Source organism: Ruditapes philippinarum, unplaced genomic scaffold (genome assembly GCF_026571515.1).
Source record: "Ruditapes philippinarum isolate M1 unplaced genomic scaffold, ASM2657151v2 ctg1428_1_1_1_1, whole genome shotgun sequence".
Lineage (NCBI taxonomy): Eukaryota > Metazoa > Mollusca > Bivalvia > Venerida > Veneridae > Ruditapes > Ruditapes philippinarum.
The window spans coordinates 1-127,770 of record NW_026855974.1 but is presented as its reverse complement, the minus strand read 5'-3'; the positions used below and the strand labels follow the sequence as shown (position 1 = coordinate 127,770).

The window sequence follows — 127,770 nt, the reverse complement described above, 5'->3', positions numbered from 1 at the left end:
CCCCAAAAAATTTTTTAAAAGGGAAGTTTGTCGGGGGTCCGCCCCCTTTTTTGGCCCCTCATAAATTTTAAAAAGGATTTTTTAAAACTTGGCTCAAATTTTTCATCAAAAGGGGATGTGCAGAACCCCGGCCCATGGGCTCAAAAGGTCAAAATTGAAGGTAAAATTTAAAACAATAAATTTAGACTAGCGTGTCCGCTCTTTAACCCTTTTCATAATTAAGGTTTTTCAAACTTGGCTAAAATGTTAACTCAACAAGGATGTGCAAAACCCCCATGGTTTGCAGCTAAAGGTAAAGGGTGGAAGGGGTAAAATATCAAAAAATTTAAATATTGACAGTATTGTGCCCGCTCTGTGCCCTAACAAATTAAAGGTTTTTCTTAAAACTTGGCTCAAATTTCACCTCAACAAGGGGATGTGCAAAACCCATGTTTGCCCAGTGTCAGCTCAAGGTCAAGGTCAAAATTGAAGGTCAAATATCAAACAATCAAATATTAGACAGTATTTTTGGCCCGCTCTTATGCCCTAAAAAAATTAAAGATTTTCTTCAAACTTGGCTCAAATGTTCACCTCAAAAAGGAAGTGCAAACCCATGTTCCCCATGTGTCAGTAAAGGTAAAAAGTCAAAATTGGGAATGTAAAATATCAAACAATAAAATATTAGACAGTAGCGGGGTTTCGTATGCCCTACACTAATTAAAAAATTTTTTTAAAACTTGGCTCAAATGTTCACCTCAAAAAGGGGAATGTGCAGAACCCATGTTCCCCATGTGTCAGCTCAAGGTCAAGTTTAAAGTCAAATATCAAAAAATCAAATATTAGACAGTATGTTGTGCCGCCTGTTGTCCTACACAATTAAAGATTTTTTTCAAACTTGGCTCAAATGTTCACCTCAAAAAGGTGATGGCAAAACCCTTTTGTTGCCATGTGTAGCTCAAGGTCAAGGTCACAATTGTGAAAAAACGACAACAACAACAGTGCTGTTTCTATTTAAGAATTGCATTTTATCTAAGAATTCCCATGTTTTTTTTCTATAGAATTTGCGTTTTTCTATCTATAGAATTCGTGTCCTATTTTAAAATTGCGTGTTTCTATTATAAAATTGGTTTTTCTATTTAAATTAGAGAAAAATAATGTGAAAAGACAGACCGTTAATTTTTTATAAAAAGGAAACTTTTTAGATTTTTCAAACAATTTTTTTAGCTTTTTGAGAAAATAAAAATCGAGCGTTGCCCCCCCCCGGGGGTGGCTCTTGTTAACCTAATCGACAAGCATTTAAAACCACAATGTCATTTTTATACAAAACATTTTTTTAAAAGAGCTAAACATAATGGCACAGTTCTAGAAGTCATGCCATCTTTATCATTACAATAGAATGTAGTGAGGTAAGAATATTGCACTTTTACTGTATTGTAATATTCATAATTCAAATAATGTTAATTTAAAATAAAACTACAATAGCAGGGTGGTTTTTTTTGGGGTTTCTCGGGGTTTTAAAAACTTTTTTTATGTCCGTTTTTTTTTGGTTTTTAAAAAAGAGAAAATTCCAAATTTTTATTATCCTATAATACTGAGTTTCCGGATTTGTGAGAATTCTGCTTTTGGTAGAAATCTGGTTTGCGCATTTCTACAGTTTAAACAACTTTGGATTTTTTCTCGCCTTAAACTGGCTTACTTTACCTTGATTTATTTTGGGGAAAACCTCTGAATTAATCTTAAATCATGTCAAATCATGTTAAGTCAGGTCAAGTCAGTTTTTCTGTGCTTAACAGTACTGGTGTAAATTTATCAGTACTGTTGACATATGAGTAAAAACGGTCCTGATCACTAAAGGAATCAAACTCCTTGAAGGCAGATAATTACTGGTACACTATGACTCTATCTTATACGTGTTTGAAATCTTTCATGTAAAGATGGGTGCAGATGAAGAAAACCATATCAGAGTTGGTCGTCTTAATTTAGTAGATTTAGCGGGAAGTGAAAGACAGGAAAAAACAAAATCTGAAGTAAGTATAGAGTCTGTATTTAACATTCATTGTAATTTTTCCTGAGTGAATTGAAATTCTTTTTCTTTAGATTACAGATGTTACTTTATTAGGGGGGAAACAAGGGTTTAAGGGTTATATAACTCAAGAACTAAAATTTTATAAAATCAGGCGTTTTTGGATTAAACCCAAATAAACATTTAAAAGAAATTTTTTTCACTAAAAAGGTTTTTTTTTATAAATATTCATTTATAGAGTGTATACTCTACAATAATCACATTTTACATGTTGCCATGTACATGTTTATTTTTATTAGGGTCAGAGGTTAAAAGAAGCTACAAAAATCAACTTGTCATTGTCAGCCTTGGGTAACGTGATCTCAGCACTTGTTGATGGCAAGAGTACACATATATCTTACAGAGATTCTAAACTCACGAGGTTATTACAAGGTATTGATTGTTTCTATGTTTCCTTCCAATGTTGCTCATTGTCTTTTATGCAAATTGTACACAAAAGATGCTTTGGGTATTTTCTTTCTGCATAGAGAAGTATTTGATTACTGATTAGAATTTGAATTTGAATAAAAGTGTCTTTCTTAATATTCATGCTATCTGTAGCAGAGTGGTTAAGGATTTTGACTTCAAACCACTTGCCCCTCACCAAGGTTTGAATTGAATTCTACCAGGGACTTTGGATTCTTTCATGTGAGAAAGCTATCCAGCTAGCTTACGGAACATTGGTGGTTCTACTCAGGTGCTGGTTCATTCCTGAAATAATGCACGGAAGAGCACTTAAGGTCTTCCTCCACCAGTAAAGCTTGAACATCGCCATATGATGTACAATGTGTTGATGAGATAACCCGTATCATCAACAACCAACATTTCTGAATTTAGTGGTCTCAAGGTTAAATGATAAGAACATCAATAACGACTTCTTTTTTTGAACAGATTCTCTGGGTGGAAATGCCAAGACTGTGATGGTTGCCAATATTGGACCTGCAGATTATAACTTTGATGAAACCATGAGTACCCTCAGGTAATAACTTTTTTTTACAAAAATGTCTTCAGAAATTTATAGTCATTAAATTAGGTCCCCACAAAAAGTAAATCACCTATGAAGTATGTAGCTGATACAGTCAGGTGCAGGCCCATTTATATTGGTCAGTTGGTCAGTACATTCATTGCAATCTTTACTTAGCAATACCCCTTGAGAGACAAACATTTTGGTTGTTATCTAGAGATGTTTCTTTCAGAGAGGTTAATTTTATTGTGAAGTCTCACCTCAGGAAAAATTGATCATTTTGTTGTCAAAAAGGTTATTGTTTTCTACAGTAGGCCTCTCTACAGAGGTTACTCTGTAGTATTCTTTACATCCACATTGCAAATATATTCTCCTTTCGTTGAGTCGTAAGATTTGTGTGTAATTGAGTGAAAAAAGTTCCTTATGCCGAGTAAGATTTGTGTGTCATTGAGTGAAAAAAGTTCCTTATGCCGAATATTCCTTTGTTCTTTTTCCTATCAATATTGAAATGAAATTTTAACAAATGAAGAATGCTATAGCTTTCACTTCTCTCTGAGATCCAGAAACTATTCTTGAACATTTCGAAAATTAAATAACAGGAAAAGTCCATTATGCAGAGTATGGTTATCAGAGGTGGAGGTACTCGGGCACATGATAATTTAATAATGAACTTCTTTGTTATAGATATGCAAATAGAGCCAAGAATATCAAGAATAAACCTAAGATTAATGAAGATCCTAAAGATGCATTATTGAGAGAATTCCAAGAAGAAATAGCCAGGTAAGTATTTCTATAAAATTAAATGGCAGTGGCAGTGTGGCCAAGTGTTTAACGGGTCGGACTAGCAACCTAAGGATTGCTGACTGCTTGGGTTTAAACCCGATCAGGGGCAGGACATTGTTACTTGAGCTAGAAACTTTACATTCATTGCTTAGTACTGGTTGGTGACAAGAATGGAGTTCTTCAATAAGCTTATAGCTTCCAATGAACTAAAATAAATTTGTATAAACTTAACTAAATGCAAACAGTGTCAATAACTTTCATCTAAGTAGAAATTTTAAATTGAGAAAAAAAATATATTTTAGGGATCAGGAATGGCTCTTTTAACGGAAGGTTACTGTATTAAAAAAAAGTAGCTAAAAAGAATATATGAATTTATTACGTATTGATAAGTCGTATGTTTTGAATAGTATTGCTAGTTAAGTAAAATTATTTATTTTTAAGACTGAAAGCAAACCTAGCCGGGAAGGGAGGTCCAAAGAAAAAGAAGAGACGGAAGCATGCTAGAAGGAACGAGAATGGTAAGATATTAATCTCTACCCTCCTTGAGTATTGTTGTGGGTTTGAATCCTGATGGGGACTTTGGATTATCCCTGGGGCTTGAATCCTGACAGGGACTTTGGATAATCTCTGTGGGTTCGAATCCTGACAGGGACTTTGGATTATAGCTGTGGGTTCGAATCCTGACAGGGACTTTGGATTATCTCTGTGGGTTCGAATCCTGACAGGGACTTTGGATTATAGCTGTGGGTTCGAATCCTGACAGGGACTTTGGATAATCTCTGTGGGTTCGAATCCTGACAGGGACTTTGGATTTATAGCTGTGGGTTTGAATCCTGACAGGGACTTTGGATAATCTCTGTGGGTTTGAATCCTGACAGGGACTTTGGATAATCTCTGTGGTTCGAATCCTGACAGGGACTTTGGATTACAGTTGTGGGTTTGAATCCTGACAGGGACTTTGGATTATAGCTGTAGGTTCGAATCCTGACAGGGACTTTGGATTTATAGCTGTGGTGTTACGAGCCAGGCGTAACGAGAAAGAAAAGCCAGCAACAAACTTGTAACAATAACAAATTTATTACAGAAAAATTATTAAAGAAAAATCAAAATAACAAATAATGTGTACAAATACCTGAAGTCCAAATAAAAATGTAAAATTAAAATGTCTTATCTGATCCTGGAATGATCCTTTTTGAATAACACAGTTAAATCCAAGTTAAATCCAAGAACACTTTAGAATAAATTCCCACAATGAAATCCACAAGAATAATTTAATCTATTTTGAAATAATCCAAGCTCCAATAAATCACTTAATATCCAAGTTGAATAATACTCCAAATATATTGATGACTTAAAACGTAACTGAAGACTTAAAAGATCACTGATGACTTAAAAGGTAACTGATGACTTAAAGATAAGATTAATGAAAAATGTCTCCTTATATATTAACTAAGAAGTTTCCAGAAAGGTCTATTATGTTCTCAAGTAATCATAATCTAGCAACTTCAACAATAAAGATCATTCCAGAAGTTTCTATCTAAATATAATGCATGAGTTTTCTACAACAGTTAAGAACCTTCTAGTACATACATGTAGTTTATGTTCTAAAAATAGAACAATGATAATATTGGAAATACCAACTGGTCAGATATAAATTATATACATGTAATATGTTGCATACATAACAGTGGGTTCGAATCCTGACGGGGACTTTGGATTATAGTTGTGGGTTCGAATCCTGACAGGGACTTTGGATTATAGTTGTGGGTTTGAATCCTGACAGGGACTTTGGATTATAGTTGTGGGTTCGAATCCTGACAGGGACTTTGGATTATAGCTGTGGGGTCGAATCCTGATGGGGACTTTGGATTATCCCTGGGGCTTGAATCCTGACAGGGACTTTGGATAATCTCTGTGGTTCGAATCCTGACAGGGACTTTGGATTATAGCTGTGGGTTCGAATTCTGACAGGGACTTTGGATAATCTCTGTGGGTTCGAATCCTGACAGGGACTTTGGATTATAGCTGTGGGTTTGAATCCTGACAGGGACTTTGGATAATCTCTGTGGGTTCGAATCCTGACAGGGACTTTGGATAATCTCTGTGGGTTCGAATCCTGACAGGACTTTGGATTATAGTTGTGGGTTTAATCCTGACAGGGACTTTGGATTATAGCTGTGGGTTCGAATCCTGACAGGGACTTTTGGATTTATAGCTGTGGGTTCGAATCCTGACGGGGACTTTGGATTATAGTTGTGGGTTCGAATCCTGACAGGGACTTTGGATTATAGCTGTGGGTTCGAATCCTGACAGGGACTTTGGATTATCTCTGTGGGTTCGAATCCTGACAGGAACTTTGGATTATCTCTGTGGGTTCGAATCCTGACAGGAACTTTGGAATATCTCTGTGGGTATGAATCCTGACAGGGACTTTGGATTATCTCTGTGGGTTTGAATCCTGACAGGGACTTTGGATTATCTCTGTGGGTTCGAATCCTGACAGGGACTTTGGATAATGTCTGTGGGTTCGAATCCTGACAGGGACTTTGGATTTATAGCTGTGGGTTTGAATCCTGACAGGGACTTTGGATAATCTCTGTGGGTTCAAATCCTGACAGGGACTTTGGATAATCTCTGTGGGTTCAAATCCTGACAGGACTTTGGATTATAGTTGTGGGTTTGAATCCTGACAGGGACTTTGGATTATAGCTGTGGGTTCGAATCCTGACAGGGACTTTGGATTTATAGCTGTGGGTTCGAATCCTGACGGGGACTTTGGATTATAGTTGTGGGTTCGAATCCTGACAGGGACTTTGGATTATAGTTGTGGGTTCGAATCCTGACAGGGACTTTGGATTATAGCTGTGGGGTCGAATCCTGACAGGGACTTTGGATTATAGCTGTGGGTTCGAATCCTGATGGGGACTTTGGATTATAGTTGTGGGTTCGAATCCTGACAGGGACTTTGGATAATCTCTGTGGGTTTTGAATCCTGACAGGGACTTTGGATTATAGCTGTGGGTTCGAAATCCTGACAGGGACTTTGGATTATCTCTGTGGGTTTGAGTCCTGACAGGGACTTTGGATTATAGCTGTGGGATTGAGTCCTGACAGGGACTTTGGATTATAGCTGTGGGTTTGAGTCCTGACAGGGACTTTGGATTATGGCTGTGGGTTCGAATCCTGACAAGAATTTGGATTTTCTCTGTGGGTTTGAGTCCTGACAGGGACTTTGGATATCTCTGTGGGTTTGAGTCCTGACAGGGACTTTGGATTATAGCTGTGGGTTTGAGTCCTGACAGGGACTTTGGATTATCTCTGTTGGTTCGAATCCTGACAGGGACTTTGGATTATCTCTGTTGGTTCGAATCCTGACAGGGACTTTAGATAATCTCTGTGGGTTCGAATCCTGACAGGGACTTTGGATTATAGCTGTGGGTTCAAATCCTGACAGGGACTTTGGATTATCTCTGTGGGTTTGAGTCCTGACAGGGACTTTGGATTATAGCTGTGGGTTCAAATCCTGACAGGGACTTTGGATTATCTCTGTGGGTTTGAGTCCTGACAGGGACTTTGGATTATAGGCTAGCTGTGGGTTTGAGTCCTGACAGGGACTTTGGATTATCTCTGTGGGTTGAATTCTGACAGGGACTTAGGATTCTATCATGTGAGGAAGCTATCCAGGTAGAACATTGGTGGTTCTACTCAGGTCCCTGTTTGTGCCTGAAATAAAGATTTGAAATGCTTTTTACGATTTCCTCTACTAGTAAATACTGGAATGTCGGCATATGACCTATACTGTTGTTAGTGTGACATAAAAACAAATCAAACAAACAAGCAAAACCTCCTGAAGTCAGAAGTGATAAGCCTGCTAAAGGAAATGTACAGCAATTTGCTCTTTCCAGTACCATTGATGAACAGGCTCAATCAAAACGAGCCTGCAATATTTTTCAATTTTGTCATTTTGGGTGTTCTTTAGGGATTCGGTTTTTCTCTGCTTTTTTGGTCACATGTATTAAACCTGTGAATCAATGCAGTCTGATCAGGCTCTATACAGTTGCATAACTATTAAGTTGTATTTTGTCCTAATATCCCTAAAATTGATAATGGAAAGTTCAAAAAATGAAAACTGGACAAGTCCATGTAAGAAATTCAGGTTAAAGAAGATTCCTTCAACTGTTAAAAGAATGATATTTGGAAAACTGTGTCTATTTTAGATAATCACTGATTTGATTAACCAATTTTGTTTTGGTATCAAAAGGGGAGATAATCAATGATTTAATTTATAAATTTTGTTTTGGTTTAAACTGGGGAGATAATCCGTGATTTATAGATTTGTTTTAGTATTAACAGGGTAGATAATCACTGATTTAATTAATCGATTTTTGGGGGTATTAACAGGGGAGATAATCAATGATTAGTAAATTTTGGTTTTGGTTTAAACAGGGGAGATAATAAATGATTTATGAATTTTGTTTTTGGTTTAAACAGGGGAGATAATCAGTGATTCTGAAGGTGATGATGATGAAGATGAAGAAGAGGAAAGTAATGAAGCAGACGCTGAGGCATACATGCAGGAACAACAAGCCAAACTAGAACAAGAGAAAGAGGCTATCTTAAATAACAAAAGCATGATTCAAACAGTAAGTGAATTTATCTACATGTTCTCTAGAATTATTGTGGTTTTCTACATGTCTTGTAGAATGATGGTTGTCTTGCACATGTATCCACTGATGAGCCTGAAAATAATGCATGGTAGGATTCCTCTTACTAGTAAAAGCTGAGAAGTTTATTTATGATCTTAAAGGCCCATAATGCCTCAGAAATGCTTCTAAAAAATCTTTAATTTTTGGTATCTTGTTAATTAAAGACACACAGCTGATAAAGAAGTTTATGTAAAAGTTTTTGTTTTACTGTGTATTTATTAAGGATTTTATTCTGTTCACAGGAAAAAGACAGAATCTTGAATGAGATACAAGAGAAAGAGGGAAGGATGAAGAAAGAGAAAGAGAATAGGGACCAGTTAGAGTCTTAGATTAAGGTGAGTCTATAAATATAAATGATCATATCATGTAGTTTTTGTCAGACATTTTAGCATCTCAAAAAAATAGATTGTAAAGGTTATGCTTAAACCTTGTTAAATTTAATATTTTACTACGAAAAAATATTCAATGATCCGCCTGACCAATGGATATTCCTATAAATATCATTGAGTTTAAACATATTTATTTAAGCTTGATTATGAAAAAAGTTCTTGCAACTTATATTAATCACTTTCAAGTCTGCTTCCTGGAATCAACCAGTACTGGTGTCATATGAAGAAACATGGTCTTGACCCGATTAGGGTTAGAACCCTTGATCCCTGAGTGTTGAGAGGCAGACACCTTAACCACTAGGCCAGCGCTCCCCTTATATCATTCAGAATGTATCATTAATGTTCTGTTCTCAAGAAAAAAGTAGGGCAGTCTTATGATATGTGTTGTTTTATAATGTATCATCAACAGTTTTCAATATCAATTACTGGTCAACCACCATTAAAATAGTCAATCTTATGAAATATATTACTAATTTAGCTCAATTTGAAAACAACATGAGAATACTGCAACTTTAACCAAGATGAGAATACTGCAACTTTAACTAACATTTTATATTGACAGGCTATGGAGAGTAAGTTATTGATGGGTAACATAGTGGATCATACAAACAAACAACAGAAGGCATTAGAACAGAAAAGAAAGGAGATTGCCCAACAAATGGTTCGTATTTTATTATTGAATATGAAATACTCTTTATGATCGATCATTAAATGTATATAAAGCTATTTATCACTTTTTGTTTGAAATTATTTTTTGTCCAATAGAATTGCAGAATTCCAAATGAATTGTAACAAATTTACTTTGGTAAATTGGCAACCCGTCTAGTAAATCAACTGTCACAAAAATAATTTAAAACACTAAGCTGGTTAAAATTTATAAGTACGTATTTACCAAATTGAATTGGTCGCGCGGCTGACCAATTTAATTTTGTAAATGCGTACTTAGAGACTTTAACCTATACATAAGCCGAGTGTAAAAAAAAAAATTGGGAGAAAAAATGTGCTAATGTTAGTGTTACACTATAGACGCATCAATGAAAGTTGACTCTTTTAGCTGAAAACCGTTCTTATTTGAGATATTTGATAAATAGAATATTATATTTGTATAGATTCAATACTAAATTTATTGAACTTGTTGAATAAAACAATAGTCAGAGGCTGGCATAATATGATATTATTCAACTTGTTCAATAAATTTTGTTTAAAGGTCATTCTGGTACAGATTTCAGAGAAACTGTATTGATATGTTCATGATAAGACACAGATGGAATAACTGATTTTGATAAAAGTGGCATCAATTGTAAATTCTAGTTCTTCTTTTATAAAATATTGAAATTTTGCATTGGTTGAAGGTGGGATGAAGGAACGGGGAATAGATTACTGTTTCTATTTCCTTATACAGTAATTGTTGATATTTATTATAGCAAGTAGAGAGGGAAATACAGAGAAAGTTAGAGGGGAAAGAGGAATCTGCTGTAGAATTAGAGGAAACATACGTGTCTCTACAACAAGAAGTGGAGGTGAAAACAAAAAAACTGAAGAAGGTAAGAGAATGCGTAACATGATTGTGTATCTACCTCACTTTCTAGAATGCGTAACACAAGATTGGGCACCTATTCCACTTTATAAATATGTTACACAAGAGTGTTCATCTACTTCACTTTTCTGAATATACCAAACAAGCCTGTACCTCAGTTACTGGAAAGTGTAACGCATAAGTGCTCACCTATCTCACTTACTAGAATGTGTTATACAAGAGTGGGCACCTTCCCCATTTAGTAGAATGTGCTAGTCTAGAGTTGGCACCTACCTCACTAAAATATGTTAAAATAGAGTGCACACCTAACTCACTTAGTAGAATCTGTTACAATTGAGTGGCCACCTACCTCACTTAGTAGAATATGTGAGTCTAGAGTGCACACCTACCTTACTTACTAAAATGTGTTACCATAGAGTGGGCACCTAAATCTACCTGAGCTTTGTGTTGCAAATTTGTAATATATGTAAGAAATGGTTATTTGACGAAAATCTTAAATTTTGCTAAAGCTTACTATAAAACATCTAATTCACTTTAACAAAGTTGTCAAGTAAATAGGTTTAGTGCCGATATTTGGTTACAATAAATGATTTGTTCTAAAGTTATTTTCAATTATGTATATCTTTTACAGCGATTTTTTCCCCTGAATTGTGAATGGGTCCGGTACCATAAAAATTGTGAAAAAAAAAAGTTGTTTCTTAATAATTTGTGAATTTTTTAATTAAGATTGTTAATATCTTATTAAGCCGTAAGAACATATAATTTTTTTAGTGTAATATTTACTGTTATGAGACATTTTGAATGATGTTTACAGAAATTACCAGACGCTTTATTGATTCGTCCCTAGATGTTTCGTATTTAAACAGTACGAAAATTTAAAGGGAGAATGCACCGAAAATCATGGTTGGCTAAACGCATTTTAAGATAAACAAAGCACAACAGGCAAAATTTTAGCATCATTATGAGAAGAGAGGAAATAAGACGTTATTAAAGGCTTAATTTATCAGAATTGTGAAATTTCGTTGGACCCAGTCTGAAAATTGTGAAGGTCTGTTTGTGATTGTGAATGGGTCCGTTATTCGGTACCACTTATATAGGGAAAAAAATCACTGTTTTATAATTTGGGTTGTTTGTATTCATAAGTCATCTGTTGATATAGAATTTTTTTGTACTGGGCTAGAATTTGTCTGTTTTGAAACATAGTGTAATTTTCTATGAATCAATGTTTTCAGTTGTTCCCAAAGTTACAAGCTACGAAGCAAGAAATCCAGGATCTTCAGGAAGAACATGTTAAAGAACGCCAGGAGCTAGAACAGGCCCAGAATGAACTTACACGAGAGTTAAAGCTCAAGTAAGCATAAATACGAGCCTTGGTTACTGAACCGGTCAGGTTGCTGATTTTTTAATAATTTTCAGATTACCTCCCTTGGCTTTGAACTCTGAATGAAATTTTTTTGTTACTTTCATGTGAATGCAAGTGATTCTGCTAAGGAGCCTGCTTATGCATGAAACTAAAGCAGTGAAAGTTTAAGAGTAGCTAATTAATTGACCTTTACAAAGATCTCGACCGGAAAAAGATTAATAAATACGAGGGGAAGTCAGAAAATATCCGGACTTTTCACTCGTTCTCGAAAACCATTCAACATTTTAAAAAAAATGTTTCTACTCTTTTTCAAAATATTCTCCACTTACGTCTACGCACTTTTGCCATCTTCGTGGGAGCTTTTGTATTCCCGCTGTGAACCATGACGTAGACCTATGTTTCAGGTACTGTGTAACAGCAGATAAGCTTTACTGGTGGAGGAAGACCTCAGATGCCCCTCGGTATATTGTTTCAGGCACAAACAGGCACCCAAGCATTTAATCATTCAAACGCCTTGTCCGGTATATTCCGGGATACTGTATTTAATGTGGTGCACCACTCAAAAAAAATTGTACAAAACCTCTTCAGGCGGCTATTGTTGTTCCTCTAGAGACCCTATGTTATCTGCTGCTGCAGGCTGTTCACTTTGAACTGGTTGTGGGTCTTGTGTCCGGGTCTGACCCCAGCCTCTAGCAAATACTGCTGGCTGCTTTGGCTTAATGATCGCCTGAAAAAAGGAAAATGCACTTGTATAATATTTATACGGAAAAGACCAAACACATGTATTGACTGAAATACCTCTACATTCATGCTATTTTTCATAAAAACTTATTATATTTTCCTCAATGTTTAATTTCCTTGACATGCATCTTTAACACATTTAATAAATTAACTATAGTGTCCCATTTATCCCGGGTTAAGAGTCGGTTTTAAGACTTTAAAAAAGTAGAAAATTTAATTACAGGTAGCCGAGCAATAGAATTTTTATGCCACCGCAGCATCTGCGATGCGGTGGCATATAGCGATTCACCTGTGTGTGTGTTTGTTTGTTTGTGTGTTATATAGATTATATAGTGAACTTAAAAATCTTCTTGTGAAAAACCACTTGTCCAATATCAACCAAACTTGGCAGGATTAATCCTTGGGTGAAGGGCTTCCAAAGTTGTTCAAAGAATTTTATTCCATGCAGAAATCTGGTTGCCATGGCAACGAAAAGGAATTATAAGAATAAATTTAAAAAATCTTCTTGTAAAGACCCAAAAGGCCTAGAGCTTAGATATTTTGCATAAGGCATTGTCTGGTAGACCTCTACCAAGATTGTTCAAATTATAGCCCTGGGGTCAAAATAGGCCCCGCCCCGGGGGTCATTGATTTTCACTATATGTACATATAGTAAAAACTTAAAATACTTTCTTGTAAAGACCAAAAAGGCCTAGAGCTTAGATATTTTGCATAATGCATTGTCTGGTAGACCCTTAACAAGATTGTGCAAATTATAGCCCTTGGGTCTAAATTGGCCCCGCCCCGGGGGTCATTGATTTTCACTATATGTACATATAGTAAAAACTTAAAATACCTTCTTGTAAAGACCCAAAAGGCCTTGAGCTTAGATATTTTGCATAAGGCATTGTCTTTTAGACTTCTACCCAGATTGTTCAAATTATAGCCCTGGGGCCAAAATCGGCCCCGCCCCGGGGTCATTGGTTTTCCTTATATGTATATAGTAAAAACTTTCTTCTAGCAATTGACAAATGCTAGAGTTTAGATAATTTGCATGAAACATTGTGTAGTGAACCTCTAGCAAGATTGTTCAAATTGTAGCCCTGGGGTCAAAATTGCCCCCGCCCCAGGGGTCATTGATTTTCAATATATACATATAGTAAAAAATAAAAAATCTTATTGTCTGAAGGTACAAGGCTTAGAGCTTTAATATTTGTTAGATGATATCATATATAGGTACTCTACCAAAGTCGTTCAAATTTTGCCTCTAGTGTCAAAATTAGCCCCGCCCCGGGGGCCATAGGTTTTCCTTATATGTATAAAGAAAAAACTTAAAAAATCATCTTCTCTAAATTTTCAAAGGCTAGAGTTAAGATATTTTGCATGAAACATTGTGTTGTGAACCTCTAGTAAGATTGTACAAATTATAGCCCTGGGGTCAAAATTGGCCCACCCCTAGGGGTCATTGATTTTCACTATGAACATATAGTAAAAAATTAAAAAATGTTCTTGTCTGAAGGTCAAGGCTTAGAGCTTTGATATTTGGTATATAATATCATCTATGATGTCCTCTACTAAAGTTGTCTAGTGTTAAAATTGCCCTGCCCCAGAGGCGATAGTTTTCCTTATATGTATAAAGTAAAAACTTGAAAAATCTTCTTCTTTAAATTGACAAAGGCTACAGGTTAAATATATAGCATGAGACTTTGCGAAGTGAACCTCTACCAAGATTGTTCAAATTATAGTCCTGTGGTCAAAATTGGTTCCGCCCTGGGGGTCATTGATTTTCATTATGTACATATAGTAAAGAAATAAAAATATCTTTGTCTGAAGGTACAAGGCATAGAGCTTTGATGTTTGCTATATAATATCATCTATAGGTCCTCTACCAAAGTTGTTCAAATTTTTCCCCTGGTGTCAAAATTGGCCCTGCCCGGGGGCAGTGATTCTCATTATGTACACATAGTAAAAACAGAAAATAAAACAAATGTTTTCTGAATGGGAGAAAGCTACAGCTTAGATATTTGACTTGAAATGTTTTTTGGTGGACCTGTATCAAGATTGTTTTGAATTAAACCCTTTGGTTAAAAGTTTGCCTTGCCCAAGGGGACAGTGACCTACTTTCTTGTCCAATGAAATTTTGACCATGTGCACAGTTTTAGTTGGAAAATTGAACTTTGATATCAGCTGACCTAGATTTTGATGATGTGACCTACTTTCTTGTGCTTTGATCTACAGCTATGAAATTTGAACCATGTGCACAGATTAAGATGTAAAGTGAACTTTGATATCAGCTGACCTGGATTTTGACAAAGTGTCTTACTGTGTTATCCTTTGATGTAGTCATGAAATTTAGGCTGTGTGAAATATGACCTTCACCACCAAATTCACTAGACTCAAGTGCATTGATATATTCCTACTCTGATCTTTTATTGGATTAACAATAGATTTAACCACTAATCTGATAATAAGAATTAGATAGGTCAGGGATCTATGCATTATGACAATCTTCAATTGTATAAAAACAAAAAAAATCTGTTCCTACACTACTATTTAGTGTTGTGTTAATGCGGTGGCATAGCATTTTCTCAAATGCAATCTTGTTTTAAATAACATCTCTGCTTAACTGTGCCAAGATATGACATTTTGTTTTTATTATTGTTGTAGTCGACGATGATCACTACCGTAGTAACCGTCAGTGCCGTACCGTACTGTGCGACACGTTGTTCACGATAATATAGAAAACGTGTACCAAAGAGTTTCACTATACTTATAGCGTAAAATCAATTCAAAATATTTTACCGTAATAATCACTGATCTCAAGATGTAACAAATGTAACAGCTTTTAAACTTCAGCTTTTTATCATTGCAGAGTCCCCGGACTTAAACCCTATTGAGATGGTTTGGGCCAAAATGAAACAATATGTCTATAAACAGAACTGTACAACATTGAACCAACTTCAAGAGGTTTTATTGCAGTATTGGGGAACTCATCTTACAGTTGAACTTTGCAATAGATACATAGATCATGTATTCAAGGTAGCTCCCGTTTGTGTGTTAATGAAAGGTGCGGCAACTGAGGATGTGCCAAAGAAGATTTTTCCTGAACCTTCCACGAACAAGTCGTTAGCCTATTTCAATGACAAGCTTAAATTGCCGGAAATGCAGGAAAAGTGCAAAAGACATGGGTTTTGAAACCAAATTACCTTATTCTGATTTGAAATTGGCATGATTTGCTTCTGTCTATGAGAGACTTTCATGTCTTTCTCGGAACCACTCTCAGTTACAACCGCCTCGTCCACCGGACGCTGACTCCCCCACTGCACATTGTATGTGGCACCAACAGTTATCTAGAACATGTAAAAAGATTTGTTTAATGTTATATCTTAGTTATAAAGACATTGTAGTTTCATATATATATATTTATAGATATACATATTGTCAATCTTAGAATCACCTGTTTAATGTTAGACAATAACTGGTAGATTTTTGGTTGCGTAAACATGCAGTCTCAGTCAAGTACTTCACTTAATAAACATTTTAGGTATGCATGTATAATTGGCCTTATATACAGTCAATTTTGGTACGATCATTGTAAAATTTCATGCACAGATGAAATGATCTTGCGACATTAACGCACTTTCACATTTATTGTACATTATTACATTTATTAACACGACCCGCAATTTTCCCTGTTGGGATTCTATATATTTACCGGACAATCAGTTTATCGAACAGAAGCTATTCCTGTCAAAAGTTGTAGTTTCCTTGCTGATTATTTAAAGATAAATTTCAATTCACGACTTAAAAAATTTTGGAACACAATGTCTGGTAAATTAAGTTGTCTACATGTTTTTTTTCTCTTCTAATTCCCTACTTTAAAGACACATTTCTACGGTCAAAGGTTTGATAAAGTAATGGTTACGTGTATTAAGAACCCAAAAATTATTTTAAATAAAAGTTACAGATAAAAACATCGTATTTTGTCCGGTTATATGTAGGACCCCACAGTATTGAACACAGAAGAACTGAAAGAGCGTATTATTATGCATTGAAACTAAGTACGGAAACATTTAGCTTAATTGTCAGAAACAGCAGCATTTATGTGTTGATGTTGTGTTAAAATCCAAATCTGTTTGTCATTCGGATGCGCAATATTATATCACTCGGGGGCTACGCCCTCGTGATATAATTCCTCGCATCCGAACTCCAAACAGTGATTTTGTTGAGCAATAAAATCAGTTGGGGATGTAGTAAATGAGGCAATATTTTTTTTAGAAACGGAACTTGTCCTGTCCCTATTTTTTAAATTCTAAAAGGGGTTTCACGAACCCAAATGCCGTGAGTCATTTATCACATCTAATAGAAAAAAACAAACAATTTTTGATTTCACGACTTTGCTGAAATATTAAGTTAGAAGCAAAGATATCACTTGCATTGACAAATAGTTCACGTAATTCAAGAAAAGTTTTTCTTTAGAAAAAAAAAAGATTAAAAACTTTTTCTATTAATCATTACGTCTTCATGGTCAAGATGAGAACAGGTTGACATAAAGTTAAACTTTCAGATAAGTGGAGGCTCTGATAAGCTTCGTATTTATAGGATAAAATAAATAAAAGAATCTAAAACAAAATCATCGAATATATAAGAATCTAAAACAAAATCATCGAATATATAAGAATCTAAAACAAAAACATCGAATAAACAATTCCGAGCAAAGATATATATGTTAAAACAGAAGTCACCTGTACACTGAATAAGGTGCTATTTCGGGAGTACCGGAGAACAGGTTTAATTTCATCTAATGATTTTGAAAAAAGTTGTTCTAAAGTTTTATATTTGTATCATTTTGGACAATTACTTTATAAAGCTTATAATGAGTATGTGTAACAACAACAACAACAACAACACATACTTTAATTTTTGAATCATGTTACATAATGTAGAACAGTATGACTAAATACAATAGTATACAAATGTGGGTTCTTATTTTTTTTGGTTAAATTGTTTAACAACATGGGGACAGCTATTCTCTCACCACTAGAATACATAACTTATTGTTGCATATATCAACACTTACACTTCCTATCTTCATAAGGGAGAAATGAATTACGCCACCTTCCCGTTTCAACGGGAAGCCCAGAATTAAATATTTTATTAAAATAATCGCAATATATAGGAATCATAAGGTCTGTTGTACTTTTAATATATTCATTATATATATAATCTTGCGGCGAGACAGCTTTAGAAGTGTTACTTTTATCAATCATTTTCTTAATTTCAAATGAAGAAATTCTGCGATTTAATATCTCATTATTTTGCAAATTAATATTTGACATGTCAAAAAAGTCCTGTTCAAAATTACTCTCTGAATTTACCGTTTTAAAATGATCATCGTAACACTTCTATCGTATAATACCATTCACATTTTGTACCATTATATTCATATTGTATCGTATAATACCATACACATTTTGTACCATTATATTCATATTGTATCGTATAATCACATACACATTTTGTACCATTATATTCATATTGTATCGCATAATACCATACACATTTTGTACCATTATATTCATATTGTATCGCATAAACCATACACATTTTGTTACCATTATATTCATATTGTATCGTATAATACCATACACATTTTTGTACCATTATATTCATATTGTATCGTATAATACCATACACATTTTGTACCATTATATTCATATTGTATCGTATAATACCATACACATTTTGTACCATTATATTCATATTGTATCGTATAATACCATACACATTTTGTACCATTATATTCATATTGTATCGCATAATACCATACACATTTTGTACCATTATATTCATATTGTATCTCAAATACCATACACATTTTGTGCCATTATATTCATATTGTATCGTATAATACCATACACATTTTGTACCATTATATTCATATTGTATCGTATAATACCATACACATTTTGTACCATTATATTCATATTGTATCGCATAATACCATACACATTTTGTACCATTATATTCATATTGTATCGTATAATACCATACACATTTGTACCATTATATTCATATTGTATCCCATAATACCATACACATTTTGTACCATTATATTCATATTGTATCCCATAATACCACACACATTTGTACCATTATATTCATATTGTATCGCATAATACCATACACATTTTGTACCATTATATTCATATTGTATCGCATAATACCATACACATTTTTTACCATTATATTCATATTGTATCGTATAATACCTTACACATTTTGTACCATTATATTCATATTGTATCGCATAATACCATACACATTTTGTACCATTATATTCATATTGTATCGCATAATACCATACACATTTTGTACCATTATATTCATATTGTATTGCATAATACCATACACATTTTGTACCATTATATTCATATTGTATAAAAAGATCTTGTTTTTTACACAGCCATACAGAACATGTTTTAGATCATTAAAGAATAATTATAAATTATGTTGGTGTTGTTGTTTGAATATGACAGACTGTATATTTTTATAGTTTACGGACATTAATCTCACTGTACAAAATATATATATTACGAGAAAATCTCGTATAATTTTACGAAAATCAACAAAATCAACATAACCATTGACAATTAATGTTGTTTTCACATGCTTTTAAAAGTCCAATGAAATCGCTTACCTGCTTAGCATTCAATTTCCATAGAACCTTCTTTTATTTTAAAATAAGTACAAAGAAGTAAAATACATATTCAACTTACCCGATCATCATCACTTCGAATAAATCCTCACTTGAAAGTTCTCACTTGAAATTTTCTATCACATATTGTACCAGAAAATGCAACTCTTGTCGCGTTGACTGTCTTAATGAAGACATTTTACAGTGAAGAAAGTAATAATTAAGACAATTTATGACTACAGCTATTGCTAGATTTTTTTCTGAGAATGAGATGTGTGTGTTTGGTTTGTTTACCCTCGCCACCGGAATGAACCATATGGGCGAGCATATACTTCATTTAAAATATACTGTATTTATATGGGAACTAATGTTAATCTATAGTTTTATCGGTACATATGGAACATCTTAGCTCTAGCTCATTGGGCTTTTTAAAAGAAGATTTTTTTAAGTTTTTACTATACACATATAGTTAAAAACAATGACACCCCTGGGGCGGGGCCAGTTTTGACCACAGGGCTTTTATTTGAACAAACTTTGTAGACACTTACTAGAAGATGTTTCATGCTTAATATCTAAACTCTAGCTATTTGGGTTTTTTCAAAGAAGATTTTAAGTTTTTGCTATACACATATAAGGAAAATCAATGACCCCCGGGGCGGGGCCAATTTTGACCCCAGGCTTTTATTTGAACAAACTTTGTAGACACTCACTAGAAGATGTTTCATGCTTAATATCTAAACTCTAGCTATTTGGGTTTTTTCAAAGAAGATTTTTTAAGTTTTTGCTATACACATATAAGGAAAATCTGAATGACCCCCGGGGCAGGGCCAATTTAGACCCCAGGGCTTTTATTTGAACAAACTTGGTAGACACTCATTAGAACATGTTTGATGCTAAATATCTTAGCTCTAGCTCTATGAGTTCTTGAAAAGAAGATTTTTTAAGTTTTTACTATATGCATATAGGGAAAATCAATGACCCCCTGGGGGCGGGGCCAATTTTGACCCCAGGGCTTTTATTTGAACAAACTTGGTAGACACTCACTAGAAGATGTTTCATGCCAAATATCTAAGCTCTAGCTCTTAGGGTTTTTTAAAAGAAAATATTTAAAGTTTTTTCTTTCAGTTGCCATGGCAACCAAAGTTCTGCATGGAATTAAATTCTTTGAACAATTTTTAAAGGTGACCACCAAAGGAACATTCCTGTGAAGTTTGGATGAAATTGGCTCAGTGGTTTATGAGGAGAAGTAAAAGTAAAAGTCTACGGATGGCGGCCGGACGCCGAACGAAAAGCGATCACAAAAGCTCACCCTGTCACTTTGTGACAGGTGAGCGAAAAAACGAAAGAAAGTCTTTTTAAAGCAGTGTCAGGAACGTAATTCCCCAATTCAATGTGTTCGATTCTTATAGGTACTAATTTAATCAGATACATGCACAATGGAGTGCCAAATTTATTAAAACAAGTTTGTTTTAGCATGGAATGATAGAATTTGTCTGTTTATTGGTATATTTCACCCGAACACCTGCTTAGTTAATTGTGTGTGTTTGGGTTTGTTTACCCTCGCCACCGGAAAGAGACCATATGGGCGAGCATATACTTCAATTATAACGTTTTAAAAAGGGGGATCTGATGTTTATTTACTTGTTGTTATATCCGTACATGTGTTTATGTGCATACCATATCCCCCATGACAGGGTAGTCTCTACGTACAACCTCTGCCATGGGAGGAAGATGGGGCAATCCCATACTAAGTTTAAGAAATCTAAAATTTAATTAATAAAAAGCACTTATTTTAAAATTGGCCAAGACGTTTATAGTAGTTACCGTCTTTTATAACAGGTCTATTTAATATTTAATATAACTAAAAAATTTTAAAATATTACCTATAATGCGAAGAAGGCATGTCAGGAACATTTTCTGACCAATTCATTGTGGGCTGACTGTTATTTATGTTGGTTTCTATTTAAATGCTATAAACCGTATACATTGGGATGCATATGATTAATTACATGTTTGTAATTAGCAAAGTTTATTTTAAATTTTGTAAGTTCTACCGAACACCCGCTTTATAAAGTTAATTTTGATTGGTTTAGAGAAGATTGCCTCCTTTGTCCTCATTGGTCTAAAATTTCTTCTTTCTAAATTATGAAGGAGGTCAATCCGATTTGCTTGAAATTTCTGCAAGTTTTTCTGTTGACCATTATCGACAAGTTTTGTCAGCGCGGACTGGATAGAAATTTGAGGGTGCCCGTTGCATTCCAATGTATACGAGTTTTTACCAACTTTATTTCTAAATTAAAACAAATATAATAATTAAAATGTGGTGGAAACGGCCTTATCAATTTTATCACTGTCTCATGGTCTTTAAATATTATGCATCTAGATATCACACATAATAATAATCTTCTATTACTTAAACAATTCGTAGAAGAATAAGAAAAAATCTGAGCCCGAATATGGCTAATAATAATAACTTGGTTACCCATAATGTGATGAGATAGTCTTTTTGTAACATATTTAAGAAAATCTCATGCTTGAGTGAACCCGTGATAAACGTATTGCCCTCATATGGGGGCACGGATTCACGTTTTACTAGTATTAAGGGGGATACTAGTTTATATATACAGGAATAAAAAAGATAGATAATAAATAAACAGGCGGGGGGGCAAAGGGATAATACAATATGGAGTCTTTTTTGACAATTATGGGTAATCTGTAGCAGCACCTTTTCCCAATTTTATGCAAAATAACCATGAGACTGTATGGTAAAATAGTCTAGTGCACAGCCTATTTTAAGAAATTTTCAATTAAAATAACTATGGCAATTAAAATTACAAAATAAATAAAATAAATAAAATAAACTTCTCAATTAGCCCGTTTCACGGCCACTTATTAGGGCCACTTTTAAAATAAACATTTAAAAATTAAGGTTTTACACTTTATACATTGGTGGGGATGCCCAAAAAAATTTAAAAAATAAAAAATATTGTCAAACCCTTTACGTACAGTTTTCTATACTGTAGTATATAGTTTGGAAACCCCCCTCGCGTAAGGTTAAATAGTTAGGGTTTAAACCAAATTTATAAAAAGGGGGCCAGGGAGGGCCCCTAGATGCTGCCCCTGTTAATAAACTACCCAAAAAATTCCTAGAAAAGGCATTCTGAAATTTCTAATGACAGGTGATTTCAAAACTGGGGACCATTAAGTATTAAAAAAAGGATTACCCATTTTTGACATGCATTTAGTTTTTCCCCAGGTGCACATATTCAAACTTGACCTAGAATCATCAAAACAAACTTTCGCCCCAATTTCCGGGATACTTGGATCAAACAGTGGGCAACTTAGATTGTCTCCCTTCCCCCTTTCCGGGGAGGCCATTTTTGTAAACAAAGTCAAAATTTTTAAAAAAAATAAAATTTTTATGAAAAAAAAGACTTATATATACAAGACACGCCCAATTTTATTTTGGGACACTTCATTTTTTATTGATCCCCCACCATCTACGGTTCCCAAAAACACTTTTTTTAAAATTTAAATCGACTTTGATCGTACCCAACCCAGCCCCCTCCCCCTAGGGCCACTTTCCATAGGGTTCCACACCAGCCCATCGTTTTCTAGCTATTTTTTTCACGTCTATAAATTATTTATTAGAAACATTCCTACTGTTTGTAACATATATATTTTAAATTCCGTTTTTAAAACTTTTTTATTTTTTGATCATTGTTTAAATGGGTAAACCTTTTTATTATTCTAGAAATTTTGATATTTGGTTTTTTTGGGTTTAAACATCAAATTATAAAAAGGTCATTTTGACTTTTGGGTGTGTTTTTTAAAAATTTTACCGGGACTAGGGGAGAAATTTTTTTTTTTTTTTTGTGTTGTTATATGTAATAATACTGTAATCATAAAAAGGGAAAGTAAAATCTATACATATAATGTTTTAAAAATTATAGTTTTTTTTTAAAAATTTAGTTTTTTTAAATCAGAAAATATAAATTTTGGGATTTTTGGGGGTTTAAAACCCGAGAAATTGGAAAAAATGCCAGTAAGGGGGCCCGCAGGGGCCATCGAGACATCAACTTGGCCCTTTTTCGGGGTCTTTGGGGTTGTGTTTTTGGACCCGCAAAAACCCATGAGAAAAATCTTCCCAACAGGGCAGAGAACAAGGGGTCTAAAAGGGGTTAAGTAAGAAAATAAAACGTTACAATTAGGCCCCTGGGGGGGGGGCCCCAAAACAGCAAATTTCAAAAATATTAAGAAGGCAAACCTTGGCATAAAGTAATCTTTTTGCTAGAGTTTGGCCTTTTTTCGGGAAGCCTTGTTTTAGAAAAAAACGGGGAAATTTAACTGAAAAATATATTTTTGTGTAGTCACAAATTCCCGGGGGGAGACAACTATGATTTGTCATCCAGGGCATTCCATGGAGGGGGAAACCGGGTTCCAAGGGAAAAACCCCCACATAGGTGGATTTGACAGGTAAAGGGGAAACCCCTTTTTCCCCGTAGATACCCTTTCCCAAAAGAGGGGGGGACCCTTACGGAAATTTCCAAATTTACAATTCGCGGGTGCTTCCCCCTTGTTTGTTACCTGAGGGGGGATGACCCTAAATGAAAATAAAAAAAACAGAAACATATGTTGGGCCCCCCAAACAGGTGCTATTTCAGGGTTTTTGGGCCCCATAGGGCCCCAAGGGCCCTGCAGGGGTAAGACTGTGCGGTAGGTTTTCCCGGGGGCCCCATAATACAAAAATGTGGGTCTAAGAATTTTAAAGTAAAAAAACGGGGCAAAGGGGACATACGCGGCAACAGGGGGCTTGTCGCCTTTTTCCCCGGCCCAAAACAATTAAAACTATTCCCCGGGCCCCAAAAAAGGGGGGCTGGGACAAAGGCCATTATACGAAGGGGGAGGGGGGCCATGATAAAGGAGGGAAAAATGATCGGGGGCCCCCCCCCCGGGGCCCTCCCCCCTGCCAAAAAACCCCCCCAATTGCTCGCCTATTAATTGGGGGAGAGGGGAATTTTATGCTAAATTTAAAGGTGGCAGGGGTGGGGATTTGGATGGGGGATTCAAACCTTAAACCCCCGAATTTGGAAAAATTGGCAAATTGAAAGAGGGGGAAAGGGGGGTACTAAGGGAAGAACCCCCCCCCTCACCACTCCCAACAAACAGGGAGACCAGGGGGTCACCGCCGGGGGCAGAGGGGTCACCTCATCACCAGGGACGGTTTCTAAGGATCGGGCGTGAGTGACTGCGGGAGGTCACCGGTCGAGGACCCCATGGTTCTACAAGCATACCTCGTATTTAAAAATAGATCCCTCGAGGGACCCGCACCCCGAGGATACCAAAAAATTTGTTCTTTCCGGGAATGTCTATCCCTGCACACCGGTTAAGAGAAACTATCGGTTCCGTCAATTGGGCAATAAGTCAGCCCCAAACGTCAACCCGGCCAATCAAAAACATGTACATGTTCAGATCTATAGATATGTTAAAAAAAGACAATAATTAGATCTGCAGAAAAAAATCGGTCTGCTTAGAAATCTTGTATTTTAGATTATCAGCATAATCAAAAATAAAAAGCAGACCAAGCCCATAAACCCGAGCAAGGACATTTTTATAAAAATGTCCCTGTAAACAAATTTGGGGGTTTTTCAAGCCCGACCCAAAAAAATACCCCAAAGACGGGACGGGGGGTTTAAAAAAAAAACCCACGGGGCCTTTTGACTCCCGGGGGCTAAATTTAGGGGGGGGGGGTAAAAGGCCCCTTGGGCCCCCGGGGTTTAAACTAAAAAGGGGGAGACTTCTATAAGAATTTTTAAAAAAATTTCCCCCACAACAAGAATTTTTTCTCAACCGGCCCCAGTCAGGGCAAAAGATTTTTTAAATATTTTTTCAATAATTTCAGGGGGTTTAAAAAGTAAAACACATACAGAAATAAAAAAATTTTCATTGAAATCCCTCAAAAATTGATTTTTTAAATGTTTCCCGGGAAACCCAAAAAAATTGAACTAAATAAAGAAAAAATAACTTCCCTGGAAAACCCCCCGGGAATAGAAACCCATTTAATGAAGATCCCGGGGTTTAGTAAAAATGGGCAGGAGGGTTACCCCTTTTTTTAAAAAAAAATTCAATTAATTTATGGGGTCATTGCTGGGGGAAAACCCCCATTAATTAAGGGGGGGAAGGGGGTTTTAAAATTTACGGCAATCAAAATAATTTAAAGGCCCCTTTTTTCCCGGGTTTAAATTTAATAAAATTGGGGGGGGGTTGGCAGCCCATTTAAATCACTGAGAAAAATAAATGTTTATCTTTAAATAAAGAAAAAAATCTATTTAAATTGTGGGATAACTGGAGATTTTTAAATGTCTCACCAATTTTGGGGGTCATCAAGGAAAAAAATTATGGGGAAAGGAAATTTGGTCAGGGTCGAAAAAAGGTTTAGTGCTCTTAAATGATGGTCACCAACTGGGTTAAATAAGGTCTTTGGCCCCATTGTATGTATAGTTTCCTTAGCCCCCAAAAAATTTGGGTTTTTGGTTTGGGGGTTTAAAAAATGATACAAGGGGATCTGACCATTTTCCCAATTAAAATCACTAAAGGGGCAAAAATAAATGGAAACCAAATTTACCCAAAAAAAAAAATTTAAATTAGGGAAAAGGGCAGATTGGTCAAAATTTTTTCAAAATTTAATGTCAGGACCTTCCCATATGAAAAAGTTTTACAGTAATGAAATCAATATTTTTTTAAAAAAATTTAACAAGGTAAAATAAAAAGGGGGAAGGGGGGGTGGCTTTAAGGGGGGGGACCTTTTGGGGGGCCCCAGGAAAGGGGGGCCAAATCTGTTCCCGTGGGGGAATAAAAAATTTTTAAAAAGGTTTTACGGGAAAAAAAAAAACCCAATAAAAAAAATTAAAAAAAACCCAAAGCCCGGGAAATTTAACAACTTATAAAAGGGTAGCAGAACCCAAACTGTAAACATACTAAAATACGGGCTAAAAAAAAAAAAGGGTCAGAGTTTTGTGAGCCCAGGGGGCCCCTCAGAAAGGGTATTTGCAAAAATTTTTTTGGCAAAAAAATTAAAAGAATTAAAGGTCGGGCTAAAAACCCTGTACATTAAAAAAATTTAAATCAAAATTATGCAAAAACCCCCCTTTTAAAAAAGGCTAAATTTCTAAAAGGGGAAATAAAAACGGGTTTCCCCAGTGACCAAAAATTTCCCCAAAAACCCCTTAAATACCAGGGGATTTTGGGAGCCCAAAAAACCAAAATATATAGGGACCGGGGGGAAAATAAACACGCCTTTTTAAAAATCTCCCTCTTACTTCAGGGAATTTTGGTTTCATTTTTAAATAAAAGGCGGGGTTTTTGCCGGGGGAAAGGAGGGAATTTAAACCTCCCAGAGGGTTCAAGAAAACCGGGCCAAGGGGGGTGCTGGACATCGGGCTCAGGTTGTACAATGGGGGTGGGGGTTTTGGGGGGAAATTCCCCCAATTGTTTGGGGAAGGAGGCATGTTTTCCATACCTATAAAAAAAAAAGGGCAAGAAAAAACCCAAAACCCCAAAATTTTTATGGGCCTTTACCCTTTAAATTAGGGGGAAAAATTGGGTTTGGGAAAAAATTTTTTTAAGGGCCCCTTTTTAAAAATTTTGGGCGGGAAAATAAAAAAACCATTTTTAAACCCCCTTTATTTGGATTCGGGAAAGGGAAAAGGGGGCACTTTGGGCCCACCCTTGCTCAACTGCAACACGCCCGTGTTTCCTACCCAAAAAACAGTTTCACGATCAGGGGTACCCTATTTTTTTTAGCCCTTGACAGCAGCTTTTGATTTTTACCCCCCTTTTCCGGTTTTTTATCAAGTTAAAAAGAACAGGTGTGACGGTGCCCCTTTTCCCAGTTTTTTAAGGTTTTTTTTAGAGGGCGGGAAAAAATATCGGTTCGATTAAAGGTTTAAAGTCTGATAAAAGGCCCCATGGACGTGGTACCCCCCGGGGCTCGTCCTCCCCCGTTATTTTTTCTCTATTATTTTTTTAAGGGCTTCCCAAAAAATTTTTTTAAAGGATCTGGTATGGTCATTACCCAGTTTGTTTGGTTTAAATTCCAAAGCCCGGGAAAATCGGGGAAAAATTTTTGGTTAAGCTACCCCAAGGTCCCAACAAGTTGGCATGGCCCCTTCCCTTAGGGGGGATGGGGCCCAAAAAAAGGGGGCTTTAAAATTTTAAACAACAAACTGTGGGTATTGTTTTTGGTAAAAAAAAACCAAAAATTAAAAAAGGGTTACCCTTTAGGTTTTCCCCATTAAATTTTTTAAAAGGGGCCGATTTTAGTTTTACTTTTAGATGACAAAAAACCAGGGGGCCCGGGCATTTTCAATGATTTGGGTCAACAAAATGTAAAAAGGGTTTTAAAGGGTTCATGGGGAGGGTTAAAGGCATGTTTTTTGGGACTGAAAGAATAGCCTATTACTCCTATAAAATCCTTAATAGTTCAAAAAATAAGATTATGGTGCTCAGTTTCTATTTTGTGCTAAGAAAAACATTTAAAAAAACTGTTTCCCGTACAAAACACTCCCCAAAGGATTGGCCCGGGGGGCCTTTACCCACCCCAGGGCAGGGACCTGGGGTGGAGGCCGGTATGGGTTCCCCCTAAAATTTAAGGGAAAAAGGAAAATAAAAAACTTTAAAAAATTTTTTTATCCCCCGGGGTTCAAAGGCCCCCGGGCAGACAACCCGGTCCGTGATTTGTGGGAAAAGAATTTATACACTAAATTAGGTTTAAAAGCCCCGTCCTCCCCTTTTGGTCTGCAAGCCGGGGCCAGCGGGGACTGGGGTTTTAAAAAGGTTTAAACTTTTGTTAGGGGAAAAGCGGCCCATGGGGGTTCCCCCGGGGGCCCCCAAACCCTTTGGGCCTGGGGGTCGACATTAAAATTCCAAAAAAAAGTGAAAAAAATTTAAAATTTTGCCCGCTTTCCCGCAAATCAAAAACAAAATTTTAAATTTAAACAAATATAAGGTAAAACACATATTTTACAGATGGATCAAAACCCCCGGGAAACTTGGAAAGGTTTTGCCTGGCGGGTTAAAATTTCCCTTCCATAAAATATAAAAAAAGATGGGTTTAACTAATAAAAACCCCCTCTATACCCCCGAGCTTTTTGCTTATTAAAAATTGTTTATGTGCTGGATTCAGGCCCAGTAGAAAATAAAAAAGCTTATTTTTCGGATTCATTTTCCCACTGATTTCCTGAAAACCCAACAACATTTCAGTCAAAAACCGGGTTTTTTAAAATAAAATAATTCTATTAAAATAAAAAAAAGCCAAAATGTGGAAAAACGGGTTCCCTTTATTTTTTGGTGTCCAGACATATGGGGAATCTCAGGCAATGAAAGGCAGACAGGGGGGGGCCCAAAAATGGGTTTAAAACCTCAAAAATTCATGAATAAAAATTCACCCCCCCCACGGGAAAATATATTCCAAAAAAAAAAAATATATAGTTCATTTTGGAAAACTGATTTCCAAAATTTCCCTTTTCCCAGGTAAAGGGGAAAATAAAATGGGCCTCAGGGGGCTCGGGTCCCCCAGTTCAATATAAAAAATTTTAAAAAAAAGATAGGGCCATAACAAACTGAGGTTGGGGCCCAAACCCTATTCCCAGGGATTTTTGGCCAATATATCAAGAAAAGCCCCCCAAATTGTCCCCCCTTTTTGGGGAGTGAGATATAAATTATCCCCCCCTATTGCATGAGTGCACCATTTTTGGGGGAAATAGATATGAACTGGGGTGGGCCTTGGTGCTGTGGGGTTTGGGGTTATAGCACAAAAATTTTCAAAACCCCCAAAGAAATATTCAGTACATTTTTTTTAAAAGTTTAGTTATTCTTTTAAATGTTTTTAAACAGAAAAAATTTAAAAAAAAATAATAACCCATTACAAAATTTATGAGTGAGGGCCCTTTTAAATTTTAAATTTTTTTTTCAAATCAACTTGATTTTTGACCCCACCGATATTAAACATAGAAGTCATGATTCCCTTTTAATGAAAAATCCCCCTTCCCCTCCCTGACAAAAATTTAAAAAGATGAAATTTTTTTATAAATAATTTAATTTATTATTAGGTTTAATGGGCCCCCTTTTGCATACTAAGTCCCCGGGGCGGTCTTTTTTTATAAAATTTATAGTTTTGTTTAACAATCAAATTATTAAAATAAGATCCAATTTCTACAAAATGGGCAAAATTGGGTAACCCCCAAACCATTAAAGGTTTTTAAATTTGTTTTAATAAGCAGTTTTGGGAAAAAAAAAAAATTTGTTTAATTAGCATCTTGACTTTAAAAATTTTACGCTTTAATAGAGATTTTTAGGAAAAATCGGGTAAAATTTCTCTATTATTTGACATAATATGACCCGGGTAAAAAAAAAAATTAAAACCCAAAATAAAATTAAAAATATTCAAACTTTTAAATTTAATTAAAATTTAACTAAACCCCATTAAGGGTGTCAAATTTAAAAAAGAATTTTCATTTTTTATTTGGTTTTTAAAAAAGTTGGGTTGTTTCCCTATCCCAGCATTTTTAATATTTTGGTAAATAGTCAATTTAAAAAATTTAAAAATAAAATTTCAAAAATTTAAAAACCCCCCCCAAAAAGAAAATTTTTTCTTTTTTCAAATGCCACATAATTTTAAAAATTAAGAGCAATCTTTTAATAGATAAAAAAAATTTCCCTTTCAAAATCCTTAAAATTTTAAAGAAATAGGGAAATTTACCTATGAACATAAACTTAATACTTAAATCACAAAATTTTTAGATAATAGTAAAAGGGAAGAAACTAAAAACTTGGATTAAATAAGGGTATATTTTCTAAAATTTGCTGCTTGATAAAATTAATTTTGGGCCAAAATAAGTCAAAGGGTTTAAAATAGGGACTTTTAGGATTTTAAATATGAAATTTTTAAACCCAAATCTTAGAAAATATTTGAAATAGGATAGGGGGAAAAATTAAAAATTATACTAGAAAAAGGAAATTTTTGGGTTAAAAGAGGGTTTCCCCCCCAATACTTTAATTTTGGTTTTTTGGTTTTACTCTTTTAAATCAACTTTTTTTCAACTTTTAAAGGGAAAAGAAATGAAATACAAATAAATTTAAAAAAATAAATGGAAAATTTCCCCAATTACTTTTAAAAATAAAAATTATATACATAGAAAAAAAAAAAAATTAAACCTGTAGAGGGAAAACCAACAATGTTACATAAAAACTAAAATTGTTTAAATTTTTTCCCAAAACCTGGGTGCCAGAGTAAAATTTTTAATGAAAAAATTAAAAATTTAAATTTTAGTTTTTTGATGGGGGACAGATATGGGGCGGGCTAACTGAGCGGGGTGGACGGCCGTACCCAGGGGAAATTTGCCCCAAATTTTGCTGCCCTTAAATAAAATATTAAAATTTTTCCCCATATAGTTTTTAAAATACACAAAAGTTTTTGGGGTAATTTGGGGTATTATTTAATCCCTTTTTTAAAATGTACAAAATTTTAAAGGGAAATTTGTGGGTTGCCCTTTCCCTTTTGGGTAATATTTCCTCCAGGAATAGTTTTTAATTGGTATTGTTTCTTTTTCAAAAAATTTTAAATCATTTGGCCCCAAAGAACCCGTTTTTTTAAATTTTAAATATGGTATATCCATATGGTGTTTTAAATTTTTCCTTTAAACTCCCAAAAGGGTTTGTTCCCATCTTTTACTTTTTTGTTTTATTTTGTTCTATTTTGTGAAAATTTACCTTGACCCCATTAAAAAATTAAATTTTTTAAAAGTTGTAATTGTCCCGGGTTTAGACCCTTTTTTGCAAATAATCTTTTGTTTTTTTATTACATGTAATTAAATTTTAAAAGTTTTTAAAAAAGGGGCCTTTAAAACGGTGAACAACTTTTAATTGTTTTTTAAAATTTTTTTAATAAAATTTTAAAACTTTTTCTTAAAACCCGACTGTACACTATAAACCATTTTTTGTCCCGGACATAAATAAATAAAAAATTGGGGTTGGGGGCTACATGATACCTAAATTTACATAAAGCCCCATTTTTTTACCTTTTTATATTTTTACCCTTTGGAATAAAAAAACAGCTGGCCCTGTTTGTAATAAAATTAATATATCAATTTTTTTAAATTTTTTATTCTTCTTTTTATGGGTTTCCCAATCTTTTTAACATACTATTTTTTAAAAAATTGGGACCCCTTTTAAAATAATATGGACCCAAAGGCTATATGGGGCTAAACAAGTATGAAGTTCTTTTTATTAAATTTTAAATTAAGAGGATTTCATAAATTTAAGGATGCCCTATTTATTTAAAACTAGCATAACAAGTCCTAGGATTTACAAGGGCTGTTTTTTTTTAAAAGACCCTTAATTTTGCAAAAAACTCCTTATCAGATTTTCCCATTTTAAACAAATATTTTTTTAAAACGTTTATACTTGTTTCCCCAATGACAAAAATGGAGAAATACGTTAATTCATTGGGGTAGAAAAAAAGTATGGGGGCAGCTTTTTTTTTTACTATCCATTTTTGGGGGTAACCAAGATTTTATTAATACCCAAAATTTGGGGTTTTAAAATTTTTTCTATCTTCTATATTTTTTTTGTTGGGGTTCCTAAAAATTTCTAGAATAAAAATAAAATTACTGAATTTTCATTGTTTTTTTTTTATAAGATCATGTCCCAAATTGAAATTAGAAATTTTCCCCTCCTTGTTTTTAAAATTTATTTAAAAAAGGGGTGTCGTGGTTGTTCAACAGACACCTTTGTTATATTTTTAGCATATAGGGGAAAACTTTGCAGAAATGTCAAAAAGAGACCCGGGGGTCTAGCCCCAAAAAATTCTTCGAGTTTAAGCCCCAAAATTGGATAAAAAGATGCCCCAATAAAAAATTGGTTTACTATAAACCCAAATCTTTTCCCTTAAATCCCTAATTCCCATAAAATAAACCCCCTTTTTTGGGAAAATCAAAATTTCCCCTACTAAACGTGGTTCGGCGCTATTTGTAAAAATGTTTTGCACTTTTTCTCCCCTAGAAAGAAAATTTTTAAAATGTTTGGCCATTTGAAAAAAAACTAATTCCGGGGGTGTTTGCAAAGGGTTTATACTTTTAAAACCTTTTTCATTTGAAAAAATAAAGTTTATAAAAAACAAAATAAAAAAATTTAAACTGTTTTTGGGTCGTTATGGGAAGGGTACGGTAAAAGGGTTTTCCCCCCTTTTAAAAATTTTTTTTAACATTATAAATTGTTTTTGAAAATAAAGGGAAGTTTCACCCTTAAAACATAATTTTAAAGGGTTTTTTTTTTTCCCCAAATTATAAAAAACGCCCCCGGTAAAAGCGTTTTCCCCCCTTTTTTAAATTTTAAAATTTAAATTTTAAATAACCCTTTTTAATCTTATTGTGGGATGTAATCCCAGTTTTCCCCCCCCATTCAGTGCAATTTTTTTTTTATTTTTGGGGCGGGAAAATTGAAATCACTATCACATATGCAGATATTAACAAAAAAAGTGTTTTCCCTTTAAAAAAATAAAGGCATAGGGCTCCCCCATAAGGGGTTTTTTAACCGGGGGGAGGGTAAAAAACTCAACCAAAAAACCACAGGTTTTCTGCCCAAATCTCATAAAAAGGTGAGTAAAAACTGTGACCATTACAGTTTTAAAAAAGGATTATCCATTTTTTTGGACAGTTGGGGCCCAGTTTTTTACCCGGGTTTGCCCACTTTATTAAAAATTGACCTAAAAATAAATAAAAACAAATTTTTCAGCCCAATTTCCAGGATATTTGGGTAAAACATTTAGCAACTGGGATTTTTAAAAAGTTTTTTCTTTTTTTACCCCGGTGATTCAAAATCGTTTTGAACTCACCCCAAGCAATTCCCTAGACAAGCATCCTGCCCAAGTTTGTTTATAATTGAGTAAAAAGTCCCAAATAAAAGTTAAAAAGGGTTTTTTCCTTTTTTTGGGGCGGGTCCCTAGTTTTTCTTTCCAAGTTTGACCCTTTTCGATCTTGACTTAAAAATCATAAAAAAAAACTTTCGGGAAAATTTTAACGAATATTTGGTTTCAAACCCAGTACCCCATTTTTTTTAAGAGTTTTAAAACAAATTTTTCATTTTGCCCCTGTGCCCTATTTTTTTAAATTCCGAGATGCCCCCTTTGTTCGATTTATTCCCGGGAATAAATTAAGAAAAATTTTCCTAAACCAATTTTAAATGAAAATTTGAGTAAAATTTGTCCACGGGAAGTTTTAAAAAAGGGTTTTTTAATATTTTTAGTTGGGTGCCCTTATTTTTTTCATCCGAGATGCCCCAATTCGAACTCATCCAGCAAAAAAACCTAGAAAAGCATCTTGATAAAAGTTTGTGAATTGATGAAAAAATGTAACCGTAAGTTTTTAAAAAGGTTTTTTTTTTTTTAAAAGCCCCGGGACCTATCTTTATCCGAGATGCCTTTTTCAATTCACCCGAGTTCATAAAAAAAACATTTTTGAAAAAAGTTTGATGATGATGATAAAAAATTGCCCACTAGAGTGTTAAAAGGGTTTTTCAAATTTTCTACCCCCCGGGTGACCTATTTTTCCACCCAATATAAACCATGTTCAAACTTTCCGGCAAATACCTGGGAAAAGCATCGGGCCCCAAGTTTGATGATGTTGATGAAAAAATTTTGCCCGCTAAGTTTTTTTAAAAGGGTTTTTTTAATTTTTTACTCGGGGGGAACCTATTTTTTTAAACCCGAGATAAACCCATTTTTTCGAATCATCCAAGCTATAAATAGATAAGATCCTGCCCAAGTTTATGATGATTGTTTGAAAAAAATGTGACGCTAGAGGGGGTTAAAAAGGGTTTTTTATTTATAGCCTTGGGCCCTAGTTTTTATCAAATGAAAAAATTTTTAAAATTATAAAGCTTTTATCTAAACCAAGCACCCCTGAAAAATTTTTGGATAAAGATTGGGTCTAAAATGTACCATAGTGTTACAATTTTTTTTCTATTTTTTAGCCCCTGTGCCCTGATTTTTCATAAAGAGATGCCCCAGGGTTGAAACAATCCAACCCAAATTGATAGACAAGCAATCTAAAAAAAATTTTTGATGAAAAATTGTTTCAAAAATGGCCACAAAGAGTGTTCCCCAAGGGTTTTTTTTTTTTTTTTTGCCCCGGTGCCCTATTTTTTCATCCAAAGAGGGCCCCAGGGTTTTTAAAATCACCCAAGGGTTCATAACAAAACCCTGCCCAAAGTTTTATGATGTTTGGGTAAAAAATGTGACCTTTTAGAGTTTTAAAAAGGGTTTTTTTCTATTTTTGTTTCTTGTGACCTATTTTTTTTCATCCAAAGGGGCCTGTTCAAACTAAACCCTACCCTTTTCCCAATTTAAAAAAGCACCCTGCCCTTTTTTTGGGATGATGATTAAAGGAAAATTTCCCGCCCGTTAGATTTGTTACAAGCAATTGTGGACTACGACGGACTGAGGACGACGGACATTCCCATCTAAAAAGCTCCCCCGGGAGAAAAGCTCAGGTGACAAAAAAGATTTTTTCTAGTTAAAAAAACTGGTATTTATTTTAAAATTTTTCCATTTTATGCATTGATTATTTTAAACATTCGCCTTTCGCTGGAAAAATGTGAGCCCCGCGGCACCCCTAAAAAATATTAAAACCTTTATCAAAATTTGGATAAAAGGGAACCCCCAACCCCCAAATAATGATTTTAAAACAAGACAAAAAGATTTTCCCTTTTAGAAAAAAAAGAAAAAAAAACCTTTTCCCTGAACAAGATAATTGGCCCAATCATTTTTGTTTATTTCTTTTATTTAGAGAATTTTTCTTTTTCTTTTGGGTTGTTAGAAAATAGGTCCCCCACGGCCATAGAAGAAAATAAAAAAAATTTCCTTCGCGAACACCTTTATTTTAAATGAGCCAACAATTTTTAAATGGGGAAAAGTCATTTTTTCCCAAAAAAGACATTTGGTTCTCCCAATTTTAGTTTTAAATTATTTAACGAAAAAGTATTTTATTTTTGTCAATTTTATTCAATTATAAAAATCTGATACCCCATTCTTTTTCTTTTCGTGTTGGATAAAAAATGGGGCCCCAAATTTTTACCTTTTTGGGAAACTTCAATTTAAAATTTCCCGATAATTTTTATTCTGATTTTAAAATTTTTGAAAAAAATTTTTTTCTACAATGTACGTATATATTTTAAAACGTTTAAAATATTCCAAGGCATTATCCCTTATCATATAATCAGATCTGATATCCCATTTTCTTCTTTCGGGTATCAAAAAGTTTAAAAAAATTCTAAATTTAAAAATGTAATAAAAAAATTGCTTTTATATGTTATAAAAATATCCCTTTTAAAGGGCCCAAATTTTGGTCTTATAGTTATAGACCTTGTTTCACTTTTTAAACTAAAAAACAACGTCTTTTTTTAAAATTTAAATATTAAAAATTTAAAGTAAAAAAAATCATTTTTATCGTTATTTCATGCCGAACATGGGGTTTAATACGTGCTCTTTCATTTTTCAGAAGCATTGTCTCCTTGTTTCCATTGGTCCATTTACTATCCCATTTTTTACTTCAAGGTCAAAAATTTGACCTATGACCCCCTCAGGGAAAGGTGGGCATAAACCAAAAAACTTGTTTTTTCTTTTTTGCTGTACTCTATGTAGAGCATTTAGGACCCTGTTTTTTATTTAAAATTTGAAATTTTTTAAGATATAAAAAATAAAAAACATTTAAAAATGATTGCCACTAAACCTTATAGATAAAATTGAACCAAAAATTTTTAAATTTTATTTTGGCTTTTAATTTTTTTCGAAATTTTATTCGGTTTTAAAGGGAATTTTTTAAGGGGATACTTTTGATTTGAATCAAATGATTAAAATTGCTTTGGAATTTGCCCTTTAAAACAGCTTTAAAGGGGGTAAATTTTTCCCCATGTAAGGGCCAAAACCACAAAGCTAAGGGCAACCCGTACCAAAAAGTTATTTATAAAAAATTTTTTTTAAAAAGATTGAACTTTTGTTTATGTAGATAATTTAAAAATTGGTTGACAAGGGGAACCCCGGAGTCAACCAGAGCTCCTCCCCGGCAACTACGCTACTAGTATCCCCCCTTTCCCCCATGAAACGGGGCCGCCGGGGTGCCCCAAAACAGGGCTTTTTCCGTCCTCCCCCTGATGGGAAAGAGCCTGAAGGACTGCATAGGCTGTCTCTGAAACCCCTGTCTCACCATAAAACCCGTCATTTTTATTTTTAAATTTAGGACAAGTAAAAGTTAAGTTTTTTTTTTTTTTAATTTTCCAAAGGGAGAGATAGATATCCCCCTGTTAAATTTTGTTAATTTTTATATTTAATTGCTGAAAATCTTTTTTTTTGGGTAGCGTATATTAAATAATTGTTTTTATTGGTTTTTTTAACCGAAAAATCAAATTTAAAAATAATATATTATTCTAATTTGGAACATTTTTTTAATTTGTGTTTAAGGGGTTTAATTGTTGTCTTATTTGAAGTATTCAATAAAGCTAAAAATATAGTATCAGATAATTAATTAAAGTTTCTCCCCTTGGACGTTATTAGCCAATATATAGGAATTATTCTAAATCATTGAGAAATTATACATCATAGGAAAATGGCTATAAATTTTAATTTTTCAATGGATTTTATTGGGGTTTTCTTCTTTTAGTCCATTATATGTATCTGTTATTTAAAAAATAGAATTTATGCTATTTATCTTCATCTGTTTTAATTCGTGGGGAGTTATATTTGTGTAAAATTATCACATTTTGGGATTTTTTGGTGTGATTTTGGAAAAGTTACCCATCATAGGAAAATTACTATATCTTTTTTAGTTTTTAATAAATTCTTTTGGGGTTTTCTTATTTTATTCAATCAGATATGTCTCTTAATTAATATTGTGGTTTAATATTGATTAGTAAATTAGATTTCAGATCATAGAAGGTTAAGATTCATGTAAAATTTTCTTTATTTTAGTACTTTGGTGTTAATATTGTACTAATAACCTACTATAGATAGATTGCTGTTATATTATCATTTACTATACAATTTATTTAGAGATTTTTTCTGTAAGTTATGTGGATGTATCTATTACTTATTAAGAATGATTTGGGATGAGTTATCTACTCTATTACATTTAATGTTGGGTATATTTAAATATGTTGTTAAATAGGTGTCAAGGGACTAGAGTATGCAAACTGGGTCCCTATTAACCTGTTATTGTAAATTTATATTACTATAAAATTATGGTTATATATAATTTGGTAATATATCTATATTATTTGATTATGGTTATATATATTTTGGTTATATAATTGTGTTACCTGAGGGGGACACGGGCACAATTCAAGTTGTTTTCTCAAATTTTATCGGTTAATTTACACTCTAGGATAAATATCTCTAGAGCTCCATATACATGATTATGATGTTGTTTTGGGGGATTTAAAATGTTTTTTATAGTAAATCCAAGCCCCACTGATCCAATGCGACCCACCAATTCTTAAGTTTTCTCAAAAGTTTGAGCCCATGCAGTCTTAGTCAGCTAATGATTTTATCAATTTTGGAATTGTTTGAATATTTTGTTGGTCGTTTAAGGCTGACTGTAGTATTTACATGTTTGATTTTGGGAAGATTATCATTTATTTCTTTTTGCCACTTAGATAAAATATGTTGGCGTATTATGGAATATACTTCAGTGGGGGAGAGTGGTATAGGTTCTGTTACACCGCTGAATTTTAGGCCTGCCTTGGCCGCCATGTCCGCCTGTTCGTTACAATAGATACATATATGTGCTGGACACCAAACAATGGTTACCAATTTGCCTATATTTAGGCATTTATTGTATATTATTGACTATTATTTGATTTCAGTGAGACCAGTGAAGATAGAGAATCAGAGAAAATGACAACTTTATTGTGATTGTGATTGTTGTCATTTATCCAGCACAAAGCATTCCTAATTGCAAGTAGCTCAGCCGTATAGATGGATGTTTTATTTGTTAACCTGTCAATTTTTTCATATTGCTGGAAAGGGATTACTACGGCTGAAGCTACTTTGCCAGAGTCCATGTCTTTAGATCCATCTGTGTATATATGTGTTTGACCTGAGTATTTTTCATAGTATATCTGTACTTCTGATCTTGCGAGGTGTGGAAGATCAGTTTTGTTCACTACTGGTTTGGGAGATAAACTCGGCCGAAAATCAGTGTTTTGGGGGCATATTTCATTTATTTGTTTACGTATTCTGATGAATCTTGCACCATAATAAACTTCAGCTCTTCGATTTTCCGGTATCACCGTAAAAGTTATATTTAGAAACATAACGGGTATTTTGAGAGGCCCTGGAAGAGGTACGTAAAAAGGATATTTAAATGGCGTGCGAGTAGATAAAATTCCGGCTCTTTTGTTTTTTCTTCTTAAATAGTAAGTTAAACGTAAAAAATAACATGTTTAGACATTTTATTATTTCTTTGCGTTCATTTATGTCCAAATAAAAAAATATTTGTTACCCAAAATTGTTGGCATTACGTTAGTATAATGAATATCTATGATAACACGGATATTTATATGGCAACGTGCTATGTAAACATATAATCATTTTTACGTAAAACAAGGCATTAACATTTATTAACGAAAATTATGTAGTTAGTTGATCTTGTTTTAATCATATTTTATAAGAATTTAGTGATTCTAAATTTATTTTTGCTTAGCTTCAGAAGTGAAGAAGAAATTATTTAGTGGTATTCAGCCTACACATTAACATATAAAAAGGAGCATTTTAACATCAGTCTTTCAATCCATTCACTTAAAAAGATTAACAATTGTGTAATCAGGCCTTTTTTCTGAGTTTAGCAAGACAAGCGAGTTCTGAAATTTCATTCTACAAAATGGTATACGTAAACGTCGTCTGCTTTACCGGTAGTCGGTCAATATATTAAAGTACCCCTGTGCGGGCCTCAAGATGAGCATCTGCTGCACATACGCACAACAATGGAATTCCCGTACTTTTTATAGGCAAGTTTTGTAAACAAACAGGCAATAAACAACAAACATACTTTTAATCTTTACCTCATATCTTAACTAATAATAGAACTGATTGTTTATGGTAAGGCAGGGGTTCAGAGACAGCCTATGCTGTCCTTCAGCCCATTCCATCAGGGGAAGGACGGCAGAAGACTGTCTCGGGCACCCCGGCGGCGCCCTGTCACATCAGGGAGGGGGGATACTAGTGTCCTACGTTGCCGGGGAGGAGCTCTGGTTGACTCCAGGTTCCCCTGTCAACCAAATTTTAAATATACCTATTCTTTGAACAATAAGTCCCAACTCGTTATAACAGTTTTGGATAAATAACAGTTTTGTTGCGGGTTGACCTGAAGCGTGTGGACTGCCGTACCTCGGGAAATATACCCAATTACAAGCGTTTTCATACAAAATTCTAACAGCATTTTAAGAATTTTTTTTATTTAAATCTAAATTATACACCTAAAATTCCCAACCCAAACCAAATCAAACAATATTATACTCAAAATGACTTTAATTGTGTTACCAACATATCTATAAGGATTAGTGGCAATCATTTTTAATGTATTTTACTATTTATATCTTAAACAAGATATGTTTGTAAAACATGTATGCCCCCTATCAGCAGCCAATTAGTCATGTGATAAGGTTATTAAATTGCATGATTCTGACCCAGTGGATCAAAACAATTAATACGGGTTGTCAAGTACTTACTGGTCATGACCTTAACTTTGACCCTTGACACCAAAACTCATAGGGGTCATCTGCCTGGTCCACGACCAATCATCATACAAGTTTGAAGTTCCTTGGCCTAAGCGTTTTTAGTTAATTGATCGGAAACCCATTTTTTACCTACAAGGTCAAATGTGACCTTGAACCTTTGACCGCCTTGACCCCAAAATCAATAGGTCATCGCTGCTGGTCATGACCAATCACCATACCAAGTTTGAAGTTCCTAGGCCTAGGGTTCTTAGTTATTGATTGGAAAGCATTTTTTTACACTACAAGGTCAAATGTGACCTTGCCCTTTGACCCCTTAACCCCAATATCATATCTATAGGGGTCAATCTGCTGGTCATGACCAATCACCATTCCAAGTTTGAAGTTCCTAGGCCTAAGGGTTCTTTAGTTATTGATCGAAAACGTTTTTACCTAAGGAAGTCAATGTGGACCGCCTTGACCTTTGACCCCTTGACTCCAAAATCAATAGGGGTCATCTACTGATCATGAAAATCACCATATCAAGTTTTGAAAGTCCCTAGGCATAAGGATTCTTTCGTTATTAATCGAAACCGTTTTTTACCTACAAGGTCAATGTGACCTTGACCTTTGACCCCTTAACCCCAAAATCAATAGGGTCATCTGCTGGATATAACCAATCACCATACCAAGTTTGAAGTTCCTAAGCCTAAGGGTTCTTTTGTTATTGTTGGAAACCGTTTTTTATCTACAAGGTCAATGTGACCTTGACCTTTGACCCCTTGACCCCAAAATCAATAGGTCATCTGCTGGTCATGACCAATCACCATACCAAGTTTGAAGTTCCTAGGCCCTAAAGGGTTCTTTAGTTATTGATGGAAACCGTTTTTTAACCTACAAGGTCAATGTGATCTTGACCTTTGACCCCTTAACCCCAAAATCAATAGGGGTCATCTGCTGGTCATAACCCAATCACCATACCAAGTTTGAAGTTCCTAGGCCTAAGGGTTCTTTTTGTTATTGATCCGAAACAGTTTTTACCCAAGAGGTCAATGTGACTTGACTTTGACCCCTTGAACCACCAAAATCAATAGGGGTCATCTACTGATCATGACCAAAATCACAATACCAAGTTTGAAGTTCTAGGCCTTAAGGTTCTTTAGTTTATTGATCAGAAAACCATTTTGCTTACAAGGTAATGTGACTTGAAAACCTTTGGACCCCCTTGACCCCAAAATCAATAAGGGTCATCTACTGACTCATGACCAATCACCATACCAAAGTTGAAGTTCCTAGGCCTTAAGGTTCTTATAGTTTATTGATCGGAAACCGATTTGCTTACAGGTCAATGTGACCTTGACCTTTTTGACCCTTTACCCCAAAATCAATAGGGGTCATCCTACTGATCATGACCAATCACCATACCAAAGTTTGAAGTTCCTAGGCCTTAAAAGGTTCTTTTAGTTATTGATACGAAACCGTTTTTGCTTGCAAGGTCAATGTGACCTTGACCTTTGACCCCTTGACCCCAAAATCAATAGGTCATCTACTGATCCATGACCAATCACCATACCAAGTTTGAAGTTCTAGGCCTTAACAGGTTCTTTAGTTTTGTTTGAAACCGTTTTTGCTTACAAAAGTCAATGTGACCTTGACCTTGGCCCCTTGACCCCAAAATCAAATAGGGGTCAATCTACTGGTCATGATCAATCACCATACCAGTTTGAAGTTCCTAGGCCTTAAGGTTCTTTTAGTTTATTGATCGGAAACCGTTTTTGCTTACAAGGTCAATGTGACTTGACCTTTGACCCCTTGACCCAAAAATCAATAGGGGTCAATCTACTGGTCATGACCAAAATCACCATACCAAGTTTGAAGTTCCTAGGCCCCTTAAGGTTCTTTAGTTATTGATCGGAAACGCGTTTTTGCTTACAAGGTCAATGTGACCTTGACCTTTTGACCCTTGACCCCAAAATCAATAGGGGTCATCTCCTGGTCATGACCAATCACCATACCAAGTTTGAAGTTCCTAGGCCTAAGGGTTCTTTAGTTATCACTTGGAAACCATTTGGTCTACGGACCGATGGACCGACGGACCGACAAGTGCAAAGCAATATACCCCCTTTTCTTCGAAATGGGGGCATAAAAATCAAATTTTAAATGTTAACAAAGTCAAAATGCTCTACTCAGAGTACAGCACAAATTGTAAACAATACTTTGTTTATGCCACATTCCTGAGGGGGTCATAGGTCAAAGTCTTGAGCTTGAAGTCAGAATCGGATAGTAAATGGACCAATGGCCGCATAGGAGACAAGTGCTCTCAACCAATGAGAGAGCATGTATCAAATCCCATGTTCGGCATGAAATAAACGATAAAATAGATTTTTGACTAAATGGTTAATATTTAATTTAAAAACTGACGTTATTTCAGTTTTATAGTGATACAAGATCTATAACTATAGACTATTTTGCCTTTAAAATGTAATAATTTTACTACATATACAGCATTTTGTATCACTTTTCAAATTTAGATTTTCTATCTTTCCGACACCGAAAGAAGAAAATGACATATCAGATCTGATTGTATAGATCAGATATAATGTTTTGGAATATTTTATCATTTAATACATATAACGTACATTGTAGAAAACAATTTTCAAAGCTATTTCAAATATCAGAATAAAAAATTTATCGAATGTACAAATTGACGTATCCAATAGGTTAATTCACCTCATTTTCTATCCAACACGAAAAGAAGAAAATGGGGTATCAGATCTTATAAATGAATAAGATCTGACAAAACCAAACACTTTTTCGTTAAATAATAAGCTGGACATTGTAGAAAAATGGTCTCTTTTGTAAATATGTCCCCATCAATAAAATTATGGGCTCATAAAAATAAGGTATTCGCGAAGAATTTATCATTTTTTCTTCTATGGTATTTTCCAACAACCAATGAAATTGAAGTATTCTCAAATTAACAGAAATTAACAGAAATACAACAATATGATTGGTCACAATTATCGTGTATAGTAAAAGGTTTATTCTCTTCTATTTTCGTAAATTTAAAATACTTTTCGTCTCGTTTAACATCATTATATGTGGTGGTTGGTCCATCTATCCGATTCTGAAGAAGGTTTGAGTGATCTATCAGTGCGCGGTCCGCGAGCTCACATTTTCTCCAGCAAAAAGGCGAATGTATTAAAATATAATCAATGCCGTAAAATGAAACTTATAAGATAAATATTAGGTAGTCTAACTAGACAAAACTTTTTTGATATATTAGGTTAAAACGCGAACATATAAACAATACGCGAGGGGTAGTTGCCTAAGCTATATACTACAGTATAGTATACTGTATGTTAGTTTGGACAAATATTTTATATTTTAAATTTTTGAGTCAGTGCACAGCCATTGTATAAAGTGTACATAACCTATTTTTAAGTGTATATTTTTAAAAGTGGCCCTAATAAGTGGCCGTGAAACGGTGCTATTACGAAGTTTATTTATTTATTTATTTTGTAATTTTATTGCTATGTAATTTTAATTGAATAATTTCTTAAATAGGCTGTGCACTAGACTATTTTTACCATACAGTCTCATGGTTATTATCAAAATTGGGAGGTGCTGGCTACAGATTACCCATAATGTCAAACAAGAGGGCCATGATGGCCCAAAGTCGCTCACCTGTATATAGGCCCTGGAGCGGGGCCAGTTTAAACCCCAGGGCTTTATTTGAACAAACTTGGTTGTATATGTATGCATGTATATATATATATATATACATATATATATATATATATATATATATAATATATATGATATATATGTATGTATATATATATATGTAATATATATATATATATTATATATATATATATATATATATGTATGTATGTATGTATGTATGTATATATATATATATATATATATATATATCTATATATCTATATATATATATATATATACATAATATGTATATATATATATCTATATATATATATACATATATATATATATATATATATATATATATATATATAAATACTAAATATATATGTATATATATAATATGTATATATCTAAAAAAAAAATGTCAAGCTAATGAATGACCCCGGGGCGGGGCCAATTTTGACCCCAGGGCTTTTATTTGAACAAACTTGGTAGACACCCATGAGAACATGTTTCATGCTAAATATCTTAGCTCTAGCTCTTTGAGTTCTTTAAAAGAAGATTTTTTAAGTTTTTACTATATGCACATAGGGAAAATCAATGACCCCTGGGGGCGGGCCAATTTTGACCCTAGGGCTTTTATTTGAACAAACTTTGTAGACACTCATTAGAAGATGTTTCATGCTAAATATCTTAGCTCTAGCTCTTTGGGTTCTTTAAAAGAAGATTTTTAAGTTTTAACTATATGCATATAGGGAAAATCAGTGACCCCCGGGGCTGGGCCAATTTTGACCCTAGGGCTCTGATTTGATTACACTTTGTAGACACTCACTAGAAGATGTTTCATGCTTAATAGCTAAACTCCAGCTATTTGGGTTTTTTTAAAGAAGATTTTTTAAGTTTTTGCTATACAAATATAAGGAAAATCAATGACCCCCGGGGCGGGGCCAATTTTGACCCCAGGGCTTTTATTTGAACAAACTTGGTAGACACCCATTAGAACATGTTTCATGCTAAATATCTTAGCTCTAGCTCTTTGAGTTCTTTAAAAGAAGATTTTTTAAGTTTTTACTATATGCATATAGGGAAAATCAATGACCCCCTGGGGCGGGGCCAATTTTGACCCCAGGGCTTTTATTTGAACAAACTTGGTAGACACCCATTAGAAGATGTTTCATGCCAAATATCTAAGCTCTAGCTCTTATGGTTTTTTAAAAGAAGATATTTTAAGTTTTTACTATATGCATATAGGGAAAATCAATGACCCCCTGGGGCGGGGCCAATTTTGACCCCAGGGCTTTTATTTGAACAAACTTGGTAGACACCCATTAGAAGATGTTTCATGCCAAATATCTAAGCTCTAGCTCTTATGGTTTTTTAAAAGAAGATATTTAAAGTTTTTTCTTTCGGTTGCCATGGCAACCAGAGTTTTAATGGAATTTAAATTTTTGAACAACTTTGAAAGGGGTCCACCTAAGGATCATTTCTGTAAAGTTTGGTTGCAATTGGCCATGTAGTTTAGGAGGAGATGTTGTTTGAAAAGTTTGACGCCATTTTTTGAAGGACGCACGACGCACGACGCACGACGGACGCAGAGTGATGACAAAAGCTCACCTTTGAGCACTTCGTGCTCAGGTGAGCTAAAAAGACTCCATATTGTATATATCCCTTTGCCCCCCGCCCCGTGTTATTTATTATCTATCTTTTTTATTCCTGTATATATAAACTAGTATCCTTAATACTAGTAAACGTGAACCCGTGCCCCCATATGGAGCAATACGTTTATCACGGGTTCACTCAAGTATGAGATTTTCTTAAATATGTTACATAAAGACTATCTCATCACATTATGGGTAACCAAGTTATTATTATTAGCCATATTTGGGACTTAGAATTTTTCTTATTCTTCTATGAATTGTTTAAGTAATAGAAGATTAATTATTATGTGTAATATCTAGATGCATAATAATTTATAGGACCATGAGACAGTGATAAATAGATAAGGCCGTTTCCACCACATTTTAACTATCATATTTGTTTTAAATTTTGAAATAAAGTTGGTAAAAACACGTATACATTGGATGCAACGGGCACCTGCTAAATCTCTATCACGTTCGCTTCGGCGACAAACTTGTCGATATAGGTCAATCCGAAAATTAAGAAAATTTGCAAATTATCACAAAACCGGATTGACCTCCTTATTTTGTAAACAGAGAATTTTCGGCCAATGAGACAAAGGAGGCAATCCTCTCTAAACCAATCAAAATTAACTTTATAAAGCGGGTGTTCGGTAGAACTTACAAAAATTACAAAATTTAAAACAAACTCTGCTAATTACAAACATGTAATTAATTATATGCATCCCAATGTATACGGTTTATGACATTTAAATAGAAACCAACATAAATAACAGTCAGCCCACAATGAATTGGTCAGAAAACGTTCCTGACATGCCTTCTTCGCAAGTATGCGAACTCTACAATTATAGGTAATATTTTAAAACTTTTTTAGTTATACTAAATATTAGATAGACCTGTTATAAAAGACGGTAACTTCTATAAACGTCTTGGCCAATTTTAAAATAAGTGCTTTTTAATAATTTAAATTTTAGAATTCTTAATCTTAGTATGGGATTGCCCCATCTTCCTCCCATGGCAGAGGGTTGTACGTAGAGACTACCCTGTCATGGGGGATATGGTATGCACATAAACACATGTACGGATATAACAATAAGTAATTAAACATCAGCTCCCCCTTTTTAAAAGGTTATAAATGAAGTATATGCTCGCCCATATGGTCTCTTTCCGGTGGCGAGGGTAAACAAACCCAAACACACACACACACTCTGTGTTATTTTTTAAATATCTGACCAAACTTGACAAAATTTCCAGATATTGCCGAATTCCAGCAATAGTATGAGATGGTGAGCTTGATTAGATTAAAAATTCTGATAACTCGATTTAATTACAAAAGGCCGAGTTTATCAACCAGCCGAAGTTATCTCCCCAACCAGTATAGATGTTAGGTGTGTATCAACTATGGGTGGCGAAAGGGTCCAGGGCGGAACCGCAGCAGGCCGCCGTTCAGCAATGTCAATACCTTTAAGGCCGCACCCCTCCGCCAGGAGGTCAGTATTGACCCCAAAGGGAGGGGCAGGGTCCTTAAACTTGGATTTATGGAAATAACCATCCCCTAAAACACCATGCACAGGATTTTTAGTCTTATTACTTTTAAACCGCGCATAGTATTTTAAATTTTTAATGTTCTTAAATGTAGTAGTGGAATACCCGCCTCAAGCTCCAGGTCTTGGGCTGGGGTGGATCCGAGGGCCCCCAGGGCCAACCTGAGGGCAGCATTTTGGATACAGTCTAATTTTTTAAGAAAACTGGGGCATGCACTAGAATAGATTTGTGCTCCATAATCTATTTTTGAACGTATTAAGGATTTATACAGTAGTAAAAGGCTATTTTTATCAGTGCCGAAATCTGTGCCTTTTAACATTAACATGACATTTAAATCCTTTTGACACCTGTTGACCAGATCTTGAATATGTTGCACAAAAGTTAATTTTGGTGAGAGGATCGAACCTTGCGGAGTGCCCCGCTCCACAGGCTCTAGATCAGACATAAACCCTTCTACCCAGACTGATATCTTTCTGCCCTCCTGGAAGGACCTAATATACAGGAAGCAAGACCCTGTCACTCCATATTCTTTTAGTTTATATAATACTCCAAAATGCCATGTTAGGTCAAAAGCTGCAGTAAGATCCAAAAATATTGCCAGCACGGAGCGTGATCTGTTTTTGGCATAGGTCACGTCGTGCTGCAGTCGAGCAAGCTGATCCAAAGTGCTCCTGCCCTTTCGAAAGCCAGATTGAAAGGGGTTAATTATATTTTTTGATTCTAGTAAATGTGATAACTAGTGAATGAGATAACTGTCGAATATGTTTATATAAATCTTAAATTTAGACAAACTAGCCAATGAAAAGCATTTGCTCCATTAGGTAATATTGAGAACTTCAAAGCATTTTCAATTTACAGTAACAAACAATACATATAATACATTAAAGAAAACAGGCATGTGATGCAACTTTCACACGTCTAAAATGCATCTTTGTTTGAACCGACAACGAAAAAGCTTGTTTATTATTCCAGCGCTCTTAATGCATGATAATTATATATATAATAAGCACCAAACGCGTTAAAAACAAATTCCGCACACATTAAATTAAAAAAAAAGATAAGGCTGCCTTTTACAAATGATAAAATTATATATTATCCTCTGAATTAATTTCAATGAAAACTTAATATAATAAATACAAGAAAGCAAAGATAATCACGTATGAAGGATCAAATAACTATTTTTTCTATTTCGGGGCAGATAATTCAATGAGTGAAGTGTTTTGCCGGTTGATAAATATAAAGTGCACAATTCAGTAAATGAACAGTAGTTGATACAATTATTCTATGACACACGTGTTCAAATATAATATTTAGGTTACATGTATGTGTAGGTCCATCATAAACCGTTATTGGCCTTTTTTGACAAGGGAAACAAGTGAAATTAGAGCTACCAGAGGAAACTGCAAGCTCGGATATTTTAACACATGACATAATAAAGGGAGACAAAGCTATGAAAAAATAATCAATTGTGATATATAATTATATCAAATTTTCTGTATCAGTATCAAGTAAACACTCAAATGGTCAATATTTTTTGCATCACATTATATGAATGTGACCATGTCATTAGAACTTATAATGGCTTTTGTTAAATTTACTGCACTTCTAATGCTAATCTCTTTCACTGTATAAAGTTTCAATCAAATTCCTTCAATATTTTAATCCTCTCTCTGAACAGTATCATGAAATAATATATACGGAGATAATTCAAAAACTAAGTAATGTAGAATTTTGGTTATTTGACACAGGACTTCTGCTCACTAGTCTCTACAACTGTATTTAGTTTGAGTGTGATATCATTGAAAAGATTTACTCCAGACAAACATTATTTTAAAAGTTGTTGTACATGTATTTTAAGAGATGATAATTGTAAAATTAAGCTAGGAAAAATTAGGGTTCTTTGAAACAAGAGGGCCATGATGGCCCTGAGGTCGCTCACCTGTAATATAGCCCCCCCCCCACCCCCAATGTTGCAGGGCCAATTTAACTCAAGGCTTTTATTTGCACAAACTTGGTATACACCCATAAGAAGATGTTTCATTGCTAAACATCTAAGCTCTAGCTCATTGGGCTTTTTAAAAGAAGATTTTTTTTAAAGTTTTTACTATACACATATAGTTAAAAACAATGACACCCCTGGGGCCGGGCCAGTTTTGACCCCAGGGCTTTTATTTGAACCAAACTTTGTAGACACTTACTAGAAGATGTTTCATGCTTAATATCTAAACTCTAGCTATTTGAGTTTTTTCAAAGAAGATTTTAAGTTTTTGCTATACACATATAAAGAAAATCAATGACCCCGGGCGGGGGCCATTTTTGACCCCAGGTCTTTTATTTAAACAAACTTTGTAGACACTCACTAAATGATGTTTCATGCTTAATATCTTAACTCTAGCTATTTGGGTTTTTTCAAAGAAGATTTTTTAAGTTTTTGCTATACACAAATAAGGAAAATCAATGACCCCCTGGGGCGGTGCCCAGGGCTCTTATTTGAACAAACTTGGTAGACACCTATTAGAACATGTTTGATGCTAAATATCTTAGCCATAGCTCTTTGAGTTCTTTAAAAGAAGATTTTTTAAGTTTTTACTATATGCATATAGGGAAAATCAATGACCCCCTGGGGCGGTGCCCAGGGCTCTTATTTGAACAAACTTGGTAGACACCTATTAGAACATGTTTGATGCTAAATATCTTAGCTCTAGCTCTTTGGGTTCTTTAAAAGAAGATTTTTTAAGTTTTTACTATATGCATATAGGGAAAATCAATGACCCCCGGGGCGGGGCCAATTTTGACCCCACGGGGCTTTTATTTGAACAAACTTGGTAGACACTTATTAATAACATGTTTCATGCTAAATATCTTAGCTCTAACTCTTTCGGTTCTTTAAAAGAAGATTTTTTTAGTTTTTACTATATGCATATAGGGAAAATCAATGACCCCTGGGGCGGTGCCAATTTTGACCCTCAGGGCTTTTATTTGAACAAACTTGGTAGACACCCATTAGAACATGTTTGATGCTAAATATCTTAGCCATAGCTCTTTGAGTTCTTTTAAAGAAGATTTTTTAAGTTTTTACTATATGCATATAGGGAAAATCAATGACCCCCCGGGGCGGGGCCAATTTTGACCCCAGGGCTTTTATTTGAACAAACTTGGTAGACACCCATTAGAACATGTTTCATGCTAAATATCTTAGCTCTAGCTTTTTGGGTTCTTTAAAAGAAGATTTTTTAAGTTTTTACTATATGCTTATAGGGAAAATCAATGACCCCCCGGGGCGGGGCCAATTTTTGACCCCAGGGCTTTTTATTTGAACAAACTTGGGTAGACACTCACTAGAAGATGTTTCATGCCAAAATATCTAAGCTCTAGCTCTTATGGTTTTTTAAAGAAGATATTTAAAGTTTTTTTCTTTCGGTTGCCATGGGCAACCAGAGTTCTGCATGAATTAAATTCTTTTGAAACCAATTTTTAAAGGTGACCACCAAAGGAACATTCCTGTGAAGTTTGGATGAAATTGGCCTAGTGGTTTAATGAGGAGATGTCATTTAAAGAAAAAGTTTACGGACGACGGACGGACGGACGACGGACGGACGCCGGACGAAAAGTGATCACAAAAGCTCACCCTGTCACTTTGTGACAGGTGAGCTAAAAACACTTCCTTTCACTTGATTGTTTTCACTGTGTAAAAGTTTAATCAAATTTCATCAACTCTTTTCCAGTATTTCTCTGGACAAGCATAATTAAGTACATGTATAATAAAGGGAGATAATTAAACAAGAGGGCCATGATAGCCCTGAAGTCGCTCACCTGTATATAGGCCCCCGTAAAGGGTCCAGTTTAAACCCCAGGGCTTAATATTAATACATAATATTACCAAAACAAAACAAGAATTATCAGTGATCACATGTGTTGCTTCATGATAGCCATAACTATACCAAAAATTATTAAACCTAAAAACGTGTGTAAAATTTACTTGAGCTACCGTAAATAGCGAATAATCCCTTACAGTTTCATAAAAAATTTTCCATAAGTGGATATTAAGAGGAGTAATCCGGACAAATTTGAAAATTTTTTAAATCATTAAGGGCCATAACTCTGACAAAACTCAATGAACCAGAAAACAACAGGGCCATGATGGCCTTTGAAATCGATCACCAGAATATTAAACTTCTCTATGACAAGGAACACTTAATTTTGTTATCTATACACAAAAAGTAGATATAAAATTAAATCTAAAAACTGATATCACAAAGTTCTATTTTGTATTCTGAAATAGTCCATTTTTGCCATTGGGTCTATGCTAAGGAAAAACACAGTTCCAAAAAGCTATGTACATATGCGAAATAATGACCCCTTGTGGGGGCCCAAATTTTGGGACCCCAGGCTTTTTTTTTTAGAACAAACTTTTGGTAGACACCTGGATTTTTCATGCTTAAATTATAACCTCTAGCTTTTTAGTTTTCTTTTAGAGAAGATTTTTTAAAATTTTTTTACTATAATTATACATATACGGAAAATCACTTAACCCCCCTCGGGCGGGTCAATTTTGATCCCCAGGGGCTTTTTATTTGAAAATTTTGTAAGACACTTTACTAAAATTGTTCTATGTTAATATCTTTAACTCTAGCTATTCAGGTTTTTTTCAAAGAAGATTTTTAAGTTTTTGCTTCACACATATAAGGAAAATCAATGTCCCGGGGGCCCGCCATTTTGACCCAGGGCCATTTTCTCAACAAACTTGGTAGACACTTACTAGAAGGTGCTTCGTGCTTAATATCTAAACTCTAGCTATTTGAGTTTTTTCAAAGAAGATTTTTTAAGTTTTTACTATACATATATAAGGAAAATTTTGACCCAAGGGCTTTAATTTGAACAAAATTGGTAGACATTCACTAGAAGATGTTTCATGCTTAGTATCTAAACTCTAGCTATTTGGATTTTTTCAAAAGAGATTTTTAAGTTTTTGCTTTACCCATGTAAGGAAAATCAATGACCCCCGGGGCGGGGCCAATTTTGACCCCATGGCTCTCATTTGAACAAACTTGGTAGAAATCCATTAGAACATTTTTCATGCTAAATATCTTAGCTCAAGTTCTTTGGGTTCTTTAAAAGAAGATTTTTTAAGTTTTTACTAAATGCATATAGGGAAAATCAATGACCCCCTGGGGCGGGGCCAGTTTTGACCCCAGGGCTTTTATTTGAACAAACTTGGTAGGCACCCATTAGAACATGTTTCATGCTAAACATCTTAGCTCTAGCTCTTTGTGTTCTTTAAAAGAAGATTTTTAAAGTTTTTGTTATATGCATATAAGGAAAATCAATGACCCCCTGAGGCGGGGCAAATTTTGATCCCAGGGCTTTTATTTGAACAAACTTGGTAGACACTTATCAGAAGATGTTTCATGCTAAATATCTTAGCTCTAGCTCATTGGGTTCTTTAAAAGAGGATTATTTAAGTTTTTACTATATGCATATAGGGAATATCAATGACCCCCTGGGGCGGGGCCAATTTTGACCCCCAGGGCTTTTATTTGAACAAACTTGGTAGACACTCACTAGAAGATGTTTCATGCCAAAAAGCTCTAGCTCTTTGGGTTTTTTAGAAGAAGATATTTAAAGTTTTTTCTTTTGGTTGCCATGGCAACCAGAGTTCTGCATGGAATTAAATTCTTTGAACAATTTTCAAAGGTGACCACCAAAGGAACATTCCTGTGAAGTTTGGATGCAATGGGCTTAGTGGTTTATGAGGAGATGTCATTTAAAGTAAAAGTTTACGGACGCTGGACGGACGGACGCCGGACAAAAAGCGATCACAAAAGCTCACCCTGTCACTTTGTGACAGGTGAGCTAACAAGAGCTGTCACAGGAGACAGCAAAGCTCGACTAATAAAATACTGGACGCAGTAAGGAGGACAAAACTATGAAAGAAAAATCAGTTATGTATAATTATGTATTAAGTTATATTAAAAAAATAATATTTGTTAACATAAATTCCAAGATCAAGGGGAATAATTCTAGAAATAGTGATGCTAGAGTTATGGACCTTGTCACACAACATTTGTGTAATGATAAGAAATATATATTTGAAGTTTGAAGTAGATACCTTAAAAAGTAAAGAAGTTATTATATTTCTTAAAGAAAATCCTAAGTTCAAAGAGAGATAAATGTGTAAATATTGCTTCAAGAGTTAGGAACATTGTCACATACAAGAGCTGTCGGTAGGACAGCACGCTCGACTATTCTAAGTACTTGATAGTAAAAGAGCCTTGATAATGTTAAATTTTTTAAGATCACAAAAGGGCTATTTTTTTTTATAAATTCATGTTATAGGCCTTACAGGGCTGCCGATTTTCCGCGGATCCGCGGAAATCCGCGGATTTCGTGAGCTCCTGGGTCATTTTTGTGATCGTATAAATTCGACAAAGACAATAAATTCATTCGTCATTTTTTATACAGTACCCAAAAACCGGCACGCTTCGGCTTTTATCATTACGCTAGCCACCTATGGTACGTCTGTAAGCGCTTTTCTCATTGGTCATATCGAGTCTTTTCCGGCATTCTATTTTAGAATAACCAATCAAATTACAGTTTACATTGTCGCTCTTGTGTGTTGTCAAAATGCGTCAAAATGTCGGATATTTGTCAAATTTAGAGTCCAGGAAATTGATTTTAGGGCATACCAAATCATCAGAATCCAGGAGCTTCAGGGGGCTTTGCCCCCTGGTCCCCCACCAGGGCTCTGCCCTGGACCCGCTAATGGGGGCTTGCGCAGCCCCCTTGACCCCCGGCGTATTTTCCGCTGATTTTGCAATTTGCTGTTGGCAGCCCTGGCCTTATAGAGAGTCTAATTATACAGTATTGGCTTGACCGTTTGGAAGGTAATGTCACAAGGGTGTTTTATTGAGTATAATAATACTAATTACCTATGAATACATAAATTTGACAGAAAAGGTACAAAGGCTTCTAATTAAGATGTTTTATCAAGTAAATCACTGCTTTATTATTATGAATGCATAAAATTGTCCCAAAAAAGGCACAAACTCTTCAGTAGTAATTGAGATAACAGCTTACAAGCAAAACTTTACCATGAATTTCTAAGTTGAAAAAGGGGAGAAAAATCAGCCTAAATGCAAGATAAAATTATGGATCTTTGTCAGTGACCTACAATTATGACCCTAAATGCATATGTGAAGTTTTAAATAAATATCTTTAATAGTTATTGAGATATGTAAAACTTGCATGTAAACATTAACCAAGAGACTAAATAGAAAAGGGGATATGAATCAGCCTTGATATGCAATATAGAGTTATGGAACTTGGTCAGTGACATACAATTATGACCCTCCAATTATGACCCTAAGTGCATGTGTAAAGTTTCAAGTAAATATCTTTGAAGACCTTTAACCTTCGACCAAAATTTCTAAGTTTCAAAGGGGCAAATAATTCTGCAAATATTGCAGACAGAGTTATGCATTTTTGCAAACTGATGTACATTGTTACTATAAAAAAGTATTTTAAATTTCAATTGAATATCTCAAGCAATAATTGAGATATTTGACTTTACAAAAAAACTTTAACCAAAATTCTAAGTTAAAAAGGGGCATAATTCTGTCAATATTGTAGGCAGAGTTATCTAACTTGTCAATCTGATGTACCTTGTTACTATAAATAAGTATTGTAAGTTTCAATTAAATATCTTGAGCAATAATTGAGATATTTGACTTTACAAAAAAACTTTAACCAAAATTTCTAAGTTAAAAAGGGGCATAATTCTGTCAATATTGTAGGCAAAGTTATCCAACTTGTCAATCTGATGTACCTTGTTACTATAAATAAGTATTTTAAGTTTCAATTGAATATCTCAAGCAATAATTGAGATATTTGACTTTACAAAAAACTTTAACTAAAATTTCTAAGTTAAAAAGGGGCATAATTCTGTCAATATTGTAGGCAGAGTTATCCAACTTGTCAATCTGATGTACCTTGTTACTATAAATAAGTATTGTAAGTTTCAATTGAATATCTCAAGTAATGATTGAGATATTTGACTTTACAAAAAACTTTAACCAAAATTTCTAAGTTAAAAAGGGGCATAATTCTGTCAATATTGTAGGCAGAGTTATCCAACTTGTCAATCTGATGTACCTTGTTACTGTGAATAAGTATTGTAAGTTTCAATTGAATATCTCAAGTAATGATTGAGATATTTGACTTTACAAAAAACTTTAACCAACGCCGACGCTGACGCCGACGCCAACGCTGACGTGACTACAATAGCTCTCATATTCTTCGAATAGTCGAGCTAAAACTGTAATTGATGATAAGGAATAAGTATTTGAAGTTTGAGGTAGATACCTTTAAAAATAAAAAAGTTGTAATAAAAAATAACATTTTTCTAGTAAAACTAGAACTGTGTCCAAAGGACACGGATGCCCCCACTGACAACATATATATGGTATATAGTGAAAAAATCAACAAAGGGCCATAATTCTGTTAAATTTGGTCGCAGCAAAAATTCCTTCCTTTACTACCATCTACACATTAAGGTTGTTCATCCCTGGAAGTTTAAGCAAAATCTGCCATCCGGTTTAAGAGGAGTTGCGTTCACAAATTTCTATATGGTATATAGTGAAAAAATCAACAAAGGGCCATAATTCTGTTAAATTTGGTCACAGCAAAAAATTCCTTCCGTTACTGCCATCTACACATAAAGGTTGTTCATCCCTGGAAGTTTAAGCAACATTTTGCCATCCGTTATAAGAGGAGTTGCGTTCACAAAATTTCTATATGGTATATAGTGAAAAAATCAATAAAGGGCCATAATTCTCTCTTAAATTTGGTCGCAGCAAAAATTCCTTCCTTTACTACCATCTACACATTAAGGTTGTTCATCCCTGGAAGTTTAAGCAAAATCTGCCATCCGGTTTAAGAGGAGTTGCGTTCACAAAATTTCTATATAGTATAAAGTGAAAAAGTCAACAAAGGGCCATAATTCTGTTAAATTTGGTCGCAGCAAAAATTCCTTCCTTTACTACCATCTGCACATTAAGGTTGTTCATCCCTGGAAGTTTAAGCAAAATCTGCCATCCGGTTTAAGAGGAGTTGCGTTCACAAAATTTCTACATAGTATATAGTGAAAAAATCAACAAAGGGCCATAATTCTGTTAAATTTTGTCACAGCGAAAATTCCTTCCTTTACTACCATCTACACATTAAGGTTGTTCATCCCTGGAAGTTTAAGCAAAATCTGCCATCCGGTTTAAGAGGAGTTGCGTTCACAAAATTTCTATATAGTATATAGTGAAAAAGTCAACAAAGGGCCATAATTCTGTTAAATTTGGTCGCAGCAAAAATTCCTTCCTTTACTACCATCTGCACATTAAGGTTGTTCATCCCTGGAAGTTTAAGCAAAATCTGCCATCCGGTTTAAGAGGAGTTGCGTTCACAAAATTTCTACATAGTATATAGTGAAAAAATCAACAAAGGGCCATAATTCTGTTAAATTTTGTCACAGCGAAAATTCCTTCCTTTACTACCATCTACACATAAAGGTTGTTCATCCCTGGAAGTTTAAGCAAAATCTGCCATCCGGTTTAAGAGGAGTTGCGTTCACAAGATTTCGGGACGTACGGACAGACGGACGGACGGACAGACAGACGTACGGACGGACAGACGGACGGACAAGTGCAACGCTATATGCTCCCACTATGTGGGGGCATAAAAATCTAAGTTTATGGGGAGAAAATTCTTGCAATATTGGTGCTAGAGTTATGAACCTTGTCACATAAGATGTGGATGATGATAACGTAAATATATTTGAAGTATGAAGTTGATCCCTTTAGAAATAAATAAGTAACAGTAAAAAATAATATTTTTTATGGAAAATTCTAAGTTCAAAGGGAGATAAATCTGAAAATATTGGTGCTAGAGTTATGAACTTTGTCACATAAGATGGGGATGATGATAACGTAAATATATTTGAAGTATGTGGTTGATCCCTTAAGAAATAAAGAAGAAACAGTAAGAAATAGTACTTATTTAGGAAAATTCTAACTTCAAGGGGAGATAAATCTTAAAATATTGGTGCTAGAGTTATGAACCTTGTCACATAAGATGGGGATGATGATAAGGTACATATATTTGAAGTATGAGGTTGATCCCTTAAGAAATAAAGAAGTAACAGTAAAAAATAGTATTTTTTAAGGAAAATTCTAAGTTCAAGGGGAGATAAATCTGAAAATATTGGTGCTAGAGTCATGAACCTTGTCACATAAGATGTGGTTGATGATAAGGAACATATATTTGAAGTTTAAAGTTGATACCTTAAGAAATGAGAAAGTTATAGTGAAAAATATTTTACTGCACCAAAACTTTAATCTAAAATCTGGACGCGGACGCAGGGGCGAGTAGGACAGCTCTCCATATACTTCGTATAGTCGAGCTAAAATCTAAGGAATGGAGTTATGGTTCTTTGACACTTTGGCAAATTCGAGTCGTTCAAGTAGATGTAGATTCAGTGATAGTTTGGAATAAGCATTTTTAACTTAAGGGAGATAATTAAAACATGAAGCAAGGTAGAGTTATGTTTCTTGAACATTGCACTTCCTCTTAAAAGTCTCTATCACTTTGTGAAGTTTACATAAAATCCCTTCAATACATATCTAGTTATATTCATATTCCGGACAAGTGTGTGAAGGTTGATTGTCTTCCTAAGGTCAGACCGTGTTTTTTTTCCCCTTAATCTTATAAAATCTCAAAAACACCATAAAAAACATATTTTCCTCCCATGAGCAACCTTTTTTCCTTTAAGTACAAGTCTGTATGGAATGAACACGGATATTTATCAATAATATTACTTGAGTCCATACCAACAGATGGTAAAGACCGCAACTATATTCTCTCCCTTTCAGGAGCATGAATTATAATAACATGCTTAATCTCAGTATAGTTCTATATCAGATACCAGTATGATGAACCTTGCTTTCGTACCTTTTGAGTAATATCAAAATTCAGATTTCATTGACATACAGAAAGAGATCAGCCTTTAGTCCCCTCTTATTGAAAACAGAAGGGGACTAATAACAACAATTTATTCTCATAGTTTCAATTCTCAGGTTTATTACTTTTCATTAAACCAGGCAAGCTAAGATACATGTTAAAACCACAGGCACTAGACACAATTAATTTACCCATATACGCTCATAATACTATATATAAAGAATAAAGGTCCCTAATGAGAGAAAACTATCATGCAAAGCAAACAAGAACTGTTCTGTAAAAATACACCAGATCACTATTTTATCTTTGTGGTTGTCTCTAGGAATAATGTATCCTATCATAAACACTTTTTACTTCATCGAAATCCTTCAAAATGCTCCAAAATACGAGCAAGTTTCCAAATTTCACTGAAATGTCATTGCATGTCGTTTTCGACGTCCAAGCGATGCGTGTAAACAAAGTTGAATTCTGGTCAATTTCTACAAAATCAAAGAATAACTGTTAAAATTTCCACATACTTTCTTTAAGGCAAACTTGTATACAGTCAAACTGCGAAGTCTTTACTTCTCAACTGTCCGACAATAACGCTAACAAGCTAAAAAAATAAAAATTATTGACAGCTCCGTTCCAGAAAGTAACCATTTCCTACATTACCGCACTGAATATAAGGTAAAGTAATGATTGGTTTAGCGGGAAATCCGAGTTTTAACATTTTCCTTCAACACAATGTTCATTACTGGCCTTTACTATTGACAGGGGATTCAACTCAGACCTAAGCCCTCTAAAATACTCCAACTAGGCCAAAGTGTTCATGGTGCCTATGCAGTTATGATCACTACATCTGGAAACTGGAGATTCCCACCGAATGTGATGCTAATCTTCATTTGCTTGACAGTGACACATGTCCACCTTAAAAAAATGCAATAAAAATTATATGAAGTACAATAATTTGCAAAAAAATGCTTATCTTATTTGTCTCTTCTTATATTTATAATAAAGAGCACTAGATTTGTGTGTCTGTCATACAAAATGACTTTCAATAATACTATTTAAATATATTTGAAATACAATTTCTTTAATAAATACTCATAGTAATACTAAATTCCTTTTTTGTGATATTTTTTCTGTCACATATGTTCAGACAGTACATTGTGTACACCGGTCTTACTGACCTGTGTGAAACCACTCTAAGCATGATGGAACGGACTATTTTTTACATGGTGGCTTTAACGCCGAAGTGATAGAACAAAAAGGAAATGGGGCCAGTTGATAAATTAAACTTTTTTCATACTCTGTTGGTGTAATAGCCTTTACATCATTTTTACTCAAAACATGCGCAAAACACTCCTTCTGACAATCCATTATTGGTTTTACAAACCCAGTTTCGTTCAACACTCGTATTTTCGTCAATTGTTAGTTTAAATTAAAACCGAAAGTGAAAGTAGTTTTGAATATTTAAATAAATAGTAACAGAGTGGAACTATCAATTTTGCACTTGCAATATTAAACTCTGAAAAACAATGATCCCTTGAAAGCAATGAACGATATATTGCGTTTTATAAAATAAAATTGTCATCCCTACGCAGACTTCTTTATGTCAGAGTTATTTTTACCCTCATTTGGGGTGAGTTGTGGAGAGACTGGTGTGTATACAATTCAGACAATATACAATTAATTTGTTTAGACCGCATACAATTTAAAGGTATAATTATTTATTGGCTACAAATAAAGTAAATAATGGTTAGTTTAATAACCAATATGAATGTTTCAAAGATTATCCCTTCAAACTTTAAAAACAGTCTTGTCAATTAAGCAGATCTTAGCAATAAAGGCACACTAAGAAGAAAAAAATGGTCAATCAAAGGGTAGGGAAGCATTTTTATACATAATTTAAATCATTTGGTGGAGAAAGTCAATCACTTCACAGCTGTGCTTTGCTATTGAATACATATTTCTTTAATTTTTGTTTCAATCTTGAATAACCAAAATGTAAACTATTCATAAGGATGAACTGTATTGTTAATTTTGCATACATATTGAGGTCTTGTTCAAGGCAACAAAACTGCATTGTAAATTTTGCAGTTCCTCGTAATGCCCTGTAGGATTGATTTGTACTACCTTAAAACACCATAATTATGTAAGTGATCATTTTCAGCAAAGGAAAAAGACTGTCATAGGCAGTATCTTAATGCCAATTGACAGAAATATTTAAAGTATGTTCTTAACTAACACTATAATAAACTGTGAGCATGCACTGACACTCTTTTATTTTAGGCGGTACTATATATGAACAAGTCTTGGACTATTTCAGTATGTAGATTAGAAATGCAAAGAATTTCAGATTCAAGCCTTTTCCTAGACATTTTGGGAAATTTAGAAATTTTGCATCTTAATTGGGAAAAATATTCAGTACCATGCATGTACAAAGTTGTTAATCCAACAAATTGTATATCATTCAAAGCATAAAAAATACATAAAAAATTGACAATGAAATGTGTTTTTGAACATCATCTGTATGGTACCATATTGGATTGAAATGGATTATGAAGAAAAATTGTCAGCTTTGATAACGGGAATTTTGACTTATGATTTTTTTCTAAACTTGGAAAAAAAAAAGCATATTTGGCATTATTTGCCACTGGGAATGGGTCTGTTAATCTGGCCTGTGGTGACACTGGTAAAAATGCATATGTTTTCATGAATTTTTTTTGGAAAACAGTTTGGTTTGTTAAATATACATTAAATATTATATAAGTACCTGTTGTTTGTAATAATCTTCTAGTCTTTCTTTAATCTTATACTGTACTTTTTTCTAGCTACATGTACCAGCCTTTCCAAGTGAATATTGAAGTAAATGATCTTTTATTTCCCTGAAAATATCAATTTTGAGATTTCATTTTCAAAATCATCTAATACTACTCTCTTAGTGTGTGTATATACAATGTATATATGTGTCTATACAATGTATATATATGTTTACACTATAATATGATTGTGTACAGCATGTAATGACATAAAATTTGAAAAAATTTATGATAATAAAATATTAATAATATTTCTTCATATTACTCCACAGTATATTACCACTAAAATAGAAAGTGTTCTCTCATTTTATTATGATATTTATTTTTTAAATGTAGATTTGTGAAAAAAATGTGAATATCAGTTCGTATCAAAAATTGTTAAATGTCTAATTAACACTGATTAAATTACTTCATTGTTCAACCATGTAGTGAGAACAGGTATAGATCATTTCCAACAGTCTTGCTGTTGTGTTGACATTTTTGCGACATGGTTGTGTGTTTGCCTTGTAATCAAGAGGTCTGGGGTTCAAATCCCTTTAAGTGCCTGAAGATTTTTCAGGTTAACAATTATAGATTTTTCAGGTTAACAATTATCAAGGAGGCAGTGATTTTTTTTTCAATTTTCAAAACAACCTGTGGCTTTATAAATGGGAAACTATAGCTTGATTAATCAGAAAAGAGGAAAATCAAATTTCAATCACTGAAAATGGAATTTACCCATACATTTAAAAAAAAAAATTGTAATTCAATTTAAAGGGGTTCCATTGAGGTATTTTGTCATGATGGGACTGAAATATTTTTTCCAGATAAATGTACCATTTGATGTATGTTTAGACCACTAATCTTTGTACAAACTTTCAGATCATTTGCGCACTTCGTTTTTCCAGAATAATTATTCAAATTGTAAAAAGATGACCCAAAATGAAATGGCTAGACTTTAAATATATAATAATTTATCAGTTTATAAAGGTCAAAATAAAATTATTCTGAAATATTCAAGAATGTGCCCCATACTATAAGTTATAAAGAATTTTTTAAGTTTTGGCCCTATTTAAATATATATAAACAGTTGTTTGTAAATATAAACCAAGCGGCTAGCCATATAACCTGTCAGAAATATTTATAACAAATTTATAATACAGCAAGCATCAATTTTAAAGGCATAAAATGCGATTTCTTCATAAATCGACAGCAGCCGTGTATAAAACCATATAAACAATTATCCAATGAAAAGCGATGTTACAAACATGCAGTTTTGTATTTAAGTACTCAAATAATATAACAGACATCTGAAAAAGATGATTTTCCATTTGTTTATCATAAAACATATATGAGCCGTGTCATGACAAAACCAACATAATGGGTTTGCGACCAGCATTGATCCAGACCAGCCTGCGCATCCGCACAGTCTGATCAGGATCCATGCTGTTCGCTATCAGTTTCTCTACTTATAATAGGGTTTGTAAGCGAACAGCATGGATCCTAATCAGACTGCGTGGATGCGCAGGCTGGTCTGGATCCATGCTGGTCGCAAACGCATTATGTTGGTTTTGTTGTGACGCGGCTCAATTATTTTCATAAAAGCCCTTTCAATCAGTAAATTTGAAAAAAATATTTTGATATAAACTCAGTGATACTGATTAATATTAATATTTCAGCATTAATAAAGACATTTTTTTTACCAATAACATTTCACCATTAAAAAAAAAGAAAAGAATTTTCAATAAAAACCTTTCACCATTTCACTTTTCAACTAGAACATTTTTCTGTTCAAAAACAATAACAAGTCACTAATTCATTAATTATTTCTTTGTATATTTGTATTTAACTTAAAACATCTGAATTACATTTGACTTAATTGCCCTAAAACTCTGCATAAAAAACTCCTGCAACTAAATTAACTCCACTGAAATCTTTTTTTCAATAAATCCCATTATTCCCAAATGAGAGCAAAAAATTATTTCACACTTTTCAACAGTACAGTAGCATTTTATGAAAAACAGAGACTGCATTATGCTGTAAATATCATATTTTTAAGTTCACTGATATTTTTTTTTGTATTTTACATGTATCTGAAATTAGGTGCATTTTCAATAATAGAATTTCAGTGTATATACAAAACTTCTGACATTTGAACACATTGCATTAAAAAAACACTGGCTTTTTTCTACATTACAAATGAAATTAAGAATGAAATTAAAATGTGAGATTCATGATAAATATGAGAGTAACCAGAGAGTGAAAGACTCAAGTCGAGCCCCTTAAGTTCAAGATTAAAAAAATATTCACTTCTGCTTCCAAATAAATCTATCTATAAATATCACACCTGGTTTAATCTCCAAAAAAAAAAGGTGAGCAATAAGGCTTAACAAAATTTGTATTCTCAAGCACTGACAACATGTTTCTGGAAATTTCGATTTTTTTTAAACAGCCAATTATACAGTCAAACTTGTAAACAAAGACATCCAAATAAAGGACTGATCAAGCCTTTATAGACAAATGGTCCTTATTTAGAGGTTACTATGTTCTATTTATCAATGAGAATTGTTGAAAATTGGTCTTTCTTTTTTAAAGGTGGTCTTTAATTTACAAGGTGGTCTTTATTTTTGACATGGTCTTTATCATAGCTTTGTTACACTGACAACATTGAGGTATTGATAACTGATTGCAGTAGAACAGCCATAAATGTTACACTATCAGCAGTGAGGCATTGAAAACAGATTGCAATAAAACAGCCACATGTGTTACACTAACAGCAGTGAGGCATTGATAACTGATTGCAATAAAACAGCCACATGTGTTACACTAACAACAGTGAGGTATTGATAACTGATTGCAGTAGAACAGCTAAATGAGTTACACTAACTGCAGTGAGGTATTGATAAATGATTGCAGTAGAACAGCCACATGAGTTACACTAACATCAGTGATGTATTGATAACTGATTGCAGTAGAACAGCCACATGAGTTACACTAACAGCAGTGAGGTATTGATAACTGATTCCAGTAGAAAAGCTAAATTAGTTACACTAACAGCATTGAAATATTGATAACTGATTGCAATAGAACAGCCACATGTGTTACACTAACTGCAGTGAGGTATTGATAACTGATTGCAATAGAACAGCCACTTGTGTCACACTAACAGCAGTGAGGTATTGATAAATGATTGCAATAGAACAGCCACATGTGTTACACTAACAACTGTTTGTTTGTTTCATTTAACAACTTTTCCCAAACAGTATTTCAGCACATATAGGTGGGGAGTTTCCAAACCATCGTTCTGGAGAGTTACACCAGTACTAGACTACCTTCCTAAAACTGCTAAACTACCAAAAGTATCTCACGGGGATCGAGCCCACGCCAGACAGACGTAATGGAATTAGAAGTCATCGACTCTAACCCCTTGACCACGGAGGCGGTTTACTAACAACTGTGAAGTACTTGATAAACTAATTGGCTAATGGGAGAACAACTGTGTTACACTTACAAGAGTGAAGTATTGATAAATGGTTGCAAAAACAAGAATTTGATTAAATGATTGCCATCAATTACACAAACAACAGCCAAAAATACTGATTAATGACTTGAATCAATAGGAAAACTATGTATTACACAAACAACAGAAATCATTCCCCTTTCGAATTGTCCAAAAAAATGAGCAAATTCAAAAATTAATTTGAAGTCTCTACATTCCTGTCAATAATAAAAATGAATTAAAATAATTAATTCTTCCTAATGGTGTCTGTAAGAAATAACTTTTTCTATGATAATCATTGAGTAACAGAATTGAATTGATTTTAATCATTTCAACTATATAATATTTTAGTAAACATTAGAATATTTTATAAGATTAGGATTAGCCTACCCATATGAGTGAAAAACAATAAATATCAAATAAGGCTATAAAAAATTATTCTAGCATAAAAATCTCCTTTTTGTAGAATTTCATAATATGCACATTTTATTTAATGTACAAAACAAAAACAGAAATCGTTCAGAAAATATTATAGTATAAAAATGTCCTTACTGTAAATTTCAAAAATTGTACATCAAAGAAAATAAAACAAGGAATAATTCAGAAATTATTGTGACATAATAATTCAGAGACATAGATAACAGAGATAGGCTTTTAACTTCCTAGCCAGTTAAAATATCACGCGTGCCTACTAAACTTAAAACTTGTAGCAAGTAAAACTTATTAACCAGATATCAAAATCAGTAAAATAATACATTTTCTGAAAGCTTATGCATTTGTCTATGGCTGCAGGTAAATATATTTACAGTTCCCATTTAAATAAATGTTGTATCATTTTTTTTAAAGAGAACTACTTATTAACTTTTGTTACATAACTATGCATATGATGAAAAACTGGCTCAGTGGGTATGTTCAGCTACTTTTTTACGTGAAAAGCATAGAAAGTTACCAATATTTTTAACATGCAGCCATAGATGAAAGATTTACCTTTCAAATGGTATATAATATATTAAAGGATCATATATACACCCATTAAGTTTTATTTGCTACAAAATGCCTAATTTTACACTTTTTTATAGGCATGAGTGATATTTCAATGGAGTATATAGGAGCTGCTTATCTCTGTTATCTATGTCTCTGAATAATTTATAGAAATCTGCAATATTGTAGAATTTCATAATATACACAATTAAATGTATATATATATATATCCCATTATCATCTTAACCACGGCGCAAGAGTGTAATAAAACCATTTAATAAAAACAATATTACACTAGTGTAATAACACTTTGACGTGACATCATTTGCGCTATATAGAAACATAGCGTTAAAGCGCACTAATGGTAACGTTACACTATAGGCGCGTCATTGAAAAAATACTCATTTTTACAGTTTACTGTTCTTATTTTATATATATGATAAATAGAATATTATTATTCATGTAGATTCAATACTAAATTTATTGAACTCGTTGAATAAAACAATATTATGTTCGCCAGAGGCTCGCATAATATGATTTTATTCAACTTGTTCAATAAATTTAGTATTAAAACTACACTCATTCAATATCCTCTATTTAAAAACAAAAGTATAAATTATTCAGAGACAAACAGGAGAAAACAAAAATCCTTAACAAACTGAACTAATTCCAGGTAGAACACATGAATACAGATATATTCCAGATAAGAAAAATATCTAAAAATATATTAAAATATAAGAGAACACTATATTCAAGTCCAGATGCATTCACGCCTCAAAGGAATATATATATATAGGGATCATGATTTTTTTGTAGATTTTTATCAAATTGGTGGAACTGCTGGGAGAAAATTGCAGACATTTTTTTTTCTGGAATGATTTGATATAGTATACTAGAGGAAATAGAACATATCTCTGGCCATTAATCTTGTTATATTATCAAAGATTGCTATTTTCTTCTTACTAAACATATGGTTAAAATCCAGGGGAAACCTGATAAGCATTCATCAGATTAACTCATTTCATAACTCGTAGCAATTTTATTACAACCCTTTTTTTTAAACACAAGGTTATTTACCTGAACCTGTTTAAAGCTACATTAATTAAATATGTTAAAATATTTTTGCAGTCGGCCTAAAAACCAAGCATTCTACAGTTTCAGTAACCTTTTAAACAGTATCGTTGTAAATCCCATTAAATATTGTTCATAAATTAGGATTTTTAAATGGAAAACCCAACGGTAACACTAAAGTTCGTATACGAATTTTAACATGCAAATGAAGACTATAATGAGCTCGTGTATGCGCTACGTCACGGTGTTATAGTTGCTATCCGGAACACAGCAAATATAAGATTTTCTTGTGCAAACACACTTTTACCGTTTAAGCTTCACGGTGCGCGAGGCTGTGGTTCAGAAAAAATAATCATCTCATAAAAAAGATTAAATTTTTATGAAAAATATCCGTTACAATGCGGAAATATACTGTTTAATTAGGACTGCTACTTATAGTCATGTTTGTTGATTTAATATTGATGTACGGATGATCCGAAGGCGGAGTTTCTCATGCAAACAGAAATTGTACTACCGAATTCGCCACAATGAGGTTGCACATTTGTATGCTCATTAAACTTATTTTGGTTGTCTGGACACCAAAATAAGATCTGGAGTCGATATGAAACCCAATTTATTAATGAAATGTCGCTATTTCTTTTTTATGAAATTTTATTTCATGTAACTTTAATATAATTCTGAACATAAAACTAGAAGGGTTTTTGTCACAAAAACATAATTATGTCTCCCAAAACTAATTCTGAACATAAACTAGAAGGGTTTTTGTCACAAAAACATATGTCTCCCAAAACTATGGATGGTCACTCATGTGAAATTTCATTGAAATCCCACCAGTAATATTTATTACCTAAAGACTTACCTGTGCAGCCACTCGATTGAATAATAATTGGATAGCTGTATTTAGGTACTGATTGAGCGCATCCCAATATTTCAATTTTAACCAAGGAAATTTACTGTTTTTGGCCACTTGGAACAAAAATTTTAACCAAAGGGCCCTTATTTGAACAAATTTGGTAGACTACCATTAGAAGATGTTTCCTGCATTGTATCTTAGCTCTTAGCTCTTTGGGTTTTTAAAAGAAGATTTTTTTATTTTTTACTATATACATAAAGGGAAACACAATGACCCCTGGGGCGGGGCCAATTTTTACCCCAGGTTTTTTTTTTAACAAACTTGGTAGACACCTACTAGATAATGTTACATGCTAAATATTCTAAGCTCTAGCTATACGAGTTTTTTAAAAGAAGATTTTTTAAATTTTTACTATATGCAAATAAGGAAAATAAATGACCCTGAAATAAAGCATAAAAATTAACAAAGGGCAATAACTCAAAAAATAAGAAGTACAGAGCACCGGTTCTTAATGAGATCTATCATTCTAAGAAGTTTCAAGTCCACAGCTTTTATACATTAGGAGAAATGGCCCCGGACAAAAATAAAGTATGAAAATTACCAAAGGGCAATAACTCAAAAATTAAGAAATGCAGAGTACCGGTTCTTTGGCACTGCACTTTGGGTCATTATAAGAAGCATGCATACCAAGTTTAAAGTCAATACAACTTATAATGACCGACTTATGCCCCGGACAAGCTTAAGAGGACACCGACAACAATGCCGCCGACAAAAGTAACCCCTATATGTTGCCTTTTTCAAGGCAACAATAAAACTCAGTTAATTAGATAAATTTGTTACTGTTCAGGAAACAGAGAAAATCATGACTTATATTTAAGACAAAGTGGATTCTCCTTAAAACTAACACAAGAATTTTTTTAAAGAAATACATTTACTACAATCAATTCATATTTCTTCAATTAAGCTTTATCATTTAAATATATATCTTAAAAATATTAAGTCATTTATATGTTTATTTTATATGGTTATATATTTAAAAACAAGTGCCTGAAAAATATATGGCAAAAAAAAGAAGGCTTAAAGTTAAATGCTCAATGTGCATGTTTATACCCAAAAAGGTTTAAAGTGTTTTTCTTCAGATACTGATATACACTTAGAAACTGATTATAGGTTTGTATAATGTCTTGTGTCTAAAATGAAATGATTTATTCAAACTCTTGTCAGGTTTTTGTATCATTTCTAGTGATACAGAATAAAGATTATATATTCAGTAAAAATCCTTCAATACAGAATTTATTAAGACATGTTTTTTTGAAGAATATTGCATGCAAATTAATGTACAATCAAAATAAATCACCATATTCTAATAAGATAAATGACAAATTTTATCAGAAGAGGTATAGCCATATAATTTTTTTATATACCTATATATTTTTTTCTTGAAATAAGCAAAAACAAATTTAAACAAGGGAAATAATCAAATTATATTCTATAACAACAGGAAGAGGAAGTGAGTTATTCCCCTTCCATATTTTCATTTAAAACCAAAAGAGGAATTTCCAACTTTGTCAAACAGAAAGTCAAACATTCTTTTCCAATAATTTTCAAGACATCCTGATCATAATATTATGCTGTCAAATACAACTTTAAAAGTAAGTTCAAATTAATCTTTAAACACATAATTTTACATTTTAATAAATACATTATTTAAGAAAATATTTGATGCAATATCAATATTATATTATCAAATTAGTTTGTGTTTGATTCAAGTCAAGTTACAATTTAATATAATGTTTATTTTTATAAACATAAAAAAAACACTGAAAATTGATCAAAATTTTAAACTATAATATTGATGTATCAAAGCCTTAAATAATTATTATAGGGCCATCCATAAAAAATTGTTTGTTTGTAGTGCTCCGACCGACCCATGATAATGGCCCCGAGTCTAAAAAATTTTTACACCTTCGAGGATTTTTTTTTTTTTTTTTTTTTTTTTTTGAGATCATTATATACCCATTCTGTTAAAAAAGATCTTTCTCCAATAACTTTTCAGACAAATTTTGGACTGAGAAGTAGAAGAGTAAAAGAATTTTATTCCAAAACCAAAATAAACGCACGCTTTTTCATCGATATTTTGCCAAACTTCGACCCCGAACATCGGCAATTTCACATTCGCCAGAAACATTAAAATTTCGCAAAGGGCATAAAAATTGTCAGTTTCCAAGCCAAATATGTGAATGAATTGTTCTTTTGTTAATTATTTAAGATTAAATCTTATAAAAGTCGATCCCCTTTCGAAGATATTAGCTAAAATAATTGCCGATCGGATGAATCTCTTACACACTGTGTGAAGCTGTACTCGATTTTCCTATTCATTCCACTAAATGCTGCATATATATACGTACATGGTACAGTTTATGGAAATGATGCCCTCTTCAAGATATTTTTACAAATAAAGTTTTTGTCTGGACATATTAAACCAGACTAAAATTCGATTTATTTTTTATATAAAAGTGAAAAAAGATTGCCACTTTGTTATGTGAAAATGGACAGAAATGGTACCCTCATGAATTTTTTTTTTACATGATTTTACATGAGTTGACATATCTAACTTGAATACAATTTGATTTTTTTTTGGTATAAAAATGAAAAAAAAAAAAGATTGCAACCTTGCTTCAAAGATAAAATACATACATCAATGAATGTTAAAATAGATTACCCTCCGTAACCATAGGCCACCACTGTATACATACATTTTTGCACAAAATAATACCAGAAAAACTTTATTGTTGACATAAATTAATTTAAATCATTTTGCCATTCATGACTGTAGGTTACACTAAAACTTGTTGAAAAAACAAGTTAATTGATAAAAATTTTCGCGGGAAAATCGCTGGAAATTGATGGGTCTTTTCTCGATATTTTTAAATAAGTTATACCTATGTTTTCTTTATAAGAATGATAATTATTCATTAATTTTACCTTTTCCTAAATTGTAATTTAATAGCCATATTTTTTAATCTTTGATGCAATCATGCACTGTTTATTTTTTTTTTTTGGTTTTGTTCCTTTTTTCTCCTTTGTAATTGTCCGTACTATATTCCCTTTTAAACACCCAAATGGGTTTATTAATTGTTGCTCTCTTTAATCCAACTTTCAAAACAAACTCCAGGCTCCAGGACCTGTTGATTACACACTATACATGTATACAGCAGGTGACGTAGATTTTTCTACACACTACACTGCCATATATGGTAAGTACACACGACTGTGTGACAGGTGTAACATACATAATGATCTATTATTATGCTGGCTAGTGAATGGAGTTAATTAACATGGTTTGTTGGTTAAGTGGCAAGGTAATCTAAATTTTCAAGTGTACCCCTAAAATTTAACAAAAAACAAACAAACAAAAAAAGAAAAAAAACATACAAACAAAAACAAACAATTACAAAAAAATAGCTAAAAAATTCTGCTGTTAGTCATTTAATTTCAAATAATTATATTCTAACCAGATTAATATTATTTGCAGGATAATTCCTTTTATTCAATAGTAATGAGAAAAACGGATTTGCTACACCCCTCCCTTCTTTGTGCATTTAGTATCTGACAAGTCAGGACCAGTAAATGAAATCTTAGGTGGTCATCAAAAAAGGTGGTAATCATTGATTTTACAAACAAAACACCTATACTTGCAGTGTAAATTGCATTTTCAAATAACACTGAAATACTGGTATTGAGACTAATTCTGTTCTATTTTCTCAAAGGGCTAGATCTGTCAAGTAATCATATTGTATATATTTTTAAATAAATGTTGTATCATTTTTTTTAAAGAGAACTACTTAATATTTTTTGTTACAAAACTATTCATATGACAAAAAACTGGCTCAGTGGGTATGTTCTGCCATGTTTTTCTAATTGAAAGGCATAGAAAGTTACCAATATTTTAACATGCAGCCATAGATGAAAGATTTACCTTTCAAATGGTATATAATATTAAAGGATCATATATACACCCATTAAGTTTTATTTGCTACAAAATGCCTAATTTTACACTTTTTTATAGGCATGAGTGATATTTCAATGGAGTATATAGGAGCTGCTTATCTCTGTTATCTATGTCTCTGAATAATTATAGAAATCTCAATATTGTAGAATTTCATAATATACACAATTGAATGTATATATATATATATCCCATTATCATCTTAACCACGGCGCAAGAGTGTAATAAAACCATTTAATAAAAACAATATTACACTAGTGTAATAACACTTTGACGTGACATCATTTGCGCTATATAGAAACATAGCGTTAAAGCGCACTAATGGTAACGTTACACTATAGGCGCGTCATTGAAAAAATACTCATTTTTACAGTTTACTGTTCTTATTTTATATATATGATAAATAGAATATTATATTCGTGTAGATTCAATACTAAATTTATTGAACTCGTTGAATAAAACAATATTATGTTCGCCAGAGGCTCGCATAATATGATTTTATTCAACTTGTTCAATAAATTTAGTATTAAAACTACACTCATTCAATATCCTCTATTTAAAAACAAAAGTATAAATTATTCAGAGACAAACAGGAGAAAACAAAAATCCTTAACAAACTGAACTAATTCCAGGTAGAACACATGAATACAGATATATTCCAGATAAGAAAAATATCTAAAAATATATTAAAATATAAGAGAACACTATATTCAAGTCCAGATGCATTCACGCCTCAAAGGAATATATATATATAGGGATCATGATTTTTTTGTAGATTTTTATCAAATTGGTGGAACTGCTGGGAGAAAATTGCAGACATTTTTTTTGCTGGAATGATTTGATATAGTATACTAGAGGAAATAGAACATATCTCTGGCCATTAATCTTGTTATATTATCAAAGATTGCTATTTTCTTCTTACTAAACATATGGTTAAAATCCAGGGGAAACCTGATAAGCATTCATCAGATTAACTCATTTCATAACTCGTAGCAATTTATTACAACCCTTTTTTTAAACACAAGGTTATTTACCTGAACCTGTTTAAAGCTACATTAATTAAATATGTTAAAATATTTTTGCCGTCGGCCTAAAAACCAAGCATTCTACAGTTTCAGTAACCTTTTTAACAGTATCGTTGTAAATCTCATCAAATATTGTTCATAAATTAGGATTTTAAATGGAAAACCCCACGGTAATACTAAAGTTCGTATACGAATTTTAACATGCAAATGAAGACTATAATGAGCTCGTGTATGCGCTACGTCACGGTGTTATAGTTGCTATCCGGAACACAGCAAATATAAGATTTTCTTGTGCAAACACACTTTTACCGTTTAAGCTTCACGGTGCGCGAGGCCTGTGGTTCAGAAAAAATAATCATCTCATAAAAAAGATTAAATTTGTATGAAAATATCCGTTACAATGCGGAAATATACTGTTTAATTAGGACTGCTACTTATAGTCATGTTTGTTGATTTAATATTGATGTACGGATGATCCGAAGGCGGAGTTTCTCATGCAAACAGAAATTGTACTACCGAATTCGCCACAATGAGGTTGCACATTTGTATGCTCATTAAACTTATTTTGGTTGTCTGGACACCAAAATAAGATCTGGAGTCGATATGAAACCCAATTTATTAATGAAATGTCGCTATTTCTTTTTTATGAAATTTATTTCATGTAACTTTAATATAATTCTGAACATAAACTAGAAGGGTTTTTGTCACAAAAACATAATTATGTCTCCCAAAACTAATTCTGAACATAAACTAGAAGGGTTTTTGTCACAAAAACATATGTCTCCCAAAACTATGGATGGTCACTCATGTGAAGTTTCATTGTAATCCCACCAGTAATATTTATTACCTGAAGACTTACCTGTGCAGCCACTCGATTGAATAATTATTGGATAGCTGTATTTAGGTACTGATTGAGCGCATCCCAATATTTCAATTTTAACCAAGGAAATTTACTGTTTTTGGCCACTTGGAACAAAAATTTTAACCAAAGGGCCCTTATTTGAACAAATTTGGTAGACTACCATTAGAAGATGTTTCCTGCTTTGTATCTTAGCTCTAGCTCTTTGGGTTTTTAAAAGAAGATTTTTTTATTTTTTACTATATACATAAAGGGAAACACAATGACCCCTGGGGCGGGGCCAATTTTTACCCCAGGTTTTTTTTTTAACAAACTTGGTAGACACCTACTAGATAATGTTACATGCTAAATATCTAAGCTCTAGCTATACGAGTTTTTTAAAAGAAGATTTTTTAAATTTTTACTATATGCAAATAAGGAAAATAAATGACCCTGAAATAAAGCATAAAAATTAACAAAGGTCAATAACTCAAAAAATAAGAAGTGCAGAGCACCGGTTCTTAATGAGATCTATCATTCTAAGAAGTTTCAAGTCCACAGCTTTTATACATTAGGAGAAATGGCCCCGGACAAAAATAAAGTATGAAAATTACCAAAGGGCAATAACTCAAAAATTAAGAAATGCAGAGTACCGGTTCTTGTGCACTGCACTTTGGGTCATTATAAGAAGCATGCATACCAAGTTTAAAGTCAATCCGACTTATAATGACTGACTTATGCTCCAGACAAGCTTAAGAGGACACCGACAACAACGCCGCCGACAAAAGTAACCCCTATATGTTGCCTTTTTCAAGGCAACAATAAAACTCAGTTAATTAAATAAATTTGTTACTGTTCAGGAAACAGAGAAAATCATGACTTATATTTAAGACAAAGTGGATTCTCCTTAAAACTAACATAAGAATTTTTTTAAAGAAATACATTTACTACAATCAATTCATATTTCTTCAATTAAGCTTTATCATTTAAATATATATCTTAAAATATTAAGTCATTTATATGTTTATTTTATATGGCTATATATTTAAAACAAGTGCCTGAAAAATATATGGCAAAAAAGAAGGCTTAAAGTTAAATGCTCAATGTGCATGTTTATACCCAAAAGGTTTAAGTGTTTTTCTTCAGATACTGATATACACTTAGAAACTGATTATAGGTTTGTATAATGTCTTGTGTCTAAAATGAAATGATTTATTCAAACTCTTGTCAGGTTTTTGTATCATTTCTAGTGATACAGAATAAAGATTATATATTCAGTAAAAATCCTTCAATACAGAATTTATTAAGACATGTTTTTTTGAAGAATATTGCATGCAAATTAATGTACAATCAAAATAAATCACCATATTCTAATAAGATATATGACAAATTTTATCAGAAGAGGTATAGCCATATAATTATTTTATATACCTATATATTTTTTTCTTGAAATAAGCAAAAACAAATTTAAACAAGGGAAATAATCAAATTATATTCTATAACAACAGGAAGAGGAAGTGAGTTATTTCCCTTCCATATTTTCATTTAAAACCAAAAGAGGAATTTCCAACTTTGTCAAACAGAAAGTCAAACATTTTTTTTTTCAATTATTTTCAAGACATCCTGATCATAATATTATGCTGTCAAATACAACTTTAAAAGTAAGTTCAAATTTATCTTTAAACACATAATTTTACATTTTAATAAATACATTATTTAAGAAAATATTTGATGCAATATTGATATTATATTATCAATTTAGTTTGTGTTTGATTCAAGAGTCTTCAAAGTCAACTTACAATTTAATATAATGTTAATTTTTAAAAACATAAAAAACACTGAAAATTGATCAAAATTTTAAACTATAATATTGATGTATCAAAGCCTTAAATAATTATTATAGGGCCATCCATAAAAAATTGTTTGTTTGTAGTGCTCCGACCGACCCATGATAATGGCCCCGAGTCTAAAAAATTTTTACACCTTCGAGGATTTTTTTTTTTTTTTTTTTTTTTTTTGAGATCATTATATACCCATTCTGTTAAAAAGATCTTTCTCCAATAACTTTTCAGACAAATTTTGGACTGAGAAGTAGAAGAGTAAAAGAATTTTATTCCAAAACCAAAATAAACGCACGCTTTTCATCGATATTTTGCCAAACTTCGACCCCGAACATCGGCAATTTCACATTCGCCAGAAACATTAAAATTTCGCAAAGGGCATAAAAATTGTCAGTTTCCAAGCCAAATATGTGAATGAATTGTTCTTTTGTTAATTATTTAAGATTAAATCTTATAAAAGTCGATCCCCTTTCGAAGATATTAGCTAAAATAATTGCCGATCGGATGAATCTCTTACACACTGTGTGAAGCTGTACTCGATTTTCCTATTCATTCCACTAAATGCTGCATATATATACATACACGGTACAGTTTATGGAAATGATGCCCTCTTCAAGATATTTTTACAAATATAAAGTTTTTGTCTGGACATATTAAACTAGACTAAAATTCGATTTATTTTTTATATAAAAGTGAAAAAAGATTGCCACTTTGTTATGTGAAAATGGACAGAAATGGTACCCTCATGAATTTTTTTTTTACATGATTTTACATGAGTTGACATATCTAACTTGAATACAATTTGATTTTTTTTGGTATAAAAATGAAAAAAAAAAGATTGCAACCTTGCTTCAAAGATAAAATACATACATCAATGAATGTTAAAATAGATTACCCTCCGTAACCATAGGCCACCACTGTATACATACATTTTTACACAAAATAATACCAGAAAAACTTTATTGTTGACATAAATTAATTTAAATCATTTTGCCATTCATGACTGTCAGAAAATGAGGTTACACTAAAACTTGTTGAAAAAACAAGTTAATTGATAAAATTTTCGCGGGAAAATCGCTGGAAATTGATGGGTCTTTTCTCGATATTTTTAAATAAGTTATACCTATGTTTTCTTTATAAGAATGATAATTATTCATTAATTTTACCTTTTCCTAAATTGTAATTTAATAGCCATATTTTTTAATCTTTGATGCAATCATGCACTGTTTATTTTTTCTTTTGGTTTTGTTCCTTTTTTCTCCTTTGTAATTGTCCGTACTATATTCCCTTTTAAACACCCAAATGGGTTTATTAATTGTTGCTCTCTTTAATCCAACTTTCAAAACAAACTCCAGGCTCCAGGACCTGTTGATTACACACTATACATGTATACAGCAGGTGACGTAGATTTTTCTACATACTACACTGCCATATATGGTAAGTACACACGACTGTGTGACAGGTGTAACATACATAATGATCTATTATTATGCTGGCTAGTGAATGGAGTTAATTAACATGGTTTGTTGGTTAAGTGGCAAGGTAATCTAAATTTTCAAGTGTACCCCTAAAATTTAACAAAAAACAAACAAACAAAAAAGAAAAAAACAAACAAACAAAAACAAACAATAACAAAAAAAGAGCTAAAAAATTCTGCTGTTAGTCATTTAATTTCAAATAATTATATTCTAACCAGATTAATATTATTTGCAGGATAATTCCTTTTATTCAATAGTAATGAGAAAAATGGATTTGCTACACCCCTCCCTTCTTTGTGCATTTAGTATCTGACAAGTCAGGACCAGTAAATGAAATCTTAGGTGGTCATCAAAAAAGGTGGTAATCATTGATTTTACAAACAAAACACCTATACTTGCAGTGTAAATTGCATTTTCAAATAACACTGAAATACTGGTATTGAGACTAATTCTGTTCTATTTTCTCAAAGGGCTAGATCTGTCAAGTAATCATATTGTATATATTTTTCTCATACCACTTGTTTTATTAAAGGTATTGTCACCTTTTTCCAGACATTGTTAATGTCAGTAAATAAGGAACAAGTTCAATTATTTTGTTTAAAGATGAAACAGATGCAAAATAAACAACAACAAAAGTGTTACATTGTATGTCTGTTATCATTTGAAATATTAAACAAAGAAAATATCAACAGAAATACATTTGCCTACATATTTTAATTTGTCTAAATACAATGCACAGTATATCATGGGAGGCTATATACTGTATATTGCTATACTCAGTATGCTCCAATTTTGTAACAATTTCCAAAAAAAAAAAAAAAAAAATCCCCTACCTACCTACCCACCTCTTGAACATAGGGTCGGAGCACTACAAACAAACAATTTTTTAAGGATGGCCTAAATGTAACTCTCAGGAATGCAAATAAGCTTACAATATTGTAAGGGACATAAGTACATTTACTATTAACAAAGCATTAAAAGTGAGTTATATATCTTTTATAATTGTTTTTCTTTTCTTTTCTTTTTGGAAAAAAATAACGTTTTTTTATGAATTTATAGTAGTAAAGTTTTAAGTCAAAACATAGTGGAAGAAAATCCACCATTACAGAAACCTTTGTTAAAAATTTGCATCAATAAAGTTTAAAAAATAAATATTCAGAATAACCTGATTCAAATATTTAAGTTTGGAGAATATCATAAAAAATACATGTAGATAAAAGGAACAAATCTATAAATCTATACAATATTATTTTATTATCATTATTATTATTATTATTCTTATTATTAATATTATTACTATTATTATTATTATTATTATTATTATTATTATTATTATTATTATTTAATTGATATCTACATTAAAATTTCACAATATCAATACTTACTTTTCCATCTGTTCTAGAACACAACATAGGGAAAATAAGTAACAAGTAGAAGTATGAGACAAAAAAATAATTTAATGAGTGACTACAACAATTTTTCTTATTATTTATACATTACAGAATGTTTCAAGAACATGACTACAGAGAAAACCAATCATTGATGTTATCAGAGGTTTTAGATGACATTGGTGTCAATGAAAGAAAAGTTATGAGAAGGAGAAGAAATTGCATGCTGAATGAGACTATGAGGAATATCACTTACAGGTCAACTGATACAAACTCGACTGTATATAATCTAGGGAGCCTGAGTGAAGGTACAACTACTAAAGGACTTAACTCAGACGTTGATATACTAGTCTGTTTACTTGATTTCAATATAATACAAGACTGGTCAGAGTGGAAACATGGCAAGTTAAACTATCTCATGATACAGGATGAGAACACTACCCCTGGTTATTGTTTCTTACAACTGCTCCAACCTTATGTACCTCTTCCTGTCACTGTCATACCTAATGAACACTATATAAATGATAGAAGTGGAAGAATATTGTTAAAAAACACAAGATTTAATGGTATCATTCCGGGTGCTGTAGATCATGGACCATCAAATGCTTTACAAGAACAGGATGGATTCTGTGATAGTGACTCTGTGCCAGCTTTTTCTTGTAAATCCTGGCCTCAATCAGCATCTGGTTGGTTAGAGAGACAAGGTATTAGCAGATGGCCAACACAAGACATGAGAAGATATGCAGCCAGTACTGGGTGTTTTGTTGTTCCAACCGAAAGTAAGGTCAGTGAATATCCTGAACTTGAATGGAGAATATCTACATCACTTGCAGAAAGACATCTTATGTTCAATCTAAATATTACACAAATAAGGTGCTATGTATTATTGAAAATGATTCTGAAATCCTTCCTTAATCCTCAAGGGGAAATCAACATATCAAGCTTCATGTGTAAAACAGTTCTATTACACTGTATAGAAAACACAGAGTCAAGTACATGGAAAGAGAACAATTTATTTATATGCTTAACATATTGCTTATTAGAATTATATAGCTGTGTGCAGAATGACCGTTGTTCACATTTCATTATCAGAGAAAATAATTTGATGGCAGGGCAATTTACAGCTGAAAAAAATTATGAACTTTCAAAAAACATAAGTGATTTTTTACAGAATGACAGACAAATGTTACTTAGAATTGATATTGATGATCTTGGCAATAGATTGCAAGTTAAACTGAACATGGTACCACACGGAGCATATTATTATCAATCTTCTCTTGCGATACATGAATTTTATATGACCCAAGAATATTTAAACATAGCACGAAATATAAGCATAACTCATATGCACATTTTAGGACATTTACACACAAAAAACATTAGAACAATGAAGCATTGTATAGGTAAACTAATTACTTTCAATGTTAATGGTAATATATTAGAAAAGACTGCATTCAAGTTCCTAGCACCTTGTGTTTATACCACATATGGATCTATCCTGGCATCATCTAGTATAAGTGAAAATAATCAAGTGTCACCACAAGCATTGGTTTGGTTATCAGCTGGTTTAAACTCAGATATCTCATCTAGCAGACTTAAATTGGCTTCAATGTTCTACAGTTCAGGAGAAATAGAGAAAGCTGAACTAATTCTGAGACACATTGAACAACAATACTACTCTTATCCTGTTGTACCTATGTGTGGCTGCTTGCATAAACCTCCATCAGCAGTAACAGCAGAATTCATGAGGGTATGTGGTGAACAAAGTGAGGACTGTATCAAACATATTACAGCATTTTGTGTCAGATTTATACAGAAAGAGATCAACTGTGTTCCTCATGAACTACAATATGAAATGTTCAGATCTACACAAGCTGACATGATACACAGAGATGTACATACAGGCTTTTGGATGGACTGGGCTGTAGTTGATTCTCTACCTTTCCTGTACTTCCTACAATATAAGATCTACCGTCATCTACAAAGACACCAAGATCAACAACAAGCACTTAGTAAACTTATAAGAACCATAGAAACTGATAAAAACCTTCAACATAGAGAAACAGCTCTAAACATTCTAGGACAATGTATGGAACAAGAAAACAGACCTCATGAAGCATTAAAATGCTACTTGCTTTCTCTTCAGCTAAGGGCAAGAAACAATGCAGCAAACTTTCATATATGCAAACTCCTTTCTGGGGTATTGGCTGGCCAATAAATGTGATCAAAAGCAGACAGTATTAAGACTTGAATTTCTACTGATCAAAATTATAACTCTTGTGTGTGTCAAAATGATGCAAATGTCAATATAATTTGTGCTTTCATAATGTTTTGGTGACATTTTATTATCACATAATATTACCAAAACAAAACAAGAATTATCAGTGATCACATGTGTTGCTTCATGATAGCCATAACTATACCAAAAATTATTAAACCTAAAAACGTGTGTAAAATTTACTTGAGCTACCGAATAATCCCTTACAGTTTCATAAAAATTCCATAAGTGGTATAAGAGGAGTAATCCGGACAAATTTGAAAATTTAAAATCATTAAGGGCCATAACTCTGACAAAACTCAATGAACAGAAACAACAGGGCCATGATGGCCCTGAAATCGATCACCAGAATATTAAACTCTCTATGACAAGGAACACTTAATTTTGTTATCTATACACAAAAGTAGATATAAAATCTAAATCTAAAACTGATATCACAAAGTTCATATTTGTATCTGAAATAGTCCATGTGCATTGCTATTGCTAAAGGAAAACAACAGTTCCAAAAGCTATGTACATATGAGAATAATCAATGACCCCCTTGGGTGGGGCCAATTTTGACCCCAGGGCTTTTATTTCAACAAACTTGGTAGACACCCCTAAGAAGATTTTTTCATGCTTAATATATAACCTCTAGCTCTTTAGTTTCTTTTAGAAGAAGATTTTTTAAGTTTTTACTATATTCATATAAGGAAAATCATTAACCCCCTTGGGCAGGGTCAATTTTGATACCAGGGCTTTTATTTGAACAAACTTTGTAAACACCCTCTAGAAATCATGTTTCTTGCTAAATATCTAGGCTCTTGCTTGTTGGGTTTTTTTAAAGTAGTTTTTTAAAGTTTTTACTATATACATATAAAAAACCAATGACCCTCTGGGGCCGGGCAAATTTTGACCCTAGGGCTTTTATTTGAACAAACTTGAGAGACACTTACTAGAAGATGTTTCATCTCAAATATCAAAGCTCTAGCTCTATGGGTTTTTTAAAAGAAAATATTTTTAGTTTTTTCTTTCAGTTGCCGTGGCAACCATTAATGTTTTACATGGAATTAAATTCTTTGAGTAATCTTGAAAGGAGACCACCAAAGGAACATTCCTTTGAAGTTTGGAACAAATTGGCTTAGCAGTTTATGAGGAAATGTCATTTAAAGTAAAAGTTAACGGACGGACGCCAGACGGATGATGGACACTGGATGAAAAGCAATCACATAAGCTCACCATATCACTTTGTGATGACAGGTGAGCTAAGAAACAAGCAATATTCAATAATTTTACCTTTAAGGTCAAGGTCATTCAAAAATAATTTGCTCTTCATAAAGGTCTTGTCCTAAGGATTATTGTGTCCCATACAATCCATTCATATATGAAAAAGTTCTAGCCAATTATAACAAAAATCAAACGAAATTCAAATATTTGACATTGAAGGTCATTGTCATTTATTAGTGAAGGTTAAATTCAGTCTAGTAAACCTAAAAGTCTTGTGAAATTGGTTGTTGTTTCCAAGTTTGAGGGCAATCCATTAAGAAATTTCCAAATTTGAGGGCAATCCATTAAGAAACAAGCGATTATCATAGTATTGCAAGCAATCCATAAGTCCCCTACCGGTTAGAACTCCATCAACATTCTGAAGGGCCATTGGCCATTCACTAATGTTTCAATTTTTTTCTATTTTAAGTAAATTTGTTGCAAAAGTGATCACAGGAAACAGTCTTTATGAACAGACAGACAGACGGACTGAAGGACACTTTAAAGTTAATATTTGAAACATCCCTGTTACCAAAATATAACATTTTTAAAAGCAAAATTCTTAAAGAGGAGATAACTCTTGAATTAAAGATGCAATTTCATAAAAATTTTCAGCTCTTTTTGACTAATCACAAATACTGTTATATTTGCCATGTTTTAAGCATATTTGTTGCCAAGGCAACCAATATTTTTTCAAAATTATAGGAAGAAAAGATAAGACATGCATAATCTCCAGACTGCCATCTACCCATATGTCAAGTTTCAATAAAAAATATTTCCAGTACTTTTTGAGTTATCACTGGATTCAGTTTATGTGTAAAATTTGCCATATATTCAGTATATGTGTTGCCATAGCAACCAGAATTTTCAACATAGGAAGAAAAGAAAAAGACTTGCATAATCTCCAGACTGCCATCTACCCATATTTCAAGTTTCATAAAAATATTTCCAATACTTTTTGCGTTATCACTTGATCCAGTTTATGTGTAAAATTTGCCATATTTTCAGCCTATTTGTTGCCATAGCAACCAGAATATTCAACATAGGAAGAAAAGAAAAAGACCTGCATAATCTCCATACTGCCATCTATCAATATATCAAGTTTCATAAAAATATTTTCAGTACTTTTGAAGTTATCGCGGGATCCAGTTTTGTGGACGGATGGACTGACGGACGGACGTACCAACTTTTGATATTTAAGAGGCAAATCAGCTCATAAACTACACCTGGACCATAAGTCCATAAGCAAAATTAGCTCATAAAAACAAAAAAAAAGCTCTTAATTTGAATTTTTGTTCTTCATTTAACTACGGAATGAAGCTCATAAATATCAAATGTTTGCTCGGACAGACAGACAGAGGGACAGACGGACGGAGGGTAAACCTAAAGTCCCCTCCGGTAAACCGGTAGGGAACTAATAAGAAATTTATAACCTTTATAGACCTCTTCTTGGCAATTTTTACCATCTATGTGTGGGAAGTTGGTAAGCTTGAGAACTTCATACAACTGAGAAGTTGGTTTTATCTACTGGTCAATAACTTTCTATTTTGTTTGTTGATGTATAAGCCATAAATTAATGAGAAATGCAAATTTTATCAATACGTCAGAAGTTTTAATTCTTTTTCATCTGTTGTTTTGCATGAATTTTATAAAATCAAGCAAATGAGATTTTTCACCACAAAAATCCTTCCAACAAAAATTTCCTAGTGTTCACGTAAAATAAAAATGTATTCAAGATCTGTTCAAAATGAGAAACTAGTCATACCGAAACCAACAACTGAGTACTTTAGGAAATCATTTGACTATTCTGGTCCTAAAATATGGAATGACATCCCAATTTATATTCGAAATTCAGATACTTTGAAGAAATTTCAAGCCACATATATTAAGTGGCAATTTTCTAATTAAATGAGTGTACATTTTGTTGTAATGATAATGCCACACAAGAATAGAATGTATAATGTTTTGTTTTTACAATATTGTTTTAATCTTACTTGTAAAAAAATGTATTTTTCATGCCCAGGTTACAAAATGTGGTTTCTTGATGTTTGTTTGTTTTTTTGTTTTTTTTTGTTTTGTTTTTTTGTTTGATTTTAGTTTGTTTTTTTTCTATTTGTGTATATATGTTATTTAAAATGTGTAATGTATATATTGTTATGTATATGCTATGTACATGTATATGCTGAGGCCCGCATGGAAGATCGGGAAACCGAATGTGTTAGCCTCATTAAATAAAGTCGTTACTTACTTACTTACTATTCACTAATAGATCAACTGCTAATAGAAACATAAAACATGTAAGACCTACAACAAAATATGTTAAAAAAGAAATTTTATTTGTAAAGCTATTCAAGTATGGGATAATTTACATTTTATATTAAAGAATCCTTAATTCTCATTTATTTTGTTTTTAAAAGAAAAACGAAAAACTATTTACTTGTTATAATAATTTGAATTATTCAGATGAATACATGTGTCTGTCTATTCAAATGTTTGTTGTTTACATTTTTTATATGTGTGCGCATATTTGTGTTGGTTTACATTTTTGTATTTTACCTTGTTAGAAGGCCATATTGCAGACACTGTGGTTCTTATTACAAAATGTATGTGTTACTTTCATGAAATAAAGTGTTTATTATTATTATTATCATTATTATTATTATTATTATTATAACTTGAACAAAAATGCATTTGTGAAAAAATACTATGTCAATGCATTAATTTAACAGAAGTAGATTTTTTTGTTACTTTACAATTAAACTTTGCCATCATGCAGTAGTGTCTGGTGAATTTAAAGGGGTCAAGGTCATATTTCAGCATGTCAAATCATTAGACACATGTGCAGATTGTGTACAAGGGCCATATGCAATAATTTATTCAAAAATAAAAGATTTCTTTATGGACAAAAGAATAGGTATTAACTGTATGATATAGCTGTATGAAACTTAGAAATGCAGGTACAGTTACTTTTTCTTAAATACCATCTTTTCAATCAAACATAACATTAAATTAAATTATTTTGTAAATGAATGTTTTACTGTATAGCGCATTATATCTGCAGTGTCAAATGTTGGCGTTTTTTAAAGTGTTTTGAATTGGCGGGGTCATAAATTGGCGCAAACGCTTTTAGACCGCCAAATTAAAACACTTGTTGGCATAAATATGGGGTCATGAATTGGCGATTACAAATAAAGAATAAAAAAAATAAATAAAAATAACACCGGTCACGCAGTAGTTGACTGTCCTCGTTTATTTTACGGCATACGGTATACCTATGCTTGGTCACCTTTATCTTTACATCGTGCTAATTCTTATAATTAACTGGGATCAGACAGGTGTAAATATGGTACCGTGTGGTAACTGGACCATGGAAGAGAAAGGTATGCCCTATTATCCTGCAGTCTTTAAAGCGTGAAAAATTGTTCACGGTCACCACAACTGATTGCTATATAATTACAGTTATCATTAGTTTTATTTCAAATTATGAAACATAACAGTGAAAACAAAACAAATACTAGTTTACTTAAATTCAATAATAAATGACATTTAGATTTGTTTCTCGTCGTGTGATCATCTTCATAATAAATACAGTATATAGATATATAATTAAATGAGTTTCGTACCAAGACTTAAAAATAAACAAATTCTTTTCAGCTTACTTGTAATGTTTATTTTTATTACAAATAATCAAGGGAGATTACTCGGACAAACCAAAGCTATTTTACCATCAGTTGTCTACCTTTCAAAGAATAATGGCGATATTCTAAAATGGCGGTGCTTTAAATTGGCGGTGTTTTGAATTGGCGCTACAGACCCTGACCGCCAATATAGCCAAATATAATCCCCCGCCAAAATAAGTACTTATACAGTATATTGTTTTTTGACCTTTGACCCCTTAGACTTAGTGTGACCTTGGCCTTTGCCACAGACACCTGCATTTTTCTAGCAACACTCCGCCTCACTATGGAGAATATTTGTCCCAAGTTTAACTAGAACTATCACTAAATGTGATTAATACCCCCATAAGACTGCTTCGGAAATGAGGATGTTATTATAGTCTGTCCCATTAAAAATGGAAATTAACTTTTGCCTGGTATGAATTAACAAAACGACGTTGAATAAAAAGTAAAACATTTTTGTAAACTAAAAAAAAGTCACCCTCGAGATTTTTCAGGATTTTACTCTAAAGTGTCTACTTTTCTTGTGAAAGCAAATTTTGATTTCTCTATGGAAAATCTCTGTTGTTTATTTTCTGTAGCCATTGCCGAAGTACTCTTCATTTGAAGATGAACGGGAGAAAGCACGTGTCATGTTTCTAATATATACATGAGGTTCTCGGGGTCGTTTCATGATTATTTTACAAAGCTGGATCTACAAGATGTAACGGTTTAGTTGCAATGCATGATGGAAAACTTTAAAAAATGAAAAATAAGCAACAAGAACACCGAGTCACATGGAGTAGATCTAGAAATTGCACTTACTTTTAAGTAAAATTCGCATATGAAGATTTCTTCATTGCCAGTTTCTATCCAGTTCCGTAGATCCCACTTTTTGACTTCAAAAATCCTTAATGACATGAGTCATGACTCCTACACTTTTGATGATCCAGATTTTTTAAACTGATAATCCGTCTCATTATTAAAACATTCTTCAATTTGTGGAGTTATCTGGGTTAGCAAATGAAATATGTAAATGAAACACATCATAATTCAGCATGTTCCAAATCCATAATTCAAGAACGGCCCATAAATTTTAGTTGTCAACATCACAATGCTTATGGATTCCTGACGAAAAAAACTTTATTACGTCAACAACATTTGACGAAATATATGACGTAACAAAAATGCCTCGCGCTTTTTATGGATGATTACAGTTGCGGCATTGACAGAGGGCGGTTAGGCATATGTAACCTCAAACAGATAATTTTAAGCGTTGAGATAAATTTGTCTTGATGGCATTTAAAATAATTTTTGTAAACCCAGATTTTGCAAATTCCACATTCAATTCATATATTAATAATATAAAACTTTTGATAGATTTCTAACATTTAAAAATAATTTTAAACACACTTAAAATGACATGAATCTTCAACAGTACAATACTTCTTTCATTAACTACATATAAAATTCGTTTTGATTTTATGTTTTTGAACATTTTTTATATTTCTCAGAAATAGTTTCCCTACATATTTATCGTTATTCAAACCTTCTGTAAATCTTACTCTTTTAGCTACAAAATATACAAAACGTGGTATTTTTCTCCTGCGAAAAATATGCTAGATTTTAGATCTATTGTTTTTGTAAAACACTGAATATTTTCAAATTTTAGGAAGGCTAAAATTATTGAGAACGTCACTCGATGTTTCTCTTTGACTCGATCTACCCTTCATATAAACAAAATAATTATTTAGTGTCCAGCTTTATTTGTCATCCAATGAAAACGCTGTATTTCTTAAAAATTATGTGCGTTAATTTTCATAGAAGAAAAAAAGTCGATACTATATTGAAATCCGTTCATAGTCCCCTTCTATTTTTCATAGTGCTTCATAGTACCGCGTAGTGACGTAATCAAGGGCCAAATAAAGCTTGACACTAAATATGTTAGTGTTCATCTTTAGCTGTTCTATAGAAATTAGAAACATTCTCCTGTCGCTATAGCTCCCGTCGAAGTTTCTAATTTCTGTAGAACAGCACGGATGAACACTAACATATACATGTAACATTTTGTGTCTACAAAAAAACACTTATTGTCGCTTATTGAACACTCCAATTCAAACTTTCTCTTAATAATATCAAATCGCTGCCGGTATTTCTGGAAATTTTGTTGAATTGCGAGACGGAAAGTTAAACATGTATTTACGAGCTTAAAGTGAATAGGCCTACGTTTGATTGCTTAAACTAGAAAGCATGATATTATATTCTTATAATTTACATTTTCCCCGAACGCGAGTCTGTGTTCTCCCGTTAGCGACGGAGTTAGTTAAAGTAGACACTGTGGTAACAAGCAAACCAATGCTGAACGTATAGTGAATCAGTTTTCTTAATATTTTTTGTCAGATTTGCATGATAATGTAGTATTTGTTGGCGTTTTCTTGTGATAGTTGAAACCTACGGAAAGTTTTAGCGCACGAACATCGCACCCGAAATAAGAAGGGTAACCTATTTTTGTATCCCATCGAACGTGGTCAATTTATTAATTTTTGAATAGACGTGATGCACACTAATGGCCAGAATTCAGACAACTACAGAATTATTTAAATTAAACATTGATTAGCGAAGAACCATTTTTATAGTCTTCTAGCTGGTATTCCCGCTCCCCTACGACGCCTTGCGGTATTCAAGATACGCGTTTGATTGAAAAGCTATAATCAAATCACTTTCTTAAAAAAATATGAAATACGACATTATATCATGGTAACTAATTAAATCTTTGTGTGTTAGAATTTATAAACCTTACTGATATTTTCACTTCAAATGATTTTGATTATTTTAAATAATGGTTTGCTAGTAAAATTGCCTTTTTGACTCCAACTTTGTTGTCATTTTTCATTTCAATGATAACCTTTAGCTATTGACCAGTAAGTGAATAAGGATAATATTTTTTTATAATTACCGAGTATATTTCACGCTAATTGTGAGACGAACCCTAAATGACGTCTATATGGGCGCCGCCATTTTGAAATGGACGTCACTTCAGGTTACAACGTAAGTCAACGGGAAAAAAATATAATTTTAGCATTTTGACAACATTCGTGACTTTATGAAAAAAATGAAAAACATGCCTAGAGATATTGACGTCAGGGTTAACATGACATTAATTTAAATGATTTTACTATTATATTAAATAAAAAATGGAATGTTCAAATTTGATGGGACAGACTATAGTAACAGAATACCTTGTAAAAGAATTGAAATATAGAGTTATGGTTGTGGGCAATTAAAGATAGTTGTGGTTCTTGTATGTTGCATTTCCTTTCAATGTGGTTGGCCATTGATGAAGTTTTATTGAATTACTCTGTTATAAGTCTAGAAAGACAAAGAAAAGGAACAAAGGGCAATAACTCTATAAATACTGAAGATGGAGTTATACTGTATTCCTAGAAATGTTCGCGGATACTATATTTCGCGTTTTTCACAACGTCGGCATTTTCGCGGAGACAAACTTTCGCGGATATGTAGTAACCGCGAATTCCGCGAATGTTAAGTCGCTACGGCCTAAATTACAGCTTTTGGAGGCTACGTTTTTGATGCATGACCTTGCCTGTGCTTTTAATTATTTTATCTTTTTGACAAGTCGCGCCTAAAGCGCAACGTTACTTTATACATTTCATCTATTGACTAGTTGAACAAGGACGGTTGTTTCGTGAACATTTTAATATTTCCTTACCTTTTTTTCATTATGTTATTAAGTAAGATTTAGTCAGACCCGTTAGCTTTTATTCTCATTTGAATCCTAACTGACTTTATCTTCAAAATGTCGATACGTATTTTTTTACACATTATCTGACTGTACATTGCTTTCATTATAACAACATAACCGCCGTTTATCAATGTAGCACTGTATCGCCTTTGTATTCTTAACAAAGGATTACACCTACTCCAAGCAAATAGAATCCAAGTCATTCAATGTTCGCAAACTGTAAATGCGTTTGTCAACACTGTGACTAGCAAATAACGCCAATAAGCATGATAATTACTAATAATTGATAATTTCTTTTTCAGCGTGCAAACTAGTATCAATAACATACATAAATTATTCTTTACACATTTCTATAGCACCTGTGTTTATATGTTGTTTTTTTTTTTTTGTGTAAGTAGATTATAATAAATATTCTGCACTTTTTATGTTATATTTAGCTGAAGCTAGAAATGTTCGCGGATTTGTTATAAGTGACATATTCGCGGCTATAAAGATTCGCGGAATCATGCCTACCGCGAAAACCGCTAACTTAAAATGCGCGAAATCTTTTCTAGGAATACAGTAGTTCTTGTGCACTGCACTTCCTCTTTTTGTGCTTGACCATTGTATGAAGTTGTTTTGAATTTCAACCAGTATGTTTTAAGTTATGCTCCAGACAAGGAAAATTATCAAAGGGCAGTTACTCTGTATTTTGTCAAAATGGAGTTATGGCTCTTATGCACTGCACTTCCTTTTAATGTCCTTGACAACTGTATGAAGTTGTATTGAATTCCAAACAGTAGTTTTCAAGTTATGCTCTGGACAAGGAAAAGTAACAAAGGGCAATAACTCTGTAATTTGTCAAGATGGAGTTATGGTTCTTGTGCACTGCACTTCCTCTCAATGTGCTTGACCATTGTATGAAGTTATATTGAATTCCAACCATTAGTCTTCAAGTTATGCTCCGGACAAAAAAAGCAATGGAAAAGTAACAAAGGGCAATAACTATGTAATAAGTCAAGATGGAGTTATGGCTCTTGTGCACTGCACATCCCTTTATAGTGCTTGACCATTGTATGAAGTTGTTTTGAATTCCAACCAGTAGTTTTCAAGTCATGCTCTGGACAAGGAAAAGTAACAAAGGGCAGTTACTCTGTAATAAGTCAAGATGGAGTTATGGTACTTGTGCACTGCACTTCCTCTCAATGTGCTTGACCATTGTATGAAGTTATAACGAATTCCAACAATTAGTCTTCAAGTTATAGTCCGGACAAAAGAAAGGAATGGAAAAGTAACAAAGGGCAATAACTCTGTAATTACTTTATATAGAGTTATGGTTCTTATGCACTGCACTTCCCCTTACTGTGTTTGACAATTGTATGAAGTTGTTTTGAATTCCAACCAGTAATTTTTTCAAGTTATGCCCCGGACAAGGAAAAGTAACAAAGGGCAATAACTCTGTAATTACAAGATAGAGTTATGGTTCTTATGCACTGCACTTCCTCTCAATGTGCTTGACCAATGTATGTAGTTATATTGAATTCCAACCATAAGTCTTCAAGTTATGCTCCGGACAAAAGAAAGCAATGGAAAAGTAACAAAGGGCAATAACTCTGTAATTACTTTAGATAGAGTTATGGTTCTTGTGCACTGCACTTTCCCTTATTGTGTTTGACAATTGTATGAAGTTGTTTTGAATTCCAACCAGTAGTTTTCAAGTTATACCCCGGACAAGGAAAAGTAACAAAGGGCAGTAACTCTGTAATTAGTCAAGATAGAGTTATGGTTCTTGTGCACTGCACTTCCTCTCAATGTGCTTTATCATTGTATGTAGTTATATTGAATTCCAACCATTAGTCTTCAAGTTATGCTTCGGACAAGGAAAATGCAACGGACGTCTGGACCGACCGACCGACCAACCGACCACCGGGTGACTCCTATATACCCCCCCAAACTTCGTTTTTGGGGGTATAATTAAAATCCCTCCATGCATGTAGAAGTTGCGCTACGTACATAAGTTTTGTGCTGATCCCCAAGTGTGACCTTGACCTTTGAGCAGCGGAGTCTTTTTATTTGCAACACACCACCCCATCATGGTGAACATTTGTACCGATTACAGTCGAGACTGCCTTAATTATAACCCCCTGATTCAAACGACTCCCTGTCATATGCGACGCTATTTTATGCCCCCAAAGCAATTGACTATAAATTTAGTCTGAATTAAGTGACTCCCTGTCTAACGCGACAAGCGACTGTAGATCCAACTCCCAATTTGCCTTTTAGACCGTTTTTACCAAGTCTTAGATGCTCCCCTGATTTTTTTTTACAAGAAAAAGGTAAAGTTCGTTACCTTGCTAGGCCTTTTCCCCTTTGATATTGACAATATCTGGTTACATGCTGTACCTACTCAAGCTGAATTACTACCTTCCTCACCCCCCCCAATTCCCCTCCCGGCAAAGAATTCTACTATAAAATGAAAGATAAACCGAATAAAAAATGTTTTGTTTTAAAAATAGATGGCTGTGTTTGTCCAATGAAAGCTAATAATTCATTAACCCACTAGAGGGATACCTTGATTCAGTACAATTGATGTTAACTTGCAGCCTGAGTCTGATAATTTTCTAAAAACAGCATCGGAAAATCCCTGCACTCGTGAATATTACAACAATATGGCGATCAATTTACAATGTCACACAATTGGCATCCAACTTAGTAAACAATTAGGTGATGTTTGTAATTGTTTTTTTAAATGAAAAGATTTGATGACTTTTCTGTTAGTGCAGAAGCACCCAATACATGTATCCTCTCTCAAGCCCATGTCCATAAACATGCTCAAGCGTCCCACATAAATTTTCTACATTGTACTATTTTTAATTTTTTCCTCTTTTTAAAATGCAATTTCAGAAATATGTATATATAATCAATTATCACACTTATCTTAAGAAGGGTCTATATACCATGTACATATGTTTCACTGGAATAATTAAGTACATAACAATATATCTATTATCCAGTTATTTCATATGTGTTTTGGGAACAGTCAAACTGTTGGCCATAGGCTGCGGGCAACAGTGCAAAACAATATCCCCGACACAGAGGGACAACTGTTGGACTGTTCCCAAATCACATATAAAATAACTGTATTTATAATTACCTGATCAACTACTGTTTTAATAGTACTTGCAGAAGAAAAAAGGAACAAGAAAATAGTTTTGCACATATGTTAATAGTTAAACTTAATACTTTAACTAATTGTCACATCACGTCTGGTTTATGATTAAGATGGATGGACACTTCAAGTGGGAAACCTCTATGACATCAATAACCTCCGAGCAAGCGTGGGAAACAGTTGATACTATTGACCAGTCAACAGTTCTCGAACCTGGACGTTTTTAGAATTTCAGAAAACAGTAAAAAATACCAATATACAAATATCATTTATATAAGGTATCAGGTAATAAAAACCAATGTCTGCTGGTTGGGGAAGACTGATTTAAGAGACTCCCTATTTTTTTCTTGATTCCCAGTCGGTTTCTTAAAAACAGTCTTGACTGTTTTTTGTAATCCTCAAAGAATGAGCAAGATAAAGATCAGATAAAATCTTAAATTTTTATTTGACCTTTGACCTCTTGTGGCCTTGACCCACCTTCATTTTGTGCAAAAGAACTCAACTCAACATGCAGAACATTTGTGCTAAGTTATATTACAATCCATCCATGCATAAAGAGGTTATACTAACAAATGAATGTTTAATTTTGTTATTTGACCTTTGACCCCTAAGTGTGACCTTGACCTTTGCCACAGAAACCTGATTTTTTTCGGGACACTTTGCCTTACTTTGGAGAATATTTGCCCAAAGTTATGTTAAAATCCCTCTATGCATGTAAAAGTTACACTCCTGACAACGGTTTTGCGCTGATGTTCTTGTGTGAACTTGTGAACTTGGTTTTGTGTGCAACACATCACCCCATCATGGTGAATATCTGTATCAAATAGTTTTGAAATCCTTCATAGAAAAAGCAAGATATAGACTGCACAAATCTGGAAGGACACACAGACAGACCCACAGATACACATACACCAAACTACTAAGTCATGCTCACCACAAGCGGGCTCAACATGACTTAGTTATGAGTCTTTGATATTGACCAAAAAATTTTGTTAACTTCACAAAGGGCCTCAGATCATTCAAAATCCATACCTTTAGTTGTTTTGAAGAATAAGTTGCATGCAATACTTAAAAAACAAGAGGGCCTTCATGGCCCCGAAATCACTCACCTGTATATAGACCCCCAGGGTTGGGCCAGTTTTAACCCAAGGGCCTTTACAAAACTAGGAAGACACCCATTAGAAGATTTTTTAAGTTTTTACTATACACATCTAGGGACCCCCCCCCTCACACACAGGACCAATTTTGACCCCAGGGCTTTGATCTAAACAAACTTGGTAGACACTTACAAGAATATATTTCGTGCTTAGTATCTAAACTCTGGCTCTTTGGGTTTTTAAAAAGAAGGTTTTTTAAGTTTTTACCATACACATATAAGGAAAATCAATGACCCCCCAGGGCGGGGCCAATTTTGAAACCAGGGCTTTATTTGAACTTGGTAGACACCAATTAGAACATGTTTCATGCTAAATATCTTAGCTCTAGCTCTTTGAGTTCTTTAAAAGAAGATTTTTTAAGTTTTTACTATATGCATATAGGGAAAATCAATGACCCCCCGGGTCGGGGCCAGTTTTGACCCCAGGGATTTTATTTAAACAAACTTGGTAGACACTGACTAGACAATGTTTCATGCAAAATATCTAAGCTCTAGCTTTTTTAAAGAAGATTTTTTATGTTTTTTCTTTTGGTTGCCATGGCAACAAGAGTTCTGCATGAAATTAAATTCTTTGAACAACTTTTAAAGTTGACCACCAAAGGAACATTCCTGTGAAGTTTGGATGATTTTGGCTGGTAAGCAGTTTATGAGGAGATGTTGTTTAAAGTAAAAGTTTACGGATTGATGGCGAACGTATGGCAGACACCGGACTGATAGCGATCACAAAAGCTCACCGACAGGTGAGCTAAAAAAAAAATTCAAAGCTCAAAAAGGGCCAATGCTGTCAAAAATATGTCAGAATTATAGACCTTTGACAGTTAACTCTGTTTATGATCTTAAGTTTCAAGTGAAAACCTTGATCACATTATAAGACTGATGTTGCATGCAAAACTTTAATCAACACATTTCTGAGTTCATAAAGGGCCATAATTCTGTCAAAAACCATTCTAGAGTTATAGGCCTTGGATTGTGACCTTTTCTTCTGCTCTCAAATAAGTGTGTGAAGTCACAAGCAAATATCATAAGTGGATGACGTGATAAAATGTTGCATGCAAGTGCTACGCCAACGCCAACACCAGCACCAGCGCAAACGTCCATGTGAGTAAAATGGCCCTACTATTCTTTGAATACATGTGCTAGTCAAGCTAAAAAAAATTATTATCCTTCAACACTGCACTTCCTCTAACTTATCTCTATCACTGTGTGTTGTGTTGACTGCTACTTTTAGCCAATAATTGGCCTTATAGAACAGTAGCCGATATTTACAGATTCATTGGGGTAACCAATCCTTAAAATAAGACAAAAAATCAGTGGTCTTACCCTGCTGGCCTCTTCTTTCCCACTTTGTAACCAGGCAACAACAGCAGTGAGGACATCGTCAGGAAGTTTGCGTATAATCTGTTGCTTATTGTCACACAGTTCTAATGCCAATTTTAAATCGTCTACAAGTTTTATGATACGTGCTTCAGTTACGTTACTACGATGTTTTAAAGTGTTCTCCGGAGTTGATGTTAAAGATCCAAACCCATTACTACCACTACTGCTGTCAAACTTTGTGCCTTAAAAACAAAAAATATGAAACATGAGAATATCAAAAAATGACTGTAAATAATATGAATTATCAAGAAGGGAGAATTTGTGCAACCTTGACCATTGACCTTATTACCATCAAAACAAGCAGCCTTTGTAACACAATAATTAAGTCTTGCTTCTGTCCGCCCTTAGGTCAATAGGGAAAGCATAAGATTTGTAATTTATCCTTGGGCAAGGCAACATTTCTATGTGACATTGAGTGTAAAAGGTCATTTGCCTCTCACCAATGATTCACAAATCGTGTGCAATTAGCTGGCAATCATGTGGAATAAGTCAGTCCGGAATTGGTAATTACTAGTTATAGTTATCTGGGTAAGCTAGTTCCCTAGGTAGATGGACTGCCGAAAAGAAAATTGCATTAAAATCAATATAAACTAGAACTGCCACTTTCATGGCGTGAATACCCCCGCATACCACTTTGTCAGAATCAACAGTGGTCATTTAGAACTCAATGACAACCTCCCTGCCGAATCTGAGGTTACTAAGCCAGTGCATTGCTAAGTTATGTATTCTACATGCTTCAAATGAGAAAATGTCAAAATCAATACACTCTGGACAGGCATTCTGAAGCAATTGAGGGGAAAAGCTTTATTTTGACAAGGTCCCTGTGACCTTGACCTTTGACCAAGTGACCTCAAACTCAATAGGGATCATCTACTAATCATGACTAACCTCTATGCCAAATATGAAGAATGTGGGTCAAAGGAATCTTAAGTGATTGGGCAGACAAGCTTTTTGAAGTCAAGGCACCTGTGACCTTGATCTTTGACCTGGTGACCTATAAATCAATAGGGGTCATCTACTAATCATGACTAACCTCCATGCCAAATATGATGACTGTGGGTCAAAGGAATCTTAAGTTATTGGGCGGACAAGCTTTTAGATGTCAAAGCCCCTGTGACCTTGACCTTTGACCTGGTGATCTCAAAATCAATAGGGGTCATCTACTAATCATGACTAACCTCCATGCAAAATATGAAGACTGTGGGTCATAGGAATCTTAAGTTATTGGGCGGACAAACTTTTTGAAGTCAAGGCCTCTGCGACCTTGACCTTTGACCTGGTGACCTCAAAATCAATAGGGGTCATCTACAAATCATGACTAACCTCCATGCCAAATATAAAGACTGTGGGTCATAGGAATCTTAAGTTATTGGGCGGACAAACTTTTTGAAGTCAAGGCTCCTGTGACCTTGACCTTTGACCTGTTGACCTCAAAATCAATAGGGGTCATCTACTTATCATGACTAACCTCCATGACAAATATGACGACTGTAGGTCAAAGGAATCTTAAGTTATTGGGCGGACAAACTTTTTGAAGTCAAGGCCCCTGTGACCTTGACCTTTGACCTGGTGACCTCAAAATCATTAGGGGTCATCTACTATTCATGACTAACCTCCGTACCAAATATGAAGACTGTGGGTCACAGGAATCTTAAGTTATTGGGCGGACAAACATTGTGATGTCAAGGCCCCTGTGACCTTGATCTTTGACCTGGTGACCTCAAAATCAATAGGGGTCATCTACTAATCATGACTAACGTCCATGCCAAATATGAAGACTGTGGGTCAAAGGAATCTTAAGTTATTGGGCGGACAAGTTTTGATGTCAAGGCCCGTGACCTTGACCTTTGACCTGGTGATCTCAAAATTGATAGGTGTCATCTACTAATCATGACTAACCTCCATGCCAAATATGAAGACTGTGGGTCAAAGGAATCTTAAGTTATTGGGCGGACAAGCTTTGAGATGTCAAGGCCCCTGTGACCTTGACCTTTGACCTGGTGACCTCAAAATCAATAGGGGTCATCTACTAATCATGACTAGCCTCCATGCCAAATATGAAGACTGTGAGTCAAAGGAATCTTAAGTTATTGGGTGGACAAGAAACAAGAGGGCCATGATGGCCCTAGATCGCTCACCTGACCCATCAAACTCATCCAGACAATTATCTAGACAAGCATTCTGACCAAGTCTCATGACAGGTGAGTCAAAAATGTGACCACTACAGTGTTAACAAGGATTATCCATATTTGAGCAGTGTGACCTAGTTTTTTACCAAGGTGACCCATATTCAAACTTGACCTAGAAATCATCAAAACAAACTTTCAGACCAATTTCCAGGATACTTGGATCAAAACAGCAACTAGAGTGTTAACAAGATTTTTCTATTTTTAGCTCTGGTGACCTAGTTTCACATGCGATTTCGAACTCATCCGAGCAATTACCTAGACAAGCATCCTGACCAAGTTTGATGATAATTGAGTCGAAAATGTGACCACTAGAATGTTAACAAGGTTTTTCAATATTTGGGCGGTGTGACCTAGTTTTTCATCCAAGATGACCCATGTTCGAACTTGACTTAGAAATCATCAAAACAAACTTTCAGACTAATTTACAGGATATTTGGATCAAAACAGTAGCCACTAGAGTGTTAACAAGATTTATCTATTTTTAGCTCCTGTGACCTAGTTTTTCATCCAAGATGACCAATGTTCAAATTCATCCAAGCTATCAACTAGACAAACATCCTGACCAAGTTTGATGATGATTGAGGCAAAATTGTGACCGCTAGAGTGTTAACAAGGTTTTTCTATTTTTAGGCATTGTGACCTAGTTTTTCATCCGAGATGACCCATGTTCGAACTCATCCCAGCTATCAAATAGATAAGCATCCTGACCAAGTTTCATGATGATTGAGGCAAAAATGTGACTGCTGGAGTGTTAACAAGGTTTATCTATTCTTAGCTCTGGTGACCTAGTTTTTCATCTGAGATGACCCATGTTTGAACTCATGCAAGCTATCACCTTGACAAGCATCCTGACCAAGTTTGATGATGATTGATGCAAAAATGGGACCGCTAAAGTGTTAACAAGGTTTTTCTATTTTTAGCTCCAGTGACCTACTTTTTCATCAGAGATGACCCATGTTCGAACTCATCCGAGCTATCACCTTGACAAGCTTCCTGACAAAGTGTGATGATGATTGATGCCATATATGCAAAATGTGACCGCTAGAGTGTTAACAAGGTTTTTCTATTTTTAGTTCCGGTGACCTACTTTTTCATCCGAGATGACCCATGTTAAAACTCATCCAAGCTATCACCTAGACAAACATCCTGACCAAGTTTGATGATGATTGAGGCAAAATTGTGACCGCTAGAGTGTTAACAAGGTTTTTCTATTTTTAGCTCTTGTGACCTAGTTTTTCATCAGAGATGACCCATGTTCGAACTCATCCTAGCTATCAACTAGATAAGCATCCTGACCAAGTTTGATGATGATTGAGGCAAAAATGTGACCGCTGGAGTGTTAACAAGGTTTTTCTATTTTTAGCTCCGGTGACCTTCTTTTTCATCCGAGATGACCCATGTTCGAACTCATCCGAGCTATCAACTAGACAAACATCCTGACCAAGTTTGATGATGATTGAGGCAAAAATGTTACCTCTAGAGTGTTAACAAGGTTTTTCTATTTTTAGCTCTTGTGACCTAGGTTTTCATCCGAGATGACAACTAGATAAGCATCCTGACCAAGTTTGATGATGATTGAGGCAAAAATGCGACCGCTAGAGTGTTAACAACAAAATGTGAACGGACGGACGATGGACGGACGACGGACAATCATCGATCCTAAAAGCTCACCCTGAGCATGCTCAGGTGAGCTAAAAACCGTTGGAAGGCCGGATGGTCGGACATCGAGAGGGCCGGGTGGACAAGCTGATTCCACTATACAACTTTGTTGTGCGGGGGTATAACTAGAACTGCAACTGTCATGGTGGAATACCCCCTCATACCACTTTTACCTGGGGACCATATACCGCTTTTCATGGAATGGCACTAACGTGTCACATTGAAGGTTCCATGATAACTGCCACATGAACACATTTGCGGATGTTTCAAAATTCTAAATTTTACCAGTTCATGTTAAATGTTGAATTCTGCTCAAGCCGGTGCTAGGGGGATGTGGACGGTAGTTTGCACTATACAGTACCGTCCATGAACAGGCTTAATCAAACCTAGCCTGCAACATTTTCAATTTTTGCCGCGTTGGGCTTTCTTTAGGGATTCTTTTATTTAACACTATTTTGTCAGAATCAACAGTGGCCATTTAGAGCTCAAGGACAACCTCCCTGCCAAATCTGAGGTCACTAAGCCAGTGCATTGCTAAGTTATGTATTATACATGCTTCAAATGTGAAAATGTCAAAATCAATATACTGTGGACAGGCATTCTTAAGCATTTGAGCAGACAAGCTTATTAAAGTAAAAATCCCTGTGACCTTGACATTTGACACAGTCACGTACTAGTCATAAACTAGAACTGCCACTATGATGGCGTGAATACCCCCACATACCACTTTGTCAGAATCAACAGTGGCCATTTAGAGCTCAAGGACAACCTCCCTGCCAAATCTGAGGTTACTAAGCCAGTGCATTGCTAAGTTATGTATTCTACATGCTCCAAATGTGAAAATGTCAAAATCAATACATTGCGGACAGGACATTCTTTAGCAATTGAGAAGAAAAGCTTTTTTTGTCAAGGTCCCTGTGACCTTGACCTTTGACCCAGTGACCTCAAAATCAATAGGGGTCACCTTATAGTCATGATCAACATCCATGCCAAATATGAAGACTGTGGGTTAAAGGAATCTTAAGTTAATGGGCGGACAAGCTTTTTGAAGTCAAGGCCCCTGTGACCTTGACCTTTGACCTGGTGACCTCAAAATCAATAGGGGTCATCTACTAATCATGACTAACCTCCATGCCAAATATGAAGACTGTGGGTCAAAGGAATCTTAAGTTATAGGGCGGATAAGCTTTTTGAAGTCAAGGCCCCTGTGACCTTGACCTTTGACCTGGTGACCTCAAAGTCAATAGGGGTCATCTACTAATCATGACTAACCTCAATGCCAAATATGAAGACTATGGGTCAAAGAAATCTTAAGTTATTGGGCGGACAAGCTTTTTGAAGTCAAGGCCCCTGTGACCTTGACCTTTGACCTGGTGACCTCAAAATCAATAGGGGTCATCTACTAATCACGACTTACCTCCATGCCAAATATGAAAACTGTGGGTCAAAGGAATCTTAAGTTATTAGGCGGACAAGCTTTTTATCTTCAAGGTCCTTATGACCTTTGACCTTGTGACCTCAAAATCAATAGGGGTCATCTAATGGTTATGGCCAACCTCTATGCCAAATATGAAGACTGTGGGTCAAAGGAATCTTAAGTTATTAGGCGGACAAGCTTTTGTCAAGTTCCATGTGACCTTGACCTTTGACCTGGTGATCTCAAAATCAATATGTGTCTTCTACTAATCATGACCAGTCTAAATACCAAATAAGAAGACTGTGTTAAAGGAATTTTAAGTTATTGGGCGGACATGGAAAAACTGACGGAGGCCGGATGGGGAGACAGACGGACGGACGGACAACCTAATTCCTGTATACCCCCCATACAACTTTGTTGTGTGGGGGTATAAAAAAAAGATTTTTCCATTTTGCATCTTAATAGGCTGAATGGATTATGAATTACCCACATGAAGATATGTTTGTTTGTTTGTTTGGGTTTTTTGTCACACACGAACACAATATAGGTGATATGGCGAAGTTCCAGCTTTACTGGTAGAGGAAGACCTCAGGTGCCCTTCTGTGCTTTATTCTGGAAACAAACAAGCACCTGAGTAGAACCACCAACGTTCCTTAAGCTAGATGGACAGCTTCCTCACATGAAAGAATTCAAAGTCACTATCGGGTTCGAACCCACATTGGTGAGTGGCAAACAGTTTGAAGTCAACAACCTTAGCCACTAGACCATGGACACCCCAATCCATCTGGGGAACAGATTGGTGGAGTCTTTTGCTACAACAAGAAATCACACTTTAACTAGAAATGTGTCCATAGGACACTGGTGCCCTCACCGCGCCACTGTTCTGTCAATCTTATGACTCTAGGTCAAATATTTTTTGAAAACTAAAAATCTTTTAGTAAGTAAAGGGCTAGAACTTTTCAAATACCGAATAGATTCTAACTCAAGCACACAAATAACAACATAATGAAACCGTTTTTACTAACTCTACAAACACTGGATAAATCCACAAGCGAAACCCCAGGTGCAAAACTAAATATGCTGAGCAACCTTCCCGTAAGGTTTAATGACTCTATGTCAAATCCTTTTTCAGTTACATGCAACACAAGTTGAAAATTGCTGAAATTTTACTTAGTCAAGGGCAATAACTCTAAAAATATTAAATATATCCAGACGAAAATACCCAGGTGCACAACTACACATGCTGATCAACATTCCCCAGGTGCACAACTACACATGCTGATCAACATTCCTGTAAAGTTTCATGACTCTAGGTCAAATACTTTTTGAGTTACGTGCGACACAAAAGAGAACGAACAGACAGACGGTCGGACGGACAAGGGTAAATCTAAATGCCCACCAATTAAGTGGGGGCACAAAAATATTTCTTGGGATATTGCATCTACTTTATCCACAAATTTATAACCCACAAAAATGTCCTTAGATACAGCCACAAAATTTCATGCCCACAAAATCATGTGAATTCACAATAATAAAGTATCTAATTGCTAAACTTCATAACTAATTTAAACAATTATAATTTGGAAGTACAATGTAATCACTACTGTTAATTTCTATGTTATTGAACATCAACGCACTGAACTTAAGCAAACTCTAAGGTTTTCAAGAAATCTTCTGAGTTAAAACTCAGACCTAAGATATTTGATCACTGAGAATGTGCATTGACCAATGAAAATCCTGAAATCTGAGACAGATCTAAAAACAGTTTTATAACCTCATGTAAATAGCCTAGTATTAAATTGGTTACAAATGTGGCAAATAAGAACAATAGTTTTGATCTTATTCATTCAGTAAAGGCCGTTTCCTGGCTAAAATCACTTACGTGGCAAAAGAACTAGGAGAACAATGAGGTGGCCTGATAACTTAACTATCCATTTGAGCCGCGTCACGACAAAACCAACATAATGGGTTTGCGACCAGCATGGATCCAGACCAGCTTGCGCATCCGACCAGTCTGATCAGGATCCATGTTGTTCGCTTACCAACCCTATTACAAGTAGAGAAACTGATAGCGAACAGCATGGATCCTGATGAGACTGTGTGGATGCGCAGGCTGGTCTGGATCCATGCTGGTCGCAAACACTCTATGTTGATTTTGTCGTGACTCGGCTCATTTGTCACTATACCTGTCATTATACAAAAGGCTCTTAAGTACCTGCAATAATTCCGTCCATCTGTTGTAAAGCAGCAGCCAAGATGTCACTTGCCTCCTGGCCGCTCACCTCCAGGTAGGAGGAGTTGTTGTTGTTGTTGTTATTTGAGCTCATTTATTTTTTGCCAACAATTACATTACGAAAATATCAACACCTGAAAAAATAGTGAAAATTTTTACACAACATACTTACATGTTAAATATAAATACAATCATTGAAATCCTTCAAAAATGTACATACAAAAACCAGTAATATTTCCAGAATATTTGCTAATAAGGGGGCAAATCTCTCATCAGTAATGAGTTTACATATATGTGAACTTCTTTCAATGTTCAAGAGGAAGAATTTACTTCCAAAAGAGGGAGATTTTTTAATTGACAATAGACATAGTAGGAAATTTTTGAAATGAAAAAGAGGGAGATTTTTTTATTTTTTTAAAAACACCACTTATTCTAAGAAAGATATTTAAAAATTTGACAGGAGAAAGAGGGAGTCTCCCACTCAAATTGGGACAGTTCACATGTATGAGTCAATTGTTTGGAAAAATCTTCTTTGATCTCTCACACCCCATATAAGCAACCTGTGCTTACCCAATCAGCATTTTTTTACCCTACAAGTACAGTCTCACAAGACATCTATCCCATAATGTGAAATACATTATATTTTTAAAGGCCCATTGTGCTTCAAAAATACTAGCATTTTTATTTTATTTTTGAAATTTCATGTTTCATATTTTGTTTCAATTTAAAAAAAATAAATACTCATTTGCCATATAGAGGAAGATCTTTTGCTTCTTTTGTTCTGTTAGCATTTTGTATAATTATATTGAATTAGTATTTTGAATGTAAGTCAAAATACTACATTGTTTTATATTTTTCTACCTTTCCATGACATTAATGCATGTTCTGTGTTACATTTGTCGGTTTTGTAACGTTAAACAAGAAACATGGTCTCAATCAAAAAAATATTATTAAAGCAGCATGCCTCCAGATTCAAGCAAAATTTTCATGAAATTTTTGAAAATGTATTTAAATATTCTGAAGAAATCAAAGGGAAGCGAATTGCACATTACAAACACATTACTCACATCCAATGCAAATTACCAAAATAAGGTCAAAATATTTGAAAATAGCCTTTACTGCATTAGTAACGCAGTAGAAATATGGTGATTAATACTAAAAAATTCTACCATTATTCGCACATAACATGTAAATTATTACATAAATTTTAAATCGGTTTTCTTTTCATAAAATGTAAGTTAATATTTCTCAGGTTTTTATTGAAATATTTTGTCTTATCTGGAGGCATGCAGCTTTAAACACATGTTTGATAAAAAAATTAATATGTATTTTGTAAGCAAAATGTGCCTTTAAACAAAATTGAGCCACGTCACGACAAAACCAACATAGTGGGTTTGCGACCAGCATGGATCCAGACCAGCCTGCGCATCCGCGCAGTCTGATCAGGATCCATGCTGTTGCTCTCAGTTTCTCTACTTGTAACAGCATGGATCCTGATCAGACTGCGCAGATACGCAGACTGGTCTGGATCCATGCTGGTCGCAAACGCATTACGTTGGTTTCGTCGTGACATGGCTCAAATGATTAGCATTCACAAGGAGCAATTAACAGTGATAGGATATATAACATATTTCATAGTCAAATCCCAAAATGTAAAACATAAAGGTTTAGAAGATATTTTTTACAATGAAAGATATACTAGTACTAAAAGTATAAAAAGATTTTAAATATAAATTACTTGCACAGAAATATAAATAATTTGGATTCTCTCATCTTACACAATTATAAAACTAAATCACACATAAAAAATAATTTATAAAGGAGGTGAATTTATAGTTTACAACAAGGCCTTATCTTTTAACATTATAAAATAAAATCCAGAGGAAAAAAAAAGAGCAGAAAAATTGGTTAAAAAATAAGAAGAATTTAGACATAAGGCAGGTGCACCTTGATACATGGTCTACTTGACTTGACGCACAGATCAGTGGTTGTGATAACAGAGTTGTTTTTATTGGAATCACTTGTAACAGACATGCTGAGTTCCATCCAATCTCATGTTAAAATGTTAAAAGATACAAGGTTTTTTAGATATTTATGTAGCTGATAAGATACTGATATTTTTCTGTTTAAGACAGAAACAGGAAATCCGGGGGGGGGGGGGGGGGGGGGTGGGAGATAAATATTGTATATATTTGTATGGAAATATTGTTGGTCATTAATTTAAAAGGAATGAATTTAATCCTTTTGCTACCTTTCAAGACAGTTTTTTGAAGTGAGAACCATCTACTTTGCCAACAAGACACAGCTAGGACCAGCTTTAAATAGAAAGTCCTAAGTGTATCCTAAGTCCAAGGACATAAGACCAACTTTAGGACTATCTTAAGTCTGTCATGGTTCCAATAAACATAAGTATCTTTTAAACACATAGGACTTCAATTAAATTTGCTCTCCTAAGAAAACACAATCCGGCAATATGTTAATGTTCATCTACATTGCTATTAGCCATTTGAATCAGTCGTAAGATAGGTTCACAAGTCAGGACATTTCCTTTGAAACGCAAAATTGTCTCAGGTTCAAAATTTAGGACAGGAATACAACACTATATCCGTTCTTGGAATATAAAAGTGATGCAAGTTATTAATTTTTTCATTGTATTCTTATCTTTTTTTTACTGAGGGGTGATGGGAAGGTGGAAGGAGGTGGGATGTTGATGGGGAAGTGTGAAAGATTGGGGTGATTGGGAAGATGGAAGGTGGGTGGTTATGGGGAAAGGGAAGGGGGATGGGGAAGGAAGGGGGATGGGGAAGGGAAGGGGGATGGGGGAAGGGAAGGGGGGTTAATGGGGAAAGGTAAGGGGGTAATGGGGAAAGGGAAGGGGGTGATGGGGAAAGTGAAGAACACTTAAAATCACTTTATCTAAAAGATTGTTCCATAAATGTTATATTTTGCATAATTATATAAAATGAAAAAAAAATAATCATCCACATGTCAAAGTAAATGACTGTCATTCCTAGAAAAAGACTATAATAATTATGCAATTTACACAGGCAATACATTCATAATATGAAAACAAATTCAGAGGGTCTTTCATTATACTATTCTTTTATACAAAATATTTCAATATTGGTTAAGAAAAGCATGTTAACATTGTGCTTTTTATCCTTTTACCTTTTAAAATTGAATGTTGTCTGTACAGAGCCTGGTCTGGGCTGAATACTATGGTGGCTGATTTGGTAAGCTTTTATGCGTCTAGTTGGCACTAGCAACAACACGACAAAGCACCAAATGGCACGTTGTCTGACTTTCGTCTTGTCGTCCTGTCGCTTACAATGCACGCTAAATGGCGCGTTGTCATGCGGCGTGTTGTTGCGATGTCATATTGTCGCTCAGTTCAAAATGAAGGTTTGGCTTATAAACCAAGTAACATCGCAACAACAAGCTTTTCTAGAATGCGCCGTTTGGAGCTTTGACGTATTGTCGCTAGCGACAGGATGACTAGACGAAAGACTGTTAACGTGCACAAAAGTGTACCAAATCAGCCACCATAGTATAGTATACACATCTAGGCAATCTTAGACCTGGCTCAATACAGTTGGCTGCTTCAATATTGAAATAAACGCTGCCATTGAATATCGCAAAATCAATATATATCATCAATATTCAACAATCAATACAATATTGATTCAGAATGTAGAATATTGATATAATTTAAAACCCATTTCTGCATGTTTGGTGAAAATATCTCTCTATCTCTCTTTTTTCGTAGGGAACGAAAGATTATAGAGAGGGAAAGGGGAAAAAAAACACTTTTTTCCTTGTAAAAAAACAACACTTTTTTTCCCTTGTTTGAACACTCGATTATATATTCAGAGGTCTGTAAGATATGAAACCAAGGAAGAATACTTTATTTTGGTCTGCTGTTTGTAAGTAATAAAACATGCTTGTGCATAACACAAAGGTGACAGTATATTAAAGGCACTCCACTGAGGTTTTTTGACATGATGGGACTGAAAATATTTTTTCCAGATAATTGTACCATTTGATGTTACTAAGGTTTACACCACTAATCTTTGTGAAATTTTAAAATATTCGAAACAACTGTTTTTTTCCAGAATGATATATTCAAATTTTTAAAAAAAAATAAGTCCAAAAGAAAGCGTTTAAATGCTTTTGTTCAATTAAAAGGCCTAAGAAAAAGATAAAAAATGATTTTTAATTTTATTTAAAATATATTTTTAACTAAATTTTGCATATATTTTGTTTAAAGTGGCCCCCGCTCATTTAAGTAAGAAATTCAAATGTATTGTTTTTTTAGACTTTTAAAAAATCAAATTTGGAGTCCGTTTAATAACTTTTTAAAAAATTTTTCCACTATACTTAAGCTAATTGGGAAATTCGATTATCGTTAGATTTTTGGCTTTTGATATATCGTTACAAAATCTTCCATCAATGGCAGCCCTAATTGAAATCTCTTTAACTTTTAATGGACTGTTCCAAATTCAAAGTTTGGCGAAATGATTACAAAAATACAGCTGTTTACAGGACAAAAAGAATAAAAATATTAGTTGAACAAAAGCATATTATATTTGAACCCATATCAATCAAAATTTAAGAGAAAAAGAATCAAAATAATGGTTGAATAAAAGCATGTAATAATTTACCACATATAAAAGTCCAGAATACATCAAATTAAGACAGAGGTGAAGTTTACAATGTTTTGTAAATGCTTCATTTGAATAAAATTAATGTTGTTTGGTCACTTTGAAGAAAAAAAATTGCATATAATTAAATGAACAGGTGTTTACCCAACAAAACTAACTATTAATGATTCCTTTCAATAATTAATAAAAGAAACTCACCACATAACACATTGGAAAGGGCCTTATCAAATAATTTAAGATACAAAATTGGGCCTCATCTAAATAACAAGAGGGCAAAGATGGCCCTAGATCGCTCACCTGACCCATTAAACTCATCCGAACAATTACCTAGACAAGCATCCTGACCAAGTTTCATGACAGGTGAGTCAAAAATGTGACAACTAGAGTGTTAACAAGGATTTTCCAGTGAGCAGTGTGACCTAGTTTTTCACTCCAGGTGACCCATATTCAACTTGACCTGAAAATCATCAAAACACACTTTCAGGCCAATTTCCAGGATATTTGAATCAAAAACAGTAGCCACTAGAGTGTTAACAAGATTTTCTTTTTTTTAGCGCCTGTGACCTAGTTTTTCATCATTACCTAGATCAAGTTTGATGACAATTGAGTCAAAAAATGTGACCACTAGAGTGTCCATATTTGGGCAGTGTGACCTATTTTTTGACCCCAGGTAACCCATTTTCATACTTTACCTAGAAATCATTAAAAAAATTTCAGACCAATTTCATAACCAGTAGCCACTAGAGAGTTATAAGATTTTTCTATTTTTAGTGACCTAGTTTTTCATCTGAGATATAACCCATGTTCGAACTCATTCCAGCAATTACCTAGATAAGCATCCTGACAAAGTTTGATGATGATTGAGGCAAAAATGTGACCTCTAGAGTGTTAACGAACAAATGTGGACTGATGACGGACATTCAATGATCCTAAAATCTATATTACACAGATTTTCGATATTAAATGATCTGAAACTCTTTACAAATATTAAAAGCTATAATAAACAATATATATTATGATATAAAGACATAGATAACTTCTTGTTTTATCTATGCATACCTTATCACACAGGACACATTTCTGATATTTTAAATGGCAAAAAACCCACAACCTTTTCATGTAAGATATCTTATCATTTGGCAAATCTGTACATAACAAGCCAATTCCGAGAAGAAAAAAAATACATGAATTTCTCATGCATAGCTTATAATCAGATAAAAATTACAGGTGATAAATTTCTATTTTGTTATCCCCAAAACTGATGCAAGGATAAAAATAAGGGTAATGGCAATACTTTAAAATAACTGCAATAATTTTTAGAGTAATGGCAACATTTTAAGTATTAAATGGCAATATTTTTAGAATAATGTTAATATTTTAAGACTAAAGACAATATTTTTAGAGTAATGGCAATATTTTAAGGGTTATGGCAATATTTCAAAGTAATGGCAATATTTTAAGAGAAATTGCAAAGTTTAAGAGTAATGGCAATATCTTTAGAGAAATGGCAATTTTTTTTAGAGTAAAGGCAAAATAATTCGAGAAATGGCAATATTTTTCAAAGTTCATGCTCCACAGTTCAAAGCAATGTCTCCACTGAGTTCAGGAGTTATTGGCTCCACAGTTAAGAGTTAAAGAGTAAAGCTCAGTAATGGCATGAGTTATGGCTCCACAAAGTTCCGAGTTATATGGCTTATCTCTTTTTAGCTAACAAACCACACAAATGTTACCATATAGCACATGTCAATTATTGCTCATAAACTTAATTTACAATGATTGAGAATGTTTTGGTAAACTTGTATCTGGTACGAATTATTAACACATTATTGGTAGTTTAACAGCCACTTATTTCATTAACAAAGCTACATTTAGTAACAAGACAGAAGTTGACAAAAACCAGTCACATACTAAGAATGAATAATTAATCGTCTCCCTCCTTAACAGTAATAAAACTAGCTTTGAAATATCTATCTTTATACGGAATTGTGAATCAGCATGGTGATACAGGACTTAATTTAATGGAACTGTCCTAAGGTTAACAAATAAACAACACACAACATGTCTACAATACCCAAGACAGATAATTCAAACAGTATCTGAGGCGTCAATACCTAAATGATGAAATGTCATGGACGCAGTGTTGCATCTAGAATTTCAAAATTATGGGGGATTGTCCCCCACTCAACTGAAAAATGTGGGGGATTTGAAAAAATGTTGGGGACATGCAATATGACGTACCGAAAAGAATTAATTTATTTTACATTGAGGCATTTTTGACAGTTATTGTCCGCTCAACAACGGAAATAGAAAAAAAATGTTGACGAATTCTACAATACACATGGGAGATGACCCAGTCTGCTGATACACGCGATTTAGTATGTATTTTAGTCATTAACATGAGTGAAAACAAACATGGCTGAAGCGTTCAAGATACAATGAAGATAAACTGAATTTAGTTGAAAAGATCGTCAGATGCATAACTTGACGCGCATTGACATCATTAAAATGTGCGATCTGCATTAAAAATGCGCAAATCGCGCAATCGCGTGGCCTAGATGCAACACTGTGGACGACTTTGAAGAACAAAATTACTATCCAGCACAAGTTTACTATAAAAAATATATATTTTATATAGTAAACGGGTGCTGGTTGATGATCAAGGGTTGATTATTTTATGATAATTTGACCATGAAAGGCATGGCTAGTGTGCCGTATGCCTGTGCAAAACAACTGTAACTGGTATTATATATTGAAGGAGTTACATCCGTTTCGCACCAATCCATCATTATGTATGAAGTCTGACTTAGCTCTATTGGGTGCCTGCTCAATTTCAATATTATAATACAAAACATCCCTTAAACTATTAATGGAACATTCCAAATCCAAAGCTTGGTAGTCGTCCATTATAGAAATTCAGTGCGATGAGGGTCAAACACATTTTTTCCTTATGTCTATATATAGAAACAACAATACAGCAATAATTTTTGACCATCTGCATTGAAATAAGAACACATATAAAACAACCATCGTAGAAAATAAAATTTTTACCAGTCGTAATAAAAATCCTTCGTTTCAAAAATCTGACACTAAAATACCAAATATTTTTCTATAATTATGAATGAAAGATGTACTCTTCTGATTATCTTAACTAACACAATCAAATACATATCTATCTACATACATTATGACAGGTAAATATGTATTTAATAAACTCGTGAAATATCTATTTAGATTAAGTGTAAAGGTCAGTTTAGATACTGGGATATGGGCCGGTGTATACTCGATATAGTGAAGTTGGTATTTTTATTATTTTTATCATCATACACAGAAGCTGGCGACATGGGTTAATCATAACGCACCAAATGACCTTTTTCTTTCTTGTTTGTTTTAAAATAAGTTTTGGCATCTAATTAATCAAGCTCTTTCATAATAATAACAAGATGGCTTATGATCAATCAATTAGAAATCAATCAGTCCTAATTAAATGTCACTTGAAATGCTAGTAGGAAAAAAAAAAACATATAATTATATATTTGAGTTTTCAGCTCATTAACATCAACATTGGTTAAAGCAGCACGCCTCCAGATTTATGTACAATGCTAATTTTTATGAAAAGTTGGAAAATGTATCTAAAAAGTAAAATATTTCTAAGTGAACAAAGAAAATGATTTTCACATTGCACACAGCACTTACAAAACCCATGTAACTTACCAAAATGAGGTAAAAGTATGCAAAAATAGCCTTACTTCGTTGGAAACACAGTAGAATATGGTGAAAAATACTGAAAAATCAGCCATTATAAAAGCGCACATAACATAAAAATTATTACTTTTATCTTTAATCTTTTCATTTTTTCTTAAAATCTCAACACTATTTTCTCAAAATTGATTTTCTTGAAATATTTTTGGTTCATCTTTGGTAGGCATGCAGCTTTAATATCAAAGGCCACTTTTTCAGCTATTATGGTGGAAAAGACCATAGGTGGCGGCATCGCAGAGTAGCTAACTTGTCAGACAAGTAATTGAAGGATTTCTGGCTGCTTAGGTTCAAACCCTGACAAGCCGTTGTTTTTATTGAGCAAGAAAAATACTATCATTGCTTTGGACTGGTTAGCTCATGGGACAGACTGTGTCTTTAAGTTAATAGCTGTCTACACAATGGAACTGTAACATATTCTACGTAAAGAAAAAATACCACAGGAGCATTTATTTCTCAGATAAGTGAGTACCCAAGAAGAACCACCAACCTAAGTAATACCAAGTCAACAAGTTGCGTAACTTTCTCACATAGCATTCAAAGTACCTGGCAGAGGCATGTGACATCTATATCCAAATTAATTCATTTCATTATATCACATAATATAATTATATTACTATATGATTTTTTTCTTAGCATAATAATCAAGTAACTATATATATACAAATCAATTTTTCAAATCTGTAAATTACTGAATGCAATCAATCAATCAATCAATCAATCAATCAATTAATCAATCAAATTAATGAAAAGATCATTTTAAACCTTAATTGATCGACTTACATCATTCATTTTGAATCCTTTTGGTTGAATTTTAAGTCGCACCAAAATAGTAGAGGTCGTATGGTTTACTACTGGAGGAGACCTTTAGTGTCCCTCAGCGCATTCCTTAAGGCTCAAAGTGGCCACCTGAGTGTAACCACCAATGTCCAGTAAGCTATCTAGATAACTTCCTGACATGAAAGAATTAAAAGGCCCTGAGGGATTTGAACACACAGCGGTGAGTGGCAAGTGCTTTGAAGTCAGCAACGTTAACCACTAGGCTACAGATGCACGGTCTAGAAATCATAAATACCGAGCATTAAAGATATGCGCTTTCAAAAAAATCTTCAAACTTTGTAACGTTGCTTCTCATTGGATAATCATGAAGTTTATATTGTTTTATATCATAAGTCATGGTGCTGTCAATCTATGAAACAATGTCATTTGTTTTTTCAAAAAAAGAAAGTTTGCTGTATTATAAATTTATTATAAATATTCCTGACAGGTTATATAACCATATATAACCATATATTATAATCGGTTGTTTGCAATATAACCCTCATCTAGTGGCTCAGGTTATATTTCCAAACAACGTACCCTTTATATAGAGCCATATAAACTGTCAAAAATCTTATAACTAATAAATTATAATATATCACCTACCTAACTTTATATATGAAAACACAATGTATATATACTACCTTTCAACAGTGTTGAGATTTCTCATAAATGTGTATCCAATTTTATCAAACTATAATAATATCCAGAAAACTTTTTATATAATCCAAGCAGTTACTTGTTACCATTTAATTAAATTCACTCCAGTGGTAAGTCACCAGTAAATCAAAATCTATTGCAGCCTATCATTTTTTTTCCTGGTATCAGGATGAATATATAAAAAAAAACATCTATCATATTTTAGAATCAAACAGAGCAAAACCTGTACCACCTGGGATAGAGTAAGTACAGCACAGAAACAATAAAAAGAGATCTAAACAGACATGGAGCAATTTAATGCCCCATTCTAGTAATTTTCCTGTTTTGAATTTCCTCCCACTGTAATTAAATAAATTGCCTACCTCCCGAAATTGGCCGAAATTGTGCCCTAGGGCAGAAGGTTCAACTGTTTCCCCTATGATACACCAAAAATTATTTAATGAAAAATAAAAAGATTACACAACAAGAGCTGTCCGTAAGACAGCGCGCTCGACTTTTTTATTGCTTGCCAATAAAAAAAGTTTTTGCAGTAAAAGGCAATACAAGAATCTCTGTATTTTTAAAGTGAACAATGGCCATGAGCATTAAGATATTTAGTGAAGAATTATTTTACTGAATTGTGTGATACCCTTGAACACTGCAGCAAAGTTTGAAATGTTTTTTAGTGCTTGCCTATAATACAAAACATTGACAGTTAAGGGCCATAATTCAAATAAAATCTTTGACAGAATTACCTTCTCCTGGACATGTTTGGGAATCATGATTGTAAACAAGTATTCCCACTTTCAAATTAATATCTCAAACAGTTCAGTCAAAAAGTGGACTGGTACTAAAAACTTAACCAAGATTCTAAGTCGATAAAAGGCCTTAATTTTTAAAACAAATCCTTGACAGAGTTACCTTCTCTTGCGTACAGATGGGGGTAATGATGTGAAATAGCATTAAAAGTTTCAAAGCAATATCTCAAAGGGTTAAGGCAATAAGTGGATTTTACCCATATTCAATGTATTTTCTAAGTCAAAAAGGGGCATAATTCTGTCAAAAACCTTGACAGAGTTATGTCCTCTTGTCTGTTGATGAAGGTCGTGATGGTAAACAAGTATGGTCAGTTTCAAAGCAATACCTCCAATGGTTTTGAAATAAAGTGAGGTGGTACAAAAAACTTAACCAAGCTCAATACACTTTCTAAGTCAAAAAAGGGCCATAATTCTGTCAAAAACCTTGACAGAGTTATGTACTCTTGTCTGTAGATGGAGGTTATGATGGTGAACAAGTATGGTAAGTTTCAAAGCCATACTTGTAATACTTCTGAAATAAAGTGGGGTGGTACGAAAAACTTAACCAAGGTGTGACGCCGACGCCGACGCCGACGCCGGGGCGAGTAGGATAGCTCCCCTTTTCATAGAAAAGTCGAGCTAAAAATAAGCTTATTGCAGTAAATGCTCCACAGGGGTGAGAAAAATTACGATAGAAAATGCTGTAAACTTGGTATATTTCATGGGGTCTTTCTTTTTATAATTACGTTTTAAAAGAATGGTAAATTTAAATTGTCATGGCTGTTTGGCTATCAAAGTAAATCTAAATTGACAACTTAGCATGGACACAAAGTAAATTTTAACTGACAAGCTCAAGATAGTTTTATTATAGAAATAAATTCTTTAAAATGTTTAGAAAGGTAAACAAGTGAAAACCTTGTAATCCACAATACCAGATAAAATATGTGCATTGATATTAATACAATTTTACTCACTACAACATTTTTTCATTAAAATAATATTGAATCAAATTCGTTTTTAGTTTAACAATATTTATTTATATAATCTAAACATTTACATAATAAGGTACATGAAATACCATTTTCGGATTGAGTTGATAAAGGAAGCTTAAAAAGCTTCATTGAAAACTCTCTTAGAACAAATTTGTATAAATAATTAACTTTAGGAAAAGTATGATGTGCATATTTTTATCAATATTTTATATATCCGAAAGCTTAGTTATGGCAGTGTAATAGTATTCTTTATCACACACCCCTGCCGTTTTTGCGACTCCGTAAATATGGTATTACACAGCCGTGCATATATTTTGACGTGGCGTCATTAGCGTTATACAAAGATAGTGTAAAGATGCGTTAAATGTTATTCTAATACGACCCGCATTTTTCCCTATTGAACATAGAAGAACCGAAAGTGTGTGTTATTATGCAAGAGATGCACAGTTTGACGTTCTATATTTAGACATGTGACGTAATCATTATACATGTGATGTAACCACTATAAAATCCGACGCGCTGACAATAAGTACGGAAACAAATCAGGCGCAATTTTGCTTAATAGCAGGTACAGCAGCAATTATTTGTTCATGTCGTGTTACAATTGAAATAATATATCCAAATCGGTGATTTTATCGCTGGATAACATCACTGTTTGTCGTTCGGATGCGCATCATTATATCACTCGGGCTACGCCCTTCGTGATATAATTCCTCGCATCCAAACTCCAAACAGTGATGTTATTGAACGATATAATCACAGTTTGGGATATATTATTTCTTAAGCATTATACTTTAGGTGTGTCAATTGTAAATTACTCTTATTTCACTTTAAACAGTCTTTATTTCCAATATGTGATAAATAGAATATTAAATTTGTGTAAGTTTATTACTGAATTTATTGCACTTGTTGAATAAAATAATATTATTTCGCCAGAGGCTTTTATTGAACTTGTGCAATAAATTCAGTATTGAACTTACACTCATTCAATATCCTCTATGTCACGGAAGTAAATAATAAATGTAAATTAAAGTTTTTTTTTAAAAGAAAAACCAATCCAAACCATAAAAGTCAAGCTAAAATTAACTTTAAAAAAAAATAAAAAAAAATAAAAATTAAGAAATACATAGCTATTAGCAAAGTAATACTCAAAAGTATTTAAAGTCTTCACAATTTCAAAACTAGGCCATATTGTTTTTTTACTCTTTTTTTATTCTCCAAACCAATCCAGTGTTTGGTGCTTATCATAAATATTCTTCACAAAACTGTTACATAATTTTCATATTTTACAGTACCTGTTGTATAAAATAAACCTGGAAAAATTATTTTGAGAAAAAGACCCAGAGTAAATATTGTCTTATCTGATTCAAGCCTGTCAAATATCAGATAAAAAATATTGGAAACATAGATTTAATACCACAGATCAGCCCTACATGAGATCTTATCATTTTTTTCTGGATGGAAATTTGTTTCTTCTATTTTCAAAGGTTATGCTGGCAGGTGGAAATTATTGTTTCAAGTTTGTATTTATATCTGATTCTGTTCGTTTTTTTCCTCCAATTTTTTAACCTTTGTGGTTATTCAGTTAGTCTAAGCAGATCCTTCTTGTGGCTGAGGGGTTAAACCGGTTTCCTTTAAGAGTTGAGGCATCAGAATTGCAGCTACAGTTTATCCTAGCGTGATATAGTAAGAGGCAATTAAATGGGTTCAAATTACTTGAGTCCATGCATCTCTTAATTAGCTCCAGCAGGCGAGGTCCCAGGTTTTGACTACTGGTGTTATTTAAAAGTTTGTAACATCTGAGGTTAGCCAAAATCACCTTTTCTGTTTTGGCGCCATATCACCTAAATTGTGTCGGTGCTCCGAAAAATCAAACCAAACAGTAGCAGGCCTATGCTACTAGTAAATGTGGGGCAATCTTGTCAAAATCTTATGTTAACCCTTATATTGTTAGATTTGTGTAATTAGGATAAATTTCCCTACTTTGAATTAGGAACAGTCTAAAAATAATTTTAACTTAATTTAAATTTGAGAGATTACAATATGAGCATACAAAAATAAAAGTTAAAAGATTTACAAATTACAATTACAGAGCTCTCGTTGGCATTTTGAGACTGGGGCCAGGGTCCATGCAGGGGGGAATTTCGCATGATTTTCAAATATTTTTCATTCAATGAAGAATTTCAACAGAAGAAAATTAATTCATTAAAAACAAGCGAAAACAAGATTCAGTTAAAAAATCTATCAACAATAAGCTGCTGTCATGAATTATTTTGGTTATTTTCAATGAAATTGAATACATCTTTGACACTTTGTGTAAAAAATCAACTTAAAAACATGATCATTGAACTATGGCTGTAAAAAAATTTTTTTCGAAGGGGCATCTTTTCGGTTGGGGGGGGGGGGGTGAACACATTATTTTAATGAGGGAATGGGGCCCATATTCGGCCCAAAATTTTACCAAACGAGAACCCTGAATAATCATGGTCAAACTGCACAGATGTGCTAACGGGTCTGGCTCTATTGGCTGTAAAAAAAATTTTTTTGATGGGGAATCTTTTCGGTTGGGGGGGGGGGGGTGAACACATTATTTTAATGAGGGAATGGGGCCCATATTCGGCCCCAAATTTAACCAAACGAGAACCCTGAATAATCATGGTCAAACTGCACAGATGTGCTAACGGGTCTGGCTCTATACTGCTGGCAAATGTTAGCCACCTTCTAAGTTTTCAAAGTTTTAAGGATCTCCACTGAGATCCATACAATCAGAACTACATACATAGATCAGTTGCGGCACATATACCAGAAAGATATGCAAAAAAGATTTATGAAATTACTGAATAAATAAATCAAAAATCATAATTTATATGCCAGATGGGAGTGGAAAGATTTGAAATGCTACTCAGTTTTGAGTCATCTTTCACAATTAGAATATAATTATTCAATTTCTAGAATACTGGTTTCCTAGCAGTTTCTGGACACTAGCAGTTTTCTGGCCGTTTATCATTTTCGTTCATTTCAGTTTATTTTTAACTATATTTAAGCATCTAGAAACTTCATCAAATCATACAGACGTTTGTTTTCTAGACAATGCAGTAAATAAATAAGAACAGCGGTCTATTTATTTTGAGAAATTGCCGGTTGTTTGTAGCTACTTTACGGAACTTGTCGCATCACCTTTTAACAACACCTGGGGATTTCCAGTTTAAATGCGCTTGCGCAATAAATTCGAGGTAAATTAACGTAAAAAAAAAACAAGCAGTTGTTCGTATTGTGTGACAAAAGGGTAGAACAATATATTTCTGAAAAAAAACAACATCTTTTCATCGTTTATTGGGCTAAACTATATGTAAAATGAAAATGTCCGGAAAACTGCTATGACTTTAAGAAAAAATGCTAAAAAAGATACTTCTTTTCTGACCCATATTCCATTAAAAATAAAATAGAATAATCGAAAACACAATACTGCTGGGCAGGAACCTACCTATGTTCTATCAAAATTTTATATTTATCTGTTGACCCAAATTTTTACTGTTTGTAAAAAAGTGTGATTTTTGGCCGGAAATTGCTAGGAAACAAGTAAACAAGTGTTGAAATAATCTGAAATTTTGCACACAAGTTATTAGAGTCTAGACCTACATCAAATGGAACATTAATCTGAAAACAAACTTATTCTCATTCTTGTTATGTCAAAAAACTTCAGTTGAGTCCTTTTAAGGTTTTAATATATGTGGGACATGGGGATGCCATTTAGTAAGATGATCTTATTGTTATGATGAAGTTTAGGTAATTCCACACACAAAAAAAAATTTAAAAAAATAAAAATTTCTTTTTCTAAGAATTGAAAAAATACCAAGTTATATATTACACACATAGATAGTAAACAAACTCCAACACCCAGAAGTTTCCAATAAAATAGTACACTAGAATCCTCCATATACTCACTGCTTAAATTTTTAAAGTAATAAAACACCTAACACCAGTTGTCATGTAAGAAACAGTTTGGACTGCAATGTCACAAATACACAGCTCTCATTAATAATGAGAAAACCTGAAATTCTCCACCAAAATTGCTATTAATCTGTGGGAATTAAATGATCATGTGGTTCCTTTCACCAGGGAATGAGGGTTCTAGGGCATTATGATAAAAAGAACCAGCGTAACGTTTATTCAGGTATAAAATAGTCACTAAAAATAATAATAATAATAAAATTTCAATACAATGATTTTGGTAAAAGTGATCTATGGTTACCAGCATAGCCCATTCAGCTGGTTTTATCCTCCACGAGTGGCACTAAGTCCTATGTGCCCATATTTTAAGAAAAATTCTACATGTATAAGGTAATTCCTAAATCGGAAGTGTTCTCCCACAACACGTGCTTGGTTCCCTGTCAATGTATGTGAAACGGAAGCCGGAGAATACTTCCGGTAGGAATTACCTTCTAAAAATATTGTCTACATGTAGAATATTTCTTTAAATACAGGTTCATAGGACGAAGTTCGACTCGTGGAGCATAAAACCATTAAAATGTATGTAAAATCCAGTTGTTTGCATGTGTGTTCGGCCCGTTTGATCTCTTTGTTGATGTATTTCAAGCGTAAATACCAGGTTACAATGTACATGTCATGACGGGCTTTATAACATTAACTAGCAGTTAATTGGGGATCTAAAAATAGTAAATTGTAATAGAAAAATATACTGTGCATTGATTCCATGCAAAAATCTGACGATATTACCGCCCGGTGAAAAATTTTAACACAGATAACCGGCGTACCCATAATTTTCGTACCTGAATGTTGCATACTTTGCCTGCTAGTCATAATCAGAAATGATTGTTAAGCATGAAATCCCCAGAATTATGCGTTTTTACTGATATTTTGATCGATATTTACATTCATCATTCATTTGATGACGTCATGAAAAAAATTCAGACCACGTAGGCACCGATTTCGCTGACATTGTTTAGTACAAAAGTGTGGCTCGAAAATTCGAACATAAAAAAGTCATTTCTTAGGGAAACATGTAAGAGGTCGACATATGTAACAGTAAAACTACTATTTATTTTTTGTCAAGTTATGCTATTGTTAACTTTTTAAACACACTTATTGAAGTTGTTCTTCAAACTGGACCATCAACAGCTTGTCTAGAGTTAAATTTCCAGCCAAGGCGTGAGTGTCGAACTTAGGAACCAAATTTAAAAGGAAGTTCGTTATTTCGACACATGTGACTGAATCAACTTAATAATTATAAACTTAAATCAAACTGACCAAATATGGCATTCCATGCACGTATATTGTATTTGGCTCTGGACGAATAAGTATTAATTAGAGTATATAAATGTTACTCCGTTAACAATGTTTGTTATTGAGGAAATTTGAGATATTAGATGCCGCTAATAAATTCTCAAATAGAAAAATACATTTCATTAGTAACATGTAATGATAATGTTTCGTGATGTTGTTTATTCTGAAAAGCAGGTATACAATGTATTTCATTTGGTTTAAATGAACTTCAGCAATAGGTATATTAGTGTTTTACAGTTTAAATTACATATTTATGCCTAATTGTGTACACATGTCAAGTGAAGCTAATGAAAAGAAATATTGCAGATGTTCGCCATCCAAGTTGATCAACACTATTTCTATGGTTCAAAGTGGTGTAATATCAAAGAAGATAAAAACAGCAGTGATATTTGGCATCCTGACTGATAGGTGGAAATGCACCAACTAGTTTGAATCCAAACAGTGCGTGCTGACTGTTACAGTACATGTTACCCGCTTATCTGTTATAAAGTAAAGATTACAAGTCTAAGATCATTATGTATGGAAGAAAAAAACTTTTAGGAGACTATTTACCTAGAAAAGAAACATTTGCCGGTATTGTTATTTAAAAACCGGTAGGCTACACGCTACACCGGCTCCCTTAGTAAAGTGACAGACTTGCTTGGCTTTGGGCCATTAGAGTCTATATAATCAATGGTGAGTATGGACTCTACCGATTATGTATGCAGAGTAGGCCTATTATTTAAACTAAGAACTAATCTAAATCAAAGGGCTGCAGCTCTATGGTATTTTCTGATCTTTGCAATCTAAATCATACTGACTATCTGTATGTACTTTCCTGTATAAGTTTATTTTTATATACTATAATTCATCTTACGCAGCGACAGCGTTTTGATTTTCTTCTATAACAGTTTGAGATTGATACATAATAATGGAATTTTGCATGAAAAAAAAAAAAATAGAATTACCTCGACTAGGATTTGAACCATAGGCCTCTCGCGCCCTCAACGAGACTGCTTACCTCTGCACCACGGCGAAGTAATACATATATGTACCTTGAATAAAAACGAATACATTATGTAATTTCCATTTCGTGTTTGCAATTCTTATTAATTTCGAGGTATTTTGTTCACGATAAACCTGTTGTTTAACACTGATGAAAATAATTTAGCGAAAATCTTCTCGCCAAAACAGTCCGACATGTATATATTCCACTACTCGACAGTCAGATTTATTTGTGTACTACGCTCTGGAGTATTCGGTAATCGACATAGCTAAAAATAGCATTTTCATTGATTAAAATGATATTCATGATAATCCGAAGCTTTACGGAAATAGCCTACATTTTCCATTGGGTAAAAAAGATATTCATACGCGAAATTTGTGATTGTAACCTCATATTTCTATTGACTAATCTAAACTTTTAATGCACTGTAATTCGTTAAATGCCTACATTAAAAATTATTCTTTCTTTTAAATTGCTGGTTTTTAAGCAGTTTTGAGTGAGAACTAATTTGCGTTGTTAGGACTGTAAGGAAATTTTGTGTTAGACCGTGGATGTTAGCTATGTATTTACTGATCAGAAAGTACAAAAACAGGAAGAAATGTTTCCGCTATACAGCCTGTCCGTGGTACATAATGTGCACTGCTGACGCAATGTAATTAGTAATCCCCGCTTCAAAGATTAAGAATTAACCTTTTTCTCTATAATCAAATTATGTGTGTAAGGCACACAAAAATGTATCTACACAAGTCATGCACATTTTTACTAATTCAAGAGATGAACTGATCGTGTTTTTATTACAATATTCTGTCATAATCCTGTTTGGCTCGTAAAGTGTTATTAATAGTGTTGGAATTCATTTTATTTGTATATTATTTGAACTTTTAATGTATTTCTTAAACCTAAATTAGGGTGTCGAATTTAGGATCACCATGTCGAAATACCGGACCTTCAACGGACAAAGCTTATACTATTATTACATGGAAAATCTTAGATGCAACATAAGAAGTAGTGTTTGAAAAGGGCACGAAAATGTCGGATACTGTAAAGTACGGTGTCGAAATAAAGATATTCATAAAAATGTTAAATTGTAACGAAAATTTATCGTAAGGTGTCGAAATATGGGTACTTTACTCTACTAAAAAATATAACAGTGAAAAAAAAAAAATTATTTTTTTTTTTTTAATAAATTTATGTTTTAGTGCATAAATAACAAGGTTAAACACATTTTAGGTCAAAGCAATGCCACTAGCACCTTTGCTTATTTCCAATGAGGTCGATGGAAACATGATGAAACCTGAGACATTCATTTTTTAAATAAAAATTGACAATAATAGTTTTTAAAGCCATTGACTTACCGTAAACAGATAATTAAATTCGTCCAGATGGAACTACTCCTTTTTCCTCTTATATTTCTTCTTTTTTTACTGGAAAAAAACCCTTCTTTTGCACAGAACGGATAATAAAAACTATTCATATATCGATGAATCTCGTGCAATGGCCGCGCTTTCATTGCAAATGGTGAAAATCTACACAGGGGAGATAATTTTTTTAAAGGTATGTGTAAATAAAAAACTGTGTTGTTTCATCAACGGTTACAGCAAATTATTTTAGAGCTATCTGTAAATAGATAAACAAAAACATTGCAAACATTTTAATAAGTTTTCTACGTTAGACGCTTTGGTCAAACCATGTTTACGGGAAATCTAAAATATCACACTGGATCTGTGATAGAAAAAGTTTTTAGAATATTAACAAGAGGAACAGAAATAGACATTTACAAGGTTCTAAATTTGATTCATTTTTTCTGTTTCAAATGTATACAATGCAATAAATATATACCAATTATCTCATTATAAAAATACATTATGTTTATATATAAGGCAAATGACGTCACGTCAAAATATATGCACGGTCGTGCAAAAGCGGCACTGTTTTGTGATAAATTTGTGTATTTCACGGCTTTAAACCCAATTGTTATTATTATTATTTTTATTATTATTATTATTATTATTATTATTATTATTATTATATTACGCGATATCTGTGTTCTAATAACATTTATCTATGAAACCAATTTATTTTATTCTTTTATCACACACCCGTGCCGATTTTGCGACTCCGTAAAAATGGTATTGCACGGCCGTGCATATATTTTGACGTGACGTCATTAGCATTATACAAACATAGTGTAAAGACGCGCTAAATGTTAGCGTTATACTATAGGCGTGTCAATGAAAAATGGCTCAAGATTATTTCACTTTTTGGGTATGTGATAAATAGAATATTAAATTTGCGTAAGTTCATTACTGAATTTATTGCACTCGTTGAATAAAATAATATTATGCTCGCCAGAGGCTCGCATAATATAGTTTTATTCAACTCGTGCAATAAATTCAGTATTGAACTTACACTCATTCAATATCCTCTATATATCAAGTCTACAAAAAGCAACGCAGTTAATATATCAATTGTAGCGTCACACCAACGTGATTTGACGTCAATGACGTCGTAACCAAGAAAAGACGCTTTGGGGACAGTCGTTGTTGCAACTGTAAAGAAAACCTCTGTGGAAAATGTTCAGCTAAGATTTATCCAGCACTATTTTGCTGTTGATTTATTAACCTCGCATGGGAATGGATTTCTTTTGTTATGGAATCTCGGTACGATTTGCTTCAATCCGAAACAAGCCGCCGTTATTCCTATGACAAAGAGGTGACTGGCGAGAACATGTATGCATCTGGTGTTGCAAAGCCCTTACAGGCCTTTCCGAGTCATAGGGTGCAGAAGTTGCTAAACTGCTCGCAATACGAAGATGTTTTAAAGAAGGTGGACGTAGAAGGACTGTTTCTACAATTAAATGAAGATGGTTCGCCTCTCAGACAGGTTTTCCTTGCTATGACGCAGAAAGAAGTGTTAATTGTGGAGCAGGTAATTTCATTTTTTTTTACATTTTTCTTTTTTTTTCTTTTGAATTTCAATAGATGTGTTATGTTAGTAGACTGAAGTTTTAGAATAATATAGGCGCATGTATTGGTTTTATTTTATCTTAATTATCACGGGGGTGGAACCCCATATGTATCTCAAAAATGAGCATCGGTAAAAATTATATGTGAATTTCCGTTGCAACAGATGTGAAGCATAACACCAGAGGTGACTGTAAAAATAGGTCAATCGCAGGGTAAGTTTTCATCTTTTTAAACATTTATATAAAATTCAATACTTTTTTAAGAAAATCGAAATGTGATTCTACCCTCCTGACTCTCCTCTATATTACCCATTTTTGTTTTGGATTTCTATGCAGTCTTTATAGAGATATTCTTTCCGTCGTAGGTTCTGGTGTGTCCAAAACATGCAATGTGTATGAAGAAAATGTCACTAAATGGACTCAAAAAACAGGGAATTTACGAAATCTTACTACAGACCGATGCTTAACATTCAGACAAATCCTGATTTAAATATTTATTGAGATTTGGCTACAAACGAAGGGAATCTCTGCTCAAAATTGCATTTGAGCTCCATATGTGCTGGAGAGATCCATATGTGCATAATATAAACATTAGCAACATAATTACGCATCACTTTTATAAAGCAATCTATAATTCATTCTATTGTGTTTCATTCTGTAATAGAAACATTAATATCCGAAATAGACACATTTTCACGAGACGAGCTTGAGTAACATAGTATACATATAGAAAGAGATAAGACATTCTGCATACGAAAGGTTTCGAAAATACGTAGATATGGTGGGAAGGCCTTGCTTATTTTTATTTATTGACGTCATGTGTACTGCAATCATTCCCTTGTTATGCCGTCATGCATTATTTAATTACTCACTCGACTGCACTGTCTGCTTAAAAGGCGAGTAATGTGAAGCGTACTTGAATTTGTTATGACGCTGGAAGAAAGTTAGTGATGAACTTTTTGAAAAAGATCAAAGAAACTTTGCATATTTATTTTCCACATCAAGGAACGTCCTTGCATAATATTTGCATGGTTCACTTCATGCCCATAGTCGCAATTATGGGTCAATGTCTATTTGACTTATTTTATGCCTGCTCTCTAACTGATATGAATTTAATAACCCATCTTTTGGCATGCCCTTAAAATGCTGATGAAACGGCGGTTAGCGTAATACTCACCGTAGGGAACGTGTTACAGTATCGCGTTTTTCGGTTACAGTATAGAATTTTCAAGATGGATGATTATTTATGGGAAGAGAGGTAGGTGATTTTTATTCAGGTCCATACTTTAGTACATTTGTAGTTTATTTTCTAAAAGATGTTTTTGTGCTTTGCTTGTAAGGAACAGAATCCGGTATCTAGTCATATATTTCTTCAGACCCTGCACCGCAGATTTATCGCTATATTGTCTCAAAATAGGCAGATTTTGACCAGTTTGAAAATTTGAATCGAGAGACCAACGCATTTTCCTGCAATTTCGACATTATTTATGCATGCCTAGAAAAAGTAAATCTGCAAAACGTTAGTCCTTTATGTTAGGAAACGTTTATAAAAGTAAATGACCAGTTGAACTATTTTCCTGTTCGTTAAAATGCGTTGGAAAAAATAAACAATGTTACAGTATAGAGCGAGGTAATTTGTGTGCAGGGTTCACAGCATAGACCTAGCGATTTGTATCCGATTTTGTTACAGTTTATACCCAGATTTCGGTTACAGTTTAGACTTCGATATTTTCTATATATACTAGGTAAAATGTATGAATGTTACATAGACTTTTAAATCTCTGTGAGCTTATTGGCCCGATGGCTATTCGTCCGTCTGACGTACACAAGTGTGTGCAATCCCATCCGCTCAGTAACTACTTGACTAAATTTAAATGTGATGAAGTTTACATGACTTTCTACCAATTAAGTTGTTCAAATGGTTTTGGTTGCAATCGGGGATACGAAAACCCAAAACATAGATTTTGAAAAAAGGCAATGTTTAAAGACCCTTCTCATCTCGAACCAAAAGCATTCAAATCAAATCATGATCATGGCGTCATTTCGAATGCTTATTTGTTGAAGTTACGATTATTTTGTCATTATTTAATTAAAAGTCGTTTTTTTTTTATTTCAGACATCCTGTATAGCAGTTTTCATGTTTCTGAAAAAGAAAATAATATTGAAAGTTATAGAGTATACATTAAGGTCAGACAATTACAATATCTTCTCTAGTGAGCCTGATGGAGGTACATAATAGTGGCAGAGTCGGGATAAGGCCGCCGACTTCAAATCATCTTTCATTTACTGTAGTTGAAATCCAATCATGACTTTGGATTCTTTGTATGTGAGAAATCTATCAAACTAATTGACGGAAAGTCAGTGGTTCTAGTCTGGTGCCCGCTCGTGTCTGAAATGTTTCACAGAGGGTATCTGGGGTCTTTCTTAACACTAAAGCAGGAATGTTTTCACATGACCTTAGTGTCGTTTCATTTTAAAGAAAGCCAAACGTAACAAAATAGAGTTAAACAGAATCCCTAAAGAAATTTCAACACAACAAAATTGAAAATGTTCACAAACCCTTTTAAAATACTTACAAAATACATTATTGTACATGGAAATTCCAACATAAAAAATTTTGAGGTTGCAGTATAAAAGCGCACTTAAATACTGTTTAATCATTCTTAGGGTATTGCCTGCTTGTCAATTGTGTCTTTTGACAGCTTATCTATGGTATGCAGGCTTCATAACCTCCGATCCCCTCTCAAATTTCACTTTGTTTAGTTTCACTCATTGTATTCTCGCTTAGGGCACACGCAATTTTTTACCTGGGGGTAATATGCCGCTTTTCATAGAATGGCAATAACGTGTCACATTGAAGGTTCCATGATAACCGCCATATGAACACATCCACAGATATTAAAAATCTGAAGTGTGCCAGTTCATGTTTAATGTGAATTCGTGCTGAAAACCCGGTGCTAGGAGGCGTGGACGGTAGCTTGCAGTTACCACTACCGTCCATGAACAGGTTTAATCAAACTGAGCCTGCAACATTTTCATGTTTTCCGTGTTGGACTTCTGTTAAGGATTCTTTTTTCTCTATTTTTTTTACTAATAGGCATTCTTATAATGTGTAATGAAATCAAGCAAAATCTTTTCTTCTCTCAATACAATTCGATAAACAGTTACTGTTGTTGTCCTGAAAACAGTCCTTACTTAGGACATTACTTATTCTGCAAAAAGTCTCAATCTGAAACTTAAAGTAAGAAAAAAATATGGAAAACTATAACTTTTCTGGCTGAAGAAAAAAAGTAAAACAACCTTTCAAGAATGTATTAAATAGAAAGGTATGAGTTATTTTTCATAAAAATAATGGATACACGAACTTTGTTTGAAATTTGGCAAGCATCTAAACTGTAACAGAAATCTGGGTATAAACTGTAACAAAATTGGATCAAAGTCGCTAGGTCTATGCTGTAACCTTTCAAAATTAACCTCGCTCTATACTGTAACATTGTTTATTTTTTCAAACGCATTTTACCAACAGGAAAATAGGTTCAACTGGTTATTTTCTTTTATAAACGTTTCTAAACATAAAGGACTAACGTTTTGTAAATTTACTTTATCTAGGCATGCTTAAATAATGTCGGAATGGGAGAAAAATGCGATGGTCTCTCGATTCAAATTTTTTGACCGTCAAATCTGCCTATTTATGAGACAATATAGCGATAAATCTGCGGTGCAGGGTCTGAAGAAATATATGACTAGATACCGGATTCTGTTCCTTACAAGCAAAGCACAAACACATCTTTTAGAAACTAAACTACTAGTAGTATGGACCTGAATAAAAATCACCTACCTCTCTTCCCATAAATAATCCTCCATCTTGAAAATTCTATACTGTAACCGAAAAACGCGATACTGTAACACGTTCCCTACGGTGATACTGGCGCGTCCCAATTATTTACAGCAATGATTTTCTGTGTCTTTGGTCATCCAACCAATCAGGAACACCCAACATACTTCTGATTAGCTCACATGGTGTGGGGTTTACAATATCGGTCATTGACACGTTACATAAAAAGCAATCGAGGTTCCGAGTGGGGAATTAAATTTATGAAGAGAAGCCAATAATAAACTGAAATGCGATAAAACAGTTAAAATATATCGAACTCGACTATTATGTAGAAATATCATGACCTGGGGCGGCATCTCGGGTTTTCTTTACAGACAATGATCTCGGCCCATATTCTGTAAAGAAAAACCTTCGATTTTCGCACCAGGCCATGATATTTCCACATAAAAGTCTGTCGCTATATAACTATAACTTGTGGAATATTAAAGTGATAGATATTTTTTATGATTGTAAATATTATTATAGATGCATATTATATGACATGATACCTTTACAAAGTTCAATACTTTCATTTTGGTTTGTCCAAGTTACATATCCTTTATTAGTGAATTGTTTATCATACGAGTACTCAATCTTCTACGCAGTGATCTCCCCTTATCAGTACATAGATATCTGCCACAACGGTCCTATATATCAGAATTTCTGATATTTTATATTTTTTAGCTTTTGAATTTATTTTTCATTATTTTGTATATTTTTGATATTTTTTTTGATAAAATATAAGGGACGTAGGTACGAACAGAAAGAGAAAAATAACGTTAGATTTTCTGTGTAACGCTCGATATTTACATTTGAATTTCGACGTTACGTCATGTGACTTTCATGATCATGTGACGTCTGTGAAGGCAGTAATTACAATTCTGCCAAGGGAGGTAATCACTGTGAGGAGTTTGACGAGTACTATCCGCTCTGCGTCAACATTAATTTTTTCACGTACTCAGGCCTTTAGTATTTCTAATGCTAGCATAAGCTAGTAAGCCCTGCCATTGTGGTGATCAAACACACTAATGTTACTATTCAACTTTCAGCCAAAGCTACGAAACCTAAATTGTTTCTATACATTGGCTATTTAATGATTATATGTAAGTGGTCGATGGTTTTCTACATCACTTATGGATCTCTTCAGCACATATGGAGCTCAAATGCCATTTTGAGCAGCGAATTCTTCGTTTGTAGCCAAATCTAAAAAAATGTTTAAATCAGCACTTGTCTGAATGTTAAGCGTCGGTCTGTAGTGAGATTTCGTAAAATC

At 33.7% G+C, this 127,770-nt stretch overlaps 2 protein-coding genes across 3 annotated transcripts; one reads left to right on the top strand and one right to left on the bottom strand.

Moving 5' to 3' along the window:
• Positions 1–1,333: 1,333 nt before the first annotated feature.
• On the top strand, positions 1,334–18,093 carry LOC132745010 (kinesin-like protein KIF3B; the record flags this gene model as incomplete). The annotated part of the gene is given in 12 exon segments (XM_060733840.1): positions 1,334–1,385; positions 1,914–2,006; positions 2,302–2,434; positions 2,933–3,020; positions 3,690–3,785; positions 4,230–4,306; positions 8,280–8,431; positions 8,737–8,829; positions 9,446–9,544; positions 10,308–10,427; positions 11,653–11,771; positions 15,376–18,093. Coding segments are annotated over 12 exon segments (1,147 nt in total), but the record flags the coding sequence as incomplete, so codon positions are not given.
• A 37,121-nt stretch (positions 18,094–55,214) lies between these two features.
• Positions 55,215–121,159, bottom strand: LOC132745011 (liprin-beta-1-like). Of its 2 annotated transcripts, XR_009627777.1 has the most exons (5): positions 121,014–121,159; positions 101,688–101,839; positions 94,151–94,389; positions 60,577–60,688; positions 55,215–58,727 (listed from the first exon to the last, which is right to left on the bottom strand). XR_009627777.1 is itself a non-coding variant. In XM_060733841.1 (4 exons), exons 2-4 carry the CDS (start codon positions 101,797–101,799, stop codon positions 60,635–60,637), a joined length of 405 nt encoding a protein of 134 aa, XP_060589824.1. In that variant the 5' UTR covers positions 101,800–101,839; positions 121,014–121,159; the 3' UTR covers positions 59,462–60,634. The 2 variants fall into 2 exon arrangements, 1 of the variants encoding a protein (XP_060589824.1); XM_060733841.1 differs by lacking the exon at positions 55,215–58,727 and having other exon boundaries at positions 59,462–60,688.
• Positions 121,160–127,770: the final 6,611 nt, after the last annotated feature.

Coding starts and splice junctions, on each gene's coding strand:
- LOC132745011 (XM_060733841.1), bottom strand. CDS start 101,799: ATGAGCTCAAATAACAACAACAACAACAACTCCTCCTACCTGGAGGTG. Junction 94,390..101,687: donor GATGGACGGAATTATTGCAG/GTACTTAAGAGC, acceptor TTTGTTTTTAAG/GCACAAAGTTTGACAGCAGT. Junction 60,689..94,150: donor GGAAAGAAGAGGCCAGCAGG/GTAAGACCACTG, acceptor TGATATTTTCAG/GGAAATAAAAGATCATTTAC.